The sequence below is a fragment of the Dama dama genome, chromosome 2 (assembly GCF_033118175.1).
Source record: "Dama dama isolate Ldn47 chromosome 2, ASM3311817v1, whole genome shotgun sequence".
Lineage (NCBI taxonomy): Eukaryota > Metazoa > Chordata > Mammalia > Artiodactyla > Cervidae > Dama > Dama dama.
In genome coordinates this window covers 10327909-10470291 of record NC_083682.1, presented here as the reverse complement: position 1 = coordinate 10470291, position 142383 = coordinate 10327909, and the positions used below count along the sequence as shown (strand labels likewise).

The 142383-nt window shown below is 50.0% G+C and overlaps 2 protein-coding genes and 1 pseudogene across 2 annotated transcripts; 2 read left to right on the top strand and 1 right to left on the bottom strand.

Moving 5' to 3' along the window:
- Positions 1-49989: 49989 nt before the first annotated feature.
- LOC133066130 (transmembrane protein 183-like) lies at positions 49990-51001 on the top strand (annotated as a pseudogene).
- Positions 51002-82783: 31782 nt separating this feature from the next.
- FADS2 (fatty acid desaturase 2) lies at positions 82784-120271 on the top strand. The gene is made up of 12 exons (XM_061166070.1): positions 82784-83070; positions 95396-95506; positions 96999-97196; positions 97316-97417; positions 102807-102932; positions 110912-110972; positions 111364-111440; positions 116888-116985; positions 117244-117340; positions 117609-117688; positions 118154-118279; positions 118635-120271. Exons 1-12 carry the CDS (start codon positions 82864-82866, stop codon positions 118684-118686), a joined length of 1335 nt encoding a protein of 444 aa, XP_061022053.1. The 5' UTR covers positions 82784-82863; the 3' UTR covers positions 118687-120271.
- Positions 120272-125973: 5702 nt separating this feature from the next.
- On the bottom strand, positions 125974-141119 carry FADS3 (fatty acid desaturase 3). Its single transcript, XM_061166025.1, has 12 exons — positions 140729-141119; positions 131613-131723; positions 130990-131187; positions 130258-130359; positions 130011-130133; positions 129689-129749; positions 129139-129215; positions 128571-128668; positions 128130-128226; positions 127912-127991; positions 127617-127742; positions 125974-126332 (listed from the first exon to the last, which is right to left on the bottom strand). The coding sequence occupies exons 1-12, from the start codon at positions 140933-140935 to the stop codon at positions 126281-126283; spliced, it is 1332 nt and encodes a 443-aa protein (XP_061022008.1). The 5' UTR covers positions 140936-141119; the 3' UTR covers positions 125974-126280.
- Between the last annotated feature and the right edge of the window lie 1264 nt (positions 141120-142383).

Here is a 142383-nt window from a genome sequence, read left to right as displayed (position 1 = left end):
TGCAATACATACTTAATCCCGTGCTTGGCTTGTAGATTCTTAAGAATAAATGAATACAGAAGGCAGTTATTTCCTCCCCAGGCAATTCTGGAGAGGTGTTGGGAATTTTTTTTAATTACTTCATTATTTTGGCTATGCTGGGTCTCCGTTGCTACATGCGGGCTTTCTCTAGTTGCAGGGAGCAGGGGTCACTCTCTAGATGTGGAGCTCAGGCTTCTCATTGCAGTGGCTTCCTGTTGTGGAGTGCAGACTCTAGAGCTCACCAGCTTCGGTAGTGGTGGTACACGGGCTTAGTTGCCCTGAAGCTTGCGGAACCTTAGTTCCTGGGTCAGGAGTTGAACCAGTGTCTCCTGCATTGGTAGGCAGATTCTTAACCACTGGACCGCCAGGGAAGTCCCAACATGTTGGGAATTGAGTCTGAATTCTTCCACTCAAGTTTCATGATGGCAGAGGAGAGTGAGTGGGAACCCTGGGCATGGATCATGTTTATCCCATGGCCTTGTGTGCCCTCAGAGGCACTGACCTCCAGTCTAAGAGGTACAGCTGTGGCATAGTCACTGGGCTCCTTGCCCTTCCCCAATGGGAAGGAAACTCTCCCCCATGTTCTCAGGGCTTTCACAATGTGCACTCATCACTATTGGTCACGTGGGTTCCAAGCTTTCCTAGGTTCTGATCTGTGAGTCCATAAGTGGATTCTGAAGGTTGGGGATGATCTGGTCTGGGCTTTTAGGCTGAAGGAGCAAACTGACAGGGCCTTTGGGTTCTTGGGCATTGAGCAACTTCAGAGAAAGCTTAGCAACACAGTCTCAACAAGCTCTGGAGTCCCAAGGTGAATGCAGAGCTGGCCTTTCTTCAAGAGCCTACTGGGGGACTTCCCGGGTGGTGCAGTGGCTAAGACTCTGTGCTCCTAATGCAGGGGGCCCAGATTCAACCCCTGATCAGGGAATTAGTTCCCACATGCTGCAATTATGGAGTTTACATACTGCAACTAAATATCCCAAGTGTAGCAACTAAGATCCAGTGCAACCAAATAAATAAATATTAAAAAAGAAAGGAAAAAAGAAAAAGAAAGAAAGGAAAGAAAAAGACCTTACTGGGCACAGCAGAGCCAAACAAAGGACCTGTGGACCTCGAACTCCTGGGAATGATTGGATCTGGTCCTGCAATCAGACAAGACAGTTGTTTCCATTGCCAGTGGTCAGACATAACCCACCGTGTTTAAGACAGTCCTAGCGAGAGGAGAGGTCCCCAGAGCTGGGATGAGCTGGAGTCTGTTTCTGCGATGCTGGTGAAGTCCTCAGAATGTAGTTCTGGGCCCTGGGGAAGGCTCTGAGGTCACAAAGCTGTGACTTATTCAGAAGACATGGTTTGCTGGACTTCAGAGTTTTGGGAAGAAGAGGCCTGGGTTTCTCAGGGGCTGGGACTTGGGGGTTCCAGAAGCTTTGCCAGATCCAGGGTCACGGAATTTCCAGTGTGGGTTTTGGAGCTCTTCTTTTATTAGAGCTCCCCCAAATCTTGTCAAAATTCAGTAACAACCTCCTGACTGTTTGGTGGCAGGTAAGACAAGGTCCACTGATAGCTCATTAACCAGAACACTGAGTAAAGCGCCAACATGAGTCTTCCTGAAAGGCTTTTAGCATTACAGAATGAATGCCGGGGATGAGTGCCATCAGCAGCTGTGCAACACTTCCCAAGCCTTGGGCTGATCCCTGGAGACCACCTCCAGCAGCAAAGGGGTGCCAGAAACCCTGATGACCAATGGGCCTCAGTTTGATCACCTATGTGAAAAAAAATGGCCTTAGACTATCTGCTAGTGAGGACTTGTTTCTCCCTGTCTCTCCTTTTTCTCTGTCAGAAGACTTCTGGAGAAACACGAAGGGTGTTCATTTGCTTTGTTCATCCAGGGAGGGGTCAGCCTTGGCATTTGTCCTAGTAGTTGTTTTCCCTGCAGGCTTGGGTGATGAGACCCATCTTATGGAGAGCAGGAAGGTGGTGAAAGAAGGTACACAGTGCCGCGTGGGTGGATGAGGAGAGGACACCTGAGATCTTAGAAGGGGAGGCGGCCCCCTCTGGAACTGGATATTCAGCAGACCCAAGGGTATATGATGAGTATAGATTTGGATATTCTGAGTATGAGAAACTTGTGTTGAAGAGGAAAAGTTAAAATTTTACATAACCTCCTGCTCCTTCTGCCTCTGTAACTCAGCTTCCTCCTTGCAAATTTTGGATCACGTAAGTCATGTGGTCTCAGAAAGTGAGGACTCAGAATATTAGGAACTGGAGCTTATCTCACTCACCCCTGTCCTGCTCTTTGCAATTGCCCAGCCCCTGCGAACCTGCTTAATCATTCCTGTCCGTGTAAAGGTCAGGATCCCCCTCCCCATCTTGACTGCTGTTCCCGCACGGGCGAAACCCCTTAGTTTAAACCAGCCTATTAGCAGCTAGTGTTGCCCACTATAGTCTGTCTGTAAAAACTCTGTAGCCTCTTTGTTCGGGGCTCAGAGCTTGGAATGTTAACTCCTCTGGGCCCGCTGGCGTAATAAACCTGAGTTCTCCAACTCTCCGAGTGTGGCGCCTGATTTCTCAAATACTGGTTTCTGCAATAATGTGACACCCAGGCAAGACGGTCTGGTCAGCAGTTGGAGAGGGAGCTCCATTTAGAGACAGTCTTGGCGCTGTGGGCCCCTGGTGGGTGAGTGAAATGGAGGAGCAATTGAGCCGCCTCAGGGACACTGTGACAGTGAGGAGGAGGGCCAGGGGAAGGTCCACAGTGAGGAGCTGGGCAGACAGCGAGCAGAGGAGAATGAGAAGACAAAGCTGGGATTGAAGGAGGAGAACCAGGAGAGGACAGGGGCCTGGGAGCCTGGGCAAGAGCATGTTTCCAAAAGGAGGAAATGGGCAACAATGTTTAGTGCTTCCAAGAAGCTGTGAACAGAGTCCATTGGGTTTTGCAACATGGGACCATTGGGATGATCACAGGGAGAGCAGAAACGTTCCCAAAGCACAGGCTAAGTCCCAGCCATGCTCAACCACCCCTGGGGAAGGCCCAGCATTTTAGACCCTGCCTAGAGAAAATAGTGTCACAAACCGTCATATACCCATGATTGCTTAATTCTCCAAGGACTTAAGAGATGATGGGTGTCACTTATCAGGTGCCCTTGTTGCCACTTGGCTATTCTCAACATTGCTTTCTGTTCTTGTTCTCCTTCCCCTTGTGCTTCAGTGACCCCAGTGCTTGGATTATAGACCTAGATTAGATGTCAGAAAATGTGATCCCCGTTGCTGGTGGGAAGAGATGCCAGCGATTAGTGTGTAGCAGAAGAGAGAAAGGATAGTTTTAATTTTATTATTTATTATGAAAAATAGAAAATCTATACAATAGTAGAGGAGAAATACACAATGTACCTCCACGTACCCATCGTCCAGTTTCAACAGTTTTTACCTTATGGTCAGTTTTTGCTTCATCAACAAACCACAAGTTTCTCCTCGGTAGAATTTTGAAGCAACTCTCAAGCATCATACAATTTCATCATCTGTAAGTATTTCATTATGTATCTCATAAAGATTTTTTTAAAAAGCCCAAGACAATTATCACACCTAAAAAAGTTTAACAGCAGAAGACAATTTTTATGTGGATAGAACATAGGATAAGAAGTAGGGAGATCTTTTTTTAAAACAACAACAACAACAAAAAAACAATTAGCTGTGAAAGATCTCAGGCAAGACACTTAACTTTCCCATAGCTCTGTAGTTACTTACATATAGAGATAGGAGTATTTGCCTCAGATAAATAACATTGATTGTATTTATAGGAGGGCTCTATTTGCTAAAAAAAAAAAAAAAAAAAAGAAAAAGGTTTTTTTAGAATATTTATTTATTTATTTGACTGTGCAGGGTCATAGTTGCAGCACACAGGATCTTCAATCTTCATTGCAGTATCGTAGGATCTAGTTCCCTGACCAGGAATTGAACCTGGGCCCCCTTCATTGACAGTGGAGAGTCTTAGCCTTTGGACTGCCAGGGATGTCCCTAAAAAAAAATTTTTTTTTTAAGTAGTTTTGTGTCACAGAAATAGACCCACAGACATAGAAAACAAACTTAGAGTTAACCAAAGGGGGAGGGATAAAGTAGGAGTCTGGGATTAACAAACTACTATACATAAAATAGATAACCAACAAAGACCTACTATATAGCACAGGGAAGTACACTCAACATTTTGTAATAACCTCTAAGAGAAAAACAATGTGAAAAAAAAATAGAAATACGCATATGTATAAATGAATAACTATATAACTGAATATATATAATACATACATATGTATGTAGAACTGAATAATACACTGGAAATTAACACAACATTTTATATCAACTATACTTTAATTAAAAAATTATTTGAGATTTGGTAATAATTTTTTTACCCTTAACTCGGCTTCCCTGGTGGCTCAGATGGTAAAGAATTCACCTGCTGTGGGAGACCTGGGTTTGATTCCTGGGTTGGGAAGATCCCCGAGAGGAAGGCTTGGCCACCCACTCCAGTATTCTTGCCTGGAGAATCCCCATGGCCAGAAGAGCCTACAGGGCTATAGTCCGTGGGGTCACAAAGAGTTGGATACAACTGAGCGACTAAGGACACATGATATTATTTTAAAGAACCTTAAATAAAGGAAAAGTTTTATGTAGTATAGCTTTATGTCTTAAACTTTCAAAGTACTTTTATCTGGCCTTTTATTTACCTGTATAACCAAGGTAGGGAAAGGTAGGTGTTATTTTTCAGGTAGAGAAATGGAGGACCAAAGCGACTGAGTCATTTGTTCACAGACAGGAAGTTCAGGGATTCAGCCAGAGTTAGAAGGGTTAGAACTTTGTGGTCGATAGGAAGCCAGCCAAGGCGAGCATGAAGAGAGGGCACCCACAATCCCCTTGGAGTGCCCCCTCGACTCTGTCCTGCCACTTGCATGACTTGGGGGACAGGCAGTCCTACCTTAGCCCTTTCACTTCCACAAAAGTTCTGGCCTCAGAGGGGTGGAGAGGTGGAGTTTGAATACCTCTAAATGGACAGTATCTTTGCCATCAAATAAAGATTTCTGCTTTAATTCTTTTGTGGAGGACGGGGTGGGGTGGTGGGAAATCGGATGTGGGTCCTGAGGCATGTGGGATCTTAGTTACCCGATCAGGGATGGAACCCATGCCTCCTACCAGGGAATACCCTCTGCTTTGATATTAATATTCCTCCCCCCCCAGCCTTTTCTTTTACTTTGCATTTCCCATCCCATTAGTTTTTAACCTCTTGGGGTCATTTTGTTCCAGGTGGGTCTCCTGTAAGCAGCATATGGTTTGACCATTGTTTCTCCCCCCATTCTGAGTCTTTTCACTGGGGGAGCATAAATGATTGATGACTATTGCCTAATTGATCGATTTGTGGTCTTCCTACCCCAAGCCCACAACCCCAGTCTCATCATGAGAAAAACACCAGATAAATCGCATGCGAGGAATGTTCTACAAAATATCTGATCAGTACTTCTCAAAACTGTCAAGGTCATCAAAATAAGGAAAGTCTGAGAAACTGTTACAGCCAAGAAGAGCCTAAGAAGGGATGACAAAATGTAACATGATAGCGACGGTAACATTCTGGAACAGAAAATGGATGTTACCTTAAAACCAAAGGACTCTGAATAAAGTACAGACTTTTTTTTTTTTAAGCTGTCCCATAAAATAACTCTGGCCATAAATGGCTTTACTAGTAAATTCTACCTCACATCTAAGGAAAAAACAATGCCAATTCTACACAAAATCTTCCAGAAAATAGAAGACGAGGAAACACTTCTATTTGTATAGATAAACCATTGTTGTTTAGTCACTAGGTCATGTCTGACTCTTTTGTAACCTCATGGACTGTAGCCCGCCAGGCTCCTCTGTCTATGGAATTCTCCAGGCAAGAGTACTAAAGTGGGTGATCATTTCCTTCTCCAGAGAATCTTCCTGACCCAGGGATCCAACCCAAGTCTCCCACATTGCAGGCAGATTCTTTAGCATCTGAGCCACCAGGGAAAATCACACACACATATATAAACAAACTGTAAAAGAATCATTAACCTAAGTGTAAGAATGGAACAAACATAGGAGAAAATCTAAGGGACTTTGAGATAGGAACAGATTTCTTGACTACACAAAATGGCATAAACTCTAAAAGAAAAAAATGAATAAGTTGGATTGGGTTTGTCAGGCGAGTGTATGCTCCTTGGTTCTTTGTCTCGTCACAACAAAGATTTGGAGTGACGGACTTTAAAGCCCCCTTGGCGGGTCATAGCTCTCGGAGGACAGACCGTGTTATAGCTCTTAAATAAATCACTGATACAGCTCAGTGTCACAGCTCTATGTTATTTAGATAATAGCAGGAAAATCCATCTTCGAGGCGTGAGGGCAAGTTGACCCAAAGATGCGAAGAGAAGAGCACAGCATCACACGGGAGAGAGAGAGAGAGCGAAGAGGGCTTTGGCTCCTCTTCTTGTATGTTTCTCTGTCCCTGGGCCTGTCTGTGTAAATTGGTCCAGCCAGGAGTATTGTTTATTTTACCTGAGGTTCTCACTCCGGTCCTTGGACCTTCCTTTGTCCTATTTTCACGGGCTTTCCCTTCCAGGTCTTTTAGCCACCGCCATTCTGGACTCCTTTTCCCTATTCTAACTACCTGACATTCCCCCCTCAAGAGATGGGAGGCCCAATTCTTTGGGAGTAGGGGCGTTGAGGTCTCTCTGGCTACTTCCTGCTGAACTGGGACGGCGAGCGGCATTGGGCCTCCCCCTCTTGCTAGTCTCAGGCCTCAGAGTCCTTATAGCGGTGTCCATCTAAGGGTAAGTGATATTTTCCGTGGTCAGCTGTAGTTTTATATCTTTGTTGAACTGGCGCGGCATGTCATAGCTTGACCTGGGCAGAGACAAGACAGGTTAGACAGTTGACAATACATGGAGCAATCATCAGCAGCGTCAGTATGGCGTAACAAGGACTAGTAGGGGCATTAGCCAATTTCAAATTCACATCACCAGGATGGCTCAAGTCTCTCCTTGTTCAGAGATCAGAAGATCTATCTCCTGTCTGTTTTGGAGTATTATTTCTGCCAAGCTGTGTTGGCTCTTCAGAGTTGTCTTGAGAAATCTTATCACCAGACACCAGATTTTGGGGTTGTTTATAAGAATGGCACTCATTTGTAGTTTTGAATAGATATCTGAAATCTCCCAGGGGCTCACAGGTGTATTGAGTGTCCTCTTCAGTTTTCTTCCATGGCTGGACTCGTGAGTAGTGAATCCAGGAGTCATGTCCTGGTACCTTGACCGCTGTGGGAGTAGAAAGTATTACAGGGTAGGGGCCCTTCCATGTAGGTTGGAGTTGAGCCTTTGGGGACCCATCTGTCCAGACTTTAATTAGGACGCGAGTCCCTGGAGCATATAGTGGTGACTCCTTATAGTCTTTTGGGTCTTGGTTCATACCCCACAAGCATATATCCTGTTGGAATTGCCCAATGGCCATGGTATAAGACTGGAGGGTCTGAACCTCTGGATCTAGGAAGAGGTCATTGACATAAACAAAAGGTTCCCCCATATAGCATTTCATAAGGACTAAAACCAACCTGTTCCTTAGGGGCAATATGGGTACGGAGGAGAGCTATTGGTAAAGCCTCCTTCCATCCCAGGGAGGTCTCTTGGGTTATCTTTTTTATCGCTGATTTTAAGAATTGGTTGGCTCTTTCTACTTTTCCTGAAGACTGAGGCCTCCAGGCACAATGGAGATAATAAGTAATGCCCAATGCTTTAGAGACCCCTTGGATGATCTTAGAAGTAAATGATGTCCCATTGTCACTTTGCAATGACCTGGGCAGACCAAACCTTGGAATGATTTCGTGGAGCAGTTTTTTTTTTTTTTTTTTTTGCCACCTCCTCAGCCTTTTCAGTCTGGGTGGGAGGGCCTTCAATCCATCCTGTGAATGTATCTATCATAAATACTAATAGGTATTTATACCCTTGAGAAACTGGCATCTGGGTGAAGTCCATCTGCCAGTCCTCTCCTGGATAGGTCCCACGTCGTTGGATGGACTGGGCCAGCTGGGGTCTTCGAGCTCCTTGGGGGCTGTTTAATTGGCAAGTGGGACAAGAGGAGACCACTTGTCTTATAGTTGTTTGTTCCTCTGAAAGACCTTTCTAGTAATCTCTGGAAGGCCTTTTCTCCTAAATGAGTGGTGGTATGTAAGGAGTTAACCAAATTCCATTGGAGGTTCCCAGGCAGAAAAAGGAGCCACTCCTTTTGGACCCCATATGATCTTCTTGAAAGCCCTCACTCTTAGCTTTAAGAGTTTCACCTTCAGTATATGAAGTAGTTTCTGACAAGTTAGTCTGTGGAACTAAGGTGGCAACCCCTATTAGGTCATGGTTCTGTAACGCTGCTCTCTCAGCTGCCTGATCGGCTGCTTGGCTCCCTCGTGCCACTTCAGTGCTCTTTTTGGTGTCCTTTACAGTGGGAGACTGAAACCTCAGTGGGCAGATGGACTGCCTCCAAGAGTCTAAGGATTTGATCACCATATTTGATTGGGGACCCTCCTCGGGTGGTCAAGTGGCCCCTTTCTTTCCAAATAGCAGCATGTGCATGTAGCACCAGAAAGGCATACTTGGAGTCAGTGTAAATGGCTATTCTTTTTCCTTTTCCCAGCTCTAAAGCTCGAGTCAGGGCTATGAGCTCAGCTAATTGGGCTGAATTTCCTGGTGGCAGAGGCTTAGCCTCTATGATCTCAAAATTGGAGACTACTGCATATCCGGCTCTTCTTTTTCCATCCAAGACAAAGCTGCTTCCGTCACTGTACCAGATTTCCTCAGGATTGGTCAGAGGGTCTTCTGACAATCCCTCTCGGGGTTTTGTCCAGTGGTCCAAGGTTTCTAGACAAGAGTGAAAGGGGAGAGAGCCCTCGGGCGTAGGCAGGAAGGTGGCTGGGTTAAGAACCTCACAAGGGGATATAGTGAGGCCTGGATTTTCCATCAGTATTACTTGATATCTGAGGATTCTCTGAGCAGACATCCATAAATGGCCTCTCCCATTTAGGAGTTGTTTTACTTGGTGGCTGGTTAAAATAGTTTGCCCCCAAAGGAGAGTTTTAAAGCATCTTCTATCATGGTTGCAATAGCTGCAAGATTTTGAAGGCAGGGGGGCCAGCCTTGGGCAGTTGGATCAAGTCTTGGATAAGTAAGCTACAGGCTGGGGCTCAGATCCCAACCTTTGAGTTAACACTCCCAAGGCTATTCCCTCTCTTTCATGGACATGAAGTTGGAATGATTTTTTGGATCTGGCAACCTTAAGGCAGGTGCCTGAGTTAAGGTCTGTTTTAGTGTAGCCTCTGCCTCCTTTTGAGGAGTTCCCCACATCAGTGGGGTTGAATCATCTCGTCCTTTTAAGCTTTTATATAAGGGCTGGGCAATTAGACCATAGTTGGGTTTCCAGATTCTACAATACCCTGTTAGCCCCAGGAAAGCTCGCAGTTGTTTTCGAGTCGTGGGGGAGGACAACTGGAGGATTCCTTGTACCCGATCAGAAGACAGCCTCCTGGACCCATGTGTAATCTGAACTCCCAGGTAAGTGACCTTTGTCTCGACCATCTGTGCCTTAGCACGGGAGACTTTATATCCCCTTTCTTCCAAAAAGTTTAGATCCTGAATTGCATGTTGTTGGGCACTTTTCTCATCTTTAGAGCAGATTAGTAGGTCATCTACATATTGTAATATTTTCCCATTAGGTCCCAGGTCCAGACCTAGGAGATCCCGGCTAAGGGCCTGTCCAAACAAGTGGGGGCTGTCTCTGAACCCCTGAGGTAATACTGTCCAAGTCATCTGTTGGTGTTTTTCTCCTGGGGCCTCCCACTCAAACACAAAAAGATATTGGGATTCTTTAGCCAGTGGTTCGGAAAAAAATGTATCTTTGAGATCCAAGACTGTAAACCACCTGGCACTGGGTGGGATTTCTCCCAAGATTATATAGAGATCGGGTACTGTGGGATGGAGGGGGACTACAGTCTCATTTATGATCCGGAGATCTTGAACCATTCACCAGGTTCCATCCTTTTTCTTTACTGAGAGGATTGATGTATTACATGGCAAACAGGTGGGGGCCAATAGCTCACCAGCAAGGAATTTATTTATTAAAGGCTGTAGTCCCTCCCAAGCCTCTCTTTTGAGAGGATATTGTTTCTGGTTAGGAAACTGAGTGGGATCTCGGAGGACAATGATGACCTGTTCAGCTTGGTGGGCTCATCCAGGAGTCCCCTGGTCCCACACCTGGGGGTTAATTTTGTCCTCCCATCGTTTTTGGTCCCTCTCAATTGGAGGTGTAATGGGTTCTTCAGTAGTAACCAGAAGCTGTAGGGCCCTAGGGGCTGAAAAGCTTCCCATCACAAGGGTGGTGCCAAGTTTAGTGAGTATGTCTCTTCCCATTAAGGGAGTAGGACACTCAGGGACCACCAGAAACTGGTGGGAGAATGTCTGTCCATCCCAGCAACAAAGAAGTGCTTGGGTGAATCTTTTAGTAGTTGTTTTTCCTGTAGCACCCAAAATGGTACAGGTTTGGGAGGAGAAGGCTCCAGAGTAGGAGATCAAGACAGAGTAGGTAGCCCCTGTGTCAACCAAGAAATTCTTGGACCTACCTGCCACATCCAGGTGCACCCTTGCCTCCAGCCCCGTGATGGTATCTGTGACAGGCGGGCTGGCTGGAGCTGGCCGCTTCAGTCCTCTTGGACCGTTGTGAGGGAAGGCTCGGCGCTTGACCTTGAGGCTCTTGTGTCCTGAGGGCAGAGTGCCGCCCAGTGTCCCAGTTGATGGCATTTGTGGCAAGCCATTTTAGGAGACTTGTCACGGTTAGGACACTCTTTGGCCCATGCCCCGCCTGTCTACAGATTAGGCATTTGCCTTGTGCTTTGTCATTCAAGGGCTCGGGGTGTGCCATCGGGCTTCCCTGGAGGGTGGCCAGCATCTGGGAATGCCTTGTCTCTTTCCTTCTCTCCCTCTCCTGGGCCTTGGCCTCTTTCTACTGTTCCCTGTTACAAAATGTTTTGGTGGCTTTCTGGATCATCTCATCTAAAGAGGCAGCAGAGTCCTGCTGCTGTAGCTGTTGTAACTTAATTCTGATATCTGATGCACACTGGGACAGGAATTTGTCCTTTAAAGTCACCTGTCCCTCGTAAGAGTCTAAGTCCAAATTGGTAAACTTTTGGAGGGCCTCTTTTAGCCTTTCCAGAAAGGCAATGGGGTTCTCATTGGGCTCCTGAGTTATTGCTGAGACCGGGCATAGCTGATTACTTTTTTCTGGGCTGCTTTCAGTCCTGCCTTTACACAGATTAGAAAATGATCCCTTTCCCAGATGTGCTCAGGGTCATTATAATTCCAGTTAGGATCGGAGGAGGGGACTGCAGTTTCCCCTGCTGGGTATCTATCACTTGACCTGTGAAGCCCTGTTGCATACCTCCGGGCTTCCTTTAAGACCCTAGTATGTTTAGGGTCATCCAGTTATCAAGGATGAATCTCAAGGGCATCTGCCGGGAAGTGGATTGTTTATTTCCCATCTGAAAGACAGTCATGTTAGGGAGCAAAACGGAAAGGAAAAAGACTAATAGGCTTTTTGAAGCTTATTCTACCCAGTACTGTCGCAACCTGAGAGCCAGGCATCCCCGGGTCAGGATGCAGATCTCCAGGCAGGCTGAAGCGTGATAGCCTCCTAGAGATCGAATCCCTGGGCAGGTGGAGGTGTGACGGCCTCCCGAGAATTAAGCTCCTGGGCAGGTCGAGGCATGATGACCTCCTGGGACCCGTGGGACTAGCGGATCCCCGAGCAGGTTGAGGCGTGACAACCTTTCGAGGACCAGATCCCTAGGCAGGTCAAGGTGTGATGACCTCCTGGGACCCCCGGACTGGAGTTTGGGCGTCCCCAAGATCTCCAGTGTGACCAGTGCTAGGTAGGACTAAGGGGTTGGATGTTATACAGTACTTCCCTCCCAAGGCCAGCTATTTTCTGGTTATCCCTCTAGAAGATTGTAGAGGCAACACTGTGGGCCTGGATGGGGCTGAGGGAAGGAGCATGAAACAGGAGGGAAAGGGGTCAGAGCACAATCTTTGAAAGAATGACATAGCACAAGGGCAGAACATAAACTGATTAAAATCAGTTGGGTCCAAGATGACAAGTCAAATTGAGTAAACCTTTATCCCCAATCTGTAAACCAAAAGACACACCCAGAGGTGGCAGAACAGCTCCAAGACACTGTCAAAAGACAGAGGAGTGGGTGATTCCCCAATGGCTGGGATGATCCTCCTGCTCATTAGCATATGAATTCGCCCCTATAGCAAAACTTACTTAGGCCACATTCTATGGCCTGTACCCTGTAGAATGGGCGCTTCTCTCTGAATCTTAGCAAATCCACCTCCCACTTTTCGCTTTGTCTCTCACTGAATTTTTGCAATAAGACCTCAGAGCTTGAGCCGGGCATCCTGGGTTTTGGTCGGGCTCACGTCCCGGGAGAGAGAGCTGAAGGACAGGAGGAAAAAGCAGTGGGAAAAACGTGCCAAGGAATCCCCTTCATAGCCTGCCGGAAAATCTGCTACATTCCTGACCTGTGCTCACAGTTTCCATTGGCCTGATTTTTGGCACAGAAGAGTAAGGACAGAAGAACCCCCACCAGCTTGGGTAACTGCTACTGGGGCCCAGCAGATAGTGCCTTTGGGACATACTGAAGAGTAGCCTCTCCAGAGTCCCTCAGTTGCACCCACTGCCACCCGCCTGTTCGTGGGGGATTCGAGGAAGTGAGAAACGAGAGATGGTAAAGGAATTAAGATTTTGTTAGGTACATCCCTCCAGCCATAGGAGCGAGGACCTCCTACCTTAACCGGAGGTCTTCTGGAATCTGAGGCTGAGCCGCATGAGCTTTCTGCTGAGTTCGTTTTTTCGCTGTCCCGGTTTCCAGCACGACGGGCCTTCCCGTGCGCTGGGTTTTCTTCACGTTCCGCTTCTACTGCGGGAGCTTCGCTGGGTTGGGCTCCTGCTGCGCTTGGCCTCTTCCGCGTGGAGGTTGTTTCAGGCAGGTTAAATCCGAGTCACGGCACCATAGATATCAGGCAAGTGTATGCTCCTCCGTTCTTTGTCTCGTCACAATAAAGATTTGGGGTGACGGACATTAAAGCCCCCTTGGCTGGTCACAGCTCTCGGAGGACAGACCGTGTTATAGATCTTAAATAAATCAGTGTTACAGCTCAGTGTCACGGCTCTATTTTATTTAGATAATAGCAGGAAAATCCATCTTAGAGGCATGAGGGAGGTCAACAGAGGATTAAATGGTTGGATGGTACCACCAACTCAATGGACATGAGTTTGAGCAAACTTTGGAAGATGATGAAGGACAAGGAAGCTTGATGTGCTGCAGTCCATGAGGCTGAAAAAAGTCAGACATGACTTAATGACTGAACAAAGACTCATGCAACAACAAAGACTCATACATAATGTTCATAAGAGGCAAAAACTGGAAACAATCCAAATATCCAGACACTGGTGAATGGAGAAGCTAATTGTGACTATCTACACAGTGGGATACTACTCAGCAGTGAAAAGGAACAAACTGGGTTTCATTTGAGCTTTAGATCTTCCCTAGACAAATCAAAGCTAACCCATTAGGCTCCTCTGTCCAGGGGAGTCTCCAAGCAAGAATACTGGAGTCAGTTGCTATGCCCTCTCAAGGGGATCTTCCCAATCCAAGGATCAAACCTGTGTCTCTTATGTCTCCTGCATTGGCAGACAGGTTCTTTACCACTAGCACCAGCTGGGAAGCCCCAATATGTACATAAGTTTTACCTCAATAAAGCCTATCCAGAAAATTGGGCAAGGGATTATAAAAATGCCCTCAGTGGATTACCTAGGTGCCAAACACCTTTTCCCTACCCTTATTTATAACAAAAGTCCTGTCTCTCTGTGATATATGGAGGTAGTTACCTCTGCCAGGATGGTGACTCTTTTCTTGCTTATCTGTGGGCATAAGGATCCCAAAGTGATCAGGAATGCACCATAGCTTTACAGCTTAATGAGACTCTAGCTTAGTCTCCTGCTGGCAGTTCTACCTCTGGAAACCAGAATCTAAACCCACATTCCTCATAGCTGCAGGATTTGGATGCATAAATTCCCCAAGTTCAGTCACTGGTGATAAGCAGGGCCTCTCACTTCTACCCCTGATTCTTCGGCTCTTGTAATTCTACCTTTTGGGAACATAGCACCTTATAAAGGTCATTAATTTAGAGTTTATACTGCATCTTGGCAGATGGCACCCCATTCTTGTAAGGTATTGCTTGCAAGTAGCAACTTGGATGTACTTTTGAAAGTCTGTTCCATCACTCCTTCAGGCTACTGGCTTCTAGGTGGTACTCTCTGTGGTAAGGACAGTGGATTCCATGGTCATGTGCCCCGTGCTCCTTTGCTCTAATCTATATTCCTTAGTCCTGTGCTAGATGCTGTAGGGTCTTGTGGCAGTGGCTTGAACCCGTAAGTCATCAGATAACGTTGCTGGATGCAGCCCCATGGGGAGGAAAGTCTCCAGTATGTGTCAGTTACAGTCAAGATAAATTACTTACCCTCCAGTATTCTTGCCTGGAGAATTCCATGGACAGAGGAGCCTGGCAGGCTGCAGTCCATGGGATCACGAAGAGTCGGACACGACTGAGTGACTAACACTTTTTCAGGTGGAAAACGTCCAAAGTAATCAACTTGCCAACAAGGAGCACATTGGTGTAGCATCATATCAGGGTCTCAGTTCTGTCCTCTATTCAGTAGTAGGCTGAGAACTAACAACCTGATCTCTGAGCAAGTGGGAACTCTGAATTGTATAGCTTCTGAAGATCTCTATGTTGTAAAAACTTCCACCATAGCCAGTTTCAAGCAACTAACATGATGTCAACTGACACAGCAAAGTCCTGAGAAGTGAACAGTTGACTCTTCCATGCTAGTACAGGCTGGCTCCAGCACGTGACAGTCTCTGCCGGAGTCAGGAAGCATTTAACAGTAAGATTCCTGCGTGCTGTTTCCTGTCTCTCTTGAGCCCTCTGTTCCTTATCAGTCCCTGTCAGGGGCCAGAAGAGCGGGCAAGCCTCTCCCAGGACGGAGATCAAAGAGATGGGATGCTTGCATAGGGTTTCCTTCATTAGTTTTTCCATTTGGTGAAAGGAATTATTTACGACCCTCTTTTGTTATGGATCGCCTCTTGGCCTCACGGCCTCTATTGCTCCTTGCTTCCTTGATAAACTTGTAAAGTCTGGTCTCTTGATCTTTATCTAAAGAAGCTACTGGTATATATACTCTTACAGATTTCAATAAAGCACCTTTGCTCCATCGGTGCTTGGGTCCCCGTGTCTGTCTGCCTTTCTTTCTCTGTCTCTCTTTCTCTATTTCTGGCTGATTCCCTGGAGCGCGAAAGCCGGCTGTGTAACCCAGGGAATATTAGCCTCTTTCCTTCTTTCACTTTCTCATCGTCGACTCCGGACCACCAGGTTCTGGTCCAATAAAGGACCAACATGCCGGCAGGTTGGATATTCAGCCATGGTAGTGGAGAATGAGAGATGAGGCCACAGGTGGAACCCCTGTGCACGCTCCATCTTGGCCAGCATGGCTATGTTGTGCATGCACAACTGCATCAGCCCTGCAAGGGCTGATGATGGAGGCTCCTCATGTCACCCAGCTGAGTCACTCTGACCCCTAGAGTGTCTGACGCCTCTTCCACGGTGGATGCACTCTGGACCGGGATGACATGAGATACAGATATTTGCACCCCTTGCTCACCATCACAGGCTTTCCCACATGCTTCTTCCCCGACCTCATTGTCCCTAATCTTCCAATATCCCAGACCCCATGACCCCAATATCTAATACCCCAGACCCCATGACCAACTAGCTAGGCCATTCACTGCTGCCCACGAGTTCACCACTGCTTCTTTTTTTTTTTTCCATTTATTTTATTAGTTGAAGGCTAATTACTTTACAATATTGTAGTGGTTTTTGCCATACATTGACATGAATCAGCCATGGATTTACATGTATTCCCCATCCTGATCCCCCCTCCCACCTCCCTCTCCACCCGATTCCTCTGGGTCTTCCCAGTGCACCAGCCCCGAGTACTTGTCTCATGCATCCAACCTGGGCTGGTGATCTGTATCATCCTTGATAATATACATATTTCGATGCTGTTCTCGCTAAACATCCCACCCTCGCCTTCTCCACCACTGCTTCTTGCCCTTCAGCTTGGATCTACTGCAGAGCTATTTCCCTCTACTAAACCCCATCAAAACTTGCCATCCTCCTATGTCATCAGTAGATGGGTCAGAATAGTGTTCCCAAGTACAGACTCTGCAGCTTACAGAAACTGCAGAGTCCTACTGTTGCAGCAAGGGAGCCCCCTTCCAGGGCCCAAGAGGGGGCTCTTGTCTAGTACTCGGAAGTGAGTTGTCCGAGGAGACACATGCGCTGACAAAGCAGGAGACTTTATTGGGAAGGGACACCTGGGCAGAGAACAGGAAGTTAAGGGAACCTGGAGGATTGCTCCACCATGTGGCTCAAAGTCTTTTATGATGGTGGGATTAACTTCCTGTTGTCTCGACCAATCGCTCTGACACAGGGTCCTTCCTGGTAGCACATGTATTTGTTCACCCAAGATGGATTCCAGCAAAAAGGATTCTGGGAGGTTGATAGGCCATATGGACATAAGGACTAGCATCTCCTTTCTCCTTTTGGCCTTTCCTGAATTCTTCCAGTTGGTGGTGGCTTACTAGTTCCACATCCCTTAAGAGAACCTTCTGTAGTAAGTGCTCTTCATACAAGTGGTTGCTACCTTTCCTGGTCAGGGAGGGTGGTTTCAGTCAGGGTTTCCCCTAACACTACTGGGCATTTCGCTTCCTTCTTAGTGGAGAGTACAGTTTGTCCTTTTCTTTGTCCTTTACTTGGGGAAAAAATGTCCTCAATTGCTCTGGAATCCCTAAAAATTTCACCGATGCAGTGGAAAATGTTAGTTGCTCAGCTTTGTCTGACTCTTTGCGACCCCATGGACTGTAGCCCGCCAGGCTCCTCTGTCCATGGGATTCTCCAGGCAAGAATACTGGAGTGGGTTGCCATTTCCTCCTCCAGGGGATCTTCCTGATCCAGGGATTGAATCTAGGTCTCCAGCATTTTAGGCAGGTTCTTTACCATCTGAGCCACCAGGGAAGCCCAATGCAGTAGGCCTTGTTTTTTAAAAAATGAACTTTTTTTTTTTCCCACCCCTCATTCCTTCTGGGATCTCAGTTTCCCAACCAGGGATTGAACCTGGGCCAAGGTAGCAAAGACCTGGAATCCTTATCACTAGGCTACCAGGGAACTTCCCCCCAAAATAGACTGTTTTATTTATTTATTTTGGTTCCACTGGGTCTTCACTGCAGTACACAGGCTCTTCATTGCGGTACACAGGTTTCTCTTGTGGTGAGCAGGCTTCTCCGGTTGGGCAGCTCAGGTGCTAGAGCATGCGGTCTCAGTAGATGCAGCTTGCAGCCTCTCTAATTTCGGCTCAAGGGTTTAGTTACTCAGCAACATGAGGGATCTTGGTTCCCCAGAGAGGGATCAAACCCACATCCCCTGCATTGGAAGGCATATTCTTAACCACTTGACCACCAGAGAAGTCCCTAGACTTTATTTTTTAGTTAAGTTTTAGGTTCACAGCAAAATTAAGCAAAAGTTACAGAAATTTCCCACATGACCCCTATCCCACACATGTATAGATTCCCCCATTATCAGCATGCCCAACCAGAGGGGTACAATTGCCATGATCCATGAATCTACTTTAACACCATACCATCACCCAAAGTCCATAGTTTACATTGGGTCCCGTCTTGCTGATATGCATTCTATGGGTTTGGACAATGTATATGGACATATACCCTTATAGTATGGAACAGAATAGCTTCACTGCATTAAAATCCTCTATGTTCTACCTATTTATTCCTCCCTGCCCCATAGGCCCTGGCAATTACTGATCTTTTTACTGTCTCCAGAGTTTTGCCTTTCCCAGAATGCCATCAAGTTGGAATCACACACTATGTAACCTTCCTGATTGGCTTCTTTCACTTAGTAAAATACATTTAAGCTTCTTCCATGCCTTGTTATCTCATTTATCTTTATAGCTGAATAATATTCCATGTCTGGATGTTTATCTATTCATCTGTAAAAGGACATGCTAGATGCTTCCAAGTTTTGGAAATTATTAATAAAGCTGTTATAAACATCTGCATGCAGTTTTTTTATGTGGACACATTTTCAGCTGGGCTTTTACTCTTCATAGGATTTATCTCCCATCCTTTGAAACAAATGTGTCTGGTCTTGGCTTCCAACATACTTTCCACATTTGTTCACTGATGTAGTGGATCCATGAGATATTCTGCAGAATGTCCAAATGGCTCAAATCCTTTCAGTGTATCCTAGGACAGAGGAAGGCTTCCCAGGTGGCTCAGTGGTTAAAAAAAAAAAAAAAAAAAAAATCTGCTTGCCAGTTCAGGAGACTCAGAAGATGGGGGTTTGATCCTGGGTTGGGAGGATCCACTGGAGAAGGAAATGGCAACCCACTCCAGTATTCTTGCTGGGAAAATCCTGTGGATGGAGGAGACTGGCAGGCTACAGTTCATGGGGTCGAAAAGAGTCAGACTCGACTGAGTGAGCATACACACATATACACACACACGGGACAGAAGAAAGAGAATTAACATAGCCCAGGGGCAAAACCATCACTTAAGCTATTGTCAGGCGAGTGTATGCTCCTCTGTTCTTTGTCTCATCACAACAAAAATTTGGAGTGACGGACATTAAAGCCCCTTCGGCGGGTCACAGCTCTCAGGTCTTGGACAGACCATGTTATAGCTCTTAAATATATCAGTGTTACAGTTCAGTGTCACAGCTCTATTTATTGTAGATAATAGCAGGAAAATCCATCTTCGAGGTGTGAGGGCACGTGGATCCAAAGACGCGAAGAGAAGAGTGCCCCATCGTGCGGGAGAGAGAGATAGAGAAAGAGCGTATGCACGCGTGGGATAGAGAGAGAAAAAAAACCCTTTGACTCCTCTTTTTATATGTCTTTTTCTTCCCCCTGGGCCTGCCCTATGCAAATTGGGCTTAGGCAGGAGCGCTGTTCTACCTGAAGTACTCACTCCGGTCCTCGGACTTTCCTTTGACCTTCCTCTGTTCTATTTTCGCGGGCTTTTCCCTTCCTTGTCTTTTAGCCACTGCCATTTTGGAATCCTTTTCCCTATTTTAACTATCTAACAATCCCCCCTCAAGAGATGGGAGGGCCAATTCTGGGAATAGAGGCGTCAAGGTCTTTCTGGCTACTTCCGGCTGAACTGAGACAGTGAAGGGTATTGGGCCTCCCCCTCTTGCTACTCATAACGGCATCTGCCCAGGACTCAGTGGGCAGAGTCCTCATAACGGTGTCTGTTTTAAGGGTAAGTGATATTTTCCATGGTCGGCTGTAGTTTTGTATCTTTGTTGAACTGGCACTGCGTGTTGTAGCTTGTTGATCTGAGCAGAGACAAAACAGGTTACACAATTGACAGTACATGGAGCAATCATAAGCAGCATCAGTGTGGTGAAACAAGGACTAATGGGAGCATTAACCAAATCTAAATTCACATCACCAGGATGGCTCAAGTCTCTCCTTGTTCAGAGATTAAAAGATTTATCTCCCCCCCGCCCCCCCCAAAAAAGAAGGTCTATCTCCTGTCTGTTTTGGAGTATTATCCCTGCCAAGCTGTGTTGGCTCTTCAGAGCTGTCTTGAGAAATCTTACCCCCCCCCCCAAAGAAAAAATTAAAAAATAAAGAAATCTTATCCCCAGACACCAGATTTTGGGGTTGTTTATAAGAATGGCACTCATTTGTAGTTTTGAATAGATATCTGAAATCTCCCAGGGGCTCACAGGTGTATTGAGTGTCCTCTTCAATTTTCTTCCATGGCTGGACTCGTGAGTAGTGAATCCAGGAGTCATGTCCTGGTACCTTGACTGCTGTGGGAATGGAAAGTATTACAGGGTAGGGGCCCTTCCATGTGGGATGGAGTTGAGCCTTTGGGGACCCATCTATCCAGACTTTAATTAGGACTCGAGTCCCTGGAGCATATAGTGGTGACTCCTTGGAGTCTTTTGGGTCCTGGCTCATACCCCACAAGCATATATCCTGTTGGAATTGCCCAATGGCCATGGTATAAGACTGGAGGGTCTGAACCTCTGGATCTAGGAAGAGGTCATTGACATAAACAAAAGGTCTCACATATAGCATCTCATAAGGACTAAAACCAACCTGTTCCTTAGGGGCAATATGGGTACGGAGGAGAGCTATTGGTAAAGCCTCCTTCCATCCCAGGGAGGTCTCTTGGGTTATCTTTTTTATCGCTGATTTTAAGAATTGGTTGGCTCTTTCTACTTTTCCTGAAGACTGAGGCCTCCAGGCACAATGGAGATAATAAGTAATGCCCAATGCTTTAGAGACCCCTTGGATGATCTTAGAAGTAAATGATGTCCCATTGTCACTTTGCAATGACCTGGGCAGACCAAACCTTGGAATGATTTCGTGGAGCAGTTTTTTTTTTTTTGCCACCTCCTCAGCCTTTTCAGTCTGGGTGGGAGGGCCTTCAATCCATCCTGTGAATGTATCTATCATAAATACTAATAGGTATTTATACCCTTGAGAAACTGGCATCTGGGTGAAGTCCATCTGCCAGTCCTCTCCTGGATAGGTCCCACGTTGTTGGATGGACTGGGCCAGCTGGGGTCTTCGAGCTCCTTGGGGGCTGTTTAATTGGCAAGTGGGACAAGAGGAGACCACTTGTCTTATAGTTGTTTGTTCCTCTGAAAGACCTTTCTAGTAATCTCTGGAAGGCCTTTTCTCCTAAATGAGTGGTGGTATGTAAGGAGTTAACCAAATTCCATTGGAGGTTCCCAGGCAGAAAAAGGAGCCACTCCTTTTGGACCCCATATGATCTTCTTGAAAGCCCTCACTCTTAGCTTTAAGAGTTTCACCTTCAGTATATGAAGTAGTTTCTGACAAGTTAGTCTGTGGAACTAAGATGGCAACCCCTATTAGGTCATGGTTCTGTAACGCTGCTCTCTCAGCTGTCTGATCGGCTGCTTGGCTCCCTCGTGCCACTTCAGTGCTCTTTTTGGTGTCCTTTACAGTGGGAGACTGAAACCTCAGTGGGCAGATGGACTGCCTCCAAGAGTCTAAGGATTTGATCACCATATTTGATTGGGGACCCTCCTCGGGTGGTCAAGTGGCCCCTTTCTTTCCAAATAGCAGCATGTGCATGTAGCACCAGAAAGGCATACTTGGAGTCAGTGTAAATGGCTATTCTTTTTCCTTTTCCCAGCTCTAAAGCTCGAGTCAGGGCTATGAGCTCAGCTAATTGGGCTGAATTTCCTGGTGGCAGAGGCTTAGCCTCTATGATCTCAAAATTGGAGACTACTGCATATCCGGCTCTTCTTTTTCCATCCAAGACAAAGCTGCTTCCGTCACTGTACCAGATTTCCTCAGGATTGGTCAGAGGGTCTTCTGACAATCCCTCTCGGGGTTTTGTCCAGTGGTCCAAGGTTTCTAGACAAGAGTGAAAGGGGAGAGAGCCCTCGGGCGTAGGCAGGAAGGTGGCTGGGTTAAGAACCTCACAAGGGGATATAGTGAGGCCTGAATTTTCCATCAGTATTACTTGATATCTGAGGATTCTCTGAGCAGACATCCATAAATGGCCTCTCCCATTTAGGAGTTGTTTTACTTGGTGGCTGGTTAAAATAGTTTGCCCCCAAAGGAGAGTTTTAAAGCATCTTCTATCATGGTTGCAATAGCTGCAAGATTTTGAAGGCAGGGGGGCCAGCCTTGGGCAGTTGGATCAAGTCTTGGATAAGTAAGCTACAGGCTGGGGCTCAGATCCCAACCTTTGAGTTAACACTCCCAAGGCTATTCCCTCTCTTTCATGGACATGAAGTTGGAATGCTTTTTTGGATCTGGCAACCTTAAGGCAGGTGCCTGAGTTAAGGTCTGTTTTAGTGTAGCCTCTGCCTCCTTTTGAGGAGTTCCCCACATCAGTGGGGTTGAATCATCTCGTCCTTTTAAGCTTTTATATAAGGGCTGGGCAATTAGACCATAGTTGGGTTTCCAGATTCTACAATACCCTGTTAGCCCCAGGAAAGCTCGCAGTTGTTTTCGAGTCGTGGGGGAGGGCAACTGGAGGATTCCTTGTACCCGATCAGAGGACAGCCTCCTGGACCCATGTGTAATCTGAACTCCCAGGTAAGTGACCTTTGTCTCGACCATCTGTGCCTTAGCACGGGAGACTTTATATCCCCTTTCTTCCAAAAAGTTTAGATCCTGAATTGCATGTTGTTGGGCACTTTTCTCATCTTTAGAGCAGATTAGTAGGTCATCTACATATTGTAATATTTTCCCATTAGGTCCCAGGTCCAGACCTAGGAGATCCCGGCTAAGGGCCTGTCCAAACAAGTGGGGGCTGTCTCTGAACCCCTGAGGTAATACTGTCCAAGTCATCTGTTGGTGTTTTTCTCCTGGGGCCTCCCACTCAAACACAAAAAGATATTGGGATTCTTTAGCCAGTGGTTCGGAAAAAAATGTATCTTTGAGATCCAAGACTGTAAACCACCTGGCACTGGGTGGGATTTCTCCCAAGATTATATAGAGATCGGGTACTGTGGGATGGAGGGGGACTACAGCCTCATTTATGATCCGGAGATCTTGAACCATTCACCAGGTTCCATCCTTTTTCTTTACTGAGAGGATTGATGTATTACATGGCAAACAGGTGGGGACCAATAGCCCACCAGCAAGGAATTTATTTATTAAAGGCTGTAGTCCCTCCCAAGCCTCTCTTTTGAGAGGATATTGTTTCTGGTTAGGAAACTGAGTGGGATCTCGGAGGACAATGATGACCTGTTCAGCTTGGTGGGCTCATCCAGGAGTCCCCTGGTCCCACACCTGCGGGTTAACTTTGTCCTCCCATCGTTTTTGGTCCCTCTCTATTGGAGGTGTAATGGGTTCTTCAGTAGTAACCAGAAGCTGTAGGGCCCTAGGGGCTGAAAAGCTTCCCATCACAAGGGTGGTGCCAAGTTTAGTGAGTATGTCTCTTCCCATTAAGGGAGTAGGACACTCAGGGACCACCAGAAACTGGTGGGAGAATGTCTGTCCATCCCAGCAACAAAGAAGTGCTTGGGTGAATCTTTTAGTAGTTGTTTTTCCTGTAGCACCCAAAATGGTACAGGTTTGGGAGGAGAAGGCTCCAGAGTAGGAGATCAAGACAGAGTAGGTAGCCCCTGTGTCAACCAAGAAATTCTTGGACCTACCTGCCACATCCAGGTGCACCCTTGCCTCCAGCCCCGTGATGGTATCTGTGACAGGCGGGCTGGCTGGAGCTGGCCGCTTCAGTCCTCTTGGACCGTTGTGAGGGAAGGCTCGGCGCTTGACCTTGAGGCTCTTGTGTCCTGAGGGCAGAGTGCCGCCCAGTGTCCCAGTTGATGGCATTTGTGGCAAGCCATTTTAGGAGACTTGTCACGGTTAGGACACTCTTTGGCCCATGCCCCGCCTGTCTACAGATTAGGCATTTGCCTTGTGCCTTGTCATTCAAGGGCTCGGGGTGTGCCATCGGGCTTCCCTGGAGGGCGGCCAGCATCTGGGAATGCCTTGTCTCTTTTCTTCTCTCCCTCTCCTGGGCCTTGGCCTCTTTCTACTGTTCTCTGTTACAAAATGTTTTGGTGGCTTTCTGGATCATCTCATCTAAAGAGGCAGCAGAGTCCTGCTGCTGTAGCTGTTGTAACTTAATTCTGATATCTGATGCACACTGGGACAGGAATTTGTCCTTTAAAGTCACCTGTCCCTCGTAAGAGTCTAAGTCCAAATTGGTAATTTTTTGGAGGGCCTCTTTTAGCCTTTCCAGAAAGGCAATGGGGTTCTCATTGGGCTCCTGAGTTATTGCTGAGACCTGGGCATAGCTGATTACTTTTTTCTGGGCTGCTTTCAGTCCTGCCTTTACACAGATTAGAAAATGATCCCTTTCCCAGATGTGCTCACGGTCATTATAATTCCAGTTATCAAGGATGTATCTCAAGGGCATCTGCTGAAAAGTGGATTGGCTATTTCCCATCTGAAAGACAGTCATGTTAGGGAGGAAAAGGAAAAGAAAAAAAAAAAAAAAAAACTAATAGGCTTTCTGAAGCTTATCCTACCCAGTACTGTTACAACCTGAGAGCCAGGCATCCCCGGGTCAAGGTGTAGATCCCCAGGCAGGCTGAGGCATGAGAGCCTCTTAGAGATCGATTCTCCGAGCAGGTCAAGGTGTGACGGTCTCCCGAGAATTGGGTCCCTGGGCAGGTCAAGTCATGACGACCTCCTGGGACCCCTGGGACTGGCGGATCCCTGAGCAGGTTGAGGCATGACAACCTTTTGAGGACCAGACCCCTAGGCAGGTCAAGGTGTGACGACCTCCTGGGACCCCCGGACTGGAGTTTGGGCGTCCCCAAGGTCTCCAGCGTGACTAGTGCTAGTTAGGACTAAGGGGTTGAATATTATACAGTACTTCCCTCCCAAGGCCAGCTATTTTCTGATTATCCCTCTAGAAGATTGTAGAGGCAACACTGTGGGCCTGGATGGGGCTGAGGAAAGGAGCATGAAACAGGAGGGAAAGGGGTCAGAGCACAACTTTGAAAGAACGACATAGCACAAGGGCATTACGTATACGGATTAAAATCAATTGGGTCCAACATGACACGTCAAATCGAGCAAACCTTAATCCCCAATCTGTAAGCCAAAAGACACACTCAGGTGGCAGAACAACTCCAGTTAGTTCAGTCGCTCAGTCGTGCCGACTCTTTGCGACCCCATGAATCACAGCACTTCAGGCCTCCCTGTCCATCACAAACTCCCGGAATTCACTCAAACTCATGCCCATCGAGTCGGTGATGCCATCCAACCATCTCATCCTCTGTCGTCCCCTTCTCCTTCTGCCCCCAATCCCTCCCAGCATCAGGGTCTTTTCCAATGAGTCAACTCTTCGCATGAGGTGGCCAAAGGATTGGAGTCTCAGCTTAAGTATCAGTCCCTTCAATGAATACCCAGGACCTATCTCCTTCAGGATGGACTGGTTGGATATCCCTGCAGTCCAAGGGACTCTCAGCAGTCTTCTCCAACACCACAGTTCAAAAGCATAAATTTTTCGGCGCTCAGCTTTCTTCACAGTCCAACTCTTACATCCATACATGACCACTGGAAAAACCAAAGCCTTGACCAGATGGACGTTTGTTGGCAAAGGAATGTCTCTGCTTTTTAATATGCTATCTAGATTGGTCATAACTTTCCTCCCAAGGAGTAAGCGTCTTTTAATTTCATGGCTGCTGCCACCATCTGCAGTGGTTTTGGAGCCCAAAAAAATAAAGTGTGACACTGTTTCCACTGCCTCCCCATCTATTTCCCAGGTAGGGATAACCACTAGACCATTCAGGTATGACCTAAATCAAACATCTTATGACTATACAGTGGAAGTGAGAAATAGATTTAAGGGACTAGATCTGATAGTCAGAGAGCCTGATGAACTATGGACGGAGGTTCATGACATTGTACAGGAGACAGGGATCAAGACCATCCCCATGGAAAAGAAATGCAAAAAGGCAAAATGGTTGTCTGAGGAGGCCTTACAAATAGCTGTGAAATGAAGAGAAGCTAAAAGCAAAGGAGAAAAGGAAAGATATTCCCATTTGAATGCAGAGTTCCAAAGAATAGCCAGGAGAGATAAGAAAGCCTTCCTCAGTGATCAATGCAAAGAAGTAGAGGAAAACAACAGGATGGAAAAGACTAGAGATCTCTTCAAGAAAATTAGAGATACCAAGGGAACACTTCATGCAAAAATGGGCTCAATAAAGGACAGAAATGGTATGGACCTAACAGAAGCAGAAGATATTAAGAAGAGGTGGCAAGAATACACATAAGAACTGTACAAAAAAGATCTTCACGACCCAGATAATCACAATGGTGTGATCACTCACCTAGAGCCAGACATCCTGGAATGTGAAGTCAAGTGGGCCTTAGAAAGCATCACTACGAACAAAACTAGTGGATGTGATGGAATTCCAGTTGAGCTATTTCAAATCCTGAAAGATGATGCTGTGAAAGTGCTGCACTCAATATGCCAGCAAATTTGGAAAACTCAGCAGTGGCCACAGGACAGGAAAAGGTCCGTTTTCATTCCAATCCCTAAGAAAGGCAATCCCAAAGAATGCTCAAACTACCGCACAATTGCACTCATCTCACACGCTAGTAAAGTAATGCTCAAAATTCTCCAAACCAGGCTTCAACAATACGTGAACCGAGAACTTCCAGATGTTCAAGCTGGTTTTAGAAAAGACAGAGGAACCAGAGATCAAATTGCCAGTATCCACTGGATCATCGAAAAAGCAAGAGAGTTCCAGAAAAACATCTATTTCTGCTTTATTGACTATGCCAAAGCCTTCGACTGTGTGGATCACAATAAACTATGGGAAATTCTGAAGGAGATGGGAATACCAGACCACTTGACCTGCCTCTTGAGAAACCTGTATGCAGGTCAGGAAGCAACAGTTAGAACTGGACATGGGACAACAGACTGGTTCCAAATAGGAAAAGGAGTACGTCAAGGCTGTATATTGTCACCCTGTTTATTTAACTTATATGCAGAGTACATCATGAGAAACGCTGGTCTGGAAGAAGCACAAGCTGGAATTAAGATTGCCGGGAGAAATATCAATAACCTAAGATATGCAGATGACACCACCCTTATGGCAGAAAGTGAAGAGGAACTAAAAAGCCTCTTGTTGAAAGTGAAAGAGGAGAGTGAAAAAGTTGGCTTAAAGCTTAACATTCAGAACAACCCCAATGACTGGGATGATCCTCCCACTCATCAGCGTATGAATTCACCTTGCTTGCAAAACTTAGTCAGGCCACATTCCATGGCCCGAGTCCTTGCCCTCCTCGATGGCCCACAGTCTGAAGCATGTGCTTCTCTCTGAATCCTAACAAATCCACCTCTTTTTGGGTGGCTCAGACGGTAAAGTGGCTGCCTACAATGCGGGAGACTCGGGTTCGATCCCTGGGTGGGGAAGATCCCCTGGAGAAGGAAATGGCAACCCACTCCAGTATTCTTGCCTGGAAAATCCCATGGACTGAGGAGCCTGGTAGGCTACAGTCCATGGGTCGCAAAGAGTCAGACATGACTGAGCGACTTCACTTTCACTTTCGAGTCCCGGGATAGAGCTGAAGGACAGGAGGAAAAAGCAGTGGGGAAAACGTGCCAAGGAATCCCTTTCATAGCCTGCTGGAAAATTTGCTAAATTCCTGACCTGTGCTCACAGTTTCCATTGGTCTGATTTTTTGGCACAAAGAAGAGTAAGGACAGAAGAACCCCCACCAGCTTGGGTAACCACTACTGGGGCCCAGCAGATAGTGCCTTTGGGACATACTGAAGAGTAGCCTCTCCAGAGTCCCTCAGTTGCACGCACTGCCACCCGCCTGTTCGTGGGGCATTCGAGGAAGTGAGAAACGAGAGATTGTAAAGGATTTAAGATTTTGTTAGGTACGTCCCTGCAGCCATAAGAGCGAGGACCTCCTACCTTAACCGGAGGTCTTCTGGAATCTGAGGCTGAGCCGCGTGAGCTTTCTGCTGAGTTCGTTTTTCGCTGTCCCGGTTTCCAGCACGCCGGGCCTTCCCGTGCGCTGGGTTTTCTTCACGTTCTGCTTCTACCGCGGGAGCTTCGCTGGGTTGGGCTCCTGCTGCGCTTGGCCTCTTCCGCGTGGAGGTTGTTTCAGCCAGGTTAAACCTGAGTCATGGCACCAGAGATGTCAGGTGAGAGGATGCTCCTCGGTTCTTTGTCTCGTCACAACAAAGATTTGGGGTGACGGACATTAAAGCCCCCTCGGCGGGTCACAGCTCTCAGGTCTTGGACAGACCATGTTATAGCTCTTAAATAAATCAGTGTTACAGTTCAGTGTCACAGCTCTATTTATTGTAGATAATAGCAGGAAAATCCATCTTGGAGGCGTGAGGGCACATGGATACAAAGACGCGAAGAGAAGAGTGCCCCATCGTGCGGGAGAGAGAGAGAGAGAGAGAGAGAGAGTACACACACGTGGGACAGAGAGAGAGAAAACCCTTTGGCTCCTCTTTTTATATGTTTTTTTCTTTCCCCTGCAAATTGGGCTTAGGCAGGAGCGCTGTTCTACTTGAAGTCCTCACTCTGGTCCTTGGACCTTCTTTTGACCTTCCTCTGTTCTATTTTCGCGGGCTTTTCCCTTCCTTGTCTTTTAGCCACTGTCATTTTGGACTCCTTTTCCCTATACTAACTACCTAACACTACTGTCCAGTTCTGGTGAATGGAAACAATTTCCAGTCCTCCTTCTAGAAAGGATAGAAAAGTATTCAGTCAGTATTATTAATGGTTGTGAAGATGGATTTTCCTGCTATTATCTAAATAAATAGAGCTGTAACACTGAGCTGTAACACTGATTTATTTAAGAGCTATAACACGGTCTGTCCTCGAAGAGCTGTGACCCGCCGTGGGGGCTTCAATGTCTGTCACTCCAAATTTTTGTTGTGACGGGACAAAGAACCGAGGAGCATACACTCGCCCGACATCTATGGTGCCGTGACTCGGATAAAACCTGGCTAAAACTGTTATGCCCAATGTCCGAATCCCTGAGCGGGAAGAGAGAAGGCTTCCAAGACAATGCAACTCGCAAAAAAAGGGAAGTTTATTGCTGACTCGAGTCAGGGCTCCTGCCGCGTCCAACGCAGTGGTGTGGGGTCAGAGAGCGCTGAGCCCAAGCTGTTACACAAATTTATAGGGTGAGCATAAGCAGTTGGTAGCTGGCTTAAGCGGATTGGTTACATGTTTGCAAAGTAATCTTATTGGCTCAAACCTTCGCGGGCTTTTTTCAAACTTGGGCATTCTCGGGCTTTTCAGCTTTCCCCTGATAGGTTCCCTTTTTCTTACTGGGCGCATATTGATTGGCTGGCTCCAGGTGGCCTGATGGGGGTAGGGAATCTTACCATTTCGGGGGAAATCTAAACTTAGGTCCGGGCCGCCTGTCATGGTGTTAGCCCTGGCAGCCTCACAAAAACAACCTCCACGCGGAAGAGGCCAAGCGCAGCAGGAGCCCAACCCAGCGAAGCTCCCGAGGTAGAAGCGGAACGTGAAGAAAACCCAGCGCACGGGAAGGCCCGTCGTGCTGGAAACCGGGGCAGCAAAAACTGAACTCAGCAGAAAGCTCACGCAGCTTAGCCTCAGATTCCAGAAGACCTCCGGTTAAGGTAGGAGGTCCTCGCTCCTATGGCTGGAGGGACATGCCTAACAAAATCTTAATTCCTTTACAATCTCTCGTTTCTCGTTTCCTTGAGCCCCCCGCGAACAGGCAGGCGGCCATGGGCGCAATTGAGGGACTCTGGAGAGGCTACTCTTCAGTATGTCCCAAAGGCGCTATCTGCTGAGCCCCAGTAGCGGTTACCCAAGCCGGTGGGGGTTCTTCTGTCTTTACTCTTTGTGCCAAAAATCAGGCCAATGAAAACTGTGAGCCCTGGTCAGATATCTAGCAAATTTTCCAGCAGGCTATGAAGGGGATTCCTTGGCACGTTTTTCCCACTGCTTTTTCCTCTTTTCCTTCAGCTCTTTCTCCCGGCACTCCAAAACCCAGGAGGCCTGGCTCAGGCTCTGAGGTCTTATTGCAAAAATTCAGTGAGAGACAAAGCAATAAGTGGGAGGTGGATTTGTTAGGGTTCAGAGAGAAGCACAATCTTCAGGGTGTGGGCCATTGCTGAGGGCAAGAGCTCAGGTCATGGAATGCGGCCTAAGTTTGGGAGGTCGGGGTTAATTCATATGCTAATGAGTGGGAAGATCTTCCCAGCCTTTGGGGAACCACCCACTCCTCCCTCTGTTGACAGTGGCTGAGAGCTGTTCTGCCACCTCTGGGTGTGTCTTCTGGTTTAGAGATTGGAGATTAAGGTTTGCTCAATTTGACTTGTCATCTTGGACCCAATTGACTTTAACTGGTTTACGTTATGCCCTGGTGCTATGTCATTCTTTCAAAGGTTGTGCTCTGCCCCCCTTCCTTCCTGTTTCATGCTCCTTTCCTCAGCCCCATCCGGGCCCACAATGTTGCCTCTACAATCTACTAGAGGGATAACCAGAAAATAGCTGGCCTTGGGAGGGAAGAACTGTATAATATCCAACCTTAGTCCTACCTAGCATTGGTCACACTGGAGACCTTGGGGACGCCCAAACTCCAGTCCGGAGGTCCCAGGAGGTCATCACGTCTTGATCTGCCTAGCGATCTGGTCCTTGAAAGGTTGTCACGCCTCAGCCTTTCGGGGATCCTCTAGTCCCAAGGGTCCCAGGAGGTCGTCACGCCTTGACTTGCCCAGGGGCCCAATTCTCGGGAGGCCATCACGCCTCGACCTGCCCGGGGGATTTGATCTCTAGGAGGCTGTCACGCCTCAGCCTGCCTGGAGATCTGCATCCTGACCCGGGGATGCCTGGCTCTCAGGTTGTGACAGTACTAGGTAGGATGAGCTTACATCATGGCATCTATTCCCATCCACAGTGGACAAACTAGCATTGAGTTACAAACCCTTAATTCTACCCAGCACTGGTCACGCTGGAGACCTTGGGGACGCCCAAACTCCAGCCCGGGGGTCCCAGGAGGTCATCACGCCTTGACCTGTCTAGGGATCTGGTTCTCGAAAGGTTGTCACGCCTCAGCCTTTCGGGGATCCTCTAGTCCCAAGAGTCCCAGGAGGCCGTCACGCCTCGACCTGCCCGGGGATTCGATCTCTAGGAGGCTGTCACGCCTTAGCCTGCCTAGAGATCTGCATCCTGGCCCGGGGACGCCTGGCTCTCAGGTTGCCACAGTACTGGGTAGGATAAGCTTCAAAAAGCCTATTAGTTTTTTCTTTTCCTTTTCCTCCCTAACATGACTGTTTTTCAGATGGGAAATAACCAGTCCACTCCCCGACAGACACCCTTGAGATGCATCCTTGACAACTGGAAGCTGTTCGATCCTCTAACTCTGAGGAGGAGTCGTTTAAAATTCTTTTGTGCCACTGCATGGCCACGGTATCCACTGGGGGACGAAGAACACTGGCCCGAGGATGGGACTTTAAATTACAATACAATCTTGCAATTAGAATTATTCTGCAAAAGACAAGGGAAATGGACAGAGATCCCCTATGTCCAAATTTTCTTCAGACTGAGAGATATGAAGGAACTCTGTCTTAAGTAAGGGATTGTTGTACGCCCTAAAAGTGAGCCCACTAGGCAAATGGTGTTAGGCACAGGCAACCAAGAGAAGGAACCCCCCTGTGAAGGCTCACCTCCCGCAGCTCCTGAGTTGCCTGGTGCTTCTTCCTTGTATCCAAGCATGCCCCCATATCCGGAAGCACCCCTCCACAAAAGCCAACTCGAGTATGTCCCTTAGTTGAAACTGGAGGAGAATTCGGACCAACCCGAGTCCATAAAGCCTTCTCCCTCTTAGAACTAAGACAGATCAAACAAGACCTGGGAAGCTATACAGATGACTCAGGCAAATACATAGATATGTTCCAACATATTAGCTTGGCCTTTGACTTGACATGGAAGGACATCATGGTCATATTTAGTCAAACTTCATCTGACCCTGAACATACTAGGGTCTTAAAGGAAGCCCGGATGTATGCAACAGGGCTTCACATGTCAAGTGATAGATACCCAGCAGGGGAAACTGCAGTCCCCTCCTCCAATCCTAAATGGAATTATAATGACCCTGAGCACATCTGGGAAAGGGATCATTTTCTAATCTGTATAAAGACAGGACTGAAAGCAGCCCAGAAAAAAGTAATCAGCTATGCCCGGGTCTCAACAATAACTCAAGAGTACAATGAGAACCCCATTACCTTTCTGGAAAGGCTAAAAGAGGCCCTCCAAAAAATTACCAATTTGGACTTAGACTCTTACGAGGGACAGGTGACTTTAAAGGACAAATTCCTGTCCCAATGTGCATCAGATATCAGAATTAAGTTACAACAGCTACAGCAGCAGGACTCTGCTGCCTCTTTAGATGAGATGATCCAGAAAGCCACCAAAACATTTTATAACAGAGAACAGGAGAAGGAGGCCAAGGCCCAGGAGAGGGAGAGAAGGAGACAGACAAGGCATTCCCAGATGCTGGCCGCCCTCCAGGGAAGCCCTACGGCACACCCCGAGTCCCTGAATGACAAGGCATGAGACAAATGCCTAATCTGTAGACAGACAGAGCATTGGGCCAAAGAGTGTCCTAACCTGACAAGTCTCCTAGAACAGCTTGCCACAAATGCCATCAACTGGGACACTGGGCGGCACTCTGCCCTCAGGACACAAGAGCCTCAAGGTCAAGTGCCAAGCCTTCCTTCACGATGGTTCAAAAGGAGCCAGCCCACCTGTCACAGATAACCATCACGGGGCTGGAGGCAAGGGTGCACCTGGATGTGGCAGGTAGGTCCGAGAATTTCTTGGTTGACACAGGGGCTACCTACTCTGTCTTGATCTCCTACTCTGGAGCCTTCTCCTCCCAAACCTGTACCATTTTGGGTGTACAGGAAAAGAAACTACTAGAAGATTCACCCAAGCACTTCTTTGTTGCTGGGATGGACAGACATTCTCCCACCAGTTTCTGGTGGTCCCTGAGTGTCCTCCTCCCTTAATGGGAAGAGAAATACTCATTAAACTGGGGACCACCCTTGTGATGGGAAGCTTTTCAGCCCCTAGGGCCCTACAGCTTCTGGTTACTACTGAAGAACCCATTACACCTTCTCCAATAGAGAGGGACCAAAAACTATGGGAGGACAAAATTAAGCCCCAGGTGTGAGACCAGGGGACTCCTGGATGAGCCCACCAAGCTGAACAGGTCATCATTGTCCTCCAAGATCCCACTCAGTTTCCTATCCAGAAACAATATCCTCTCAAAAGAGAGGCTTGGGAGGGACTACAGCCTTTAATAAATAAATTCCTTGCTTGTGGGTTATTGGTCCCCACCAGTTCGCCATGTAACACCCCAATCCTCTCAGTAAAGAAAAAGGATGGAACCTGGTGAATGGTTCAAGATCTCCGGATCATAAATGAGGCTGTAGTCCCCCTCCATCCCACAGTACCCAATCCCTATGTAATCTTGGGAGAAATCCCACCCAGTGCCAAGTGGTTTACAGTCTTGGATCTCAAAGATGCATTTTTTTGCATACCACTAGCTAAAGGATCCCAATATCTTTTTGCCTTTGAGTGGGAGGCCCCAGGAGAAAAACACCAACAGATGACTTGGACAGTATTACCTCAGGGGTTCAGAGACAGCCCCCACTTGTTTGGACAGGCCCTTAGCCGGGACTCCTAGGTCTGGACCTGGGACCTAATGGGAAAATATTACAATATGTAGATGACCTACTAATCTGCTCTAAAGATGAGAAAAGTGCCCAACAACATGCAATTCAGGATCTAAACTTTTTGGAAGAAAGGGGATATAAAGTCTCCCGTGCTAAGGCACAGATGGTCGAGACAAAGGTCACTTACCTGGGAGTTCAGATTACACATGGGTCCAGGAGGCTGTCCTCTGATCGGGTACAAAGAATTCTCCAGTTGCCCTCCCCCACGACTCGAAAACAACTGCGAGCTTTCCTGGGGCTAACAGGGTATTGTAGAATCTGGAAACCCAACTATGGTCTAATTGCCCAGCCCTTATATAAAAGCTTAAAAGGACGAGATGATTCAATCCCACTGATGTGGGGAACTCCTCAAAAGGAGGCAGAGGCTACACTAAAACAGGCCTTAACTCAGGCACCTGCCTTGAGGTTGCCAGATCCAAAAGAAGCATTCCAACTTCATGTCCATGAAAGAGAGGGAATAGCCTTGGGAGTGTTAACTCAAAGGTTGGGATCTGAGCCCCAGCCTGTAGCTTACTTATCCAAGAGACTTGATCCAACTGCCCAAGGCTGGCCCCCCTGCCTTCAAAATCTTGCAGCTATTGCAATCACGATAGAAGATCTTTTGTTTATGTCAATGACCTCTTCCTAGATCCAGAGGTTCAGACCCTCCAGTCTTATACCATGGCCATTGGGCAATTCCAACAGGATATACGCTTGTGGGGTATGAACCAGGACCCAAAAGACTCTAAGGACTCGCCACTATATGCTCCAGGGACTCGAGTCCTAATTAAAGTCTGGAAAGATGGGTCCCCAAAGGCTCAACTCCAGCCCACATGGAAGGGCCCCTACCCTGTAATACTTTCTACTCCCACAGCGGTCAAGGTGCCAGGGCATGACTCCTGGATTCACTACTCACGAGTCAAGCTGTGGAAGAAAACAGAAGAGGACACTCAATACACCTGTGAGCCCCTGGGAGATCTCAGATACATATTCAAAACTACAAATGAGTGCCATTCTTATAAACAACCCCAAAATCTGGTGTCTGGGGATAAGATTTCTCAAGACAACTCTGAAGAGCCAACACAGCTTGGCAGAAATAATACTCCAAAACAGACAGGAGATAGATCTTCTGATCTCTGAACAAGGAGAGACTTGAGCCATCCTGGTGATGTGAATTTGAAATTGGCTAATTCTCCTACTAGTCCTTGTTACGCCATACTGACGCTGCTGATGATTGCTCCATGTACTGTCAACTGTCTAACCTGTCTTGTCTCTGCCCAGGTCAAGCTACGACATGCAGCGCCAGTTCAACAAAGATATAGAACTACAGCTGACCACGGAAAATATCACTCACCCTTAGATGGACACCGCTATAAGGACTCTGAGGCCTGAGACCAGCAAGAGGGGGAGGCCCAATGCCGCTCGCCGTCCCAGTTCAGCAGGAAGTAGCCAGAGAGACCTCAACGCCCCTACTCCCAAAGAATTGGGCCTCCCATCTCTTGAGGGGGGAATGTCAGGTAGTTAGAATAGGGAAAAGGAGTCCAGAATGGCGGTGGCTAAAAGACCTGGAAGGGAAAGCCGGTGAAAATAGGACAAAGGAAGGTCCAAGGACCGGAGTGAGAACCTCAGGTAAAACAAACAACACTTCTGGCTGGCCCAATTTACAGAAGACAGGCCCAGGGACAGAGAAACATATAAAAAAAGGAGCCAAAGCCCTCTTCTCGTTCGCTCTCTCTCGCGCGCGCGCGCAATGGGGCGCTCTTCTCTTCACATCTTTGGATCAACGTGCCCTCATGCTTCGAAGATGGATTTTCCTGCTATTATCTAAATAAATAGAGCTGTTACACTGATTTATTTAAGAGCTATAACATGGTCTGTCCTCCAAGAGCTGTGACCCACCGAGGGGGCTTTAATGTCCGTCACTCCAAATTTTTGTTGTGACGAGACAAAGAACCGAGGAGCATACACTCGCATGACAGTTGCATACTATGTACTAGAACTGGTAGAACTCCTCAGAGTTGACTTAAGTTGAAGCAAGAGGTCTGGACCTCTGTCTTATGGCCTCAACCAGTCACTAGATTCACGCTGCCCCAAAGAGAGGGCCTAACCTTGGGTGAAACAGCTTCCTTCAGCTCCTGAGGAAGGACTTAGCTGGGGAAATGACTGCCTGGAACATGAAGGGGGAAAATACAGGCTGCATCTCACAGCATCCACTACAGATAAGACAACCAAGTGATGCTGGGTAGGCAGGTGACTCAATGAGTCTGGAGCTGGGAGAGATACCTAGGGCTGGAAACACAAAGGTAAAAGTCTTTGCACTAAAGATGTTATCTGAAGTCATGAGACTGGATGAGATCAACAAGACAGTGAAAGTGTTACTGAGTTCAAGCTTGCTCTGCTCACCACAGGACAGGCTAATGAATCAGAGAGAGGTGTTGAGGCAAGGAATATGACTTTACTCGGAAAGCTGGGTGACTGAGAAGATGGCATACTAATGCTTCAGAGTAACCATCTTGTCAGAGTCTGGATGCCAGGTTCTTTTATAGAGTCAGAGAGAGAGAAGCAATGAGGAATTAAAATCAAAGGGCAGAAGAGAGAGGGAGAGGCAGTGGGGAAGTAAAGTGAAAGGGTCTTCAGTCTTCCAAAACATTTCTAAAGGAAAAGGCTGGCCTTTGGAAGGGGTGTGTTAATCTCTTCTTTTTGTTGTAGCTATGTACAGGTGGGCAGGGTCAGAATATATCTCTATGAGCCGAACAATGGCACTTTCGTTTACAGTCGGGCAGTGCAGCAGGGTCCTCTGAGGCAGGCTACTATGTGTGATTATAATGAAAGTGAACGTCCCACAGTCACATCCTACTCTTTGCGACCCCATGGACTATACAGTTTATGGAATTCTCCAGGCCAGAATACTGGAGCGGGTAGCCTTTCTCTTCTCCAGGGGATCTTCCCAACCCATAGATCGAATCCAGGTCTCCCACATTGCAGGCAGATTCTTTACCAGCAGAGCCACAAGGGAAGCTGCCCAAGAGTGGGTAGCCTACCCCTTCTCCAGTGGATCTTCCCAACCCAGGAATTGAACCAGGGTCTCCTGCATTGCAGGCAGATTCTTTACCAACTGAGCTATCAGGGAAACCCTATTTATAATAACAAAAGCAACAAAAAGCAAGTGAAAGAAATCATTTCCAACATGGAATCAGAATTGGCTTCTTCTCTGCAACAAAAGTAGAGTCAAACAAGAGAAGAAGAACCAAAGAGGACAGAGGAGGCATAAGACACTTGCTTGTTAAAGAGAATTCACGAGGGCAGGGATCTTGGTCTTTTTTGTTCAAGAGCTCAGAACACAGTAAGTGCCCTATAAATATTTGTTGATTAAATTAAAACAGCCAATAAAAAGTTCAAGATGGAAAAGGGATTCAAAATCACAGTATGCATCAATGAGAAATAATTATGTGTTATAGACTGAATATCTGTGTCCCCCACCTCCCTAAATTCATATGTTGAAGCCCCAACCCCCATTGTTATAGTATTTGGAGATGGGGCTTTGGGGAGGTAATTGGGCCAATTGGTGGGGCCCTGGTCTGATGAGAATTGTGCCCTTTTCAGAAGAGACACCTGAAAGCTTGCTTTCCCTCTCTCCATGCACACATACTAAGGAAATGCCTTGTAGGCACACGGCAAGGAGGTGGCCCTGTCTGCAAGCCAGGAAGAGATCTCTCACCAGAAACCCATCATGTAGCACCCCGACCCCAGACCTCCCATCTCCAGAACTGTGAGAAAACACATTTCTGCTGTATAAGCCACACTGTCTATGGTATTTTGTTATGGCAGTCCAAGCTGATTAATATATTATGTATCCTGCAAGATGCACTGGCCTTCCCCCAAGAAAATCTGAGTAAGAAAAACAAATGAAGTCCTTAGCAACCAAGAGCATTCAACTGTGATTCCAGGCCAGGTCCTGTACAAAACAAGTTCCAAAGAGTGAGACACAAGTGAGGGCCTGATGACCAGTCCTGGCCTGCTGTGGGGCAGTGGTGTCATCTTGGGCAAAACACCTGCACCTTCATTATTGGTCAACTGAGAAAGTTATGTGGTTATGTACTATTATTACTTTTAAATGCAGAGATAATTCATGTTCATTTTAAAACTTCAGCCATTGTAGAAATAGGGTGCATTCTCCGTCACTCAGTCATGTCCTACTCTTTGTGATCCCATCTCCAGGCTCCTCTGTTCATGGGATTTCCCAGGCAAGAATACTGGAGTGGTTGCCATTTCCTCCTCCTGGGGATCTTCCAACCCAGGGATCAAACCCAAGTCTCCTTCATCTCCTGCATTGGCAGGCAGATTGTTTACCACTGAGCCACTTGGGAAGCCCCTATTGTAGAAATATGTAGAGTAAAATCTGAAATGATCTCCTTGTGATTCTAGAGTTACCAGTGTAGCAGACATCCTCCCAGAACTTTTTCCTGCCATATCCCTGCTCAAATCTTCCCTTCATGGAGCCTTCCCTTGTCTCAGGCTCCATCTTTCCCTTCTTTTTTCCTTGATAACTTTATACCGGCAGACAGAGGTTAAAGGGACTGAAGGCAAGAGGAAGAGTAGCTTTTGTCAGAGCATCACCTGCTTCAGAGAAAATTCTCTGAAGAATCATTTATGGAACCGGCCAACTCAGAATCCAGTTGACAAATAGAACAAGAACTTCTGTGGTGCTTCCACTGGTAGGAAAGAGAGTCAGAGTATATATCTCATAGGACAAATTTTGAATATATCTAGCCATTTATTTTTTAAAATTGAGGTGTAACACACATACAGTAAAATGCACAAATATTTTTTAATTTATTTTATTGAAGTACAGTTGATTTATGATGTGTTAATTTCTACTGTACAGCAAAGTGATTCATTTATATATACATGTATGTATGTATATATGTATATATATCCATACACTATACATACACATTCTTTTTCATACTCTTTTTGATACTCTTTTCCCAATCCAAACCTCTCCCACCAACCACCCTCCCCCATGGCAACCACAAGTCTATTCTCTATGTCTGTGAATCTGTTTTATTTTTAATTATTAATTGATTTTTGGTTCCACTGGGTCTTTTGTTGCTGTGCATGGGCTTTCTCTAGTTGCACAGAGCAATGGCTACTCTCTAGTTTCAGTGCATGGGTTTCTCATTGTGGTGGCTTCTTTTGTCATGGAGCACAGGCTGTAGATGCATGGTCTTCAATAGCTGCAGCACATGGGCTCAGTAGTTCCAGCATGCGAGCTTTAGGGTGTGTGGACTTCAAAAGTTGCAGCATATAGGCTCAATAGTTGTGGCTCAAGGACTCTAGTTGTGCAGGGGCTCAGTTGCTCTGCGGCACGTGAACTCTTCCTAGACCAGGGATCAAACCTGTGTCCCCTGTGTTGGCAGGTGGATTCTTATCCACTGCACCAAGGAAGTCCAATCTGTTTCTATTTTGTGTATAACTTATTTTGTGTCATATTTTAGGTTCCGCATATAAGTGATACTATATGATATTTATCACTCTATTTTTTTAACTGAGCATTCAAAGGGTTAATCAATTGCTAGTTTGGAAGGAATTTGCACTTTGTAAATAGACCTAAATGTCAAATCCAAGTTACATGAATCACTTAGCTTCACTGAGTTAATTCTTCCAACTGTAAAATGGGAACAGTAAGGGCACATCTACTTCTCGGTACATTTCCTCCCGTAGGTCACCCCACGTTTGATCACAGGCATGAGAGCTGCCTGGCAAACCAAAGGCTGAGTGTAGGGGTGGTGACTGGAGACTAGCCTGCCAAAGCTTGTAAGTCCCAGAAGATTGGAGATTCTGAACCCTGGAACTTTGCAAGGTGAGAGGAGAGAACACAGATGTGGCCAAGGATGAGGCAGGAGGAAACTTCAGGATCCAGGCTCTGAGACCCTTTGGAGCTCTGAGACCCCATCAGCCTCCTGCTCAAACATACATGTATGTTTTGTCATGTCAGATGAGGTCTTGCCACGTGAATCTGTCTTGCTTGCTGTCCATAACTAGATCACCGATGAAAGAGCTGTGACCTTCGAGTCAGAACTTGAGCTTCCAATCTTTCTTTTGCCACTAGTTTGCCACACAGTCTTGGTCAAACTCTTCAGCCCTGCTGAGCCTTAGTCATCTTGGTGATACAATGAGATCCTCCCAGCTCTAAAAACTATGACACTCTGAACTTGCACTTGAACTCAGTAAACTTGACAGCAAACCAAGGTCCCCAGAGTAGCTCTTCCAGGAGGACTGCTCCATCTGCTGACTTTGGCTGCCTTGTTCCTATTGAGCATGGCATGAGTAGGCACTCAACAGTTGTTGCATAAATGAATGACTGAATGGTTTTAGGTTTTACCATTTAGACACTACTCTAGCCAAGGAGTGCAATTTGGTGGAAAGCACTTGGACTACAGAAGCAGACATATTCTAACTCTGCTTATAAACTTGGGACCTTGGGCAAGCTACTTAATCTCTCTGAGTCTTGATGTCTTTATTAGTCCTTGTAGGATTACTCTGAAGATTAATGGGTATAAAGAATTTAACATAGTGTTTGGTGCATAGGAAATGGTCACACTATTCCTCATCAGTCCTGACAGCCAAAGAGACAAACAGGGGCAGGAGCACCAAAGCCCAGCACTACTTATACAAAAAGGTAGAAACAGCAATAATCATAAGTCCCTTATATTGTGTATATTCACAGATGGTCAAGTGTTTTTTGTTTTTATTGTATATGTCTGATTGTATCTTCATATTCCTGTGAGATAAGATTTATTGCATTTATAGTGTAGCGATAGACAGTGTTAGTTGCTCAGTCATGTCTGACTCTTTGTGACCCCATAGACAGTAGCCTGCCAGGCTCCTCGCTGCATTTAACAGCTGAGCTATTTCAAATCCTAAAAGATGATGCTGTTTAAGTGCTGCCCTCAATATGTCGGCAAATTTGGAAAATGCAACAACGGCCACAGAACTGGAAAAGGTCAGTTTTCATTCCAATCATAAAGAAGGGCAATGCCAAAGAATGTTCCAACTATCACACAATTGTGCTAATTTCAAATGCTAGTAAGGTAATGCTCAAAATCCTTCAAGCTAGCCTCAGCAGGACGTGAACAGTGTACTTCCAGATGTACAAGCTGGATTTAGAAAAGGTAGAAGAACCAGAGATCAAATTGCCAACATTCATTGGATCATGGAGAAAGCAAGGGAAGTCCAGAAAACATACTTTGGCTGCACTGACTACACTAAAGCCTTTACTGTGTGGATCACAACAAACTGTGGAAAATCCTTAAAGAGATGGGAATACCAGACCACGTTACCAGTCTCCTGAGAAACTTGTATGCAGGTCAAGAATCAATAGTTAAAAACATCCATAGAACAACAAACTGGTTCAAAATTGGAAAAGGAGTACAACAAGGCTGTGTATTGACACCCTGCTTATTTAACTTATGTGCAGAGTGCATGCATGGGTGCTCAGTCAGTTCTGTCATGTCTAACCCTTTGTGACCCCATGGACTGTAGCCCATCAGGCTCCTCTGTCCATGGAATTCTCTGCACAAGAATACTGGAGTGGGTTGTCATGCTCTTCTCCAGGGGACCTTCCCAATCAGAGATCGAACCTGAATCTCCTGCATTGCAGGCAGATTCTTTACTGACTGAGCCACCAGGGAAGCCCTTATGTGCAGAGTATATCATGTGAAATGCTAGACTAGATGAATCACAAGCTGGACTCAAGATTGCCAGGAGAAATATCAACAATCTAAGATAGGTACATGATACCACCCTAATGGAAGAAAGTGAAGAGGAACTTAAGAGATTCTTGATGAGGGTGAAAGAGAAGAGTGAAAAAGTTGGCTTAAAATTCAGCATTAAAAAAACTATCAATAAGATCATAGCATCCTCTTCAATCATTTCATGGCAAATAGATGGGAAAAAATGGAAGTAGTGACAGATTCTACTTTGGGGGCTCCAAAATCACTGCAGATGGTGACTGCAGCCACAAAATTAAAAGACACTTGCTCCTGGGAATGAAAGCTATGACAAAACTAGACAGCATATTAAAAAGCAGAGTCAAAGGTATGGCTTTTCCAGTAGTCATGTATGGATGGATATAAAAGTTGGATGCTTTCGAACTGTGGTGTTGGAGAAGACTCTTGAGAGTTCCTTGGTCTTCAAGGAGATCAAACCAGTCAATCCTAAAAGGAAATCAACTCTGAATATTCACTGGAAGGACTGATGCTGAAGCTGAAGCTCCAATACTTTGGCCACCTGATGTGAAGAGCCAACTCATTGGAGAAGACCTTGATGCTGGGAAAGACTGAAGGCAGGAGGAGAAGAGGGTGGCAGAGGATGAGATGGTTAGATAGCATCATGGACTCAGTGGACATGAGTTTGAGCAAACTCCGGGAGATAGTGAAGAACTGGGAAGCCTCATGGGCTGTAGTGCGTGGGATCGCAAAGACTCAGACCCAACTTAGTAACTGAACAACAACAACTAGCAATGCTGAGCATCTTTTCATGTACAATGCACAAATCTTAGGTATACAACTTGAATAATTCACACACATATACATATACACACTTCTGTAACTACCACACAGACAAAGGAGCTTTCCCAACACCCTGGAATTTCCCTGAGCCCCTTTGCAAGCAATATCTCTACCCAAAGGCAATCACTGTTCTGACCTGTATCACCGGTTATTAGTTTTTCCTGTTCTTGAACTTCATCTAAGATGGAATCACACAGAATGTGGTATTTCATGTCTGCCTTTTTTGAGTCATAATATACCTGTGAGGCCCCCTGAAGTTCCTGCAAGTAACAGGAGCTGGTTCTTTTCAATTGCTCAGTAGTAGCCTGCTGTGGCCTCCCCTGGTGGCTCAGGGGTAAAGAATCCACCTGCAATGCAGGTGACGTGGGTTCAATCCCTAGGTCAGGAAGATCCCCTGGAAAGGGCATGGCAACGCATGCCAGTGTTCTTGCCTGGAGAATCCCATGGACAGAAGGGCCTGGTGGGCTACAGTCCTAGGGTCGAAAAGAGTTGGACACTACTGAAGCACCTGGGCACACATGTATGCAACTTGTTGTGTGATTACAGCACAATTTCTTCATCTTTTCCACTGTTGCTGGATCTCCGGTGTGCTTCCAGCTTGGGCTCCTGTGAGTAAAGCTGTAAAGCTGCCCTGATCGTTCTTGTGTTTTTCTCACGGGCGTCTGCGCTCGTGTCTCTTGTGTATTCCGTCTTGGAATGGATTTGCTGGCTCATGATTTTTCTCTTAAGGGAAGGCTTTGTGGGGATTTGTCCTGGCCCTGAATGCTGAGGCCCCAGAAGTCACTGTAACAATATTTGTGACATGGTGAAAAGCACGTGTGCCTGACAAGGTCATTTCTCTCTGGAAAGCGCGACAGTCAGAGAATGACCTAAAGAACCCCAGGACTGGGGAGAGGTCATCTTGCCCAATTCCCACAGCCTGGAGCAAGGCTATGTGGCGCTTTCCAAGTTTGGCCTTTCACTGACCTCCCTGGCTGTTTATCTGGTCCTGGCCCCACAGCTTAATGAGTGATTTAATGTAAGCGAAGTTCACATCGGCCGAGTTGCGGACAGGCTCGCTCGGCTCACGTCAGGGTCTCTTGCGACCTCTAGAAGGACTTTGAGTTTTTGGGACTCAGCCCTGATGAGCAGGAAGCCAAGGGACAAATCAGCAGCAAGGGTGACAGTGGGATTCCTGAGGCACTCGGCTCATGGTGCCACCACCGCCAGCAAATCAGAGCCAGGAGGTAGGGGGCAGCGGTCCCACGGAGTGAGGAGGGGAGATGCTTGCCTGGCTCGGTGCCCTGTAGCCCTCGTAGCCCTCGGGCTCCGTCTGGGATGCCACCTTCTTTCTGCTGCACCGGAAGCCTAGGGAGCACTTTATGCAACAGACCCACCATAGCATCAGTGGAATCAGACTGGAAATGGTTTAAAGACCGTTTTTCTTACAGTCATCGGCTTGACGGCCCCCAGGGCTGCACAGTCTCCCAGCGGAAACACGACCCCTCTGCAAACAAAAGCAGCTGGAAGAAAAAAAGAAAAAAAGCAGCCGGAGCGGGTGGAAATCAATAAGCCCCAGCCCTGCCAGTGGCTTCTTGGTGACACTTCCCCCAGGAACCGCAGTTTGATGCTGAGTACAGTGAGTTAAGAGGACCCACTCTGGTGTACCACCGGGAGTGACTTAGAGAATTGCCTAATCTTTGCTTGTCAGAAAGCGTTAACCCGGCTCTGTAAACAAAAAATATTTTATTAGGCCTCAGCAGTTGTTTATGGTCAGAGTGAAGGGATGATCAGTCCAGTGGCGCTGGCTGAGAGCTGCCCAGCCAGGAAAGTCCCTCCCTTTGGGGCATCATTGTCACCCCCCTTCCCAGGCAGAGAGCTGATGGCTGCAGCACAGCCTGAGCCCAGGAGGCCTGGGGCAGCCCGGAGCCCAGGTGGGATCAGAGAGGTTAGGAATCAGCGCAGGGAAGCATGTTCCTTTTGGGTCACCGATTCCACAAGTGTTTATTATTATATTTAGTTGTAGATGAAAACTCAGACACTCAGAGGTTAAGAAATGTAGTCAGGAACATGGGATGCTGGCGCCAGGACCCCACTGCAGTCCCCTTTTTTCCAAGTTCCACCTCTTTTTTTTTTTTGGCTGCGCCACACCGCCTGTGGAATCTTAGCACCTCAACCAGAGATTAAACCCAGGCCCCCAGACTCTTGTGCTCTTGAATCAACATCTGCGGAAGCAAGCTCTTGATTCTCAGCGCAGCCAGTCTGGCCGGGGTGCAAGTACAGGTGTTGTTGGTCACCAGCATAGATCAGGAGCACTGACGGGAGATGAAGAGCTAAGCCTTAGATGCAGGGCTGCCAAGCACTAGCTGTGCGATCTCACATCACTTAGTTCACACTTTTCATCGCTATTGCTTCACGTGATCAAAATAGATACAGTAAAACCTCTCATGGAATTTTGATGGGACAATGTTGTGAAGGTGTCTGTTGGCCAGCTGCCCCTGCGTGTGAACCCAGGGGCTATAGACCCCCTGCCTGTGCTAATCATAAAGCCTCTGGAGGAGACCTTGGTGTATTGGGGTGGTAGCCCAGGCCTTCAGGCCAGATGCCCAGACAACACTGGCCAAGTCTACCTGGTTTGGGTCCTCTGGGCCATCGGTAACATGTCTGCTCCACTACCATGGTGGTCCCGCAGGAAAAGGCAGAGGTGTGAGTGCCCGGGCATGGATACCACATTCCCCCAGGATGTGGGATGCTGACATACTTCCCAGGTATCCAAGCCTGGCAGATGGCCCAGTGCTCGCTGCCCTGAAATGTTGACCAGGAGGATGGCAGAAATCTTGGAGAACTCGTTGCTCAGATAAGGATCTAGAGGTTGGAAAATAAAAGGCTTGCTTGAGGTCACATAGCAAATTAGTGCCCGGGTGTGGTGCCGGAGACCCCCTCACTGAACTCAAGTCTGATTGAGGGCCAGCACAAGACAGGGTTGTGGGGGAGGGTGAACATTCTTCCCCAGAGGCTCTGTGCCCCACAGCTGAAGGGAGGCAGACCCTATATCTGTGGGACCTGGAGCCTCTTACCAAATGAACTCCTGACCTCTCCCCTGGCCCCTCTTGTGCCACAAGGCAGACTTCGGTAACATTCGGACAAACAAACAGTGGGGACCTGTGGTGCTCTTTCCAGGTTGGCATTTTCTGTGCCAGCTGAGGGCAGGGCCAAAGGCTCAGATGCAGGGTTCATTGAAGGGATCTAAGATGAGCCTGGGGTATCTCAGGTCAAAGACTGTCTCTTTCTTCGGCATGATTTTGCTGCCCTCTGTTTTGCTCTGCTGGACCCCAGTGACCTTTGTTGACCTTCGATGTTGGCAATTTGATCTCTGGTTCCTCTGCCTTTTCTAAATCCAGCTGGAACATCTGGAAGATCTTGGTTCACATATTGCTGAAGCCTAGCTTGGAGAATTTTGAGCATTACTTTGCTAGCGTGTGAAATGAGTATAATTGTGAGGTAGTTTGAATATTCTTTGGCATTGCCTTTCTTTGGGATTGGAATGAAAACTGACCTTTTCCAGTCCTGTGGCCACTGGTGAGTTTTCCACATTTGCTGGCATGTTGAGTGAGTGCAGCACTTTAACAGCATCATCTTTTAAGATTTGAAATAGCTCAGCTGGAATTCCATCACTTCCGCTTGCTTTGTTCGTAGTAATGCTTCCTAAGGCCCACTTGACTTCGCACTCCAGGATGTCTGGCTCTAGGTAAGTGGTCACACCATTGTGGTTATGTAGGTCATTAAGATCTTTTTTTTTTTAAGATCTTTTTTGCACAGTTTTTCTGTGTATTCTTGCCACCTTTTCTTAATATCTCCTGTTTCTGTTAGGTCCATACCATTTCTGTCCTTTACTGAGCCCACCTTTGCATGAAATGTTCCCTTGGTATCTCTAATTTTCTTGAAGGGATCTCTAGTCTTTCCCATTCTATTGTTTTCAATTTTTTTGCATTGATCAATGAGGAAGGCTTTCTTATCTCTCCTTAATATTCTTTGGAACTCTGCATTCAGATGAATATATCTTTCATTTTATCCTTTGCCTTTCACTTCTCTTCTTTAATAACTTATAATGGAAATGAATCTGAAAAAGAATATGTGTGTGTGTGTGACTGAATCACTTTGCTATACACCTGAAACTAACAAAACATTGTAAATCAACTATATTTCAATAAAATGAAAAAAAAAAAGTTAAACATAGAATTCCCATAGGGTTATAGTACAGTGTTAGCTGCTCAATCATGTCCAACTCTTTCTGACCCCGTGGACTGTAGCCTACCAGGCTCCTCTGTCCATGGAATCCTCCAAGCAATAATATTGGAGTGGGTTGCCATTCCCTCTTCCAAGTGATCTTCCCGACCCAGGGATCAAACCTGGGTCTTGTGCATTGCAGGAAGATTCTTTACTGTCTGAACCACCAGGGAAGCCCAGAATTCCCATATGACCCAGTAATTCAGTCCTAGGTATATGCTCCCCAAAACTGAGAATAGGTATTCAAACAAATACTTGTCTGTGAATATTCAGAGCAGCAAAACATGGAAACAGCTCAAATGTCCATGAATGGAGGACAGGATGTAGGATATCCACACAATGAGCTAGTGTTCAGCCATATAAAGGAATGGAGCCCTGACACACGCTGCCAGACTGATAAACCTCGATAGCATCATGCTGAGTAAAAGAAGCCAGACCCCGATGGGCACATATTGTGTGATTCTGTTCATATGAAATGGCCAGAAAGGAAAATTCACAGACACAGAAAGCAGGATGGTGGTTGCCAGGCACTGAAAGGAAGGGGACCAGGGAGTGACTGCTTAGTGGGTATGGGGTTTCCTTTTGAGATGATGAAAATGTTTTGGAATTAGATGGAGGTGATGACTGCACAAGATTTTATATATTCTGTTGTTGTTGCTTTGTTGCTAAGTCATGTCTGACTCTTTAAGATCCCATGGACTATAACCCTCCAGACTCCTCTGTCCATGGGATTTCCCAGGCAAGAATACTGGAGTGGGTTGCCATTTCCTTCTCCAAGGGATCTTCCCGACCCAGGGATTGAAACCACATCTTGCAGGGTTCCTTCCTTGCAAACTCCTCATCTTGGGGAGTCCTCTGAAAATCGATGACTCTGCTTAGCTCACTTCCTGCTACTCCCACGGAGGGAAAAGTGGGCTATGACCTCAGAATCTGCTAACACAATGTCCTGGTTCTTGTGGCTGCCCGATGGAATTAGAGAAGATACGGAAGCAGCAGACCTGGGGCTTCCCTGGTGGTCCAGCAGTTAAGAATCAGCCTTGCAATACAAGGGACACGGGTTCGATCCCTGGTCCGGGAAGATCCCACATGCCAAGGAGCAACTAAGTGGTGCACCACAAATATTGAGCCTGTGCTCTAGAGTCTGCAAACGGCAACTGCTGAGGCCCAGGCACCTAGAGTCTGTGCTCTACAACACACTACAATGAGAAGCCCACACACCACAAGCGAGGGTAGCCCCTGCTTGCCCCAGTTAGAGAAAGCCCACGTGCAGGAAGACCCCCCACAACCAAAAAATAAAATAAATAAATAAATTTTAAAAAGAAGGAGCGGAGCTAGAGGAAAGCTCAAGCTCTGTTGTACATATTAGGTTTGGTGGTCCTGCTCCGCCCCGTCCCTATTTCCCCAGTGCGCCCAATGCTCTGTGTGGTGGGCCAGCAGAAGCTAAGGCCCAGGAGGACTGGCAGAGGAGCCAGGCAGGGGTGGAGAGAAGGTGACTGTCAAAAAGCCGGCGTGGAGGGCATTGTGTTCCCAGCCGTCTGGAGTGGGCTTCACACTGTGCAACATTCTTCCTTTGATTCCCACCTGATTTTTACAATCACTTGTGGGTCAGCCAGGCCAACAGGCTTCCTCCTCACTTTACAAGATAAACTCCAGAAGGACTTCCCCAGTGGTCCAGTGGCTAAGACTCCGCTTACCCACTGCAGTGCCGGAGGCTTGGTGTCTAACCCTGGTCGGGGAACTAGATTCTGCATTCCATAAGATGCAGGTCACAACTAAGACCCAGCACAGCCTAAATAAATAAATGAATATTATATATAAATATATAATATAATAATATATAATTGTATCATATAATTTATTATATACAATATAATATATTATATATAATAATATTTTATATAATAATGTAATGTAATGTATAGTATAATATATAATAGTTATTATATATTATAATATATATATATGAAATGAAGTTGCTCAGTAGTGTCCAACTCTTTGTGACCCTAAGGACTGTAGACTACCATGCCCCTCCATCCACTGGATTTTCCAGGCAAGAGTACTGGAGTGGGTTGCCATTTCCTTCTCCAGAGGATCTTCCCAACCCAGGGATTGAACTTGAGTCTCCCACATTGTAGGCAGATGCTTTACCATCTGAGCTGCCAGGTAAGTCTAACATATATATAATTATATACATATATTATATATAACATAATATATTTTATATAAATATATATAATATTATATCTATAATGTTATATGCATATAATTTTATATATAAGATTTACACATATAATTTATTATATATAATATATAAGTTTATATATATAATTTATATACATATAAAAGATAAGCCCCAGAGATTGACTTGTTTCAGGGTCATCCAGTGAGGGTTAGGACCCAGGTCTTCAAACTCCCCAACTCTAAGATCTTTCTATTGCTTCTTCTCCAGCAACTCCTGGAGACCACTCCAACTCACCCAAAAGGAAAAGACTTCCTCTCTCAAAAAGCATTTTCCACTCATGCTAGGGTGGTGGGGAAGGGGCAGGAAGAATGACTATCTTCAGTTGTCGGAGTTTCCTAGATGAACAGGCTGTCCTTGATCTTGGAAAGATTCGGTGTCAAAACCCTCTAGACACAGATGCTTCCTGAACTGATCTTTCAGAGCCAACAACCAGGGCTTGGCTGGGCTGCCTCTGGCCCCACCTCACATGCTCCTGCTTCCAAGGTACCTGCTGATGGTCTCGACAAGGCCAGTGGTGCTTGATTCTGCCGAAGCAACTATGGAGATCTGGGCCTTTTCCTGTGGCTTGAAATGCAAAGCTGCAGACAGAGCAAACAAATAGGTACTCCCAAGGTCACTGGTCAGGGAACTGGGAAAGGTCAGTTTTCATTCCAATCCCAAAGAAAGGCAGTGTCAAAGAATGTTCAAACTACTGCATAATCACACTCATCTCACACTCTAGCAAAGTAATGCTCAAAATTCTCCAAACAAGGCTTCAATAGTATGTGAACTGAGAACTTCCAGATGTTCCAGCTGGATTTAGAAAAGGCAGAGGAACCAGAGATCAAATTGCCAACATCCTTTGGATCACAAAAAAAGCAAGAAAATTCCAGAAAAACATCTACTTCGGGGCTTCCCTTGTGGCTCAGTTGGTAAGAAAACATCTACTTCTGCTTCACTGACTACACTAAAGCCTTTGTATGGATCACAGCAAAGTGTGGAATGTTCTTCAAGATATGGAAATACCAGAGCACCGTACCTGCCTCCTGTGAAACCAGAATGCAGGACAAGAAGCAACAGTTAGAACCAGACATGGAACAATGTACTGGTTCAAAATTGGGAAAGGAGTACATCAAGGCTGTATATCATCACCCTGTTTATTTAACTTCTATGCAGAGTACATCATGCAAAATGCCAGGCTGGATGAAGCACAAGCTGGAATCAAGATTTCCAGGAGAAATATCAATAACCTCAGATAGGCAGATGACACCATCCTTATGGCAGAAAGTAAAGAAGAACTAAAGAGCCTCTTGATGAAGATGAAAGAGAAGAGTGAAAAAACTGGCTTAAAGCTCAATATTTGGGAGTGGGATGGCAGCGGAGCCGGCCAGAGTTGGCCCTAGGCTGACAGATCCCGCTCTCTGGCCTGAAACATGGCCTGGGGTCCTGGCCCTTTAACCCAGTCTCACCCCAACACGGTCGCCATGCCCAAGAGAGGGAAGCGACTCAAATTCCGGGCCCAAGATGCCTGCTCAGGCAGAGTGACCGTGGTGGATTATGCCAACTCGGATCCGGCCGTCGTGAGGTCTGGAAGTGTCAAGAAAGCTGTCGCCAATGCTGTTCAGTAGCAAGCCTCCCAGGTTCCTGCAGTGGAGGCTCTTTCTGGGGCTGGTGAGCCCTGTGACATCATCGACAGCAGTGGGGAGACTGGTGCCCAGGAGGAAAGCATCCGTGAGAGAACTATCTCCAGAAAAAAGAAAAGAGGCACAGAGAAGACCTGGATGGACTGGAGGAGAAGAGTATCCCATGGATATTGGGCTATTGCTGGCCTCCTATATCTGTCCTGAGGACATTGTGAATTTTCCCCTGATTTGTAAGAATGCTTGGACTGTCACTTGCACTGCTGCCTTTTGGATGAGGTTGTACCAAAGACACTACACACTGGATACCTCTCTGCCTTTGCACCTGTGGCCAGAGTCAGTGAAGAAGCTGCTCTGTCTTCAGGCATGTGTGATCCGATCTCTGTACCATATGTATGAGCCATCTGCTGCTCGAATCTCCGAGAATCCAGCCATTCCAGAAAGTACTTCTAGCACATTAAAGAATTCCAAATGCTTACTTTTCTGATGCAGAAAGATTATTGGGAACAGACAGGAACCAATGTGGGAATTCAACTGCAAGTTCAAAAAACAATCCCCAAGATTAAAGAGTAAGGGTATGGGAAGATTGCCGCCTCCCATTCAGTACAAAGATGTTCATAACAACCCAGACCAGGACTGCTGCCTACTGCAGGTCACCACCCTCAATTTCATCTTTATTCCAATTGTCATGGGAATGATATTTACCCTGTTTACTATCAATGTGAGCACGGATAATGCAGCATCATCAAGTGAGACTGGTGTTCCAAGATTATCCTGTCCGTGGTGGTCAGAAACTGCTCGGTGAACAGGGTGTGCGAGTCATCCTGAACCCAGCACACAGCATTCGACTTTTTGACTGGTGGCATCCTCAGTATCCGTTTTCCCTGAGCGTAGATATTGCTTCCTGTCACCAAGGGCAGCCCTGAGCTAGGCCAGTCCATCTGTAATCAGATTCCAGTTTGGAAGGGGCAGCTGGTTTGTATATCTAGTCAGTAATGCACATGTTCTTTAGGGTTCTGGGGCTCCTGGTAGAAGAAGGGGAAGGATTGAATCAGGAGGAAAAACAACTATGATTTATAGATTTATTTTAATATAAAATTTTGCATTTGAAAGGAGAAACCTGGCCCTATTTTGTGTGTTAAACCCTGTTTGGTGCTACTGAGTTTTTTGTTCTTTATTCTTTTATCCCAGCCAAAGTGGATGATCTTGTTTTAGGGAAAAATTAAACTCTTAAATCTCCAAACAAGGAAATTCTAGCATTCCTTTATGGATCAGAATAACCTTAGAGGCCTAAAATTGTTGCTACTATTGCTTTCAGTTTAGCTGCCCCTCAAATTCAAGTGAATATTTCCGTTTCCCTTTACCCTTATCTAAAAATAAAGCAGGTGACAGGGTTTTCAGAATCTTAAAAAAAAAAAAAATTCAAAAAACTAAGATCATGGCATCCGGTCCCATCACTTCATGGCAAATAGATGGGGAAACAACGGAAAGACTGACAGTCTTTATTTTCTTGGGCTCCAAAATCATTGCAGATGGTGGCTGCAGCCATGAAATTAAAAGATGCTTGCTCCTTGGAAGAAAAGCTATAGCCAACCTAGACAGCGTATTACAAAACAGAGACATTATTTTGCCAGCAACAGTCCATCCAGTCAAAGCTATGGTTTTTCCAGTAATTATGTATAGATATGAGAGTTGGACCGTAAAGAAAGCTGAACACCGAAGAACTAATGCTTTTGAACTGTGGTGTTGGAAAAGACTCTTGAGAGTCCCTTAAACTGTAAGGAGATCAATCCTAAACTAGTTAAACCAGTCAATCCTAAAGGAAATCAGTCCTAAATATTCATTGGAAGGACAGATGCTAAAGCTGAAGCTCCAATACTTTGACCACCTGATGCAAAGAACTGACTCACGGGAAAAAACCCTGATACTGGGAAAGGTTGAAGGCAGGAGGAGGGGATGACAGAGGATGACATGGTTGGATGGCATCACCAATTCAATGGACATGAGTTTGAGCAAGCTTCAAGAGTTGGTGATGGACAGCGAAACCTGGCGTGCTGCAGTCCATGGGGTCACAAAGAGTCGGACACGACTGAGCGACTGAACTGACTGATAAGATATTGAGCGTAGTTCCCCATGCTATATAGTAGGTCCTTTTTGCTTATCTATTATGTTCAAGTTTTTGAAAAATCAATTTACTTTTGATGTCTTTTCCCTTAAATGTCTAGACCTACACTGCCCAATACAGTAGCCCCCAGCTCCATCAGTTACTTAAATTTAGATTAGTTAGCATTAAATAAAATGAAAGATTCAGATCCTTAGTCACATTAGCTACATGTCAAGTGTTCAGTAGCCACATGTGATTAGCAGCTCCTGTATTTCTATCAGCCCGGAAAATACTACTGAACAGTGCTGGTCTCCACTGTAAGATCCTTCCTGAGAGTGGGAACCAAATCGGTCTGTTTTATCACCATATACCCAATGCCAAGGCAAGTGTCTAGCATTTTATTGCTATTTTGTGAAGGAAGGAAGGAAAGGAGGAAGTAAAAAAGAAGGAAGGAAGGAAGAGTTGTTTTTAGAGCCATTCCTTCATTTCATCTTCTCCATGGATCTGTAGGGAGAATGACTTTCCATTTTTTTTTCAGGTGAGGAGCAGGGTTGGGAGTGAAATACCACACCCGCTGTCACTGATCATGACCCTAGACCCTCCCACTCTCTCAACGAGGCAGACACCCAGTGACTCCTGAGACATTTGGACAGACTAGGGAGTTGGCGGCCTGGACAGAAAACAGTAGAGGCAATAGAAAAGTCATTCTGACTCTGGTAGAATCAAGGCACTTTTGACTTGAAAAGGACTTTGAGCAGGACCTTATCCACTCTCCATGTTTTACAGGAGAGAGGCCTTAAGAAGTTATACGTCAATAAAATGAAAAAAAAAAAGAAGAAGAAGTTATATGTCCACAGGATTAGTTAAGAAGCAAAAAGGCTTGATTGGGATCAGTCCCTGGAGTTTGGCAGGCTGTGGCTTTAGGGGAGTCGCTGAAGATCACAGCAGAGAGATCAGTTCTGTGGCCTCTTAAGATCTGTCTAGTAGCTGGATCAGACAAACCGAGGCTGAGGAAGAAACCAGTCAGAAAGCAACTGTAACCAGAAGCAGGATGGTGGTGGCAGGGATAAATGGGAGTCAATGAAATCTGAATAACATGAAAGAAAGAATATTGAGGAGGGGAGAGAGAGGGCAAGGGGGATCACATGTTTTGTTACTGGGAGCCCGGAAGTATGATAATGCCGATGATAATACCTGGCAGAAAAGAATTTGGGAAAGAAGTTGGCGTATCCAGGAAGGTTAAAGGTTAAAGTCTTAGACATGATGAATGATTCACTCCTAGAACATTTGTACTATTAACAGAAGCTATGTTATAAGTAGTATATAGTGTTTACCTCTTTGTTTTATTTTGGGGGAAACAGAGGCCCAGAGAGGAGCAGTGCTGGTTTAAAGGCACACCGTTTGTGTAAAATAAGACTGAACCGGAACTCAGGCCTCCTGAGTTTCATTCCAGGCCTCTGAAATTCCTCTAATCTCCCTCACCCAAGACCTCCCAAGGCAGATTTGCTGGCTGATAAACAGATGCTATTTAACTTTAACACTGAATCCTCTCTAGTAAAATCTCACCTGGTCATGGATTACACAGAGGAAGTCTAAATTTATACAGATCCTTATCACATATCCTTGGGCTTGAACAACAACATCAGTCTGATGAAGACTTCTGAATGGGTTTTCAGTTAGTACCTTTGTGGTTTGGAGTACATTATTTATCGTCTCCGAGTCTACATTTCCTCCTCTATAAAGCGTAAATGAAAAAACCTGCCTCACAGGTAGTGACTCACTTGTGAAATAATACATGGAAGGCACCGAGCATATTTCTATTGTATCCTAACTATTGGCTGTATATATTCTAGTTCCTTCCCCAGAGTGCTGCGTAGGTGATCAGTTTGGCTCATCACAGCATTAGGTTGGCTGAATCAGGGAGATCAAAGACGAAAATTCCTTGAAAATAGAAACCCACTGGTATTGCTAAGAGCACAATGAATTAGCATAGCGGAATCAGGTTGTGGGACTTCCCAGGTGGTGCTGTGGTGAAGAAGCTGCCTGCCAATGGAGGGAGATGCAGGAGACTTGGGTTTGATCCCTGGGTCAGGAAGCTCCGCTGGAATAGGAAATGACAACCTGCTCCAGTATTCCTGTCTGGAAAATTCCATGGACATAGGAGTCTAGCAGGCTATAGTCCATGGGGTCACAAAGTGTTAGACACGACTGAGCATGCATGCATGCAGTCAGGTTGGGGGGATGTTGTCCATGGAGATGGGGCAAAAGTCACGACAATGTCTTGAAAGAGGACACTGCAGGGTGTGGGTGTTGCTAACATAACATTGCCGGTGCTGGAAGAAGCATGGTAACCCAGCCTCCTCTTCCTTTCCTGTCCAGTTCTGGGGACACTTTCACTGGAACAGACAGAAGAGGAATCACTTTCCTACCAGCTTATTGTTCAGGTCTCCTGGGGAGGAGGTAAGAATTTGTAATTTATCTCTTAGGTTAATTATCAACAGGCTTTGTGATTGATCAGCAGGGTGATCTCTCCCAGGGTCATTCTAAAAACCGTGTACCTCAAACTGGGACTTGAACTCAGCCAAAACCCTGACTGAGACTTGAACCCACGCAGCCAGGACTTGAATCCAGCCGAAACCCACAGTCTTCCCACTGAAATCACACACCTGGTTTCAGGACTTAATGAAGCTCTGGCTCTTGATGTCTCATTGCAGAAAGAATTCAGAGAGAGACAAAGTGGTGGGTAAGAAGTGGATATATTTAGAGAGAAACACATTCCACAGACAGAGCGTGGGCCATCTCAGAAGGTGCCAGAGCTCTGAAATATGGTGGTGTTAGTTTTAATGGACTGGGTAATTTCTTAAGCTAATGAGTGGGAAAATTATTCCAACTATTTTAGGGAAGGGTGGAGATTTCCAGGAACTGGGCCACCTCTCACTTTTTGGTCTTTGATAGTCAGCCTTGGAACTGTCATGGTGCCTCTGAGTGTGCCGTTTGCCTTGCTGATGTGTTACAATGAGTGTGCACTGAGGCTCAAGGTCTGGTGGAAGTTGACTTGTCTGCGTCTTGGACCCATTTGATTCTAATCCGCTTACGTCATGTCCTCTTTCAGGAGGCTATGTCATTCTTTCAAAGGGTGTGTCCTGTTCTCCTCCCTCCTGTTTCAATTCAGGTCCTATCCCCCAGAGAATATTGCAGCACCCTCTCTGACTTCAGCCTCTTCTTCAGTCACCTGCTCACGTGAATCCTTAATAGCAGTCCTGGGCTTGAGTGTGGGCGGGCGGCCCAGAGGGAGACAGTCTTCCAGTGTGTGTTCACACCAGCCTGCTTCTTACAGCCTGGTGTTCGCCTGTCCATGTGTTCACTCACTCAATAATCACTGAAGCCTATGATGTGCCAGGCAGTCTGAGAGGGGGGACACACACAGCAAGCGGGCAAAAGGACCTGGTCCCTGCTCTCAGGAAGCTTCCAGTCTAGTGGGAAGAAAAGCAATAACCCAGTCAACAAAGTGTGACAGCTGCTATGAAGGAAAGAGGGCTGTAGAGGCTAAGGGGTGGGGGTGGAGGTGGTGATGGTGCTCGGTGGGAGGAGGGGGGGCAGGTTGGCGAGAATCCTGCTAAGCTATGACTTGGACCAGACGTGGGCGGGGAGAGAGGAGGAACACTTGGGGAAAGAACCTGATTTTTCAAAACCAGCAAGCAGGCTTGAAGTGGGGCGTTTGGACAACTCTAAGTGCAATGGGAAAGGTCTCAAGCAGAAGGGTGACAGGACCCGGGGTGTATTTTAAGGTGGTTCAAGCTGAGTGAAGCAGGGAGGGGTCAGGAGGCTCTGCTGGGGAGCGAGAGGGAGTCTGGAGATGCTGCAGCTACAGACAGGCTCTCCATGGGGTAGGATTCTGGGGAGGGCGTGGGGGCAGGGAAGAGCTCCCCATTCAGCTAATGCGTCTGGAACGTCCTGCTGGAAGCTGGCATTAGAGCAGGGACTTCGCTTGTGAGAAACAACCAGCCTGAGCCAGACCTCCTAAATCTTCTCCTGCAGCGCCCTGGGGGGTGAGCTGGCAGCTTCTTGCAATGAAAGAAAGCGCGAGGCCTCTGCGAGCCCAAGAGTGGCTGGTGGATGAATCAAAGCTCTGCATGAAGCCTTTGCAAAGGCTTTGCTCAAGGGTGGCAGACATGGGAACAGCCTGGGAAGCTTCCTGGGATGGCCCTGTTTTCAGGGTTCTCAGGAGTTTGGGGTTTCTTGTTACGAGTAATGGGACCTGGGTGTGAGTAGGTCTGAGCAGAGTCCACGGCTCACTGCATCTGTCTACATCACAGCAGGACTTCGGACCCTCTAGGCTAGTGTACGCAAACCCTTTTTTTATTCTCATTACCCCTAAGGATCCATTTTAGACAGTTACCCCAAATCATATCCCATCTAGAAAGTTTAATACCATAGATGACTGTCCACTTATTGTTTGTATATCTATGTTTATTTTTGTTTGTCTTTTAACTTTTTTATGTTGGAGAATAGCTGATTAACAATGTTGTCATGGTTTTGGGCGAACAGGAAAGGGACCCAACCAAATATATACATGTAGCCATTCTCCCACAAACTCCCCTCTCATCAAGACTGCCAGAGAGTATTGAGCAGAGTTCCCTGTGCTTGTCTGTCTGTGTTTATATATAGAAAGAGTAAGATTTTTTCAGCCCCCAAGAAGGCAATTTTTGTCTCCTTGGCAGTGATCCTGCCCCGCTGAGATCAAAACCTCCTCACTTATTACAGGACCAGAGAGAGTAGCTCCTGTGACTCTCTGACCTGCCCACTTTGTCTTCTTGAAAGAACTTGCCTGGTGGCCACCCAGTCTGGCAGAAGACCTTGTGCTTCCCAAGGTCGCCTTCCCACCCTCCCAAAGTAGCTGGACCTGATGGCCCCAAAGGGTGATGATGTCTCACGGAAAGGAGGTGCGTGCCTCTCCCCTTTCCATCCCTCTGTGTCCCCTGGCCGGTGGCTGCATGGCCACCTTAAATCCCAGAGAGATCCCATGAAAGCATCCTTCAGGGAATCCCCTGGTAGTCCAGTGATTAAGACTTTGTGCTCGCAATGCAGGGGGCATGCGTTCAATCCCACATGCCACTTGGTGCAGCCAAAAAAATTTCTTCAACCAAGTGAACCCAGGTTGAGCAAGATACCACCAACTATGTGTCTGCCCTCAAGCCTCCCCAGATACACTCTTTGATGAGCCCTTTCACTGACTCATCAGTAAAAGCAGCAATACAGCAGCAGCCGCAGCCAAATCCCAGTTGGGGCTCAGCTGGTCTGCACAGTCTGACCTTACGGTTCTGACAGCGTTCCATCTTACAGGTGAGAAATCTGAGACCAGATAGGTTCTCCTAGAAGCAAGGTCATGGAGTGATGATTGCAAGGCCTCCTTTCCTTGTCCTGCACCAGACAAGCAGGGAGCCTCCCCTAAGAGCCTCCACGCAGGAGAACTGGGGAACTGGTCATGCGTCCCAGGTCTCTCTGGAGCCTCACCAGCCACGATTTGGTTTGCTGCCTGTCCATACCCTGGCATTTAGAAATGCTTGGGCTTCCCTGATGGCTCTGCAGTAAAGAACCCACCTGCCAGTGTAGAAAATGCAGGAGATTCAGGTCAGGTCTCTGGGTGGGGACAATCCCCTAGAGAAGGAAATGGCACCCTGCTCCAGTATGCTTGCTTGGGAAGTCCCATGGGTGGAGGTACCTGGTGGGCTACAGTCCATGGCATTGCAAAAGCGGCGGACACAGCTCAGCAACTAAACAAGATCAGCAACAATATAGAGATGTTTATAGCTAATTGATGTGAAAGTTTTGTGCCTACTATCTCTAATTCTAAAGCATTCTCCTCCTGGACACTGGGTGTTTTGGCTTTCATTACTCTAATGATTCATTTTTATTGTATTTTATGAAAGCATAGATCTGTGATGGATTGGAAATTAGTTTCGAAACGCTAGTCCTTCACCATCGATAGTTGAAGAGGCACAGGGCAGAAGCTGTGTGCTTCCCACCTCCCGCACAGTGTGGAAGTTCTTTGACCTCAGCGTTAAAGAAAAATTAATACGTGGTTGACTGGCTGAGCTAACAGTGGACAGAGCTCAAAGGTCTTTCTTTCAGCCCTGGGCAGATACATACAACCTTAGCAACATAAAGCTTGACTCCCGGGTGTTTCTCCATCCACCGAGCTCTGTCCCAGATGAATGGCTCCATAGCCCATGGTATGTGCAGTGAATGGCTGCACGAACCTTCACTGGGGGCTCTTCTGATCAGAGATTTGGTGGAGCAGTTGTGATCTTGTGTTCTCAGTCACTTCAGTCGTGTTCGACTCTTTGCGACCTCACGGACTGTAGCCCGCCAGGCTCCTCTGTCCATGGGATTCTCCAGACAAGAATACTGGAGTGGGGTGCCATTTCCTTCTCCAGTTGGGATCTTAAAGATAATTTAACCTCTCCTCTCATTGTACCAATGGGGGATCCAGACCGTAAATGGAGCTGACATTTGTTTTCCTATTTCCACTGTCTGGAAGGGTACCTGTCACAGAATACGCTAAGAGCCAGAGTCGGGGTCTGACCTGGGGTCCGAGTTCCTGCACCGGTAGCCTGGTTCCGCTGTCGGTGTGAAGTGTCCTCCTTGCATCTCAGCGGGGCCAGTTCAGGAGGGAAGATGGGCACGGAGTGGGGAGGATGAGGGACAGACCGGAAGAGCTCTCACCACCTGCGATCTTCACGTTGTGGTGCCCTCGGGGCCAGCTGGGGCCCCACACCCCAGAGGCGCGCACACCCGGCCCAGGGTGGAGGGGCTGTGGGCTCAGGGGCCGCCCCACCACTGACAAGTGTGCCTGAGCTGCCCCGCCTCTGTCCTCCCTGCTCCATCCTCAGAGCACAAAAAGACTGCACTTCCCCTGCACCCTCAAGGCCTGCACACCTATCTCTCCTGGCCGCCCCACGGGGAGGGGAATTCCAGGAAAGGTTCGCCTTAGCTAAGGTGTCACGCTCCAAAGTCCCACCACACCTAGAAATGCTGAATGAAAGAAAGAAGTGACTTGTCCAGGGGCACATAGCAGGCAACTGAAATGCAAGAATGTGTCCTAGCAGAGGGCAGTGCTTTCCTCTCTACCACACTCACTTCTGAAGGGGGCCCAGGCTGCCCAGCCCAGCACTGGGGCCAGAGGCTGACATGACTGAGAGACTAACCCACCCACAAGGTGGGGGGGTGGGCAGTCTGTCCAGGAGAAGAGCAGGGACCAGGAAGACCGAAGGTCACGCATGGCCCTGCTGGGGGAACACGGAGTGCTTCCCCGGGCTGCAGGGCAGGATGACGGGAAGAGAGGAACGAGCCAGAAAAGTGAGGTAGGCACCAGACCACAGGGGGTCTTCCATGCTGACTTCAGAACCCTGGCAGGAAGATGAAAATGCCTGGACATAAGTAGTACCTTGGGGGCTGGGGAGGAAATACACTTCAGAGATAATTAGAGGTGGAGCTGGGTGGACATGGGATCACTTTGAGGGCGTAAGAAGGTGCAGGTTTGCATGTGGGGGCTCATAAAAGTGGCCTCTAGGGAGGATGTCTCTCCTGAGCCACACCCAGCATCAGGAGCTAGGGTGGGAGGTGAGGAGAGGCAGGCTGGCTGCCTCCTTTGCCTTGGATGAATCTCTCCTACCAGTATGTTCTCCCTTAACATTGCCAGTTCAGACAGGACTCGCAGGTGACTCGAGCTGGTGGGTGACTCCTCTCGGCAGCCAGCACGGGTACTGGGCTGACCCCAGCTCACATTGCCCAATTGCCTCTTTGGCTCGGGCCCCTTGAGGCAGCGCAAGCGGTGCCTTCCCCAGGAAGCATCATGTGTCTCTAAAGAAGAATCAGAGGTTAGGAGAGAACTTAGAGACGGTCTGTTTCTTTATGAGAAAGGAGAGAGCCAGGAGGCGCAGTGAGGCCAATGAACTTGGGCCTGTTCTGCCCCCACTGGTGACGTATCTCCCTTATAGAACCCCACTTGTCTGCTCGTCCCCTGCTTTGCGTGGCCTTCAGACAGAGGTGGCCAAGGACAGCACTGGTGCTGCCAGGGCTGGGTGTCGACTCCCCCGGGGACAGGACCCAGAGTGAGGGATGTGGTCCATCAACACAGGACGGGGCCCCTGAGGTCTGACAAGCCTCTGCACAGCTGAGGCAATTGGTGGCGGCTGCATTTTAGTGATACTTTATATATTTCACCCAAGATTTTTAATTTCATTCAGGGTAGATCCAGATGCTTAGACTGCTGTCAGGTACAGGAACCTCTTAGATTTCCTAATTGCTGGCTGATCTTGGACAAGCCAATCGCTGGGCCTGTTTCTCTCTCACAAGGTGAGAAAAGGCTCCCTTCCAGCCCAAGTTACAGCATTCCTGCCACCCTGTTGCATCTTGGCCTACACCCTGGCCTGATACCCCAGGGGGAATCTCATCCCAGAGCCCAGGCCCACACATACCTCCTGTGTTTCAGCTCCGTGCCTGCCGTGTCTGCAGCTCTCTTTCCTCCAGTGCTTCTTTGGCACCTTCTAAGCCTCTCAGAGTTGGTCACTCAGAAGTTGAACTGTGAGGCCATCTATCAAACCTAACAGTAATCATGGGAAGAGAGCCCTAGAGAACAGTGGCAACATTTCTGCCCAGTTCTGCTGGCCTTTTTGGCAAGGAGCCCTTGGATTAGGAGCCAAAAATCTAAATTGTAGTCCTGGTTCAGCAACCTCCCAATTACATTATTAATGGATGCTGAATTGCCTCTAACCTTACAGATAGGTATAAACATCCTATCTATACCTTGAGGCTCAGCTGGTAAAGAATCCGCCTGCAATGTGGGAGACCTGGGTTCGATCCATGGGTTGGGAAGATCCCCTGGAGGAGGGAAAAGCTACCCACTCCAGTATTCTGGCCTGGAGAACTCCATGGACTAAGTCCATGGGGTCTCAAAGAGTCGGACATGAGTGAGTGACTTTCATTTCACTTCACATACGTAGATATGCTTCAGCATCATTTCATTAGCATCTATAACAATTTAAAAGTGCTTTGCTATTCATTAAGTGCAGCCCTCAGAAGTGAGCACTATGTGTAGGTATCTTTGTTATTTGTTTTGTTGCTGTTTAGTCACCAAGTTGTGTCTGACTTTTTGTGACCCCATGGACTGCTCACACCAGTCTCCCCTGTCCTTCACTATCTCCCAGAGTTTGCTCAGATTCATGTCCATTGAAGTCGGTGATGCTGTCTAACCATGTCATCCTCTGACACCCCCTTATCCTTTGGTTTTCAATCTTTCCCAGCATCAGGGTCTTTTCCAATGAATTGGATCTTTATATCAGGTGGCCAAAGTATTGGTGTTCTGGTTTCAGTATCAGTCTTTCCAATGAATATTCAGGTTGATTTCCTTTTAGGATTGTCTGGTTTGATCTCCTTGCTGTCCAAGGGACTCTCAAGAACCTTCTCCAAGACCACAGTTCGAAAGCATCCAACTTTCACATCCAAACATGACTATTGGAAAAACCATAGCTTTGACTATATGGACCTTTGTCTGCAAAGTGATGTCTCTGCTTCTTAATATGCTGTCTAGGTTTGTCAAATCTCTATTTTTACAAATGGGAAAGCCAAGCATCCAAAAGGTTAATCAATTGTGAGTTTCGAAGAACTTATACTTTGCAATTAGACCTAATGTTCAAATCCCAGTTACGTGAATTACTCAACTTCACAGAGCTCCAATTTCTGCAACTGTAAAATGGGGACAGTAAGGGCGTGTTCAGTTCTCAGGATGTTCCCTCCCGTAGGTCACCCCGTGTTTGGGCACAAGCATGGGAGTCAGCTGCCTGGCAAACCAAAGACTATGAATAGGGGTGTTCGCTGGAGACTAGCCTGCCAAAGCCTGTAAGTTCCAGCAGATTGAAGCCTATGAACCCTGGGTGTCTACAAGGTGAGAAGAGAGGACAGAGATATGACCAAGGGCTAGGCAGGAGGAACCTTCAGGATCCAGGCTCTGAGACCCTTTGGAGCTCTAAGACCCCATCAGCCTCCTGTTCAAACACACATGTATGTTTTGTCATGTTGGATGAGGTCTTGCCATGTGAATCTGTCTTGTTTGCTGTCCATACCTAGATCACCAATGAAAGAGCTGTGACCTTTGAGTCAGAACTTGAGCCTCCAGTCTTTCTTTTTCCACTAGATTGCCACACAGCCTTGGTTCAAGGCCTTAAGCCTTGCTGGGCCTTAGCCATCTTGGTGATTTAATGAGGTTGTCCCAGCTCTAAAAACTATGACATTCTGAAATAAGCAAATGCACTTGAACTTAGTAAACTTGGCAGTGAACCCAAGGTCCCCAGAGCAGCTCTTCTTCCTAGGAGGACCGCTCCATCCACTGACTTTGGCCACCTTGTTCCTGTTGAGCCTGGTATGAGTGGGCACTCAATCAACAGCTGTTGCATGAATGAATGAATGGTTTTAGTTTTTACCATTTAGCATTTAGACTCTACTCTTACCGAGGAGTACAATTTGGTGGAAAGCACTTGGACTACAGAAGAAGACACATTCCAAATCTGCTTGTAAGCTGTGGGACCCTGGGCAAGCTACTTAACCTCTCTGAGCCTTAGTGTCCTTATTAGTCCTTGTAGGAGTTGTTATGAGGCTTCATATGGATAACGGATTTAAAGAATTTAACATAGTGTTTGGTGCATAGGAAATGCTCAGGAAATGTTCCTTATCAGTCCTGACAGTCAAAGAAACAAACAGTGGCAAGAGCACACAAGCCCCAGAACTCCTGAGATGAAACATAGAAACAGCAGTAATCGTAAATCCCTTATACTGTGTATATTACATCATAGACGGTCAAGTGTTAGTTTTGCTGTATTTGTCTGATCGTATCTTCATAATCCTGTGAGGGAGGGTTTACCTCCATTCTTCAGAAGAGACAGGCTCAGAGGAATAAAGTAACCTATCTGGTCAAGGAGGGTCACACAGACAGTGGGGATCAGAGCTTGGACTAGACTCTGGGCCTTTAATACCCGTATTCTCTGGGGTCTGGCCCATGGTCCACGTCAGTGTCCTTCCCTGACCTGGATGCTCTGTAAAAATGCATGATAACCACATCTGATATTAGAGTGAGAAATAAGAATACTGGATTCCCAAGTATTCTAGACTAAGCATCACCCATTCGTTCTTACACTGGTTCCCCACCAGATAGTCACACCCTTGTTTGTTTGTTTTTTTTTTCCTTGTTTGGTTTTTTAAAAAATATACCTATTTTCTTTTTAGCTGCTCTGGGTCTTCTTTGTTGCTGCGAGTGGGCTTTCTGTAGCTCTGGCGAGCAGGGGCTACTCTCCAGTTGCGGTGCTTGGGCTTCTCACTGCGGTGGCTGCCCTTGTCTCGGAGCACAGGCTCTAGAGCACATGCTCAGTACTTGCAGCGCACAGGCTTAGTTGCCCCGCGGCAGTGACATTTTCCCAACCTGGATCGAACCCATGTCCTCTGCCTTGGTAAGTGGGTTCTTATCCACTGGACCACTAGGGTAGTCCAGCCTTGTCTTTATATACATTATGTTCCGTCTCCTCTTCACATCTCCAGGAAGCTCCTCCTATTTTGATATTCTAGAATTTCTAAAAAAAAAGCTTTTCATCTTATATTGTAATATGGCTGATTGACAATATTGTGATAGTTTCAGATGCACAGCAAAGTGATCCAGCCATACATACACATGGATCCTTTCTCCCCCAAACTCCCCTCCCATCCAGGCTGCCACATGGCGTTGAGCAGGGTTCCTTGTGGTACACAGTAGGACCTTGTTGTTTATCCATTCGATACACAATAGTTTGTGTCCGCTAATCCCAAACTCCCAACCCAACCCTCCCCCACACCCTGCCCCGCCTCGGTAACTGCAAGTCTGTTCTCTGTGTCTGTGAGTCTGTTTCTGGTTTGTAGATAAGTTTATTTGTGCCATATTTTAGATTCTACATATAAGTGATAGCTTAAGGTATCTATCTTTTCCTTTTTCTCTCTTTTAACAGAGCATCCAAAGGGTTAATAAATTGCTAGTTTGGAAAGAGCTTGTACTTTATAAATAGACCTAAAGGTCAAATCCCAGTTATGTGAATTACTTAACTTCATTGAGTTCTGATTCCCCCAACTGTAAAATGGGGACAGTAAGGGCATGTTCAGTTCTCAGGACGTTCCCTCCCGTAGGTCACCCCATGTTCGGGCACAAGCATGGGAGTCAGCTGTCTGGCAAACCAAAGACTACAAGTTGGGAAGGTGTCTGGAGACTAGGGGCTTGTAAGTCCCAGTAGATTGGAGCCTACGAACCCTGGGTCTCTACAAGGTGAGAAGAAAGGACAGAGATGTGACCAAGGGCCAGGCAGGAGAAACCTTCAGGATCCAGGCTCTGAGACCCTTTGGAGCTCTGAGACCCCTTGGAGCTCTGAGACCCCATCAGCCTCCTGTTCAAACACACATATATGTTTTGTCGTGTTGGATGAAGTCTTGCCATGTGAATCTGTCTTGTTTGCTGTCCATAACTAGATCACCAATGAAAGAGCTTTGATCTTTTGAGTCAGAAAACCTGAGCTTCCAGTCTTTCTTTTGCCACTTATTTGCCATACAGCCTTGGTCAAACTTTTCATCCCCACTGGGATCTAGCTGTCTTGGTGATCTAATGAGGTTGTCCCAGCTCTAAAAACTATGACATTCTGAAAATGACCAAATGTAGGAACTTCCCTGAGGGTCCAGTGGCTAAGACTTTACTCCCCTGATGCAGGGGACCCAGGTGGGATCCCTGGTCAGGGAACTGGGTCCTACCTGCTGCAAAGAAGAGTTTGCTTGCCAAAACTAAAGATCTCATGTACCATAACTAAGATCTAGCACATCCAAATAAATATTGGGGAAAATAATGGTTCTTTCCTGGAAAAGAAAGAAATGAGCAAATGCATTTGAAGTTAGCAAACTTGGCCGCAAGCCCAAGGTTCCCAGAGCAGCTCTTCCTCCCCTGAGGACTGCTCTATCCACTGACTTTGGCCGCCTTGTTTCTGTTGAGCCTGGTGTGAGTGGGCACTCGATCAACAGCTGTTGCATGAATGAATGACTAAATGGTTTTAGGTTTTACCCTTTAGCATTTAGACACTCACCAAGGAGTGCAAGTTGATGGGAAGGGCATGGGCTACAGAATCAGACATATTCCATCCCTGCTTGTGGGACCTTTGGCAAGCTACTTAACCTCTCTGAGCCTTAGTGTCCTTAATGGTCCTTGTAGGACTGCTATGAAGAGTAAAATGAATCATGGGTTTAAAGAATTTAGCAGAGCTTTGTGCATAGGAAATGTTCAAGAAATGTTCCTTAAGGGTCCTGACAGTCAAAGAAACAATGGCAAGAGCACGCAAGCTCCAGCACCACTGAGATGAAACAGTAGAAAGAACAAGAATCATAAGTCCCTTATATCATGTATATTACTTCATAGATGGTCAAGTGTTTTTAGTTTTTATTGTATTTGTCTGATTATATCTTCATGATCCTGTGAGGTAGGGATTACTTACATTTAACAGATGAAGAGACAGGCTCAGAGGGATAAAGTGACCTGGTCAAGGGGGCGTCACACAGCCAACAGCGGACAGAGCTTGCGCTAGAATCTGGGCTTTGTACACATCCCATGAGAGCCACAGCCTCAGAGGCAGAGGGTTCTCGTGGGCACCTGGGGGGCCAGGCAGAGGGCTTGGCAGTGGGCCCCTCAGCTGCTGACGCTCTCTGGTCTGCAGCCTCCCCTCTGCCAACGAGCGTGCGCTTTCCAATCCCTCCTCCGGGCTCCTCTGTTCTTCCAGTCGGTCCCACAGCCCAAGTGCTCTGCAGTCTCCACCGCCTCAGGTACTGCCCTGCCCTCCCCTCCCGGGTCCCTGCCGGCTTGCCCAATGCTTCCCTCGGCTCCCCTCATAAAGATGCTGCCTGTAGTCTTTTAAAAAGTAAATATAAGACAAGCCCTGCCCGTGACTGTGGGCAAGTTGTCTCTTGTACAGAAGCAGGAGGGTAGCTTGGCTGACCTCCGGAGGTGGTTTCCAGCCCTTCTGTTGGTGGCTGCCTGGCGGGGGTGTCTGTCCAACAGTCACTGTCTGTAGCCTGGGTTAGCCTGGGTTCTGGCCGCAGACTTCTCACTGGTCACACAGCCCCTCTGTGTCTCCTGCTTGTAGTAAGAGCTCCCATACTGGGCTTCAGCCCAGGGGACATACTCTTCTTCAGCGCACAGGCTCCTAAATACCATTGAAGTTAAAAAGCAGGAGAGGCCACCCTTGAGGTTCCCACTTGGCCTTCAGAGTCCAGCAGGAGGCTCTCACTGAGCTCATCATGGCCCAGATGGCAGAGCGATGGCCACGGTGGCTGCGGTCAGCGTGTGCCGGGGACACGGCATAGCCCCGGGCACTGCCTGCACCCTGCATGCCGGGGGTTGGGGTGTGGGGGGACTGCGTCTCTTCTCCCCTGAGGTCGTCACTAACAGGATGGTGCCTGACACAGCTCATCTCAGAGTTACCTTAGTCAGTGTAACAGGTTACTTTTTAGATCTTGAAATTTGTAATAAAATTACATTACCTTAAAAAAAAAAAAAAAGAATCTGGGCTTTGTAATACGGGTATTCTCTGGGGTCTGATCCATGGCTCATGTCACTGTCCTTCCCTAACTCCAATGCTCTGTAAAAATGCATGTTTATATCTGATATTAGAATGAGCAGTAAGGATACTAGATTCCCAGGTATTCTAGACTGAGCATCACCCCTTCGTTCTTACCCTGGTTCCCCACCAGGTAGAGTCACCCTGGTTTATATACATATATATTTATTGTGTTCGATCTCCTCTTTAGGTCTCCAGGAGGCTCCTCCTATTTTGGTTCTTATTCTAGGATTTCGTGCTTCCCCTTAGCCCAACCTTTATTATTTTTTGTTCCTCCTCTTTCAATCTGCAGGGCAACAAGGAGCATCTTTTTTGCAGTAAGACACCCACCTCCTTAGTCATTAGTTGGCCTCATGATCAGAATGATAGAGGATGTTTCTACTATGATTTGGCACAAAGATAAGGTCATTTCCCCTCATCACTGATGACATCCCGTATTTTTTTAGCCTTTTGAGCTGGAGGTCTGGGCAAGACCAACATCTTCAGGAAACATTACTGCCATTTATGTCCTTTCCTCCCTTGCCTCATCCCTGGCTGATTCACTGGGCAGGGCATTGTGAAACCATGGAAAGTGTGGGGCCGAAGTCCCAGCAAGAGCTGGGCTGAGCCAAAGGGCACTGCAGCAATGCATCAGTGGCTGGGGGTTTCGGAGGACCTTCAATGAGAGTAAGCAGCAGTGGCATCAGAACAAAAGGGGCTGATGGGAAACACTGATGGAGGTAGAATCTGTCGAACACAACTTTTTTTTTTTTTTAATCTTTTGGCTGTGCCTTAAGGTATGTGGAATCTTAGTTCCCTGACTAGGGATCCAACCCAAACCCCTTGCATTGGCACCAGGGAGTCTTAACTACGAGGCCACCAGGGAAATCCCCAAACACAGCTTTTTTGCAAGAGTGGGAAACAAGAGAAGTGAAAGTCACTCTAGAATTCTGATGGAATGACAGGAAGAGGAGTGGTACCATTAATAGAAATGGATGTGTTAAAAGGAAGGGCTTTTGGAACGGAAGAGGACAAACTCAGCTTTATACCAGAAACAGTGAAGGTTAGACCTGAGTATGCCCAGGGAACACACCTGGGCAGGCCTGTCTCTGGACTCAGGGAGGTTACCTGGGGTAATGGGATGGTTAGTTTTGTATGCCTTGGCGGTTACATGGATGTAGATTTGGGAGGCAGAGTCACCCCAGATGTGGTGCCTGAAGGTGAAAAGATTGAGTGAGTCAAGGGTCAAGAACATTTAGTGGGGAGGAAGAGCGAGAGAAATAAATGGACGAGATCAAAGAAGGGGTGGTTCAATAGTAGAATCAGGATCACGTCTTGACCAAGAGCCAAAGGACATGGCCTGGCAAGAGGGAGGAGATGTCAGCCTGCCAGATGCCTCTCAGAGGGCCAAGAAGGAGTGACCACACTTGCTGGGGGGGACTTTTCAGATCAGATTCCAGAAGCCTTGGTGGTGGCAGGCTCTGTCTAGTATCTGCTGGTTAAGGGTCTGTCATCGTCCTGAGCATTGGAGTCCTCTTCTGCAAAGATGGAGTCACAGTAGCTACCTCAGGAGTTAGGAGAAGGAGGAGGAAGGCACTGGACCAAGGGCTTTTGTGCACTTGAGAGCCCTTTGCGTGCCCTAACCTGATAGAGGTCATTGATGCTTTTGAACTGTGGTGTTGGAGAAGACTCTTGAGAGTCCCTTGGACTGAAGAAGATCCAACCAGTCCATCCTAAACGAAATCAGTCCTGAATATTCATTGGAAGGACTGATGCTGAAGCTGAAGCCCAATATTTTGGCCACCTGATGTGAAGAACTGACTTGTTTGAAAAGACCCTGATGCTGGGCAAGATTGAAGGCAGGAGGAGAAGGGGAGGACAGAGGATGAGATGGTTGGATGACATCACCGACTCAATGGACATGAGTTTGAGTAAGCTTCAGGAGTTGGTGCTGGACAGGGAAGCCTGGCGTGCTGGACAGGGAAGCCTGGCATGCTGCCCTCCATGGGGTCACAAAGAGTCAGACACGACTGAGCAACTGAACTGAACATGCTAGACAGATAGGAGGGATGGTTACCACCACTCTCAGAATTGGAGAAGATTATAGCAATCTGAGAAATGAATAGGAGACACAAAGTAGACCCAGAAAGGGACTGTGGTTCCCCAAATTCAACAATTAATGGCCTGTGAAAGAGCAGTGGTGGCTTGAGAAAAAGATGACTGTGAAGACTTTTTAAAGATCGAAGTGACTTGGCCGTATTTATCAACCAAAGGAGGGAAGAGACAAAAATGGCCAGAAAGAGCTTTTGGCTTGGGCCAGCTGGTCCTCTGCCTGTGGTCACACCACATTCCCTGTCACTGCCCCATGGGCCTGATCCCTTTGGCTGTCTTTGACTTTCACCCTTCTTCTGATTAACCAGTCTCTTTGCTACCTGGACCCCGCCAGTCTACCGCAGACTTCAGAGACTCCTAGTGAGGACAAGACAGAAAACCCCACTCACCAGTTCTGTGGGGACTGATGTTATGGGCTCCATCCTTCCAGGCTCTGTCTTCCTGGGTAACCGCCCCACCCTGCCCACCCTTTCACCTACTTGGCTGGCTGAGACGACCTCAGCTCCAGGCCACCATGCTGGTCTGTTTGTTCCTGATAAAGTGCGAGGATCACAAAGAGTTCCTGACAAGATCCCCAGTAACCGTGGTCCTTGGTACTGCTGCATGCCAGGGTAGGGTTCTGTGGGGCAGGAGGACGCCATGGCAAGCTCATCCCTCTCCGAAATCACCCTGATTCCTGAAGGACCCTGTAGTCAGTTGGAAAACTGGGGATTTTTCTCTAAGGGGACAGTCTTACCAGTCCATCCAAGTAGTGAGAGTAACAAGTAATAGAGCAGGAGGAGGTAGGTATGGGCAAGGCAGTGATGCTGCAGACTTCAGCCTTCTAAAATTCTCTCTTAGGGGAGTTCCCTAGTGGCCCCATGGTTAGGACTCAGCACTTTTGAAACTGTGCAACTCTGGTTTGGACTTCAACCCACAGTCTTTTAATTGCGATCACACAAATTCGTTTCAGGACTTAGTAAAGTTTGGAGTCTTGATGTCTCATCGCAGAAAGAATTCAGTGAGAAAGTGATAAGTAAGACATGGATTTATTCAGAGAGTATAGAGAGAAACACATGCCACAGACAGAGTGAGGGTCATCTCAGAAGGTGTATGGGTTGTCAATTTTTATGGGGGGGGGGTGGTAATTTCATAAGCTAATGACCGGAAGCTTCCCCGGTAGCTCAGCTGGTAAAGAATCTGCTTGCAATGCAGGAGACCCCAGTTCAATTCCTGGGTTGGGAAGATCCACTGGAAAAGGGATAGGCTACCTACTCCAGTATTCTTGGACTTTCCTGTTGGCTCAGATGGTTAAGAATCTGCCTGCAATGCAGGAGACCTGGGTTCTATCCCTGGGTTGGGAAGATCCCCTCCAGAAGGGAATGGCTATTTCCAACTGTTTTGAGGATGGAATGGAGACTTCCAGGAATTGGGCCACCTCCCCCTTTCTGACCTCTTATGATTGGCCACAGAACACCATGACACTGGTGGGCATGTCATTCAGCATATGCTAATATATTACAATGAGAGTTTAATGAGGCTCAGGTCTACTGGAAGTCAACTCATCTGCTATCTTGAACCTGGTTTGTTCTAACCAGTTTCTGTCATGTCATATGGCTCTGTTACCTTGGGTTTCCCAGGTGGCTCAGTGATAAAGAATCCACTTGCCAATGCAGGAGACATGAGTTCAGTCTCTGGGTCAGGAAAATCCCCCAGAGAAGGACATGATAACTCACTCTAGTGTTCTTGCCTGCAAAATCCCATGGAGAGAGGAGGCTGGTGGGCTACAGCCCATGGGGTTGCAAAAGAGTCAGACACTACTGAGTGACTAAACAATGGCTATGTCATTCTTTTAAAGGTTGTGTCTGCCCCGTTCCCTTCACTTTTGTTGTCATGGCCCTGGGTTCAGTCCCTGGTCAGGGAACTAAGATCCCACAAGCTGCGTGATGAGGCAAAAAGACTAAAATAAAATAGAGTTTCTCCCTTAGTGCAGACTCCCTCCCCTTCTCTCTGCTGGGACACTGCAGTGCCTCTGAATGGATCTTACTTCTTGTAGGATGTCTCCCCTATATTCCACCCCAGCTCCAACTTGTCCCCCAAAGTCTCTTTTTACATCATAGATCTGGTCCTAGCACACTCCTGCTTTAGGAGTTTCCCTGCTTCCTCCATGATACAGTCTTGCCATCCTTCCAGCAGCATGCCAGGCTTTCCCCAGTTTGAACCCTACCCAGAGCAGTTCTTACCAGAACCCTCCTGGAGCCATTCCTCACTCTTCTTATATTCATTCATTCATTTGTGTCTTCATCACATGATTTTCAAGGTCTACTCTGGGTAGTGGTTCCCTGGGATCTGCTGGGAGCCCCACCCCTCCTGGCTGATCCATCCTTCTTGCTCACCCCAAATGTGTTGGCTGCCTTTCAGGGCTTCAGCACCTTCTCATATGCCCCTTTCTCAGCCTGTGAAGCTTCCCCATGAGATGACCCCTGGGTCTTCCTTTCATTTAGCATTCCTTCCCCTGAGCTCCAGAACCTTTTTAACATTTTTCATTCATCTTCTTTATGTATTGTGTTAATCCCCCTTTCAAAAATTAACAATATTGGTTACTATTTCAGTAAACTTTTTTTTAAATATATTTTTAAATTAATCTGTTTGTCTGGCTGATTTGCAGCACTCGGGATCTTTCGTTGCTGCATGTGGACTCGAGGGTGCTTGGGTCTAGTTGCTCCGTGGCATGTGGGATCTTCCCAACCAGGGATTGAACCTGCATCCCCTGCATTGGCAGGTGGATTCTTAACCACTGGACCACCAGGGAAGTCCCAGCAAACCTTCAACAGGCATAAAAGTCAGTGTACTCTTCCCAAGTGTTTGCCTCACCCTCTCTTACCTTGTGACCAAGGCTTTAGGTGTGAATGTCTATGTCCAGTCTTCAATGCCAGAGAAGTCTCATTCGCGCCATCTGGAACTGAGACCAGCATGACATGACGTTGCTAGAGAGGAGGCTGACCACTGCAGGGATGGCATGCAAAGGACCCGCTGTGGCTCCCCCATTGCCCTGCCCTCCCACCTGTTGTCCAGTCACCTTTGTAGCCTCTTACTGCCTCAGGCTGCACCCAGCAGTTTCTGCAGCGGTTCCTCCCACAGTCCACTAGGAGAAGGCGTGTGAGGTCCGTGCCACTTGTTGCAACCATGCATATTTGGCTGTTTCACTTTTCTTAAACTGCAGTCCCTCCATATTTAAGTAGCTATAACAGTGTGGATCCTGTCCACCTTACAGGGTTGGGATGAGATGCTAATGAGGAGTGTGTGTGTGTGTCTGTGTGTGTGTGTGTTAGTCAGTCAGTCATGTCCGACTTTGTGACCCCACGGACTGTAGCCTGCCAGGTTCCTCTGTCCATTGAACTCTCCAGGCAAGAATACTGGAGTGGCTTGCCATTTCCTTCTCCAGGGAATCTTCCTGACCCAGGGATTGAACCCAGGTCTCCTGTACTGGCAGGCAGATTCTTTACCATCTGAGGGTACCACAACTCCGGGACTTGGAAATCACCCCACTGAAATATGAGGACCACTTGTTCACTCCTAACTCAGTCGCTACGCTGTCTTCCCTTCTTCCCTGTCCTTACTACTATGGGGGAGCAAAAGTTGCCACCCCAAAATATGTTTCTTTGGCTGATTATTTTAAGAAACTGCAGACACAGGAGAAGCTCTGAAAACTGAGTAGACGTTACCCTTTGATAAGAGACAGTCATGTATTTAAGGGAAATCTCCATTTATAAGGGTATCTCCCTCCGTGTTCTGGGAAGAAGAGGATGACCTTACCTCTAGAAATTCTTATCAGTGCAGAAGACGTAGAATTCAATCTGCAGAAAAATCTAACCTTTGTTCACTGTGCTTTTCCTGGTGACCTCCCAAACTGATTCTCCACCACCAACACTTCTTTTTCTTTTTCTTTTTTTTTTTTTTTAGCTGCTACCCAGGGCAAGAGGGATCTTAGTTCCCAGACCAGGGATCAAACCCATGTCCCTTGCAGTGGAAGCACAGAGTCTTAACCACTGGATAACCTGGGAATTCTCTTTTAAAAATGTTTTTCCGACACCTTTTGTCTTCAGCTGAAGATGACGTTTAGGGTAAGGGTTTCTGCCATTTTGGGGAGTTACTTATTTTTCCTGTGGATCTTCCACGTATACAAGAGGTGTTGCTGTTGTTTAGTCACTAAGTCATGTCCAACTCTGTGACCCCAGGGACTGTAGCCTGCCAGGTTCCCCTGTTCATGGGATTTCCCAGACAAAAATCCTGGAGTAAGTCACCATTTCCTTCTCCAGGGGATCTTCCCAACCCAGGGACTGAATCCACATCTCCTGAATTGACAGGCCGATTCTTTACCAGTGAGCAGCCAGGGAAGCCCCACATGGGAGGTATACATGTTCTTAAGCTTTTTTTGTTTGCTTTTCTCCTGTTAATCTGTCTTGCGTGCTTGCATGCTAAGTCGCTTCAGTCATGTGTGACTCTTTGCAACCCTATGGACTGTAGCCCACCTGGCTCCTCTGTCCATGGGATTCTCCAGGCAAGAATACGGGAATGGGTTGCCATGTCCTCCTCTAGGGGATCTTCCCAACCCAGAGACCGAATCCACTTCTTTTCTGTCTCCTGTATTGGCACTTTACCACTAGCACCACCTGGGAAGCCCGTTAATCTGTCTTGTATGTGTGTTAGTCACTCAGTCGTGTCCAACTGTCTGCGACCCCATGGACTGTACCCTACCAGGTTCCTCTGTCCATGGAATTCTCCATGCAAGAATATTGGAGTGGGTTGCCATTTCCTTCTCCAGGGAATCTTCCTGATCCAGGGATTGAACCCAGGTCTCCTGTATTGGCAGGCAGATTCTTTACCATCTGACCCACCGGGGTAATCTGTCCTACATCAGTTAAATTATTAGACTAGTCAAAGACCCTAGAAGGGTAAAAGAAAAAAATGCTTCCCGGTAGTTTAATCTGTGTAATCAACTGCTGCAGCTGAGAGAACCTGGGGCCTCAGGCAAAAGCTGGCAGAAATTAAGAATTCTTATCACATCAGTCTCCTGGATCTCTGCCTGCAGGATCTGATGGAAATGAGAGGTGAGAGTCCTTTTCTTTATATAAATTTAGATTAGCGGGAGAAAATATCTGTGGAATTAGTTCCTTGGCGCTCCTGGATTTTGGTAAGAATGTTATGAGTTTTCTAAAGACCCCTTTCTTTCCAGGGAGGGTTGCTGTTTTCTTTGTCTCTGTCATCCATGTCCTGAGGGCGTGACTTTATGCCCAGGGATAATACTCTGTCAAGTCTCTTGCCAGCAGGGAGGAGCATGTACCAATGTGCATCTAATGGACACATATGAGCTGTGGATCCAATCAGCCAGTTAGTCAGATGCTCAGGTAATGACTTGGGCTTGCAACTGGGCTCTCCGCAATCTCTCTATTCAACTTTGCCAGCTCCTATGCGACTTTGTCATAAGGTGTCCTTGTCCATAAGAGGCCTTTGTCTTGTCAACTTCTGTTGCTTTGTTAGTGCTAAAAAAAAAAAAAAAGAAAGAAAAAATTCCATGCCGGGAGCACCTGCCAGGTGTCAAAGATTAGAAGTTCCATAACTGGAGGCACCCGGCTTACTATCGGGAAACTGGAGATACATTTTCACAACATCATTCTTTACTGCCTGTAGCAAGAAAGGGTTTTACTTCTTAGGCTGTCTTTGGAGTGAACTTTCTGGATCGTGTGATGTCTGCATGTTTTTCACTCTCTTGTGGATGCCTCTTGCAGGAAAGAAAGGAAGGCTCGAGAAGATGGTCACGTCCCAGGTCTCAGGCAAGTCCCTGGGATGGCTGCCAAGTGTGGGTTCTCGGCTTTGCACAAGAAAGAATCAAAGAGCAAGTCATGGTAAAGCAAAGGAAGGTTTGTTGAGGGAGATACACACTCTGTAGACAGAGTGAGGGCCATCTCAGAAGGTGAGAGAGGCATCAGGGCACAGCGTTGTCACTTTTTATAAGGGTGGGTAATTTCATAGGCTAAAGAATGGGAGGATTATTCCAACTATTTGGGGGAAGGGTTGGGGATTTCCAAGAATTGGGCCACAGCCCATTTATTTTTAGTTTGTATATTTAATCATTTCTCTCTTTTTTTTTACTTTTTCTTTTGTATTGGGGTAAAGCATCTGCCTACAATATGGGAGACCCGGGTTCAACCCCTGGGTTGGGAAGATCTCCTGGAGAAGGAAATGACAACCCACTCCAGTATTCTTGCCTGGAAAATCCCATGGATGGAGGAGTCTGGTAGGCTACAGTCCATGGGGTCACAAAGAGTCGGACACGACTGAGCAACTTCACTTCACTTCGCTTCAAAGCTGATTAGGGCTTCCCAGGTGGTGCTAGTGGTAAAGAACCCGCCTGCCAATGCAGGAGACATAAGAGGTGTGGGTTCAATCCCTAGGATATCCCCTGGAGGAGGGCATGGTAACCCACTCCCATATTCTTGCCTGGAAAATCCCCATGGACAGAGGAGCATGGCGGGCTACAGTCCATGGGGGTCACAAAGTCCGACATGACTGAAGTGACTTAGCATGTCTGGCTAGGCAGAAAATGTGGGTTACATTTCATTTGTGGCTAGGTTCTGACCCTAGCCCTTTGCTGCCAGCCCTCAGAGAAATTGCAGCCTAAAACTACCATGACCAAAATGGGGAATATTCTGATTAGATAAGACCATTTAGGAAGTGCACTTACAAGCAAGGGCTTCTGAAATCAAACAGTTAGAGGGATACCTATTTTAATTGGTATGTGGAAGACTCCCAAAGGTTCCAAAATAGCCTCTTGAAAGATTTGTTGTAAAAGGCTAATGAAAAATAAAGATACAAAAGGTATCACAACAAAAGGTTAGGACTTCCCTGGTGGTACAGTGGATTGGAATCCGCCTGCCAATGCAGGGGACATGGGTTTGATCTCTGGTCCAGGACAATTCCACATGCTGCAGAGAGACTGAGCTTGTGTGCTGCAACTGCTGAAGCCCATGCTCTGCAACAAGAGAAGCCACTACAACAAGAAGCTCGCACACTACAATGAAGAGTGGCCCCTGCTCGCCACAGCTAGAGAAAACCCAGTTGCAGCAATGAAAACCCAGAACAAGCAAAACTAAAATAATGAAATAAATTAAAACAAACAAATGTAAGAAATTTAAACTAAAAGATAATTTACAGAAGGAAAAAAAAAAAAAAAAACCCATGAGATTAACTTAACTCCTACTGCTCCTCTCTGTCCTCCTTTGAGTGCTTATCCTAGTAATCCTTTGCCTGAATTCCCTTTCCACTCTGAAGAGACTATTAGACAATTATTTTTGAAAATAAAACCACTTGAGGTTGCAGACAGTCTTTCTTAGATACCTGTCACTCCTCGGTCAAAGGCCAAGCTAAGGGCCATAGTTAAAGAATGCCTTAAATGCAGGAAGGATTCTCTAAAGTTTTGGTGGATTACCTCCTGAGATTAATGGTTCGATAACAGACAGAAAAAAAATAAGGTGAGAGGCCACCAGTCTGGCTGAACTCATAATGACAGCTGATATTCAGATCCAGCAGGAATTTTTCCTAAACTAAATGGAGCCAGAGGAAAAGCAAAACACTCCAACATATGCAGAATCAAGGAGATTCAAGAAAAGGAATTCTGACAAATACACATTTCTGATAACTTTAAGACCATAAAACTGAACTGGATAAGAATTAACAGAACCCTAAGGAAAAACTGAATTCATAAAATTGCTAACAAGAGATCAAGAATTAATAATATGGAATTGAATAAACTGATAAGAATGATTATAATTTTTGTGACTTTGTTTTATTGCTTTAAGGTTCTTTAAAGTTTTGTCTTTTCACACTTAGGCATCCCAGGTGGTGCAGTGGTAAAGAATCTGCCTGCCTGGGGTAGCAAAGATTTGGACACGACTGAGCATGCATACACACATGCACGCTCTCCACACTTAAGGAAACTTTTTTCTCTTAAGCTATCTATGACTTACAGTAATTTAGTAAAATATATCTTGTGAACAAAGTTGAAACATTTATGTCTTCTCTCTACCAGATCCCTCCAGAATTCAGAAACTCTTAGTTTCTAAGAATCTGTTCTCCTTATAACAGGACACAATGAGAAACACTGGTTATAGTACCAAACCTTTGACTGGAATGCCATATTTGAGAGATGTGCAGAGACTCAGATTTGACCAGATAGCTTTAAAGAACTCAGGTTGACTTTATGGAGCCAATAAAGCCCCTTCACAAAGCTGGCCTGGCACCTTACTTACAAGATTACCAGCAAGCTTACCAGATGAATAAGGCCTTCATCTGCCACTTCCTGGCAGGGGCAGGGGAACCTCAAAATTATTATTATATAACATTTAGGGGAACCTCAAAAATAGAGGACTCACTCAAATCTATAGGTATTGCAGGAGAGTCTGATGGTGTTGCCCTAAAACAAAACAGTCAGTTATTTTACCAGCAAAATGGGTGTATATGGGAACAGCAAAGAACTGCAATTTGGTACATTCAACCTACAGCAAATCACAAGCAAGCAAATCTGGAGAACAAAGGGGAGAACTGATAGGGACAGAGTAGGATAATCAAATAGTTAGCTCAGAAATCCCATTAGGCAATTACAGAGGGAACTTTAGGGGGCTTTGGGAGACCTCAGTAAGTTAATGATCACTCAAGAAAACAGGTTTGCTTAACCATAAAACCATGAAACAGAGGCAGGAGACATGCCTCAAAACAATAAAACAATGGTGGCATGAGACCCACATTCAGTCCAGTGAGCTCAGTAAGTTAATGACCTCTAGGACATGCTCTTTGCACACATAAAAAACAACAATTTCTGGAAAGGTGACACTTCAAAGTGAAAGTTCCTCATTGTACCGAGACCCGAAATTAGTTTTCCATAGTGCCATGACAGTCCCGGCTTGACCATGTAGGGATATGAAAACTCCACTGCCCAACCTGGAGGAGGAGCTGATGATGGAATCGTGACATCTACTCAAGAACGAGGAATAAAGTGGTCTTTCCCCCACCCCACCACACCCCACACACACACTTTTCCTTTGATTATAAAACTGTAGCCCACTAAGTTCTCAGGGCACAACATCCTCTCTCCTACCCACTTGTAAGTACCACAAGTGTCCTAATCTGATAAATCACTTCTTAGCTATCACTTTGCCTCTTGCTGAATGCCACCTAGCAGTTTCAAAATCATTCTTTGATAGAAAAGAAAGGGAAGCTGGGAGGGGCTGATATAAACAAAGAGTCCATTGGAAGAAACAGGAAGTTTGAAATGTAGTGACTTTTCATTGGCCGAGTTGTGACAGTCTCTCGTTGTCTGGGTTGTTGCAGGGCAAGGAGAAGTTCTTCCTTCCTACTGCTGGGCGTTAAGTAGTAACCTTCTTCCGGTGGAGATGCAAAGTACAAGTTGCTCAGCCGTGCCTGACTCAGCAACCCCATGGACTATACAGTCAAAGTACTTTCTATCGGGTTTGCAATTGACATTGAATGGTGGGGCATGAGAGCTCCCTCTTCTGACCTCCCAACTCCATCTTAAATGAGGTTTCTGTTAATTAATTTTCACAATGGCTGGTCCTTGGCTTGGCTTCTTGACCTCAAGAAGCTGTGAAAATTTCACTCTGAAGGTTCCTTATGTAAAGTTCCCTCAAACCAGATTTTAGAGAGCCTACATGATCAATCACTATTCTTGCTGCACTTAGTATATAATCTGGCCAAGTCTAATGAGGCTATACTTCTTTTGCAAACAAACTGGCCTTAATTTGTCTATCTTTGGTAGAAATTAAGGTGATTTTAAGATGGCTTAAAATGCAACATTCCAAAAACTAAGATCATGGCTTCGAGTCCTATCACTTCATGGCAGATAAATGGGGGGAAAGTAGTTAACAGTGACAGCTTATATTTTGGGGGGCTGCAAAATCACTGTGGATGGTGACTGCAGCCATGAAGTTAAAAGACAATTGTTCCTTGGAAGAAAAGCAATGTCAAACCTAGACATCATCTTTAAAAGAAGAGACATTACTTTGCCGACAAAGGTCTGTATAACTATGGTTTTTCCAGTAGTCTTGTATGGATGTGACAGTTGGACCATAAAGAAGGCTGAGTGCCAAAGAATTGATGCTTTTGAACTGTGGTGCTAGAGAAGACTCTTGAGAGTCCCTTGGACAGCAAAGAGATCAAACCAGTCAATCCTAAAGGAAACCAACCTTGAATATTCACTGGAAAGACTGATGCTGAAGCTCCAATACTTTGGCCACCTGATGCGAGGGGCCGACTCATTGGAAAAGACCCTGATGCTGGGAAAGATTGAGGACAGGAGAAGAAGGGGGCAACAGAGGATGAAATGATTGGATGGCATCACCGACTCAATGGACATGGATTTGAACAAACTCCAGGAGACGGTGAAGGACAGGGAAGCCTGTCGTGCTACAGTCCAAGGGGCTGCAAAGAGTCGGACACAACTTAGTGACTGAATAGGGTGATTTTAAAGAGAAAAATTGTTTCAATAGCACACCTTTGTAGATATCAGACTCTAGTGCTGTTCATTGTCTTTGAGATTTTGTTATTTACTTGTGAACTGAACTGGATCCTGAATTCTACTAGTTTCCTTCAATATCTGGTTATGATGCTCCAAAATAAACTTTCCAATTTTCTCCCAACCTTCTGACTTGGAATCACCAAGAACAAAAGCTGCTCTTTTCCTCAAAGCCCTACAGACTGAATGACTTGATATAAACTTCAGAGAAATTGTCACAATACCTCATGTTTAGACAATCTTCTTTGTGTTTGTTGTTGTCTGGGCCATTCAGAAAAATTCGATGGGCCACCAGCATGCATGATATCATCAGACATTCAAACTGCAAATCAGGAGAATCTGATTGCCACCATTTGCCCTCACTCCATGTGAAGATGCTTTGAGCCTGACATCTAGAACTGATGTCAGCTCTCACTGGCAGCTCTCAGGACTCAGACATTGGGTTATAACTTGCTCCAACCATTCACTTTGTTTCCTTAGAAATTCCTCATATTAAGACTCACAAACTTGGAGAACGAAAGTATGATTGCTTGTACACGATGCTGGATTTAAAACGGATAACCAGCAAGGACCTCCTGTATAGCACACAGATTCTACTCAGTGTTATGTGGCAGCCTAGATGGGCGGGGAGTTTGGGGAGAATGGATACATATATGTTTATGGCTGAGTCCCTCACTTGAAACTATCACAACATTGTTAATCTTCTATACCCCTATACAAAATTAAAAGTTAAAAAAGAAAAAGAAATTCCTCTTATTAAATACCTGATTTCCTGCACAATATAGGGCTAACTCTGGGGACCCAGTTGCATCACTTACCTCCTGAAATGAGACATATAACTCTAACTGAACTGACCTAGTCTCACCATTGGGAAATTGGTTCAACGTGGTATGGACCAATCTCTCAACTTAGCTTCTGGGCTGTGAGACATCTTGGGAAATTTTCAAAGGAATTTTCTGCTATACGGGAACAAAATTTGCCACCACAGAATTTAACTCTTTGGCATAAGGCTATTTCAGGCTGATTACTTTTAAGAAACTGCAGACCATGAGAAGCTCTGAAAACTAAGTAGAAGTTACCCTTTTGTAAGAGGCATTCACATGTACAGGGGAAATCTCCATCTGTAAGGGTACCTCCCTCAATGTACCGGGAAGAGGAAGATGACCTTACTCCTAGAAATACTTACCAGTGCAGAAGTTCAGTTCAGTTCAGTTCAGTAGCTCAGTCATGCTCGACTCTTTGCAGCTCCATGGACTGCAGCACACCAGGCCTTCCTGTCTATTAACAACTCCAGAAGTTTACTCAAACTCAAGTCCAGTGCAGAAGATAAGGCCTCAAATCCGCACAAAACCTAACCTTGTTTACTGTGCTTTTCCTGGTGACCTTCCACAGGTCTCCACCCCCAACATCTTTAGTTTGTTGTTGTAAATATTAGCTGTGGCATGTGAACTCTTAGCTTTGGCACATGGGATCCAGACCAGGGATGGAATCTGGCCCCCTTCATGGAAGAGCGGAGTCTTAGCCAGTGGACCACCAGAGAAGTCCCACATCTTTTGTTTTTTTTTTTACTGAAGATGGTATTTAGGGTGAAGAGCTTTCACCATGCAATTTTCAGGGAGTTACTCAGTTTTTCTGAGTATCTCACATGTATACAGGAGGTATGAAAAAGTGAAAGTGTTAGTCCCTCTGTCCTGGCTGACTCTTTGTGACCCCATGGACTGTAGCCCACCAGACTCCTCTGTCCACGGAATTCTCTAGGCAAGAATACTGGAGTGGGTTGCCATTCTTTTCTCCAGGGGATCTCCCCCAACCTAGGGATCAGAACTGGGTCTCCTGCATTGCAGGCAAATTCTATCATCTAAGCCTTCAGGGAAGCCCTAAAGGAGGTATACATATTATTAAATGTTTCTTTTTCTCCTGATAATATCTTATATCGTTTTAGTTATTAGACTAGGCAAAAACCTGGGTGGGTAGAGGAATTCAGCTTTCTAAGCCAGGCAATCCTTTCACTAGGGCACTAATCCCAAGCAGCTCGGTCCATTAGCGCTGGGGGCCTGTACAGGTCTATTCTTTTGATATCCCCATCTTTATCTCCCGGAGTCTGTATAACAGCACTGAACAGTTCATCGTAGGAGGTCCTGTATCGTTTCCATAGTATTTCTTCCCAATTGCGAGATTCCTGAGTTCAGGGCCAGAACCAAGTCCTCGCGTCCCCACCACGGCGTCCCCCTCCGTCCTCTCCCCACCATGGCGCCGAACACAAGGAAGCACATAAGAGGTTCCACAATTCTTTTCTAAGATCCACTGATTACAGGCTTTGGAACCCTGGGCCAGCCGCAGGCTGGCGTTCCCCCAGGGAGGCTGCAGGAGGGCGCCAGTGTGGACAGCGAGCACAATGTGGAGATACTGGAGTACCGATTCCAGCGGGTTAGGGGAGGGCGTCATCTAACCAGGCCGGTCCCAGTGGAAATAGCCCGCCCGGTGGCTTGGCCGCGCCTGCGCGCCCGCCAGCCCGGCCTTGGGCCGGTCCCCACCGCAAAGCGCGCGGAGCCGCGCGGCCCTCTTTGTGCGGGCATCAGGTGCACACCCGGGAGCGCGGGTCGCCGGCATGCGCGTTAGAGCCGGGAACCCCAACCGCCTCCCCCTCTTGCCCGCCAGGCTCCCCTGGGATCTCCTCGGGCGCCCCGGGCTGGAGTGGGGGGAGGGAGGAGTTCGAACACGTAACCGGCCTCCCGGCCCCTCTGGACTCCGCGTGGCCCGGCAGGCGGGGGAGCCGGGAACCGCTGCCCCAGCCCGCTGGCCTTCGAAAGATCCTCCTGGGCCAATGGCAGGAGGGGCGACGTGCCCGGATTGGTGCAGGCGCTCTGCTGATCACTGTGGAAACCCAGGCGGAGGGGAACGCGGGAGGATGCGGAGCCCCGGGCGGGGGGAGCCGGAGGGGCGGGCAAAGAAGGCTTCGAGGCCCTGAGCTACCCAGGAGTTTTCTCTGAAGGCAAAAGTCCACTGCGAGCTGGGGGGTAGGGGGGAGGGGAGGGGGGCGGAGGGAGGGCCGGAGGGAGGGGACCGCTTCGGGGCACTTGGAAGCGGTGAGGAAAGGCAGGGATACTCCGGAGCCGAGGCGAGGAGGCTGGGGGAGGGGACGTCGTGGGAGGAGGAGGAGAAGAAGACAAAAGCCGAAAGCGAGAAGGGCCCGGACCGCACTCACCTCAGTGCACTGGGCCACCCGGTCAGCAGGCAGCATGGGGAAGGGGGGGAACCAGGGCGAGGGGGCCGCCGAGCTTGAGGCGCCGATGCCTACCTTCCGCTGGGAGGAGATTCAGAAGCACAACCTGCGCACCGACAAGTGGCTGGTCATCGATCGCAAGGTCTACAACATCACCAAATGGTCCAGCCGTCACCCCGGGGGCCAGCGGGTTATCGGGCACTACGCCGGGGAAGATGCTACGGTAAGGGCCTGGGGCCTCTCCCTCCACCCTTCTCCGCTGAAGGAGGGAGGCAGGAGCCGTGGGTCTCAGGACGTCAGACAACACCTCCAGCGCCGAGTGGAGCTTGGTGGGGGGGGCCGTCCCAGTGGGAAGGAAAAGTGTCTGCGGCGCTCACATCCCCCTCCGAATCCTCGTCCCGTGGCACAGCTGGGTCAGCGTGCCGTGGGGTTCGGATTTTGGAGCCCCGGAGGCAGATCCAAGCGGTGGAGATCCGTGCAGGATCTACCGCGCGCGCTCGGACCCTTGCATCCGTTCCTTCCTCCGAGTTCAGCCGGAGCCTGGAAACTCCCCCAAACCGGGGCGCCGGGACCCTGAGACTTTGGCGCCCCCAGCGTGGAAGATGGCCGCCCCTGGGTCCCGCGGAGAGGAGCGGGAGAGGAGCCAGGTGCAGGACTCCGCGCGCGTCCCCCACTCTCCGGCCAGACAAGGGGGCGGGGAAGGAAAGCTCGTCCCCGGCCGGGGCTCGCTCCTGCTGGAATTGCAGTCTCAGAAGGTCCGCAATGGCTGCCTCGGAGACCCCGCCTGGTAGCTCCTGTTCCCACGCATTCTGCGACTACCGAGACCCCCCCTCCTCGCCCCCACCCCCCGCAGAGGTCGGCGATCTTAAAGGGGAGGGAGGAGACGGTGCTTCAGCACCGTCTGGTGGAAACTGGTGGAAAGAAAAAGGGCTGGAGTTTGCAAAACCCAGATGGAGAGGGGCCTTGGGACGGGACTTTATAGCAGCACCAGGCTGGCAACAGATCCGGCTGCACCCGAGGTTACTCTGGGATTTCAGCTCAATGGTCCTCTGTTCTCAAATCCTGCCAAGAATGCCCTTCCTTCATCCTTCCCTGGGAGAGGTAGGGGCGCCCTAGGATCTTCCCCGAGCCAGGGCTGCCCATCTCAGCCTCAACTTTACTCACCAAACCGGCAGCTCTGTGACTGCACAGCACCCCTATCGCGCTCCCTCCTCCCCCACCTGCCCCTGAACTCGGAGAGGCAGGGAGGAAAGAAAGGGACCACTCTTGGTGGCAGTGAGCCGGAAGCCGAGAAGTCTGACAGCGCGGAGAACTTGGGAGAGTGATTAGGGAGGGATCAACTTGACATAGCTCATCCCACCTGGAGGTCTGGCATGCTGAGCTGTTTGGGCTTTTGCTGTTCAAGCTCTATGGGCCTGTCAGTGGGTGGAGTTCTACATCTCCCTACCTCTTCTATCTCTTTGGGACAGGCAGAGTCAAAGGATGGGGGCAGGTCAGACAGCTATAATCTAAGCTGTTACTTGGCTCCTTGCTTTGACCAGCAGAGGGTAAGTGATAGCTTTTGGCCCCATCCCATTTTACCTGCTTGTGAACTTGGCTTAAGCCCTTGGGGCTGTGAAAGTGATCGTGACTTAAGTGGGTATAAGATTTTTAAGCACCATCAGTTTATTATTTCATTGGGACCTTTATACAACCCTGTGAGGAGGTGGCGTAGGATGAGTTCCTAAGTAAAGACTTGACTCTTGGTTGGAGTCCTGCCATGACTTCATTAATATGTTCTGAAGGTTAATGCCCATGGTTGAGTCTTCATTGAAAAGTTTCCTAGAAGGAAAAGTCAAAAGCCTGTGGATTGGTCTGGTGGATTGGTCTGTTTATTCCGTTGTTTTCTTTAGTTGCTCAGTTGTGTCCGACTCTTCTGCAACCCCATGCACTGTAGCCCGCCAGGCTCTTCTGTCCATGGAATTCTCCAGGCAAGAATACTGGAGTGGGTTGCCATTTGCTTCTCCAGGGGATATTCCCCACCCAGGGATCAAACCCGGGTCTCCCACATCACAGGCAGATTCTTTACTGTTTGAGCCACCAGGGAAAGGGAAGCCCATTTATTCCGTAGTGTTAAATAAATATATTTTCTTAGGTGGCAAGGCATTTCATAAACTGCAAGCATTAGATAAATGCAGTGGAGTGTTATTTACTGCAACATTACTAAGTCTACTCACTGTATGACTATATGTATGTACTGCTCACTGTATGACAAGCTAATAGTCAAGAGACAGTTGTTGCAGCAAGGAATAAGGACCTTTTACCTAAGGCCAGCAGACTGGGAAGACAGTGGGCTCCTGCCCCAAAGAGCCATCTTGCCTGAGTTAGAATTCAGGATCCTTTTATACTGAAGGGGCAGGAGTAAAGTCGAACACTTCTGGTTTCCATCAGCCTCGCAAGGGGATGTGTTAGTGTCTTGTTCCCTGAAGTCATTCACAGGTTTGGTCAGGAGGTTTTCTGGGAGCTAAACAAAGGTATTAATACTTTAGCTCAGTGTTCATTACCTGGGAAGCAGGGCTCCCAGAGATGAGCCGTTATGTATAATTTAAGTTTATAGGCAAACATCCCTTCAGTGATTAACTTGCAATAGACTACAGACAAGATTCTTCCATATTACGTTATCAGAGAAGTGAGTGTAAGAGTGAGGATTATGTAACAGCTGGAATGTAAAGTAAACAAGGAGGAATTTGGAGGAAACTTTTTTAAATCTGCGCCAGGTTCATTTGGTGTAGCAAGACACAGAAAGAATCTCTATGCCCAGAGCTTACTGCCTTGTGAGATAAAACTTTTGGGGCATGAAATGCATTAATCTTATTGAATAATGGTGGAGTGAGCAACTGGATTTCCTTTCTCCCTCTCTCTCCCCCCATCTCTCTCTCTCCCTCCCCATCTCTTTCTCTCTCTCTTTCTTGCTTGGGACCACAGTTGAATAAGACCACACAGGAAGTCTGGTGTCTCTGGAAAGGGGACTCCAGGGACACCAGAACAGGCTGGGAATGGAGAGACTACTTTTTGGCTGTTGAACAAGTGGCTTTGCCCTTGGGCGTGGACTTCCTCAGAGTGGGAGCAGTGAGACTATTTACAGTCCTGTAAAGTTTGGGAAGAGTTGATGGGTATATAGAGGTCGGCTTCCTGGGAGCACTTGAATGCACCGTTCTGAGCCAATCTAGATGCAGTAGAATCCTCACCTCAGGCTGGCAGTCAAGGAAGCCAGATACTCTGGGGCCTCAACAGGGGATTTTCCTGTTACAGAAGAGCAAGAGCAAACAGTTGTCATTTGGTCCTTCTGCTTTCAAGCAGAAAAAATGAAACTAAATTTTTAAAGCTCACAAGGCACAATTGTACAGATCAGGCCTGTAGTGAGTAGCTCTCATTGATCTTGGGTTTAAAAACCTTGCTCTCTTGGCAGCATGCCTGCTAAGTCACTTCAGTCGTGTCTGACTCTTTGTGACTCTATGGAGCCTGCCAGACTCCTCTGTCCATGGGATTCTCCAGGCAAGGATACTGTAGTGGGTTGCCATGCCCTGCTCTAGGAGATCTTCCCAACTTAGGAATCAAACCCACATCTCTTAACATCTGCACTGGGAGGTGAATTCTTTACCACTAGCGCCATCTGGGAAGCCCCTCTTAGCAAAGTGAAGTCGCTCGGTCGTGTCCGACTCTTTGCGACCCCATGGACTACCTACCAGGCTCCTCCGCCCATGGGATTTTCCAGGCAAGAGTACTGGAGTGGGCTGCCATTTCCTTCTCCAGGGGATCTTCCCAACCCAGGGATCGAACCCAGGTCTCCCCCATTGCAGACAGACGCTTTACCATCTGAGCCACCAGGGAAGCCCCTCTTGGCAACACTCAGACCACAACTCAGGATCTACCATCAGGGAGACCTCCTAGCCCATCTTCCCTTCCCTCCTCCTTGGGTTCCTTCCCCTCTAGTCCTCTGGCTCTTCTCTGGTCTTTGCCTTGCTGTGGGCAAAGGGAGCCCTTGCCTGTGTTCCAGGGCCTCTTTCCTCTTTCAGAGGCAGGGTCCCACCACTGCAGAACTTTTTTTTTTTTTTCTATTTTTCAACTGAAGGATAGTTAATTTACATTGTTGTGTCAGTTTCAAATGTACAGCAAAGTGATTCAGTTACATACATACATACAGATTTCAGATTCTTTTTCAGAGTCTATTACAAGACATCGCATATAGCTCCCTATGCTATACAGTAATGTCCTCGTTTATCTATTTTATATATAGTAGTATGTATGTGTTAATCCCAAACTCTTAATTTATCTCAAACCTCCTTCCCACCCTCCATCCAGAATTTTTCATGCTTAACAAAGACTCATCATACACTTTTGGGCTTCCCTGATGGCTCAGCAGGTAAAGAGTCTGCCTGCAATGCAGGAGGTGTGAGTTCAATCCCCAGATCAGGAAGATCCCCTGGAGGAGGAAATGCAACCCACTCCAGTATTCTTGCCTGGAAAATCCCATGGACAGAGGAACCTGGTGGGCTGCAGTCCATGGGGTAAAGAATCACACACAACTAAGCATGCTTATATTACAGTTACTCATCACACATTTCCCCCAGCATCTCTGTAGCTCCAAGTTGGTCCTGGGCACAAAGATGATTAATTAAAAGGTAGTGAATGCACCTGCTGGATTTGCTTCTCTCCTTTCAAACTGAGACTTGAATCTGGAACTTTTACCTCTAGACCCCAGCTGCCCCACCTTTGTGCGTTGACACAGTGCCTTTTCTTACCCTGTCTGCATCCGTCGCCTCTGGGAACCCAGGGAAGGTGAGAAGAGGTCAAGATTCATTCCTGTTTTCACTTTCTCCTAGGCTGTTCTTCGGAAAAGGCAACAGATTGAAAATGGAATGAATCTCTGGCCTCCTCAAGTCAGGAGGCTGCAGGTTTGAAAGGCAAAGGACCTGGGTTTGAGTTCTAGCTTTAGGAATCCTGGGCAAGGCACTTAACCCTGAACTTCACTTTCCAGGTCTATGAAATGGGAAAGTTATTTATCATCAGGTTCACATTGGCTGTGGGTGAGTCATTCTTTAAATTTCAGAACACTCCACTGGTGTGCAGGGTCATTACTGTGGGGCCCTTAGCCTCCTGCACATGGGTATACAGGCTCCCAGCATGCATAATAGTTCAGTTCAGTCACTCAGTCACGTCCAACTCTTTGCAACCCATGGACTGCAGCACACCAGGCTTCCCTATCCATCACCAACTCCCAGAGCTTGCTCAAACTCATGTCCAGCAAGTTGGTGATACCATCCAACTGAAACCGTTTACCTCAGATTGGGATTCGAACCCCCATGACTGGGACTCAAACCAGCCAAAACCCATTTTGGGACTTGAACCCACGTGGCTGGAACTCAAAACCAGCCAAAACCCTGTTTGGGACTTGAAACAGCCAAAACACACAGTACCTGGTTTCAGGACATAATGAAGCTCAGGTTCTTTATGTCTCATCACAGAAAGAATTCAGTGAGAGACAAAGTGATAGGTTAAGAAGTGGATTTATTCAGATACAGAGAGAAGGGCCATCGCAGAGGGCGAACCAGCCGCAAAATTTGATGTGGTTAGTTTTTATAGGCTGCATAATTTCATATGCTAATGAGAGTGGGAGGATTATTCCAGCTATTTTGGGGAAGGGGTGGAGATTTCCAGGATTTGGGCCACCGCCCACTCCTTGGTCTTTTAACAGTGCTGTGAAACTATCATGGCACCTCTGGTTGTGTCATTTCACTTGAGGATTGAGGATTAAGATCTAGTCTTGCCTGCCACTTTGGTCCCATTGGATTCTAATTGGCTTATGTTGTGTCCTTGGGTTATGACATTCTTTTAAAAGTTGTGCCCTGACACTTTCCCTCCTGTTACACACCCATCTCCTCCTCTGTCGTCCCTGCCTCCTCCTCCCTTTAGTCTTTCTCAGTTCGGGATCTTTTCCAATGAGTCAGCTCTTCCCATGAGGTGGCCAAAGTATTGGAGTTTCAGCTTTAGCATCAGGCCTTCCAATGAATATTCAGAACTGATTTCCTTTAGACTTGACTGGTGTGATCTCCTTGCAGTCCAAGGGACTCTCAAGAGTCTTCTCCAACACCACAGTTCAAAAACATCAATTTTTCGGCACTCACTTTTCTTTGTGGTCCAATTCACATCCATACATGACTACTAGAAAAACCATAGCTTTGACTAGATGGACCTTTGTTGGTAAAGTAATGTATCTGCTTTTAAATTTGCTGTCTAGGTTTGTCATGGGCTTCCCTCATGGCTCAGTTGGTAAAGAGAATCTGCCTGCAATGTGGGAGACCTGGGTTTGATCCCTGGGTTGGGAAGATCCCCCTGAAGAAGGGAAAGGCTACCCAGTCCAGTATTTTCTGCCTGGAGAATCCCATGGACTGTATAGCCCATGGGGTCGCAAAGAGTCAGACACTAATGAGTGACTTTCACTGCACTACTTCTACTACTAGGTTTGCCATAGCTTTTCTTCCAAGGAGCAAGTGTCTTTTCATTTCATGGCTGCAGTCACCAACTACGCTGATTTTGGAACCCCAAGAAAATAAAGTCTGTCACTCTTTCCATTGTTTCCCCATCTATTTGCTCTTTCACTTTCATCAAGAGGCTCTTTAGTTCCTGTTCGCTTTCTGACATAAGAGTGGTGTCATTTGCATATCTGAGGTTATTGATATTTCTCCCAGCAATCTTGAGTCTAGCTTGTGCTTCATCCAGCCCAGCATTTTGCATGATGTACTCTGCATATAAGTTGAATAAGCAAGGTGACAACATACAGCCTTGATGTACTCCTTTCCCAATTTAGAACCAGTCCTCATAGTAGGGAGTTCAGTAAACCAGAAAAGAACAAGCAGGAAGCAGAGGAAACTTGGTGACCTCTTTGCTGCCAAAGGTAAAAGATATTTACGTGAAATCCCTCTGGTGTTTGTGCCTGAAGGGCAGCTCCACCCCCTCAGCTAGATCTTTGTCGGAGCAATCCACTTCCTGCTGGCTGCAGCCTTCGGAAGGCCGTGTACCCAGCCCCAGCATTGCTGGTATGTTCTGCATTTTACTGAGATGTGTTTCCTTGCTGTAATCCCTTCATGCCTGGGTTGCCTGGGCCTGGCATCAGCAGGGACCCTCTCGTCAAGAGCCCTCTGCCCCCTACCCCCACCCCAGCCTCCATTGCTTCTTTCCCTTGGAGGGGACGTGGCACAGGGGCTTCCCACCCTGCCCTCATCCGGCTTAAATCTCCCCACTGTGGAAAGGAAGTCAGCATCCTTGGATCCAGCTGAGAATAAAGGGTCCCTCCTCTGCATCTCGCTCTGTAACCCCTTGTTCTGCAGAGTCCCTGTGCCTGGGGCCACCCTGAGTTTGCTTCTCCTGAGCTTCCCCAGTCCCTGGCCATGTGCCCAGATATGGGAAGCTGGATTAGAGATTCATCTTGCTCTGCAGAGCTGGGAGGCTTCCCAGAATCCGCCTGCCAGTGCAAGAGACATAAGAGACTCAGGTTCGAGATCTGAGTCTGGAAGATCCCCTGGAGTAGGAAATGGCAACCCACTCCAGTACTCTTGCCTGGAAAAAAATCCCATGGACAGAAGAAGAGCCTGGCGGGCTATAATCTGTAGTCTTGCAAAGAGTCAGACACCACTGAGCACATACACACACAGCACGCCGCAGAGGTGGACACAGTCAGAAATAAGCCATGACACCTGATGATCAGTGCAGGAGATGCTGTGAGTTCTCCTTAGCGCGTGAGGGCTGGGCAGGGAGGATCTCTTCATGCAGAAAGGGCTGGCATGGGAACTGGGAGATGATGGAAGTAGGAACTGGTGAAGATCTTGCCTTGGGAAATCTGGGTGTTTTGGTCCTTTATCTACAGCCTAACCTCCCTAGAATCTAATACACACATCTACCCTCCTGGGGGTGGGTCTGCCTTCCCTGCTCCCCAACCGCTGGCCACTCCCTCCCCTTCACCTGCATCCCTGGCCTTCCTGTAAAGTCTTTGGTTGCAATCTCCCTGCCAGAGAAGGATAAAGCCTGCTTCCAGTTCTTGTTCCAAAGTCAACATTTGGATTGGTCTGTACTATCTTGCCCCTTGGCCTACCTTGTGTCAGCCAGATGCTATAACCAAGCAGATGCTGGGAGCCCCCTGCAACCTTGTGAGGCGCACCTGTGACACTTGTAAGGGGGATACACGAAAAGTGGTCCACTTTCAGGAGGAGGAAGTTCATTTTGATCGAGGCCTTTGTATGAACAGGGCTTCCCTGGGGGCTCAGATGGTTAAGAATCTGCCTGCAATGCAGGAGATCCAGGTTCAATCCTTGGGTCAGGAAGATTGCCTGGAGGAGGAAATGGCAACCCGCTCCAGTATTCTTGCCCATGGAAAAAGGAGCCTGGCAGGCTACAGTCCATGGGGTCACAAATAGTTGGACACCACTGAGCAGCTATCACTTTCACTTTTGTGTGAAAAGCAGAAAAGTCTAGAGTTAGGTGCACCTGGAGCGTGACCCATTGGCTTCACCTCCATCAGTCTCTTTTCTCATCTCTAAACTAGGAACTGCCTCACAAGTAAAGATTCATGTACAAGTACACAAAATCCATAGTTCAGTGGCTGACCTGCATAATCTCAGCCACCAAGAAGGCAATGATTTTCTGGAAGTACAAGAGGTGCAAAATGGCTGAAGAGTGGAAAAGTCTGCTGAGCTGAGAGGGTACACAGCTGTGGGATCCTGTAAACCCCACATCGTTGGAACATCGCCGTTGGTACTGAGGTTATTGCATTGAACGAGACAGGCTTGGCCCTTCGGTGGAGCTTATGTTCTAGTTGGGGAAACAGGCAATAAAGAAGTGAGCATGTAATATAACTTGTGGTTTTTGATAACAGTTATGAAGAAGGTAAAGCAGGGTGATGTCCTAGAAAGCATGGGACTAGGGCGTGGTTCTTTCAGATGGGGTGGTAAGTTGGGACAAGCCAGCCCTGAGATGCTGAGGAAGCAGGTCGCCAGGCAGAAGAGCGTGGTAACCAGCTTGGCAGGTTCCCAGGTAGTTTCCACCAGGCCTGCTCGGAAAGCTGATGCATCTGCCGTAGACAGTGAGACAATTAACAGAGCTTGGCTTTCTCAACCTATGTGAGGCTTGTGGGGACGTGGTCCCTGGGTCGGGTGAACCTGGATTTGACCCTGAGGGTTTCCCTGGTGGCTCAGTGGCTAAGAATCCACCTGCCAATGCAGAAGATCTGGGTTCGATCCCTGGGTCAGGAAGATCCCCTGGAGAAAGAAATGGCACCCCCCTCCAGTATTCTTGCCTGGGGAATCCCATGGACAGAGGAGCCTGTCAGGCTGCAGTCCACGGGGTCCCAAAAGGGTCAGACATGACTGAGCGACTAAACAACAATGCCACTTGAATGAATGTCACCTTCCCGGGCTCCAGTGCCTTGATCTGTAAAGTGGGGCTTGAGGCTTCAGGGAGGTAATGGAGACCACTTTCCTTTCTCCCCACCTGGCACGCTGTGGCCATTCTCTCCCTTGGCCTCTGGAGATGGCCCAGGGGTGGCCTCGGTCAGGACAGGAGTCTTATCTGCTCCACCAGATTCCTCAATCCAGGCAGAGGCTGGGAGATGTGACCTGGACCTGGTTGGGGGAGGCCATGGGCGCTGGATGAGAGGCGATGGCCTGGCATAGTAGAGATTGTTTCATTATTATCAGCCGTTGTTCGTCAGGAAACTGCCATACCGAGAACTTCCCGTTTTTTCAAAAGCTGTGGTGTCATTCGAGGTGAAGCAGTGACAGGGCCTGAGGGTCAGCTCTGACTTTGGAAGGCTGTGCTCACTGCAGTCCAGCTCACCAGTGGCTCAGTGGTAAAGCGTCTGCCTGCAATGCAGGAGCCGCCTGGGATGCAGGTTCGATCCCTGGGGTGGGAAGATCCCTGGAGGAGGGCATGGCAACCCACTCCAGTATTCTTGCTTGGGAAATCCCATGACAGAGGAGCCTGGGGGCTACAGTCCATGGGGTCACAAAGAGTCGGACCCGACTGAAGCGACTTAGCATGCCCGCATGCTCACTGCCTTACCACCAAGGCCACATGCAGAGGAGATGGAGGCAGGGATGGGGCGGAGGTACCTGCTGGCCCAGAGCAGACCCCAGGCTCCTCACTGCCTGATCTGGGCCCCTGCAATAGCAGCCCATCTCTTCTCTGAAGGGGTACTTGCTCAGATCCTCTGCTACCATCCCTTTTGGTTCAGCAAGGTAGGGGTGCAGACATTTTTAAAAGACTCCGGGCCCAGTTTTCCTCTGTACAAAGTGTTGCTTTGTCAGTCTGTTCTAGACACAAATAGAATAAAGACCAGGCAGAAGGGCCTGATGCCAGGAAACGGAAGAAGACTGGCAATTACCCTTGTGAGATACTTGGGCACGGGGGCGCTGAACACACTTTTATGAGTTGTCAGCATCTTCCTCATTTCTTCCTTGTTTTTTCTTAAGTTATGAAAATTTCCAAATATACAAAAAAGTTGAAAGAATTGAACACTTGTGTATCCTTAACCAAGACTCACTAATCTCAACATTTTGCCACATTTCATATTCCTCTTTATGCATATATGCATTGTTTTTTGCTGAATCGTATGAAAATAATATGAAAATAAACTGCATCATTATTATGCCATTTCAGCATCCTCTAAGAACAGGGACATTCTCTAACAGGATCTCAATACTTTGGTTACATTTAATAAAATTAATACTGACTCTTTATTAATTTTTAATATTACTTATTTATGACTGTGCTGGGTCTTTGTTGCTGCTTGCCAGCTTTCCCCTAGTTTCGAGGTGTAGGCTTCTCATTGCAGTGGTTTCTTTTGTTGTAGAGCAAGCTCTAGGGCCTGTGGGCTTAGTTGCCCAGCAACATATGGAATCTTCCCAGGCCAGGGATCAAACCCTTGTCCCCTGCACTGGCAGGCATATTCTTAACCTCTGGACCATCAGGGAAGTTCAATAGTGATTCTTTTAATATGACCAGCTATCTTGTCCATATTCCAAATTTCTCATTCAACCCCAGAATGTCTTGGAGAACTGCTGGGTTCCCCCCACCCCAAACAGGAGCCTTTCAAATCAAATATTGCAGTTTTTATAGTCTTTTGTTATACCTTTTTCTGTCTCTTTTAATCTATGGCCCCTCGTCCCCCACACCTCCTACACACACACAGACATCCTCACTTTTCTATAACTGCATTGATTTTTCCAATTGTTTCTCATGGTGTCATTTGATTTGTTCTTCTCTCCAAGCAAAGTCTCAAAACTTGATTTTTTAAAATTTTAAGTTGAAATACAGTTGATGTCCAGTATTATGTTGGCTTCCCAGGTGGCTCAATGGTAAATAATCTGCTTGCCACTGCAGGAGATGCATGAGATGAAGGAGACCTGGATTTGATCCCTGGGTCAGGAAGATCCCCTGGAGGAGGGCATGGCAACTCACTCCAGTATTCTTGCCTGGAGAATCCCATGGACAGAGGAGCCTGGTGGGCTACAGTCCATGGGGTCGCAAAGAGTTGGACATGACTTACTGACTATGCAGGCACACACAGTATTATGTTAGTTTCAGGTGCACCTTGAAGCTTAGTTTGATGCAAGGTGAACACTGTTTATCACTGTGACCTCACACTACATACTATGGGGGTAGGGGACTCTATTGTCAGCTCATCTCTAAGAGAAATGCTATGTTTGTTTTATGTAACATACATGTATAGGAAAAAACTGGGGAAAAAAATCCTGATATATTAGCAGTGGTAGTCATTCTCTGAGTGGTATTAATTTTCCTCTTTATTCTTCTGTACATTTTGTGAATTTGCCAAAATTATCCCCATTGCTTAATAATTGGGAAAAAAGATGAAAAGGCACAGCATTCATTCTTTTCATTTTAAAAGCAATGCAGCAGTATTAGAGAGTTTGGAAAGTAACGCAGATAAAGCAAGGCCTGATGCCACAGGCTTAACACATAACAGTTTAGAGATCTACATAAAAAAGCTTTCATAATCTTCATAATTGTTTTCATACCTTTTCAAAATATGAAAGAGCTCCTCCCACCAATGCGTTTATGTAATCGTGTATCTGTTTTGGGTATAGCATCATCTAAGCATATTTTTCATACCTGTGGTAAGCTCCAGGCTTGTTCTTTGTTGACAGCCATATGTACTTCATGGTGGGTGGCAGTGTAGCCCTCGGAGAATTTGGTTCCCAGCCCTGCCCAGCCCGCATCCCTGGAGGGGGGCACATTTTTTGGTAAACATCCTTGGTGAGCTCAGCGGCCCCTCATCACGGTGCAGCTGCAAGTGGCATCTCCATGCGAATCCGGCGCCGAGGGACCTGCCAGGAGGAGGCTCAGAGAACACTTGGGGTCGGACCATGGATGCCCCGTTTGGTGTCCTGCTGTCCTAGTGGCACAGAGCTTCTGCTGGCAAGCCCTGCCCTCCCTGGGGTGGAGGCGCTGGCCGGAGCTGGGGTAGAGGTACTCACCACCTGCCCCCTGCTCTCCAGGACGCCTTCCTGGCCTTCCACCGCAACCTTGATTTTGTGCGCAAGTTCATGAAGCCCCTGTTGATTGGCGAGCTGGCCCCTGAGGAGCCCAGCCAGGACCGCGGCAAGAATGTGAGTCTGACCAGATGAGGAAGGAGGGGAGGGCTGGGGTGGCGGGGAGGGGATCACCCCAAAATGGTGAGTGTAGGGTACGGGGTAGGAGCCTTTGTGCCTGTCCAGGGAGAACCACTGCTCGTCACCTGGGGTCAGGGAGGACTCCCCTGGCCCTGGTGAGCCCGCCTCCTCCTGTCCCAGCTTAGGCTTGCCCCCCACCCCTGCCCTTGGAGTAATTCATTCCTAGCCTCTCTGCCTCTGGGGCCTCAGTGGTGCCAGGCTGGGCACAGAGGGTTTCTCTCTTCCCCAGTCACTTGCCCTTATATCTGGGCTTTCTTCCCCCTCATGCCCTGCCCCTGCCTCCTAGCTTCCCTCTTTCTCCCAGTGATACCCTCTTTCCCACACCCACCCTTGACTCTGCTTCCCATGTGCCCAGCGCACTGAGCCCTCTCCTGTCTGATAGAGTGTTCAGAACAAGGGGTGCATGTCAGGTAGTGGAAAACATAAGCTTCTTTATCATTTAATTTAGTTCATGTATTTGGCCACACCACATGTGGGATCTTAAGTCCTCTGACCAGGGATCGAACCAACATCCCCAGCAGTGGAAGCATGGTCTTAATAAGTGGACCTCCAGGGAAGTCCCTAAACTTTTAAAAAAAGAAAAAAATGGTGTAAAAAATAGACATAATAAAATTTACCATTTTAACCTTTCTTAAATAAAATATTTATTTTAAATATTTATTTTATTTTGGCTGTGCTGGGCAGCTTGCAAGGATCTCACTTCCTTTACCAGAGATTGAATCAGGGCCCTTAGCAGTGAAAGGGTGGAATCCCAACCACTAGGCAACCAGGGAATTCCCCATTTTAACTCTCTGGAAATACACAGTTCAGTGGCTTTGAGTACATTCACACTGTTGTGCAACCATCGCCACCATCTGTCTCTAGAACTTTGTCATCACCCCACACTGAGATTCTGTTTCCAGTAAACATTAACTACCCATCTGTCCCTCCCAACAGCTCCTGGTAAACACTATTCTTTCCATTAAAGAATCTCTTCTAGATACCTCATAGAAGGGGACTCATAAGTATTTGTCTCTTCATGTCTGGCTTAATCTCACTTGGCTTAATGTCTTCAGGGTTTGCTCATTAGCAGCATGTGTCATCATTTCCCTCCCTTTTGAAGGCTGTGTAATATTCCATTGTATGTATGCACCACATTTTATTCAGCCCTTCCTCCATTAATAGAATTTGGGTTGTTTCTGTCTTTGGCCTATCTTGAATAATGCTGCTACACAAAATGGACAGCATTTTGAGTGAAATCCTTTCTCTGCCACTAAACTGGCTGTGGACAAACACATAATTCCAAGGCTGTGCCAGGTCCAGGCAGGTACAGAGCAACAGCAGCCGTTATAGTGCTTAGCAACTGGGCTCCTCTGGGGCTTGGGTGTGTGGATTGGTCCCCCCTGGAGCGGCTGGGCAGTTGACTCCTTCCTGTGCTCTGGCTCAACAGTCCCAGATCACCGAGGACTTCCGGGCCCTGAGGAAGACTGCTGAGGACATGAACCTGTTCAAGAGCAACCAGCTCTTCTTCCTTCTCCACCTGGCCCACATCATCGCCATGGAGAGCATCGCCTGGTTCACTATCTTCTACTTTGGCAACGGCTGGATTCCAACCATCATTACGGCCTTCGTCCTTGCTACCTCTCAGGTGAGGCGTGACATCCTCACCTGTCACTTGAAGCCCCCGCCCCCTGCCTCCCCCAGCTGGCAGAGGCCTGGTGCCTAGGTGCCAATGCTCTGAAAGCCACCGTGGCCCTCTCTCCCCAGGCCCAGGCTGGATGGCTGCAACATGATTACGGCCACCTCTCTGTTTACAAGAAGTCCATGTGGAACCACATCATTCACAAGTTCATCATCGGTCACTTAAAGGTAAATGTTGGCCACCCTGGGCATCCATTCCATCAGTTAGTGGTGGGCACACTGCCATCTCGCTTCCCTTGGACCAGGTCACCACTCTGGTCAGTGTCCTGGGTGAGCTGCAGGACCTGCCAACCCTCTGCTTCTCTGAGCTTCCAAGGCCTGTCTCCTAACCACACTAGACACACAAAACTAGGGTAGTGGTTGTGCAAACAGGCACATGCTTTAGTTGATTACATTTGTTCCTTACCTAAGGACTTACTGATAAATCCCTTTCAGTTTGGAGCCGGTAAAGAAGCAGTCTCTCGCTCTTTTTTTTTTTTTTTTTTTTTAATTAAAGCAGAATTGGTTTATGATGTTCTGTTAATTTCTTCTGTACAGCAAAGTGATTTAGTTATATGTGGGCTTCCTTGGTGGGCTTTCCTGGTGGCACTAGCTGTAAAGAATCCGCCTGCCGATGCAGGAGATGTAAGAGACGAGGGTTCAATCCCTGGTTCAGGAAGATCCCCTGAAGAAGGAAAAGGGAACCCACTCCAGCATTCTTGCTTGGAGAATGTCCTGGACAGAAGGAGGAGCCTGGCGGGCTACAGTCCATAGGGTCACAAAGAGTCGGGCATGACTGAGCAACTTAGCACGCAAGCATATATACATTCCTGCATCCCTTTTTCATATTCTTTTCCATTATGCATAATGAATACAGTTCCCTGTGCTACACAGTAGGTCCTTGCTGTTTATTCATTCCATATATAATAGCTTGCATCTGAAGAAACAATCTCTCTTGATACATCGGTATGCTCCCTCCATCAGGTGATGTTTTATATCTGAGACCTCATGTTTCTCTTAAGTCTTTAGATAAGGGACTTCAAACAGTGTACTGAGCCAAAGGGCAAGAGTTGTGTAAAACCCAGAAGGGCAGGTAGCTGTCTCATCACCCTACAGATCAGGAGGCAGACCTGCAACAGCCTTGTAGCTTGGCAAGTTTGTACAAAGACGAACTGGACTTGCCAGCAACCTTGTGTTCATGTGATAGGCATTATCTCTTTGGTTTTGGAAATAAGTCCTTGCCAAGTCTCCCTTTGAAACCGATTCTCATGCTCCTGCCCAGCACTACCCCAGCAGCATCTAGCTGCAAAGACTCCTGTCCTTCCCTACCTTGGCTTGGGAAAAGCTACGTGTCTGGGTTAAATGTCAACCCCTGCGACCCAACAACATCCAGTCTTTCACTTGTCCGCTCAGGGTCTGGTTGGGAGTGAATTACCACTGAACTGGTAACCAGTTTCTTAGTAAGCAGTTTGCCTGGCCCTGAGCCTGGAGCTGTCTGAGAATCTGGTTTCTTTCCAGAACTTCAGGGGTGAAGGATGCACATAGTAGAGTGCTTTGTTTCATTTTATTCCCTTTTCTGTTGGAGAAAACCCTCCTCGGTGTTGAGAGTAACATTTCACTCCAGACCCAGGCTATCCCTACACACTTAACAAAGATGAACTTTGTCCTGTTTCCAGATTCTGGGTGGGAGCCGGGAGGGCCTGTCCCTCCTGATGTCTGTGTAACCTTGAAGGGCTCTGGGACACAGCTCTTCTGTCAGAAGATGAGGTCGGGACAGGGGACTGGCCTTCTTGTAGAACGTTGATTTGTGAAATCTGGAGTGACGGGGTACTCAGGCTGGGAGGTTCTAGGAGGTCAGGGCCCTGGGTTCTGCTGATGGCTTGCCAGCTCCCTGCTAGCTGTGCCCTGCATGCTGTGTCTAAGCCAGTAGCGTAACCGGGCAGCTCAGTCAGGGGTGCCCCAGAGAGAGGAGCATCCTGGCTTTCATGGCATTGCTCTGGCACGTGGTGGGCACATGCTCCTATTATAGTCTTCAAGGACCCCACCAACTTGGACGTCTTAGCTCAGCCCACTGAGGGCCCTGAACGGGGTGCCGGGAGCTTCAGGATGCTGGGACCCGCTTCTTAATGCCAGCCCACGCTGCCGTGGGATTCCGGCGGGGGTAGGGGGGTGGGCTCCACCTCCCGACTACGCCTTTTCCTTTGGTCCCCATCACTTCCGGTGGCCATTTCTCCCCATGTCACTTCCGGTGGCCATTTTTTCCTGGGGTTAACCTTGTACAGACACGGTTCTGTGAGGGTGAGCGTCTATTTGGCATTGCACTCAGGATAAAATGCAAACCGCCAGGCCTGGCACCATCTAGACTGCATCTAGAAATGGAAATGTTTGGAACCCACAAGTCTTTCCTCAGCCTTATCTGGGGTCACCAGGGCTGGGACTAGGGTGAGGCAAGTGAGCACACAAGTGTGTCCCAGGAATGCAAAATTCAAGCGATGACAAAAAGAATCAGGAGTGAAATAAGTAGCATTTTAATGCAATATTTTAAAAGCTTTTAATTGGGTATAATCTGATTAACAATGTTGTGATAGTTTCAGGTGGACAGCAAAGGGACTCAGCCATACATATACATGTATCCATTCTTCCCCAAAGTTCCCCTCCTATCCAGGCTGCCATGCAATTTTTTTTTTGTTTGTTTAAGTTAAATTAATGCAAAAAAAAAAAATCCACAATGAACAAAATACCAATATTTTAAATAAATATTAGGACTTTGAGACTTATTGGAATATGAAACCGAAGGACAACTTGTATCTTACATACATGTTTTTATGTGTTCTCTCTCTCTTTTTTTTTTTTTTTAAACTGGTTGAATTTTGTTCACCAGAGAATTAAAGTAGTTGAAAGCTACTTAAAATTTGGAAAGGTGGTATATAAAAAGCCCCAAGACGAAGTTTAAGTTTATTATTTATACTGAAACCAAATTTATTATTATTTTACTTCAACTTAATTTAATTAAAAATTACTTGACTGTCGCTTGGTTGAGAGAGATCGTCAAACTCGGCAGTTCTCTCGTTTCAAAACAAGATGAGCAAAAGGGTGATAGATTTTTGAAAATATTGTTAATGAGGCTCTACTACGGCTCTGCCCACCCCTGCTGGCACCAACCAAGGAGGCTTTCTCTCCGCTTCTGTGACAGCTCACGCTCCCCTTCCCCCAAGGCCGTCACTCGGCCTCTGTCAGAAAAGGGACCCTCACTCTGTCTGCCCCCTCCTACCCAGTATGCTGCCCAAGGACAGACCTTCTGAGTGCCCTCCCAAAACTTTTACAGCTCTGTCAGCACATTCCAGTGTGGAGTGAGACCCACCCAACCCCAGTGTGGGTGAAGCACCCCAGTGTGCAGTGAGGCCCCCTACCCCAGTGTGGAGGGAGGCCCTACTCTCCCTTGGTAGACAAGGGCTGGCCTCCTTCCCTGCTCCATCCCCGGGACAGGCATCATTGAATCATGGCTCCAAGGCAGGCAGGGCTGCCCTGTCCCAGGAATGGTATGTAAAGTTGGGCCTAGTGAAGAAGAATGGAAGAGAATCAGCAGAGAAGAGCACCATCAAAAGCTACTTCATCATTACACCCCATGCCAAGTTCGGGGGTGGCCCCACCTTGCCACATCTCATCCTTAAGGTGCTCACAGCCCATCTTTCTTTCCTCCCGTTATTCATTCAACAAACATCTCTTGGTTGGTGTATTCTAAACTGCATGTTTCACATACCTTGCTCCTTAGTTCCTTTGTACCATGGACTCCATTGTGCTTTTCCCAGGAACTTGGCTCCTTTTGGCTAGAAAGACCAATGTATCGTCTCATTTCCCAATCCTCTAAGCTCTCATTTGCTGTTATTTTTTATTTTTGCTCTTTTGGGTTTGGAGGCCCAGGGACCTGAGGTCATTGCAAAGGCCACAGCTGCTCAGAGCTGTTCCCGCCCATGGCCCTTAGGGTCCAGGGACTGTGTTTGTACCCAAACATCTTCCAAGTAAAATGTTTGTTTTTGCAATTAGGCCTTTTTGTAGATGGCCAAACCCTAGGCCAAAGCATTGATTGATCCAGCAGCTGCTCACCCATGAAACCCTCAGGCTGACAAGCCAGAGGAGTTTTGTTTCCTTCTTTGTATGACTGGGTGACTCCATGGAGGGACATGCCCTCAAAATACATCTGGAGTTGGAGCTGGTGAGACAGAAATTCGTGGCCTTGAAAGAAATACTCATGTAATGCGTCTTGTCTCTTAGAGTTGTAATTTTATTATGACTTTTATTATAATTTTTTGTTATTTTTGGCCACATTGTGCGGCATGTGGGATCTTAGTTCCCTGACCAGGAACTGAAGCTGGCCCTCGGTGGTAAAAGCTTGGAACTCTAATCCATGGACTGCCAGGGAGTTACCTGGGATTATCATTTGCCTGTTGGACCCAGAAAGCTCTTACCTGCTTGTGTTGGTGATTGTTTATTAAGCTCAAGCCTTTTGGACATGGTGTGACTCACCCACATGACTCAGCGGTCACCTCTCAGTGCAGTCGCCCCTGTGGCTGTGGGGCTGTCTCTTGCCAGTTACTCTCTGGGCCCTCTGAGAGCAGGAGCCATATGTGGTCTTCATTTTTTTTTTAAGCTTTCTTGATCTAATTCACAAGCTCTACAGTTTGCCCATTTATGTATGCAAATCCATGACTTGTAGTATATTCACAGATTTGTGCACCCTCCATCAAAATCAGTTTTGGAACATCTTCATCACCCCCAAAGGAAACCCCACACCACTTAGCCATCACTTCCAAACCCCTCATCCCAACCCTGGAACTGGGTAAGCACTCATCTTTCTGTCCATGGATTTCCCCCATGCTGGACATTTCATGTAAATGGAATCGCAGGACATTGTAAATAGACTCCTTTGAGGCTGGTTTCTTTCACTTAGCATCATACTTTTCAGGTTCATCCACACTGTAGTGCGTGTCAGTACGTCACACCTTTTCATGGCATGGCCAAAAAAGATTCCATTTGGATCTGCCACATAGTGTTTATCCCTTCATCAGGGCATGAGCTTTGGTTATTTTAAATAATGCTGCTGGGAATGTTTGTGTACAAGTTTTTGTGTGGCCATGTTTTCGTTTCTTTTCGGTACACATACCTAAGGGCACAGTCCATATGGTAAGGGACCACTTCTTACTGTTCCCCAAGTGGAAGTGTTCCCCTCTGCACAACAGGCACGCATGAGAGACAAGTAGAGGATGAGGGCTGTTAGCCTCCCCCCTGGGACTGGTGGACAGCTGAGGCCCCCCAACGTGTGCTGAAGTGCTTGCCTCTCCATCCATCACCAGCACCATCTTATGATCAGGGTGGAGGGGTGGAGTAAATCGGCTCCCTGCAGAAGTCCTGGCCAAGGGGCTGCCCAGCACTCTGGACTCAGCACTGGCAGAGTCAATTTCTGACTTTAGGGACCTGAGTATCGGACCTGCTAGGATCTGGTCCCAAGACGTGCGGGTCCTGGGCCCCCCTGCTCCCGCTGCCAGGATTGCCCTGCTCATCGCTATTCCTCCCCTGACAGGGTGCCTCTGCCAACTGGTGGAACCACCGCCACTTCCAGCACCATGCCAAACCCAACATCTTCCATAAGGATCCCGATGTGAACATGCTGCACGTGTTTGTCCTGGGTGAATGGCAGCCCATCGAGGTACGATGAAGGGGCCAGGGTGGCCACGGGACTGTTTGGCTTGCGCAGGAATCAGGGGAGGGACCGTAGGGTGGAGGGTCAGACAGACACCTCTGTGTCTGATATTTACACAGAAACCTTTCCTGGACACCTTGAGTCATTCCAGCTGGAATTTCTATGGAATGGCCTCCTAAAAAACAAAGGCAGCTCCTTATCAGAGTGTTAGATACCTCCTTGACACCCATCGGCTGGGGAAGAGCATTTCCTAGCTTGTTCCTTACAGTTTGGCAGGAAGGCACAACTCCAGAGCTCATGCTTGGTTCCCAAAGACCAGCTCCAGGAAACCTTACTTGGAGAGTCACAGTCCCCGATGCTGGAGGGACCTCCACAGGGTCTGGTTCCACCTGCTTCACCACAGATGCCAAGCGAAGCTCAGCAGGAGGAGGGCATGTGGTCAGGGTTACATCGTTTAGTGGCCATTCTAGGATGAGGCCCCAGATCTGACAATTGAGCCATTTCCTTCCACTCCATCACACTGCCTTGTCTTTATTTTATTTAATTAACTAATTTAATATATTTTTTTAATGTGAGCCATTTTTACAGTCTTTATTTGTTAGAATATCGTTTCTGTTTTTTTTATGTTTTGGTTTTTTGGCCACAAAGCATCTGGAATCTTAGCTCCTAGACCAGGGATCGAAACTTCACCCCCTACACTGGAAGGCAAAGTCTTTTTTTTTTTTTTTTTTTTAATTTTTGGTTGTGTTGGGTCTTTGTTGGTGCACACTGGTTTTCTCTAGTTCTGGTGATGGGGGCTTACTCTCTCTCTAGTTGTGGTACAAGGACTTCTCAATGTGGTGGCTCCTCTTGTTGTGGAGCATGGGCTGTAGAACGCGGGCTTCAGTAGTTACAGCACATGGGCACAGTAGTTTTAGCATGTGGGCTTAGTTGCTCCATGGCATGTGGGTCCCTTTCCAGACCAGGGATCGAACCCATGTCCCTTGCATTGGCGGGTAGGTAGGTTCCCAACCCCTGGACACCAGGAAAGTCCCTGCCTTGGTTTTATATTAGTTTTTTATTATAAGTATAGACATACCTGTTGTAAGCATTTAAATAGTAACAGTAATTGACCAGACTGAGAAGCGAGTTGCCTGTTATCTTTCCCATCCCCGCTGTGCCCCCAGTTGTCATGCCCCTGACACTGTTGACCACTGTTGGTGTCAATATTGGTGACCACTGTTGACAGCAGTCTCTAATCCTTCCAGGTATTTTCTATGTGTGAAGAAACATAGACACACATATCTTTTTTAAAAACAAAAATTCAAACTTAGATAGTTTTCCTGCAACTGGCTTCTTCACCAAACGTGGGCCTCTTTGCTGGAGTCCAAGTGCATTAGCCTCCATCTGGGGCTGTCCAGTGCTGAGTCTTTGAATAAAGCCATGCCCAATGCTTTTAAAGGATTTAAAGACTCTTCCTCATTTAATTTTTTTTTTTAAGTAGAGCTTCTAGGTGAAAAAAAAAAAAATGTTATAGAAGCTTTACTTTTCTGAAATACACTGATGATGTAAACCAAAGTTTAGAAGATCCCTGTTGCTGTTATGTAGATCTTAAGTGTGACCAAACTGTGCACAGAGTAGGGGCCTGATAAGCATTTGCCAAGAGAGGCACTTTTACCCTCCATAAGGAGCAGTGTCTTGAACTGGTTGTATTCCCAGGAGTGTTGGCATCCAAGACTTCAAAGAGGAAGAGGAGGGAGACTGTTTCCTCAACTCTGGTTGGTACCCCACTCCTCCCGTCTCATATCTACCCAACAGAATATTTGAGCAGAAACATAAGTTTTCTGTGACATTATCAGTTCAGAGGAAATTAGCCAAAATTTGGCTCTTTGGACATGTGGCGCCTCTCTGGCTGGCCAGGGACTTTGTTGTTGTTGTTCAGTTGCTAAGTCATGTCCAACTCTTTGCAATCCCATGGATTGCAGCACACCAGGTTTCCCTGTCCTTCACTATCTCCCGGAGTCTGCTCAGACTCATGTCCATTGAGTCAGTGATGCTACCTAACCATTTCATCCTCTGCTATCCCCCTTCTTTTGTCTTCAATCTTTCTCAGCATCAGAGTCTTTTTCAATGAGTCAGCTCTTCATATCAGGTGGCTTCACATCAGTATTGGAGCTTCAGCTTCAGCATCAGTCCTTCCAATGCATATTCAGGGTTGATTTTCTTTAGGATTGACTGGTTTGATCTTGCAGTCCAAGGGACTCTAACGAGTCTTCTCAAGTGCGAGGATTTTCTTTGCCAAAATACATGCTTGCATTTTCCTTCTCAGAATGAGTTTGCTCGCTTTGATTTGAGGTGTCTAGATTAGTAGGACTGATTAAGTGGAGTCCATGTGATAAAAAGACAAAGTCTTCGCTTTCTAGGTGGGGAGGCTTCATGTTGTAGAGCTGTTGGCTGGCTTGACAAGTACTCTCTGTGTTCCTGACAATAAAGCCTAGTCTCACCAGTGATGCTGCCAAGGCGTCTCTTTCTGTGTGGTAGCTGTGAAACTCCTTCCAACATCTCTCCCTGGATGCCTCTCAAGTGCTGACTTTTGGGAGGTACAGTGGAAGTTTGGGGGATCTGGCCATCCCGTTGCCATTGACGTTAAGACCATGACCATAGTGCTCTGTGAAATGCTCTCTCACATACTCGGGAAGAAGCCAGCTGTTCCTGGATTCCTGGTGTCGCCAGGACCATGCTGCTTGGAAGGAATCTTTATTTTACGCTTAGGAAGTATTTCACAGACTTTTAGTGTTCTATGGTTTCACTTTTCTTTTTTAAGATTTCTTTTTTTTTTTTTTTTTTAAGAATGTGGACCGTTTTTAAAAGTCTTTACTGAATTTGTTACAATATTGCTTCTGTTTTATTTTTATTTTTTGGCCATGAGGCCTGTGGGACCTTAGTTCCCTGACCAGGAATCAAGCCCACACCCCCTGCATTAAAAGGCGAAGTATTAACCACTGGACCACAGGCAAGTCCCAGAACCTTTCTTTTATGCTTAGAAAGTTCTTCATATATTTTCAGTGCTTTATGGTTTCACTTTTTTTTGGCCCTGTGGCAGGTGGGATCTTAGTTTCCCAACCAGAGATCAAACTCATGCCCCCTGCAGTGGAAGCGCAGAGTCATAACCACTGGACCACCAGGGAAGTCCTTCCGTTCACTTTTGAAGGCTTGACTTTGGCCACATGAGGCTTGGCTAAGATGATGGGCTATGTCCATAACTTGTAGGAGTCAGCCAGTTTTTCTGGTTTCCCCTTCCCGGGTCACGCTGCGCCTGCTGAGGGGTGAGGTGTCCTCTCCTGAAGCCCAGTGCCTGGTCTGGACTGAGCGTCAGTGCAGGACACCATCTGAGTGACTTGGGCACCCGTGGCTCCTTCTAACTCACTAAGAGCTTGTCGTGGACTGACTTGCCCCTTCCAGAAAAAATTTACATCATTTCCATCCAGAAATACGACATCTTTCTCCATTTACACTTGAGTCTCTTTTTTATACCTCTTAGAAAGCTTTTCCTCTTCTTTATATGTCTTGTGGCCATATTTCTTTCAACTGAATCCTAAATAACGTCTATATTTTGTACAGGGGTTTCTGTGGTATTCAAGAAAACTGTTGCCATTTGGCTAGTTATCTTATGTCCAACTAGGGTCCACTGATGTCTGCTTGTGATTCTAGTTGTTTTTCAGTTGATTCTTTTGAATTTCCTGAGTCGACAACCATATTTTTGGAAAATAGTGAAAATTGAGACACTTTCTAATAGCTCTCCACTCTTATTTCTGGTTTAGGCTTTATGACGTTACTAGAACTTCAGAACAGAATTGAATAGTGGTGATGTCAGGGGTAGTCTTGTTTTTGCTCCCCGCTGCCCCCTTTTTTTTTTTTGGAGCTCTGTAAGTGGATTCTCAGAAGCCAGGAGTGTTTCCGCCTGCCTCTGGGCCTGAGAGCCTGCTTTTCAGACCCCGTGGGAGGCTCTCCCTGCCCCATGGCCTGTCAGCAGTTGACCCTCCAGACTACCTTTGCAAACAGGCCAGGTATTCCCTTGGAGCAGCCGGGGCCCTTGGGCTGGAGTCTTGCCATTCCTCGCATGCCTGCCGTGGCCGGCTCCTCATTTCTCTGCCTGTGAGTCTGCACTTTCCCAGAGGCAGGCAGGGCTCTCCAGCTGCCCCCCTCCCCCAACCCTGAACGGACAAGGCAGGCCCTTGTTGCTCAGATATTTTGTTCCAAGGCTGAAAAGTCCCCTGTACATGCCCCTGGCACCCCCTCAGCCCGTAATCCAAGTCGGGCCTTGTGGTTCGTGGAGAGGAGGAGCACTGGGGTGTCAGCTGGCCAGGGCCCCGGGGTCGTGGGCCTCCGGGAAGCCAGGCCGCCAGGATTCCCCCTGCTGCTGCCTCTGACCTGCACCCCTTTCAGCCTCGGCTTGAGGACACATCATCAAAATGGGTCCTGCATGTGCCGCTGCACCTCGGGGTCTGGACAAACCACCCAGAGCCTCGCCTGCAGTTTGAGTCTGCATCTTCCCTGTGACCGCCCCAGAGCCCAGGCTTTCTTCACGTGTGATGGGGACTCTCCTGCAGGGGAGAGGATTGCAGGCTCCCCCCAGGGCCTGCGGGCCCCCGTGGAGGGGGAGGCTGACTCTTGCTTAGTCCCTGGGCCCTGCACCATGCTGAGCACCACATGTGGGGCGTCACTTAATCCTTGCTTAACCGTGAGGCAGGAGCTCTCATCCAGCCCGTTTTATAGATGGGACAGCTGAGGCTCAGAGAGGTGAAATAACTAGCTCAAGGCTACAGCTAGAAAAAGCAGTGAGTGCCACAATCCAAACCCTGGCTGAATGACTCCCAGCCAGGGCTTCCAGGTCCTGCAAGGCCCTGCCCGGGGCCACCACCTGCTGGGCGCTAGGGGCCTGTGTTTCTTGGATCCCTCCAGCTTCCTGATGTATTAAGAAGCCAAGAGCCCCTCCTCCGAGGGCTTCTTATCCTAAGACACCTCTCCCCTCCCTTCCCTGCACCCACGGCAGACAACCGAGGGCTGCAGAGAGCTGAGCATGGGAAAGTCAAGAAACCAGGTTGGGCCCACGCCTGACTTGGCATCCCCGAATCCCCGCTGTGCTTGCTGGTTTTCAGAGGGGAAGCTAGCGCCCTGGGTCAGCCTCACACTGACAGGCGATCTTGCAGTCCCCCTAGCTGAGGTCATCCGGATGGGATCAGATGCCCTGTGACGGTCCGTGTATCGCAGCACACAGGTGCCCGTGTAACCGTGACCTGCCTTCCTTTAGTCCTGAAGGGCTTTCATCGCCCCATCATCCACCGGCCCTCAACAGATCTATGGAGTACCCATAACAAACCCAAATCTCATGGCAGGGGAAGCGGGGCTGCAAAGCAATTTGCTCAAATAACAAACTGCTTCCAAATCTGGAACCCCCCACCCCAAAGCTGGAGCCCTCAGGTGTGGGCAGAGGGGCCAGCCGCTGCCTGGGGGCAGTGACATGGCAGCTCCCACAGGGCAGTCTCGGCCTTTGAAGGGATGCACGCTGGAGCTGACAGTGCTGACTGGCCAGGGAGCATCAGCCCGGTAATCTCCTGTCACCCCCTACAGGGGACCAGGGATCACTGCAGACAGGGTGCTCACTGTGCAAATGCAGCTTCAAACCAGCTTCCCGGGGTGCCCACTGCCGAGTCCCTCTCTGGGGACCCTCTGTCAGCCTATCCTGCCCCTAGTGCTCACTCCCAGAATAGAGCTGGGCCAGCCCGAGGGTCCTCTGGGCCTGGGACTGTCCCTTGGGACGACCTGTGGGGCAGAGGTGTGGTGAGGAGGGCACCTATCAGGACTAGAGAAGCCTGCAAAGTCTGGGCCTGTTTCCTGGCTTCTGGGAGGGAGCGGGGGGACTGTTCTGTGAAGCACACGCTCCCCAGAACCCAGACCACCAGACTACTCACTTAGTGGGGTGCCTTTAATACCTCCCTCCCCTGCAACGTTGTCCAGGACTATGTCTGGGCTGCCCTGACTGGGATCTCTCCAGGGCCTGCCTCGATCTTTTTTTTTTTTTTAATATATATAAGAGGAAAGATTGGTAGAAAGAAAAGTTCCCTTTATTTCAGAGGCTGGCAGCCTAGGGGCTGGGGGGCAGAGGGCAGACTCGTGTCCAAAGGCTGACTCCTCCCGACTGACAATCAGTAGGCAAGAGCTTTTAAATTTTGTTTATTTGGCAGTGCTGGATCTTCATTGCTGTGCACGGGCTTTCTCTAGTTGCAGTGAACAGGGGCTACTCTCTGTTTGGGGTGCAGGGGCTTCTCATTGTGGTGACTTCTCTTGTTGCTGCTTGAGGGCTCTAGGCACATGGGCTTCAGTAGTTACGGCACACAGGCTTAGTTGCCCTGACGCATGTGGGATCTTAGTTCCCCGACCAGGGATTGAACCCACGTCCCCGGCACTGGCAGGTGGATTCATAACCACTGGACAACCAGCCTCAGTCTTAACGACAGCCTTCGTGCAAAGGATTCGTGCATTCTGGGGATCGGGGGAGACCCCTGCCAAGGCACAGGAGGCCACACGGACCAAACAGATAGATTCTGACGGTGCTTCAGCGGGGTGTGCCAGCCCCATGGTCACTGGTGCCAAGATGAATGCCCTGGGGACAGACTTGGCTCTGCTCTCGTCCAGAGCTCCTCCGTGGGCCCTCCCTGTGATGCTGGCACTCACTCCATCTCTGTGTACTCGCCTGGAGAACGGGAGCATTGGCCAAGAGGACATCCAGGTTTCTCCCTATGTAACATGCTTTGATCTCCTGGCTGCAATAAGCAGGAGTGGACATCATGCGATGAGGGTGGCACCGACCTTCGGAGCTGGGGGCGGCGGGAAGTGGCGGGCAGGTGAAAAGCCATGTCCCAGGGGTCAGTCCCTGGGATTTATGCCCGTGTTCTCATTGACTCCTCTTAACTGGATGCCAAGCAGGGCTCAGGCAGGCTAAGTGACCTGTGCCGAGCCTCAGCTGGTGCGAGGCAGAGCCCAGGGAGCCTGGGCTCCCTGAACAGTCCCCCAGCATTGCAGGCAAGAGCAGGTCCCCCTCTGTGGGCGGCATCTTTTGGTCTCATTCCCCAAGGAGCAGGGTGGGCTGGTCCTCGGGGGGCTGGACTTTGGAATTAAGGGGCTTGCAGGGACCCTGTGGGGCTGTGGGTCTCCCCGCTCCCACCACCATCCTGGCTCACACTCGCTTTGTACAATGAGGATGTCCACACCCCAGCCAGACCTCTCAGCCCTCCTGAGTGGTATGCCTGGGCATCAGAGTGCCCGGGGTAAGACCAGGTGACCAGGTGTGTCCTGAAGAGTCCCTGTGGTAACCCCCTCTGGCCTGGAACCTCAAGTGGTAAGCCTCAGCCTGGAAATTGCAGACGGCTCAAGGGACTAGATGCTCAACCTGGTAACTGGTAACAATTTCCCGAGCCGTTACCTGGGTTCTCCCAGCCACTGAGGGCTCCAGAGAGCTCCTCAAGGGGACCCAGAGGCTTTTCTCTCTCCAAAGGGGTGCAAGCTGGCCAAGGAGCTCCCTCTGAGTGCCTCTGCACACTCCCCCGCCACCCCAGTTCCTTGTTCTGTGGTGCATTCATTCAACAAATATTTATTCGCTGCCTGTCTCATGGGCTCTGAGTCTGCTTTCTTGGGTTCAGATCCTGGCCAGCCCATTTCTTGTGTGGCCGTGGGCAGTGACTTGACCCGGAGCTTCAGCTTTGGAAGCACTAGCTTCCAGAGGAGTACCTGAGCTGAGAGGCCAGCTTGGGACTGGTGCGCCCAGCAAAGGCTGAGGAAGTGTTGGCCGGAGCAACCGGGAGCCCAGAGGGGCCCAGGGTGCAGAGGGACAGAAAGCTTCCCTGGGTGGGAGGAAGGAGCAGGGACTGCAGAGCGGGTGGAGGAGAGCATGGGAGGCGGGGGTCCGAGGGGTCCTGGGGGCTCACAGTCTCTGCTTCTCTCCTCAGTACGGCAAGAAGAAGCTGAAATACCTGCCTTACAACCGCCAGCATGAGTACTTCTTCCTGAGTGAGTGCCGGGGCGCCCCGCAACCACACCCCGACCGCCTTCCCAGTGTGGCCGTCCATCCCCGCTCCCACCCGACACCCTTCCAGACCCAGAAAGTGACGCCAAAGCTGTCAGAGCAACAACAGCCACAAACCCATCCTGGCCCGTGATACACAGAAGGGACACTGGCCCAGACACCTGGATGCCACACTCGGACTTCCGGGGCAGGGTGTCAGCGGGTACTTCCAGCCCCCTTCTCAGGGTGCCAAGGTTCCAGTCTCCTCTGCCTTGGAGCTACAGAGCTGGCAGCACATCCTGGCTTCTGCCCTCCCAGTTCCTCCCCATCTTCCAGCCCCGCCGGGTGGAACAGGCCGCTCCAAGCCCCTCTCCTCTCTCTCTCTCTCTCTCGCAGTTGGGCCGCCGCTGCTCATCCCTTTGTACTTCCAGTACCAGATCATCATGACCATGATCGTTCGCAAGGACTGGGTGGTGAGTCCAGGGGACCCAGGAGTGTGGGGAGCAGGGCGACTCGGCCCTGGGGTGGCCCACGGCATCTCCTCCTGGGGTGACTACCTTGTCACCCTCAGGAAGGGACTTGCTCTGAGGCCAGCAGGAGCCAGTGAGGCTGTAGCACCCCAGCCCGAAAGATCCCCCCATGCAGGGCGTCCACTGGGAGAGCCCCTGCCTTGGCAGAGCCCCCTCAGAAAGTTGCTGAAGGCCGAGTGATGAGTCACACGCAGTCCACCCATCCAAGGCTCCAGCCCTCACCCTCCTGAGTCCCCGTGAGGCCCCTTAGACCCAGTGGTCCAGGTCACACTGCTCTCCGGTTGGTAAATGGAGAGCAGCCTGGCACTTAGTTTGCTAAATCTGCCTGAGAACGTGCCGCACCCTGGGTGGCACTTCTGTTAAATGACAGGGTCTTATTGTCTCACTGCTTTGGAGACTAGAGTCCAAGATCAAGGAGCCTGCAGGGTTGGCCCTTCTGGGGCTGTGAGAAATGGTCTGGGCTGGCCTCTGCCTCTGATTTGCGGATGGCCAACATCTTCTCTGTGGGTGGTTCTGCCTCCAGGTTTCCCCTCTGTCTTAGGCCACCAGTCATGGATTAGGGCCCTCCCTAATGACCGCATCTTCACTCATGACATCTGCAAGCACACTGTCTCCAAATAAGGTCCCATTGTGAGGTCCCGGGGATGAAGAGTCATTTTAGGGGACACGATCCTGCCCATCACTCCAGAGAGAGACGGGGACCCTGGAGAGGAACGGTCCTTGGCTTGATTTAGATGTGTAGGCGTGGTTCTCAGAGGAGGAGGATGTGCCCGTGATGGGAGGCCCTGGGGGAAGTGGTTGCCCTGGGCAGAACCTGCTTTTGGCAGAACAGGGTTCACTGGGACTGCGACTGGGACAGGGACAAGACCTCTTCCTTCCAGACCAAGCAGACACTTGGTCGGTATCGCTGGTCTTTTTTTGTTTTATAAAACCCTGTTTCATAAGTGAAGATACTGAAATTCTGAGAGTTTGGGGCTTGCCCAAGGTGACACCAAGGGGTGGATCAGGCATGAGAACGCCCCAATGCCACCGCCTGGACTCACCCCGCTCCCACACCCCAGACACTGCTCACTCAGTAACAGGTCCTCGTGCTTGTATAGCAATTGAAGGACTTCAGAGTACTTTGTCTTACATGCTTCCCTGGGTATTATTGGCAGAAGTGCCTGTTGATTCTGCTAAGAGGGCCAGCCTGGGACTCAGAAGCAGGTTGGGGGTGTTTGGGGAAGAGGAGGGATTTGGAAGTCCCTGCCAGCCCTGTGCTGGTAAAACCTGTACTCCACGCTTGTCGGGCATGCTCTTTCATCAGTACCCGCTGTGCTTCAGGAACAGTTAGGCCCTGCCACCCACAGTGAAAGTCGCTCAGTCGTGTCCGACTCTTTGCGGCTCCATGGATTATACAGTTCATGGAATTCTCCAGGCCAGAAGACCGGATTGGGTAGCCTTGCCCTTCTCCAAGGGATCTTCCCAACCCAGGGACCGAACCCAGGTCTCCCGCATTGCAGGTGGATTCTTTACCAGCTGAGCCACAAGGGAAGCCCAAGAATACTGGAATGGGTAGCCTATCCCTTCTCCAGTGGATCTTCCTGACCCAGGAATCGAACCGGGGTTTCCTGCATTGCAGGTGGATTCTTTACCAGCTGAGCTATCAGGGAAGCTGTGTCTGGCCATTAAGGCGCATCCGGGCCGGAGAGAAGGAGTTTCTGGGTCAGTGAGGGGGTGGGAATTGGAACCCAACTCTCCTGCCCCTGTGGTGACTGTTGTTTTCACCAGGGCTCACCTGAGCCCTGGGAGGAGTCATAGTGGAAGAGGATAGCGCTGCTCGGGACACTCTAATCTGCTTTTATGGCAGACGCCTGACATGAATATTTAATCCCCTGCCCCCCCCGCTTTTTTTTTTCACTGTGTGTGTTCCCTGAAGGACAAAGCATGAAATAGGCACAGTAGGAAAGGGAATCAGACTTTATACCTGAACTGGCTCAGGTGGCCCAGCCAGGGATATTTGATCGGGCCCCTGGGGTCAGGGCTCTCTTGCCAGGGAGTAGGGTTCAACTTTGGGCTTCTAGTACACAGCAGTAGCTGACTAACCAGGCTTAGCACCAGACGCAAGTGCACCCCTCAGAGGCCCTCATGGCAGAGGCATGCTCTGTGCTGTGATTTTCTGATTTATGGTAACTGAGCTTAGGTGCCAAGTGCAGATGGGACCTGGGGTGGTGGTCCTCAGTGGGAAGAATTCTGTTGAGCCACTGGCAATATTGGGGAAAATTGGGGGATTTTTTTGGCCACACCTCACAGCATGTAGTATCTTAGTTCCCTGATTAGGGATCGAACCCGGGCCTGGTGCCGTTGGAAGCACAGAGTCTTAACCACTTAAGCCGCCAGGGAAGTCCAGGGCGACATTTTTGATTGTCACAACTCAGCGGGGATGGAGTGTACCTGGCACTTAATGGGCACCATGCCATGCCTGGGACAGCTCCCCCAACCCCCACCCCCCTGCACTGCTGAGAACTGTCCAGCCCCAAAGGCCAACCAGCATTGCCAGTGGCTACATCCTGGAGCTGTCCCCAGGCCTCAACTTCCTGGAGGTCCATTGCATCTGATCCCACGATCCGCTCCTTCTTGAAATTCTCCCTGTCGGCTTCCAAGTCCAGCCTCTACTGGTTCTCCTCCACCTCTGTCTCCCTTATCACCTTTATCCCTTCACCCCTGACACCAGTGGTCCATGGTCATGTATCATTTTGTACCACAGTTAATAGGTACACGCCTCCATTAATATATGTGTACATACTACTGCACTGAGCACACACAAAAAAGAAATTAAAATGAATGTGATGAAAAGTAGAAACAGAACTTAAAATATTGGCTTCCCCCACCCCCTTAAGGGCTTCCCTAGTGTCTCAGACAGTAAAGTATCTGCCTGCCATGTGGGAGACTCAGGTTCGATCCCTGGGTTGGGAGAAGGGAATGGCAACCAACTCCAATATTTTTGCCTGGAGAATCCCATGGACAGAGGAGCCTGGCGGGCTATAGCTCATGGGGTCGCAAAGAGTCAGACATGACTGAGGGACTTGTTAGTCACACATGCACCCTTAAAGACCACCTCCGTCCCGAGGTCTTGCCCTCCACTCACTTCTGGCCCTTCAGACCCCTTCCGAGCCACTCTTCCCACCCTTTTCCTCCCCAGCCAATGACACCGACACCCGGGACCAACCTGGGTTCACCATGACCAAGCAGTCTCTGCACAGAACTGCCCCTGCCTCCTAGAGTCCTGGAGAATGTTGCCCCCTCGGCAGGGCCAGGAGTCCTGGTTTGGGCCTCCCTCATTTCATCCCTGAGCTCCTGGAATAACCGAATCTCCTCACCTCCAGTTGGCAGGGACCTATTTTTATGATTTAGATGGAACCACATTCTTGTCGTTTAAAGCACAGTGGGTCTTCTTCCTTGCCACCAAGATAGAGGCCAGTCTCCCCCAGGCGGATGTGACCTGGTCATGGTCTCCTGCCCCGACCTGGAGCGCTTGGGCTGGAGTATGTGGAGCATATAATCTATATGTAAAATAGCCCCTCCCTGCTCGCCTCATCGGACTTTTCTATGCATTGTCATTTCTGCAAATATCCATCCTACTGTTCTTTGCTTGGCTAACCTCTGCTGTGTCCCAGCCCGTCTCGGGCACCATCTCCCGATGGGGGTCTTTCTAAATCAGGACAGGGTTGGGACCTCATGCCATGCTGCCGTCACCCCTGTAACTGTGTTTCCCCTTCCGTATGCTATGGAAGGGATTTCCGTCTAAAGTCTGTCCTTCCAGACAAGAGGCTCTCAAGCACTTCTGTTTGCCTCCAGCACCTAACTCAGCCCCTGACACAGGGAAGGTATTCACTGCATGCTTGTGGAGATTAACTGAACAGAGCTCCTATGAAGGATGAATTTAATGAGCAGATAAGAGGAGAAGGAGCCTCTAGGCAGATCCAGCTAGATACAGACAGCACAGCACGGCTGGGCCGTGGGAGACGTGACAGGCTGCAGGCAAGGCCAGGATGGTGGACAGGCATGTGAGGGACCCGTGCATCCTACTGGGAGGCTGGATTTTGTCCTTTATCCCCCAGCGGGGCAGGAGGCTCGTGATGGCTTTGCGGATGGCAGTGGCGTGATCCAGCTTGCATGTTAGGAAGGTCTCTATGGCAGCAAACTGGTGCCAGGACCAGAGCAGAGTTGTCAGAGCTCAGACTTGCAAGCTCTGCTTATTGTTGCCACACCTTCAGGCCTGTAGAATCTCGGGGGGATAGTCTTTTCCCATACGGAAGACGGAGGACCAGAGGCACAGCTCAGAAAGTTACTTACAAGCTACACAGAATAGCCACTAGTGGTAAAGGACCCACCTGCCAATGCAGGAGACAGACACTGGTTCGATCCCCTGGAGGAGGGCGTGGCAACCCACGCCAGTATTCTTGCCTGGAGAATCCCATGGACAGAGGAGCCTGGTGGGCTATTCAGTCTATAGGGTCGCCAAGAGTTGGACACGACTGGAGAGACAGCACACACAGAGAACAGGGTGGAGGAGCCTTTGCTGTGACCGCTACCCTGCCGAATGTCTGGGGAGAAGTGATGAGGGGGCGGAAACAGTCAGTGCAAAGGCCCTGAGGTGGGAACGTGCTGGGGCAGGGTGGCTGAGCAGAGTGGTCGCCAGTCCCTGTGGCTACTCTGGGTGGAATGGGAGGGCTTAGCAGGGGAGGACAGAGTGGGCTTGGAGCTAAGACAGTTCTCTCCGGTTGCCATGGTTGCAGAGCCACAGAGGCAGCTCTGTGCCTCTGTGGGGGGTGCCACAGCTCTGTGCCACAGGGGTGGGGGGGGGGGGGTGCTTGCCCAGGAAGAGAGAGCAGAACAGAAGAGGGGCTGGGAGGAGACGCGGGTGGGGGAAGAGGACCAGCACTGTCAGGCTGCTGGGAGGGCCCTGAGGTGGGTGATGGACGGCATCCCTGGCCTTTGTCACGATGGAGTGAGGACCTCTGCAGGCCGATGAGCAGTTGGTGAGCCTGCGGGTGTCGGGGGTGTGTTGGTGCACCTCCGGAATCCCCAGGACCAGGAACGAGCTGCCGACTCCCGGTGTCTGCTAGTCCCCGTCCCTGCGGATTTCCCTAAATGCAGAGCTTGTAGCCCCTCCATGTTGCTAAAACCTCTCAGCCTTCTCCTAGACACAAAGACTGTCGTACACACCCTCCTCTGGCAGGCCTCGGATCCTTAGCTAGACCCAGTGTCCAGCTTCCTGGAGGCCCATAGGGTTTCTTGACCGCCTTCACTCAGCGGTGAGCCAGGCTTGCTGTGTACGCACCTGTGGTTGGGACCCCATGCCCAGGAGGGTGAGATACTCCCATGTCTAACCGTGTTTCTCTCCGCAGGACTTGGCCTGGGCCATCAGCTACTACACCCGTTTCTTCATCACCTACATCCCTTTCTATGGTGTCCTGGGATCCATCCTTTTCCTCAACTTCATCAGGTGCCTGAGTTTTGCTGGCTACTAGCCCCTTGGCCCCCGAGCACCCCGATGGGGGTTTGATGTGAGGTCCCCCAGAGGAAAGCCTCAGAAGTCCCACTTTCTGCCTGGGCCCCTCGTCAAGGGGCTCCACTCAACCCCCTCCACTTGTACCCGCCTTGCCCCGATTGGGGTCGGGAGGGACACTCAGTTCCCACTGATTCCCCGGACCCTGTGGAGGCTGAGCCGCCAGGCTGCACGCTGAGCCGAGCTCCCTTCCAGGTTCCTGGAGAGCCACTGGTTTGTGTGGGTCACACAGATGAATCACATCGCCATGGAGATTGACCGAGAGCCCTACCGCGACTGGTTCAGCAGCCAGGTGAGGGCGGCCAGCGCTGGCTGCTGGGGGGCGGCCCACGGAGCCCAGGTCCACGGCCCGGCGCTGTCCTGCCCTTCCCTGGGGCTGCCGGTGTCCTTCCACTGGGAGGCCCAGAGCTGGGCAGGAGAGGGTGGTCGGGAGCTTCTGGAGGGACCAGTGGGAAATCGGGGCAGGGCGGTGAGACCCGGGGAAGGCTGGGCCTCGCGGAAAGGAGAGTGGTCCCTTTGTGCTTCTGCTCCCAGCCACTCAACCCCCTTCTCCCCAACAGCTAGCAGCCACCTGCAACGTGGAGCAGTCCTTCTTCAACGACTGGTTCAGCGGGCACCTCAACTTCCAGATCGAGCACCAGTGAGCGCAGGCGCGGGCGGGGGTGGGGGGGGCAGTAGGCAGAGGGCATACCATGGAGGCAAGTTGCCAGCAGCCTCACCTGGCAGAGGGCAGCAGGTGGGGGCTCCCTCTCTCTGTCTTTCCCCCAACAACCCTAGATTGTATCTCCGCCCCACCACCACCCACGAGCCTCCTGGAGGCCTAGAGAGGGGTTCTTGTTCCCTGGACCATGTGATCACAGTGGCACCCACCCCTGCGCGTGGGCCCTGGCATCTCCCTGGATCCCGTGAGCCTGGCAGGGCGGGTGACTGGTCCGTTTATTAACAGGGAGCCCGAGGCCCAGCCCTCCCCCTCTGCAGGCCAGCCACCCCTGCGGGCACGCCGGGAGAGATGGACAGGGTCTCCCGGGCCTGGCCAGCCTCCCTGTGGGCGGTGGAGGCAATGGGCCAGCCCTCACGCACCCCCCCCCCCCCACGCTCTCCCCAGCCTTTTCCCCACCATGCCCCGGCACAACCTGCATAAGATCGCCCCCCTGGTAAGGTCACTGTGCACCAAGCACGGCATTGAGTACCAGGAGAAGCCGCTGCTCCGGGCCCTGCAAGACATCATCGGGTAAGGAGGGGCGGGCATGGGTATGGGAGACACCCCAGGTCCCTGGGGGACAAGGAGGGGATTGGGAGGCACATGGTCGTGGGACCGCCCGAGGTGGAGACCGGAGGGGCCCTGCTGGCACGGGTGCCCCTACCTGGCCCCTCTGTCGCTTGGGATTGCCTGGCCTCTGTCTGGGTTGGACGAGGTCTCTCCCTGGGTCCTTCCAGGGGTCCCCCGGGGGGCCCTGGACTCCTGATGGAGAGCTGGAAGGAGGTCCCCAGGCCGGCAGAGCCCAATTCCCTGGGGCTCCTTGTCCCAGTCGACCCTTGGCCCCTGTCAACCTGCTCCCTGACCGCCCCTTTCCTTCTCTCCCCAGGTCCCTGAGGAAGTCTGGGCAGCTGTGGCTGGACGCCTACCTCCACAAATGAAGCTGCAGCCCTCGGGGCGCCCACGGGGATGGTGGTGGGGAGCCGGTGGGGGTGGTGGCCGAAGGGGAGGGCGGGGTTTTGTTCAGAGAGGTGTCAGGAGGCTGTGATGCGCGGCTCACAGACTTGAGGCTAGGTTTCTCCTCTCTTGCTGTCTGGTTTCGAGGTGTTCACGCCTCCCTCTGACACCCTCCCTCCTGGGTCCCACCCCGCCTCCACCCTCCATCCTGAAGCATCAGACACGCACCGCTGTGGCCTGTGAGCCCCTGGAGCTTGGCCTCCGGGCTTCACACCACCCTCTTTGCTCCCTGCTCTTGAGGTCCGCAGGGCTGGGTCCCAGCCGGCAGGTGGGATGGCTCCCTGAGCCTGCAGGCCGGCCCCACCACCTTGGACGGCCGCCCACCCTCTGCCCTTCTGTGGGGTGATGTGCTGGATTCCCCAGGTCTCCTTCCCACCGCCAGGTCGGTACTGGGGGCGCCCCTGCAGGCCCCACTTTCTCTTCAGATGTCTGGCCCTGACGCCAGGCTCCCTTCGCCCGTGCTGCAGCCAGATCAAGCCTCCGGGCCCAGGGAAACGTCCGGGCCCCACCAGAGCCCTCTGACCCAGGGCTCGAGCAGTTCCATCCTGCCGCCTCCCAAGTCCAGAGCCTGTGACCTCGGGTCCATGGGGGCGGGGCCACAGATAAGCTCAGCAGAAGCAATGGCCAGGTCAGGGGTGAGCCAACCTGTAGGCTCAGATGTTTGTTCTGGTTGGGAGACCCGAGATTCTGGAGCAACTGGACTGTCCCCCGGAGCGCTCCGTTCCTGCCAGGCGGTGCCAGCCAGTCCCTGACCACTTGGCTGGTAGGGACTGAGGCCCTCCAGGCTGCGAGTGGGTGCTGGAGCCCAGAAGCTCAGCACAGCCCCTGCCCACGCTGGGGCTGCCCGCGTGGACACGCTCTTCCCCGGTCTATCACGCTCTCGTGTCTTTTACTCATTTTTTAACCTTTTGCTACAGGATGTGTTCTGCCGGGGGTGGCAGTGGGACTGGGCCTTGGGACAATCTGCCCGTTCCCACCCCCCAGCCCCTCTGCAGCCTCCCCAGGCCCACAGTGGGCTGAGCTGGGCTCACTCACTGAGGCCTCCATGGCCCTGACTGTCAGGAGACAGAAGGAAGGAGCCCCAGAGGAGGGTGACCCCGAGAAGCTGGGAACTTGGTGAGGTGGGGGTGGGGGTACGCAATGGGACAAGGAGGGGTTGGGGCTGAAGGCCAGACAGCTGTGGGGACAAGAAAGTGAGAGGGTGGGGAACCTGGCGGCCACTGGGAGGATCCAGAGCTGCTGCATTTGGAAATTAACCCACTAACCCGTAGATAACTCCAGGGGAGGGCGGGGCAGGAGGGACCAGCTCTGGCTGGTGATGGACCTGAGGATTGCCATGGCAATGAGGGGTGGCCTGCCTGAAGCCCTCACACTGAGAACACACCGGCCCAAAGAGCCACTGTCCCTCCCCTGAGGCAGAATGGATCCATAGGGAACTGACCTTAATTTTTATCATGTTGCCTCCCCACCTCTACACTTTGGGAAATAAATGAAGTGATTTTATTCTCACGTCCTTGTTTCACGCCGGCCTGATTCTCCCCCACGTCCTGTTCGCCGATGCTGGGTGGGGTGTCGATGGAGTATGGAGAAGGGGGCCTGCTTTGCGCTGGGAGCACTTTCCTCAGTCCAACCCGACACCTCTGCTCAAAGAGAACTTCCTTTCCCCTTCTCTAAAGTGCACATCAGGCCAGGAGTTTTGGGCAGATGGTTCAGATTAGTGAGCCCTCCTTCCTCTTCCTGGGGACTCTTTGGAGTGAGGCTTTCCAAAGGTCTCTGGGGGGCACAGGCCACCTTCCTGACATGCTCATTCACCATCTCCCTCCTCTTGAGGGACCACCCGCAGGCCCCAGGTCACTGGCTTCTGCCAACCTCGGCCCTTCCCCTTCCTGGTCAGTGTACTGAGCTCTGGGGGCAGAGTCTCAGAAGGGGCTGAGGGGAGCTCCTGTGCCCACGGACCGGCTCACTGGGTCCCCCAAGCCTGGGAAGAGTCCCAAGGAACATGCCAGGGCAGTTAGCCTCCTAGTGTCCCCTGTACTGCTCTCTGCCCTCCCCTCTGGGCTGGCTCAGCTTGGCAGATCAAGCTGGGAGTACCAGGGGAGTGCCAAGAGGTTTCGGGGGAGCCAGAATCTCAGGAGATCCCCACCTGGCCTTGCATCTGCTCCCAGCAGGGTGGGGGAGGGCTCGAGAGTAGACCCCTGTCCTCTCTGCTGCTTCACCTGTGACCTTGGTGTAGCTGGCAGGGACACCCAGCTGATCCAGTTAGCGTGTGATTCCCCAGTGGGCACAGGTCATCTCGCAACACCCTGTGAGCCCTTGGCCTTGCCCTGCCCCAACACCCATCAGAGGCCTTCAAGTCTGGGACACCTTGGGGAACATACCTTCCATCCCCCTCACCTGTGCCTGTCTTCTGTCTCTTACCTGGGCTGAGCCCAGCACTGTGAGTCTCAAGATGATACAGTAATAGACACACACACACACACCTCCAGCCAGCTCTAAGTGCAGTGTTCATCACCAGTGACAACCAGGATCCCAGCAGGGGGAGACTGGTGGGAAGGATTCTGCTGCCACTCTGAGGGCATCTGGTAAATCTTGGCCCAGGTTGATGGGGGCCTAGACCTTCTGTGAATTCTTCCCCCACACTCCCAACCTTGTCCTCTCACATTACCCTTGGGGCCAGGGACTGGGGAAGACTCATTCCTGCTCTCTGCCCAATTGCCCCTCCTTTCCCACACTCTGCTGAGGCTCTTGCCCAGCACAGAATCATGGGCTTCTCATCCCCACCCTCTGCCAAACTCGTAGCCCCCCAGGGTGGTCACAGAACCAAACCTCGATTCACAGAGAGGGAGGCTGAAGCCAGAAGGAAAGGACTGGGCAGCTGAATCCCAGCCCCTCACCCTGCCTGGCCCTCCCCTTCCCCTGGCAGCGCTGCCCCCCAAGGGAAGGGCCACTTTCCAGAGCCTGGGCTCTTCCTGCCCCACATCAGAGTCAGACTGCTCCCCAGAGGAGCGAGGGGCTGGGTGGAGTGGGTGGAGACGAGGGGAGTTAGTCCCTGCGGAGGGGATAAGAGCTCACCATGGCAAGGTGTCTACTCTGATAAAAGTATCAGCTTTGCGGGTGGCGTGGGCATGCGCTGGGCACTGGGCCCAGAGGAGGGCCTGGCAGGGCAGGCCGGGCTGGTGTGGACCTAGAGCCCCAGCGGGTGGTCACTAGCCTGGCAAGTTCCCAGGCTTCCAGGAGGACACTCAGACCCTCTTGACCCACTGGGAGCCAAGAGGAGGCCTTTGGTGAGCCAAGTGGGGCAGGGCGGAGGTGGCAGCCACCTGGACTGGGTACAAACTGCCCTGGGAGTGACAGGCCACCGCTCATGTGATACAGAGCCTTGGGGCAATCAAAACTCAGCTGTCCCAGCCGTGCCATCCCTGGAGAGGTGTGCCCCTCTGGACGGGACGCAGCTTCTCAAAGAGCCCCCTGGTCCGAGTCTGAGGTGGAAAAGATTAGCTATGGATCCAGTGGGGTACCTACACCCATCTGTGAAGGAACCAGGGCCTGGAGGGTGGAGGCGGGCCCCAGGACCGGAACTAGCCCATCATAAACAGAACAAGCGAACGCCTAGCATGCCAGGACTTAAACAGATCATGTCTCTATTGCCCTCTGCTATAAGAAATACATTTCTTTGAATTCTGAAGACATTTGAGTCTTTTTTTCCAAATTATGTTTCAAGAGCAAGTATCCAGGTGACAGATGACAGGTACCGGGGGCTTGGAAAGGGCCAAGGAGACACAGGCAGCCAGGTGCTCTGGAATGGAGGTGTGGGGAGGGGGTGGGGGGAGAGACCCACTGCCTGTTGAGGCATGTGACCTACCAGCCACTCCCAGCATTACAGGCATGGGCTGGTTCTTGTGAATTTCCATTTCCCCAATCTGCCCAGGCCATCTCGTGGAAGACTCCAAGTAAATAAATGCTGGCGGACTGAAGGGGCAAATGAACAAGGCTTCCCTAAAGACTTTTGCTTTTCTTCTGGGCCCAAGACTGTGCAGACCATAAAGCAGGGACATGGCTTTTCTTAGCAGCTCTACCAAGGCCCTTCCCTCCTTTGTACAGATGGGCCCAGGCCCTGAGACTGCAGAAGAAACCTAGACAGAGGGGGAACTCAGCTAGGGAGAGGGGTGGATGACTTGGCTCCAGGGATTCTAGCATAAGGGACAAGGAGGAACAAGGGCAAAGAAGACCCACCAGTGAAGGATTTCAGGCAGTAGGCAAAGGGATGGCTAATTGAGGCCAGGGGGCTTCCCCAGTGGTCCTTTGGTGGTTGTTCAGTCACCAAGTTGTGTCCGACTCTTGGTGACCCCCACGAACACATCAGGTTTCCCAGTCTTTAATCATCTCCAGGGGTTTGCCCAAATTCACGTCCATTCAGTCGATGATGCCATCCAACCACCTTATCCCCTGTCACCCTCTCTCCTTCTGCCCTTAATCTTTCCCAGCATCAGGGTCTTTTCCAATGAGTCGGTTCTTTGCATCAGGTGACCAAAGTATTGGAGCTTCAGCTTCAGCATCAGTCCTTCCAATAAATATTCAGGACTGATTTCCTTCAGATTCTACTGGTTTGACCTCCTTGCAGTCCAAGGTACTCTCAAGAGTCTTCAGCACCACAGTTCAAAAGCTTCATTTCTTTGGCACTCAGCTTTCTTTATGGTCCAATTCTCACATGCATACATGAATACTGGAAAAACCATAGCTTTGACTATGGACCTTTGTCAGCAAGGTGATGTCTATGCTTTTTAACACATATAGGTTTGTTATAGCTTTTCTTCCAAAGAGCAAGCATCTTTTAATTTCATGGCTGCAGTCACTGTCTGCAGTGATACCAAAATCACTTGGCCCTTTAAACAAGTTTTTTTTTTTTTTTTGAAGTCACTCAGTCGTGTCCGACTCTTTGCAACCCCCTGGACTGTGACCCACCAGGCTCCTCCGTCCATGGTATTCTCCAGGCAAGAATACTGGAGTGGGTTGCCATTTCCTTCTCCAGGGGATCTTCCGGAACCAGGGACCAAACCCAGGTCTCCCGCATTGCAGTCTGACACTTTAACCTGTGAGCCACCAGGGAAGCCCCCTTAAACAAGTTATTCCTAGGCAATTAAACAAGTTATTCCTAGGCAATTACCCATTTGCAGACGTGAGGGCGCAGTGCCCGCGGCCACCACCAGGGGCAGCACGGAGCACAGCCTGCTCCACATCTGTGCAGCTGTCCAGGTGCCCCTGGGTGGTGCTGCAGGCCCAGCATTCCTGCTGGGGGCGGGGGCGGGGGCGGGGGCGGGGGCGGGGGGAGGCGCGGAGAGCCTGCTGACCCTGAGTCTAGGGCGCTAGTATTTCCCTGATAAGGGCACCAGGGTCGCCACCGGAAAGGCACTGACCGTCTGCCCTGGGGGGCTGCCATCCCAGGGCCCACAGGGCACCAGGAGTCAGCAGGTGACCACAGGAAGGGGACACTCACAAAGAGAACAAGCAGCCTGGGCAGGGGCCCTGAAAGTGGGACTTACTTTCAAGGTAGGAGGTACCTTTCAAGGACGAAACAGGCAGCCACGTGCTTATCCCAGGTGAGAGCTTGTGATGGCCCCAAGGCCAGGGATTGTACACATTTTTAAGATAAATGGCTCAGCCCTGTTGCTGCAGGCTCTCAGCAAAAAGCCTTCCACAGGTATCTCTTCTGTCACCCTAGGAGGTCACACTACCACTCCAAGAGATTGCCTAACTTCCCCAAGGTCACAGCCTGGAGTCCAGGATTTCCCCCACCCCTGGCTGCTGGACTCTAGAGAAAAGCGGGACACGGTGTGGAGTGGGACTGGATGGTCCAGGGAAAGAGTGGACAAGAACTGCAGTACCTGCCCCCTTCCACTTTCTGTAGGAAACCCAGTCTGGGGCCCTGGGGACAAAGAGTGGGGGCAATCCTGCAGCTGGTGGGGAGATTCCGGCCACCGGGCCAGAAAGTCCCTCAGAGAAATCCTAGCTCAGCGTTTCCATTTTTTTCTCAAGCTGCTGACACTTCTAATGAAACCGTCTACTTGGCTCGGAGCTGCTGAGCAGAGGGGTCCAGCAGCCCGGCTCTTCCTCCTTCCCATCTTCAGGAAGCCCCAACAGCCAGCTCGAAGGCCCCCACAGAAGTGTCCAAACACCACAGGCCCAGGTCAACCACACCCATTTTCCAGATGAGGAGCCCAAGGCTCAGTGAAGGACCACACCTTGTTCTCAGACTCCAGGGATGGAAAGAGCCCTGTTCCAGGGGTCCTTGGACTTTCAGGTGTCTCAGACGGTAAAGAATCTGCCTGCAATGCGGAAAACCCGGGTTCAATCCCTGGGCCGGAAAGAACCCCTGGGGAAGGGAATAGCTACCCATTCCAGTATTCTTGCCTGGAGGATCCCATGGACAGAGGAGCCTGGTGGGCTACACTCCATGGGGTCACAAAGAGACAGACACAACTGAAGCGAAATTAATACACACACACAGGGGTCCTGCTTGAATGGTTCACTGCAGCGGCTGGAAATCAGCATGAGGTCCTGGGCAGGCATGGGGCAGGGGGAGATCCCGATCACCTCCTGTGGACCCCCTCACTGGGGTGATGCCAGGTATACTTCTGAGCTCAGCAGCAGACCCCCGCCAGTGGCCTTCTAAGGCCCCTCAGCCATCAGGCCAATGCAGATGCCAGACAGGGGTGCCTCCTGTGATCCGGGGGGTGCCCCCACACATGGCCCTTGGCCCCTGTCTGCCTCGGTCTCTGTCTCTCTGTGTTGTTTAATCACTAAGTCTGGTCTGACTCTTTTTACAACCCTATCCCACCAGGCTCCTCTGTCCAGGGGATTTCCCAAGCAAGAATACTGGAGTGGCTTGCCATTTCCTTCTCCCAAGAAATCTTCTCAACCCAGGGATTGAACCTGTGTCTCCTTCACTGGCAGGCGGATTCTTCACCACTGAGCCACCAGAGAAGCCTCCCCGTCCAACTATGCAACAGAGTAAAGTGGGGTGAGCCTGAAGTGAACTACCAAGGTTGCTGGTGACTGGGTGAAGAACAGGAAGGGACCAGGCCCTCAGGGCATCTGAGCTCAGGGCAGATGCCAGCTCCCTGACCCAGGGAGGAGGGCAACCCGGAAAGCCACCATCCATCACCACCCTCTCACCTCCCAACACTCTGATGGCCCAAGGACCTGAACTCCAGTTCCAAGATCCATGCAAATATTCTACTCCATAACATACCTGGGTTTCTTTTTATATAAAAATAACATTTTTTTCCCCTAAATTTTTGCTCTAGGAAAACATGTCACGCTCACTGTGTGTCTTTATACACCAGCCCCTAGCCCTGGTCCTGGCGGGTCTAGAGCCACGGTCGTAGGGCTGTGGAGCAGATGGGGAGGGGACCCAAGAGGACAGGCAGGGCCTCCAGCCTGAGGCAGGGCGAGGTGGGGCAGGTGAGGAAGCCTGTCTGGGTGGCTTGGTGGCTGCTGGGGCCCCGGGCACTGCAGTCTTCACTGGTGGAGGTAGGCTTCCAGCCACACATTGCCAGACTTCTTCAGGGACCTGGGTGGTGGGGGTAGGGAAGATGTGAGGGACTCAATGGCAAGATATTAACCTCTTCCCCCCACGATGATGAGTGTGAGTGGAGATGGGCAGGCAGCTGGGGTGGGGCCGGAGGAGAGGGCTGGGAGAGGCGGCTACACCCTCATTAACTTGAGTGGAACCTAGACCTTGGGTGGGAGGGGGAAGGGCCCAAGCCACATCCAGCCAGGAACCAGGGTGGGCCTGTCCCTCCTCACCCGGCTCTCTCTGTCACTTCCTCTTGCTGAGCCCTGCGATCCAGAGATTTGTAAGGCATGGAGTGTGCCCACCACCAGTCTGACATCAGGCAGGGGAACCAGAAGCATCAATGACTTGCTAGCAAAACTCTGTGCCAGGTGTTTGAAACGGGCCAGGCCAAGTGGCAGGGGCTTCGAGGATTGGGCTGGGAAGGGTGATGAAGGAGGAATTCAAACACCAGTAAGAGAAGGAAGGGCCTTGAAGTAAAGGGAACAGCCTGTGCTAAGGCACAGAGGTGGAAGAGCTCTGGCTGAGACTCTGGCTTCTGTTCCCCTGTCAAGGCTACCACCAGGGCCGAGCCCGGTCGCCCCTGAACAGCTGCAGGAACCCCACTCTGCTCTTCCTGCCCCATCAGTTCATTCCTGCAGTCAGAGCATCTTTCCAAAATCCAAGTCCTGTGTACCCCTCCTCCGCTCACTGGCTCTCCCACACATCTAGCATGCTCCTGCCTCGGGGCCTTTGCACGGTTATTTCCCGGCCCCAGACCTGCTGCCCCCAGATGTCTCTACGACCAGCCCTTCTCCTGTCTCTGCTCACACGTTGCCTTCTTACCACCACCCTGCCACCCAACTAAAAATTACATCTCTGCCTGGTACCCGCCATTTCCTCTCCTGTACCCACCCAAAGGTTCTGTGGTTTTGCTTTGCTTTTTGTTGAAGCACTTCTCCCTTTCTCACGTTTTCTGTCATTTACTTATTTTCTGTAATTAACTGCTTGCTTTTCGTTTCCCCCTGCTCGGATGTCAGCTCTAGGAAGGCAGGGATGTCAGGAAGTTCTGCTCACTGATGAGGACCGGGCCTGGGCCTGTGTGTGTGAGCAGATACTGGGAAGGACGGGGCTAGGGTCACAGACCAAGGGCAGAGAGGCTGATGGGAAAGGCCCTGAATGCCAGCTCCCAGAGAGGAACCTGCAAGAACTCGAGAGCCAGATGGATGCTCAGGACGGGGCTGAAGGGCCCCAGGGGTGGGCGGGGGCCCCAGGCAGCCACCGTGAGCGGAGGGCCCTTACCTGATGATGTCCACCAGGGCGGTGAGGAAGGGCTTCACCTCATAGCTGAGGCCATGCTTGGCACACAGGGCCTTGACCAGCGGGGCCACCCTGCGGTAGTTATGCCTCGGCATCGTGGGGAAGAGACTGCAGGGGAGACAGTGTGCTGGCACCCTTGGACCCGCTCATCATCTCTCCCGGGCCCTCCAGGGCAGATGTCTTGGCCTCCCCGCCGGAGTAGATGGGACACGGGGTGGGGGGTGCTCAGGCCTCACTCCCACCCTTATTGTACCCCCGCCCCTGGGTCTGCGCTCACTGGTGCTCGATTTGGAAGTTGAGGTGTCCGCTGAACCAGTCGATGAAGAGCGAGGGCTCCACGTTGCAGGTGGCTGCCAGCTGCCAGGAGCAGGCGGGGCACGGGTGAGGGGGCTGGCACAGAGCACCAACCCCACGGCAGCCCCATCAGCGTCCCCATTCTTCCCAGCTGGGGACCCCACCCCTACCCCCAGGATGGGCCCCACCCCGGCTGCCCACCTGAGAGCTGGCCCAATCCCGGTGCTTCTCATGGCCAATCTCCCTGGGGATATGGTTCATCTGTGTGATCCACACGAACCAGTGGCTCTCCAGGACCCTGTGAGAGGAGGTTCAAGGCACTGCCCCACATCCTGCTGACCACTCAGCTTCCCCATCTGTACTATGGGCCTCAGCTTCCCAATCTGTACTATGGGATTGCAATTCCTCCCCACTGGTGTTTCAAGCAGCCAAGTGGTGTGGAGGCCACTGCCAGGCTGAGCCCAGAGCAGCCCTACTCAAAAGGGTGGATGCCCCAGATGGCTTCCCTGAGACCTGCCACCCCCTGGATGCTGCCACTCAACAGCCCAGGGAGACAGTACTGCTGTCCCCATTCTGCAGATGGAAACACTGAGGTCTGTGATCAGGGTGCCCTGCTGATTGTCATGCCGAACCTGGCCATACCTGACAGCCACAAAGAGGAGCAGCGCCCCAGGAATGCCGTAGAAGGGGATATAGGACAAGAGGAAGCGGGCGTAGAAGCTGGCGGCCCAGAGCAAGTCCTGTAGAGGAGGAAAGAAGATGGGGAGGCCGAGAGGCAGCTGGGAGGGGGAGCTGGGGTCATTCCCATCCTTTCGGCTCGATGTGCCTCAGACTGGCACATCACCACCCCTTCTCTGGGCCTGGGTTTCTCAGCCAGGTAAGGCGACAAGTCCTCGCCCTGCCAGCCTCACAGGGCTGACCATGGATGCTGTGCAAGGATGTGGGATGAAGGAAGCCTTGCGCAGAAGACAAATACCTGGCAGAGGGGGCCCAGAGGGTCCCCACCCTCATGTCTCACTGTGAGAAACGCACACCACACCCTGACCTGGCAACCACACATGCACACACTCACTCCCCCTGCTCTCGAGCACACGTGTTCCACATCACTACATGCACACCTGTTTGCAATGGTGGACTGGGCTGTCCCCGACACCCCACCCTCCGCCACCACAGCTGCATGCCCAGGGGAGCTGGCAGGGCCCCCGCTCACCATCCACTGCATGCACACCAGCATGTAGGCCAGATTTTCCACTTCGAAGTTCACCAGCGTGAGCAGCGGTGGGCCGACTGCAAGGAGGGGCATGAGGGGGGCTCAGGAGCAGGGTGGGGGTGCAGAGTGGGCTGGGCAGAGGGAGGGGGAGGGGGCTCCGTTCCTCCAGGGGGGCTGGAGGCTGGTCCCACCCGGCAGGGATGAGCCTGCATCACCCACAAGGCCTGGTCCTCACTCAGGCCCCCAGTGTCTGAGCCTTTCCAGGCTGGTCCTTGCCCCACCGCCTCCCCCATGCCCCTTCTGCAGGTTGGCACCAGCCTGATACATCCCTTTAATCCTCACCTTGTGGCCCCAACAACTGCCCTAGGGCTCGGGATGCCCTGACCGAGGGCAGGAAGGAACTCTGAAAGCTGCAGGCAGGGCTGTGACCGCCTCTGGCCGTATGGGCTGCAGGCTGGGGTGACCAGAGACGTGCAGTGGACAAAGTAGGCCCCGGCGTGACCCCCACCCATCCATGCCCCCACTCCCAGGAGGACAAGGGGACACTCACTCAGGAAGAAGTACAGATGCTGATGGTTGTAGGGCAAGTATCTGCGCTTCTTCTTGCCGTACTGTGGGGACACAGGCGGCCCGCTGGGGAGGGCGGCTCTCCAGGCCCTCCTCGCCCCGTGGCAGGGCCAGGGGGCTGGCTGGGCCAAGGGGCCAAGGCAACTCTGGATTCTAGCCACTGGGAGGTGGGGAGGGGGCACCCCGGGGACAGGGGCTAGCCTAGAATTAGATAGAGTACGGGGTGGGGCCACCGCGGGGCTGGGGGGCTTTGGGGCCACGAAGTTTCCGCTGCAGGCCCGGCCTGAGCGTGTCCCCCCACGCACCTCGACGGATGACTCCCCCAGAAGGAAGACAGGTGCCACGGTCACGTCCGGGTCCTTGTGGAAGATGTTGGGCTTGGCGTGGTGCTGGAAGTGCCGGAAGTTCCACCAGTGTGCAGAGAAGCCCTGCGCGGGAGGGGGCTCTCAGGGGTAGGGGCCAGGCCACACCCACCCACGCGGCCACGCCCACCCCCATGCAGCCCCGCCCCCTCTCGGCCCCCTGCTGCCCGCCATCCGCCCCCACCCTCACCTTCAGCTGCCCCATCACAAACTGCTGGGCCAAGTGGTTCCACCGGGAATTCCTGAAGATGGACGTGTGGCCCAGGTCGTGCTGCAGACACCAGCTCTGGGCCTGGGGAGAAGCAGGGTCCAGGGCTGTGGCAGGGAGCCGCCGGGGGTCCAGCCCGGAGCCCTGGCCAGCCAGCCCTCTCAGCTCACAGGACACCCCCGCAGCTGGCGTTCCACTCTAGACCCTAGTGGGCCAGCTTCCTCTTTTTTTTTTTAATTTAGTTTTTGTTTTCTGGCCGCCCGGCACGGCATGTGGGATCTTAGTTCCCCTACCAGGGATAGAACCTGCACCCCCTGCAGTGGAAGTGCCGAGTCTTAACCACTGGACTGCCAGGGAAGTCCCCAGATTCCTCTTTTAAGAGACAAGGACAGCTGAGCTGGGGAGGTCCAGGGGCTGCAAGATTGTCATGGAGCTGCAGGCAGCAGCCTTCCAGCTCTGGACCCTGGGCTCCCTGCGGGGTAACTAAGTAAAGAGCTTCCTTAGTTCACTTAAAATGAAGCTGGCCTTATGGGGCCACTGGCTAGTCATTCTTTGTTTACAGACAAAGAAAGAAACAAAGAAATGTTTTGTTTGCTGCAGTGATTTTTGTTTGCTGGTCAATGTTTGTTTTCAGCAAACATTTTCCAAGTGCCCACGTGTGCCAGGCCGTGGCTGTTAGTCAGCCTAGGTATCTGCAAGACAGTGCTGGGTCACCTGGGAGACGGCCAGGATGAGGGCAGCCAGGGTGCTGGGCACCCAGCCGGGGCCGAGCATGTAGATCATGAGCCAGGCGAGCACCTCCATGGCCAGGATGTGGCCCAGCAGGAGACCGAAGAAGGTGGGTTTGGCTTCAAACAGCTTCATGTCCTCGACCGCCTGGCGCAGGGCTCGGAAGTCCTCGATCAACTGGGTCTGCCAGGGTGGAACGGCCAGTCAGCTGAGGAAGCAAGGGAGGCCCCCCACTCCCACCCTCCATCCCCCCCCACCCTCGTCTTCCCGGGCAGCCCCCCACAGCTACTCCTCCTAGGGTCCAAGGGGTGTGGCCAAAGGGGATGGGGTTTCCCCACCCCCACAAAAGGAGTGGGGAGTCTGAGAAGCAGAGAAAACCCTTAGAGCTCAGTTCCTCTAAATCCTCATCATAGATGGGGATGCAGGGCCCAGAGCAAGGAAGGGGGTCTGCCTGGGGTCCCCCAGGAAATGCTGGTGCACGCATCCCTACAGCTCTGCCGGCAACTGTCGGCTCGGGAGGGCTGGCAAACCACGAAGTTGTTACCAGAAATGCCCCCATTCTTCCAGCCCCACACAAGGGGCTTAGCCTCCACCGGGGCCCTGCTCACATTCTGGGGTCCATCCTGGCTGGGCTCCTCTGGGGCCAGCTCTCCAATCAGCAGAGGCTGCAGGAACTTGCGCACAAAACTGAGGTCCTGGTGGAAGGCGTGGAAGGCATCCTGAAGGAGAGCAGAGAGTTAGGTGGACAGACAGCCAGACAGCTAGAGCAGCACCCAGAGGCAGCAGGCAGAGACAGAGCAGAAGGGCTGCTGATGGAAGGGCAGAACAGTCAGGCAGGCGGGCAGGCGGGCAGCTGGTTGTTCAGCAGTTACAACTGAGCAACAGTCAGCCTTGCCCATGAGCCCTCCCTGGTCCTGCCCAGGCCCTGGGTGCCCTGCTTGGGTATCCCTCACCTACTGGGCTCCAGCTGCTTCACCCTGCCGTGGGGCCTTTCCCCAAACTTGACTGGGTATTTTAAAATCTGGATTTACAGAAAGTTTTCCCTGCTTCCGTTCATGAAAGGGTTTGACATTTCCAAAAAAGATCACAGGTAAAGCTTTCTCAAAATCCTATGCTTTTCTACTGGGTCACAAATGTCAGATCTACCAGCTTTTACAAACATAAGCAGTGAGTAACGTGCGAGTGAGGAAATTGGCAATTGATGACCACTGGGCCACCAGGAGGAAAAAAAAAAAATCCACCGAAGACCACACAGCCTGAAGATGCTTGAACAGTTAAACTTACCTAATTTGAAAAGGAGGGGAAAATAAGTTTTTTTTTTTAAATATAAGTTTAATAAACAATCTAACATTCCTGTTATTCGCTGTAATGGTGGCGAGGGGTAGGGGCAGGGCGCAAAGCAGAAGGGGTCAGAGAAAGAGAGCGACCTCAGGCAAGATAAAGGGCCGAGGGATAAAGATAAAGAGGAGAGGACTGGTCAGGAAGTGACCCCCACCGCTCACGCTTGGCAGCGCTGAACTGTGCGTAAACTTGAACGTCACACCTGGGGCTCAGTGTTCCTGATCTAGCCCTCGTCCTTGGCTCTCTGTCGTTCACAAACGGGTTTTTATCCTTGGACTTGCAGAGGCTCTCTGAGTGAGCCAGTCCCAGCTGACCAGCAGCCTGGAGGGTGGAAGCAGTGCCTGGGGCCAGTTGAGGTGGGGGTGTCCCCAGGAAGGTGACTGCTGGCTGCTATTGTCCTCTCACTAATGAGCCTAGCAGCACTTGGTGGGTGTTCCAAGAGCCAGGCAGGCCCCTTGGAGTTACTGCACGACATCCCCCACACCATCCTGTGCCGGGCTCAGAAGAACCTCAGGCCCCCTTCAGCCTCCGCCTAGAGGCCACACCTGCAGGATTCACCCGAGGGGTTCCCCTTTCCTATTAGCTGCTCTCCCCTCCTGGCCCAGGGGGTTGGACCAGCCTGAGGACCTGGGGGCTCCGAGGCTGTAGCTTCTGGAATAACCTAGGTCCTTGGGAAGGCTGACTTGGGGCCCTTCCCTGGAGCTCACAGTAGGCGATGGGGCTGTATTGGAAGAGCTCTGATGGCGGGGGAAGCACCCCTGGGAGGCAGGGGGTCGAGGGGAGGGGGCCCCCCAGGAAGCTGCCATGGCGCTGGCCACCTGGGGAGTGTTGGCCGGGGAGCTAAGAGGAAGAGTGCTCCTGTGCTTGGCTGACCCTGTTCACCATGACCCCGAACGAGTCTGTTCTCCTGCCTGGAACTGGGCAAATCCAAGGGATGAGACTCCAGACCTTTCTGGCTCTAGAGCCAAGAGCATTAACTTTTTTTGTTGTTTAATTATAGTCAAACATACATAAAATTGACCATTTTCACCATTTCGAAGTGTACAGTTCAGCGGCATTAAATGTATTCACATTGTCGAGCAACCATCCCCGCCATCCATCTCCAGAACTTCTTCATCTACCTCAGCTGGAACTCTGTCCCCATGAAACACTAGCTCCCCATTTCTACCTCTCCCAGCCTTCATAGCTCAGTTGATAAAGAATCTGCCTGCAATGCAGGAGACCCCGGTTCAATTCCTGGGTTGGGAACACCTGCTGGAGAAGGGATAAGCTACCCCCTCCAGTATTCTTGGGCTTCCCTTGTGGCTCAGCTGGTAAAGAATCCGCCTGCAATGTGGGAGACCTGGGTTTGATCCCTGGGTTCGGAAGATCCCCTGGAGAAGGGAAAGGCTACCCACTCCAGTATCCTGGCCTGCAGAATTTCCATGGACTGTATAGTCCACGGGGTCGCAAAGAGTCGGACACGACTGAATGACTCTCACTTCACAGCCTCTGAAAACCATAGGTGCTGCTCTCTGTGAATTGACTTGAAGGAAATTCCCTGGTGGTTCAGTTGTTAGGACTTTATGCTTCCACTGCACAGGGAACAGGTTCAATCCCTGGTCAGGAAACTAAAGTCCTGCAAGTCATGCAACTTAGCCAGAAAAAAAAAAAGAATTGACACTTAGAAGAGGAATCATATAGTCTGTGTCCTTTTGTCACTGACTTGTCACTTAGCATAATGTCTTCAAAGTTCATCCATGTGTAGCATGTCAGAATTTCCTTCTGTTTTAAGCCTGAATGAGCATTGACTCTGATTCTCATTTCCTCTGAAACCCCCCTGGTGGTGCACGGAGCCCACATACAAAGAGGCACACGGCACGCTCACAAAGGGTGTAACACCCGAGGCTCACAGGTGTCACAGAATCAGTGCCATAAGTGTGTGCCTCTACACAACCAGACACCACCACCAACCCACAAAGGTTCACAGCCACGCTTGGGAACAACACACATGGGCAGTCACCCAGACACCCAGAGAGACACAGCCTGGCGTGCGCGTGCACACACACACACACACACACACACACACACACACAGAGCAGATGTGTGTCCTGTGGGTACGGCCCCAGCATGTCCACCCTCCCAGTCCCCCTTCTCTCCCTTCCGCTGGGTCTGTTCTGGGGCCACCCTAGGACCCAGCAGACCCCAGATGCTCCGAGGCCATGCTCTTGAGCCGAGCAGCTGGGGCAGCCGGTCACCTCCCCGACTCCTTTCCCCTCGCCCAGATGTACCCAAGCCAGGCCTGGAGATGCCCCGAGGGAGAGGCCAGAGCCAGGACCGCCCGACACCTCCAGCCAGATGTGTCCCTTACAGTGAGTAAGGAAGGGGTGAGCCCCCTCAGGTCCAGGTGGGACTATCCCGGAGCTCACCGACAAGTCTCTAACTGATGGGCGGGAAGGCAGTGCTGCAGTAGGTACTGGGAAAGCAGCTCAGGTTCCTGGGGCTGGGTGAGCACTCCAGAGCCTACACTTCTTGTGGTCTGAGCATCAACAGAGTAGATCCCTGGCTTCAGACCCAAACCTCAGCAAACAGTTTTTGCTTTTTTTTTTTTCCCTGGACTATTGGCTGGGGCTGTGTGACCCAGTCCTCTTTGGTCTCTGTTTAAACATTCAGGAATCTCAATGGGCAGAAGACTCAGAGAGGTTGAGCCGCTTACCCAAAGTCACACAGCTCCATCTGATGAAGGCTGGACCAGAACTTGGTCTGACTGTAAAATGGTGCTTGTGGCCTCAGGGTGGCCACTCCCCGGTCAGAGGGGAGGCGGTGGGTCTCCTAGGTGGGAGGCTGGTCACCATCCTGAGTAACCAAAGATCTGGCTGCTCAGAGGCCGGGGTGTGGGGGTCAAGAGGGTGGTCCTGGCATTTCTGGGGCTGCACTGACCAAGTCTCAGGGCACTGCAGGAGGTCCCAGGCTTACACTGCGCCCCACCCCCGGTGCACCTGGAAGCATCTTCTTAGGGGCACGGGTGCAAACCCTGTGACTTTCCCCCACTGAGGTGACAATTTAGGCCCCTCACTAGTTCTTGGAACAGACTTGGGTGAAACTTCTAGAACTAAAATGGTGTCTCTAAACATAGACTGCAGGTGGCAGGGACAGGCCCTGTTCACAGCGGTGGCCTCAGAGCCCTGCACAGAGCAGGGTCAGGATGGCAGGCGTGAACATGTGGACAAGAACCGACCCTCCACAGCCCACCAGACGGGGGTCTGAGCCATTTTGCCGGGGAGGGAATGGAGGCTCAGAGTGGTGGGGCCACCCGCCCCGAGTCTGCAGTGGCAGAGCGGGGATTCAGAGCCAGGGATCTCCTGTGAGGTCCATGCCCTCCCAGGGCACAGCTCCCACCCAGCCCTGCTTCAGTGCCAGGAAGCCTCAGAGCGGCTCCTGCCCAGGGCCCCAGCCCCGCCTGCCTTGAACTCCAGGGAGCAGCTGGTTAAGGGCAGGCATGGGGAGACTCAGGAGGCAGCCTACAGAGGGTAGGAGCCGAGCCATTTATGAACCACGCCAAGCCGTGGAGCCGAAGAAAAGATCACACCCCTTCTCCATCCTGTACTTGGTCATCAGTAAATCAGGAATCATTCATGCCCATCTCGCGGGGCTGCTGGAGGACTGAGTCAGTGCAAGCGGAGCACTGCGAAGGAGCCCGGCATCCAGTCCCCGTGGCCTCAGCTGCCCTTCCCCGCAGTCCACCCAGAGATCCAGGCCCGCGGGCAGGAGGCAGGAGGGCGGAGGGCGGAGTTGCGCCCTGCTGGTCACGTTCTGGGCAGCCTGAGGCGAGCAGGCAGGACACCTTCCACCCCAGAGATAAGGTGGGGGCAGGGAGCATTTCTGGTCACTTCTTCAAAGAATCTGGACTGTTCCAGATCAAGAAAGGGGTGGAGCAGCTGGGGGCTCAGGTGGCCTGGGTCTGCTCCTTTTAACTTCAGCTCAGGAGGCGCCAGTGGGTTGTGAGAATGGGGGTGGACACACTCAGGAACTCGTCTCTCCCTCCCTCCCTCCCTTTTGAGTGGGAAGATTCGAAAGGAGAGCGGATCTCACTCCCAGTGGCCAGATGCTCCTTCCAGCCAATGAGGAGGCACCATCAGTATCCCCATTTTACAGATGAGGAAACTGAGGCCAAAGGGCACACAGCTCTGGACAGGACAGGAGTATCCAACTCCTGCCCGAGCAGCAGAGTCCCGCTCAAGGGCAGATGTCCCCAGGAAGTTGCCCCTATCCCCCCAGCACCCCTGGTGTCCCTGGTGATGAGTGCAGTGGCCTGGGAGGGGGCGGTCTCCTCCATCCAGCACCCTTGGCCTCACAGGTGCCGCTGACTTAGCCATGGCCTGAAGTGGACCCCTGGGTCCTCTTTCCACCACTGAGCTCTGGTTCTTTCCCGCTGCTGTTTCCTGAGAAACCCATGGCTGCCGCTTGGGCGTCCTTACGAGGAAATGCAAACGGGCTGCCAGGGTGCTTAGGCCGCTAGCATCCCCACATTCCTGCCCAGCACCACACAATCCTGACACCTCCCCAAGGCACGGCAACCCTCTTATCGTCCCACCCCCAGCCCCGCCAGGGGCCTGGGTGGGTGGAGACATTGCAGAAAATGCCTATAGAGCCCAGAGAGGGCACGCTTCACAGGAAGAGGCCATTAAGCAGCTTTCAAGGCAGCCAGCGTGGTAGGTGGAAGCAGTGTGGGCCCTGGGGCCAGGTCATCTGACTCCCCCACTCTCACTCCAGAGCCTCAGATCTGCTCAGGTCTGCCCCTACCCAAGTCCCAGACACAAACCCCACCTTCCAAGCCCAAGGACAAAGGTCCTGCCCTTAGAGGGTTCCAAGAAGGTCCCTTTAAATCACTCATATTCAACCTCAGTCTCCTCATCTGCAAAATGGGCTAACACCGGAATCATCTCTGAAGTTTACTGTCTGAATACCACCCGGAGTTAGATCCTAATGGTTCCCGTTGGTGTCCCTGAGCCCACAGCATCACCTGCCCTCTCCCCTGGACACACCTGCACCTCAGGGCCCAGATGAATGGCCACCTCTTCCAAGTGGCTTCCCCTGGCAGGGCGTGGGGGGAGGTCCCCATCATCTCTTAACACCTCCCTCTTCTCCTGGGAGGCTCTGCCTTTCCCTTCCTCACTAGGGATCCTTTTAAAATGTATCGATATGTCAGATTCTCCTATCTTCTCTGTTCTGCCCTGCACTCTCCCGTTAGAATAAAACCAAAGTCCTGCTGCCCCTGCTACCTCCGGTCCTCACTGCTGGCCCTTCTCACTGCTCGGCTCCAGCCACGCCGATGGTCTTGCTATTCCCTGAACACACAGAGTATGGCCCCACCTCTGAGCCTTTGCCCTAGCTGTTCCCTCCACCAAGGAACATCCTAGCAGATTTTTTTTCTGCTGCTTCATGCAGCATGAGGGATCAGAGTTCCCCAACCAGGGATCAAACCTGTGCCCCCTGTAGTGGAAGTGTGGAGCCTTAACCATTGGACTGTCAAGGAAGTCCCTCCCAGCAGATTTTCTGTTCATAGCAGTATCTTCAAAGGTTAGGTCAAGGTTTGGCATATAGGATATGCTTGCTGGTATCTGCTGTTGAATCTAGCGAGTTAATAATTGAAGAATGAATGAATGAAATAAACAGCTAAGTGGCAGTGGGGCAGGTGGTTAAGAGCATGGGTTGTCGATTCACATCCGAGACCCATCACTTAATTTCAAGTCATTTTGCCTCTCTGAGTCTCAGTTTTCTCATCTGTAAAATGGAAATAATAACAGTACCTGTCCCATAGAAGTATCATGAGGATTCAACGAGGGACTGTCTACAAATCAAGTGCTGAGTTCGGAGCCTGGCACATAGTAGGGGCTCAGCGCCCAGCCCTGGTCAACTTATGACCAGCAGCAGCTGGGCCTCACCCCTCCCTGGCTGGCTCCACTAGTCTCAGACCGCCTATGACTCTTAGACAAACCTGGCTCAGGGCCCAGAGCACTCTCCCCAGGGTACCCGGCTTTGTATCCCAGGATGGCCACAGGCTGACTTCACGGCACAGGAACTCTGGGAATTTCCTGGCAGGAAGGCTTCTGTGGCCTGAACAGGAGAACAGCTGATGGGCTGCAGGGGCTGCTAAGAAGAGGTGGCTGCGGGAACATAGCCCCTGCGACATGGCTACCCCACCCCCACCAGTGCTCCAGGGGAGGGTCTGGCGTGCCTGGGGTTCTGGACTGGACCACACTGGGCCCTGGGTGATCTGAGCCCCGCTCTGCCGTGTGGGCTCACCACAGACAAAAACTGGGGTCCCCCACCCCCAATCTCTTCATAACCCCTTTGGTCTGAACAGACCAGGTATTGGTGGCAACGCAAGCCCAGTGTCTGGGGCCTCGGGAAAGCTAAGAGATGGCCTAACATCACGGTCTGTTACAGACATGAATGAACCAGACAAAGAGGTGGCTATGTCATGGCTGTCCACTGCACTCTACGGTCTGCAGGGCACACTCACACTTATCAGCCGGCAACACACGCTGACTGGGAACAACTGCGTGGCAGCTATGGGGCCGCCGAGTTGCAAAGGCGCAGTCCCGCCCTCAGCCGGCTCACTGTCTGTCCCCGCTGTCCCCACTTTACAGATGAGGAAACTGAGGCTCAGAGGAGTGACATGCCTGGTTCAAGGTCACTCAGAGCCTCCAATGGCAGAGCCAGTACATGGCCCCAGGGAACAGACAGCATGTTTTTTAATGGAAATGGGAAAATGGACCCTGTTGGTGAGGAATCAGTAAGAAAGTGGTCACGTGGGGTCTCAGGGTCTAGAGCTAAATGGATGATGGGGTTCCCGCACAGGAGGGTCCCCAGCACACGCCTGGGCACCAAGCAGGAAAAAGTGATTCACAAACCTTCTTCATCAGCTTCCTCTCGCCAGCCTCCATCCTGTCTGCCAGGTCAGAGGTTGAAAAAAGGCCAGAGCGGCCTCCTCCAGGATCCTGGAGGGGTGGCCAGCGCTCAGCCCAGGGAAGCAGGGAGGAGCTGCAGCTCCTTACCAGCGCACCCCCCACCCCCACCCCGACGCCCTGGCAGCAATACGCGCATGTGTAACCATGTACACAAACATAGGCCTCATTCACACATGTATAGGCCTGGAGATGGTCACACACTCACCAGCCCGCAGTCAACTCACACTCCCTGGCCACCGCGTGGCCCCCTGGCAACGCGCAGAAGGGTTTCTCTATCACCTTCTAGAGTTTCAGGAGATGTCTGATCCCTAACCTCTCAGCTTCCGGGGAAAGTGAGGAAGAGAGAGTTTTTCCTTAAAAGAGTCCCGGGAAGATCGCCCAACCCACGAGAGAAGGCAGTGGGCAGAGAGGAGATGGTTCTGGCAACAGGGCCACTGACCCTACCGGGACAGGACACAATCTCTTTTGTTATCTAAAGCCCCGCCAGTTAGAGATGCATCCCCTGGAATCTTGAAGAACTTCCTGGTGCCCAGGGTGACCATCCTAGAATTTGGGATAGTCAAGGACAGAGCGTCATGGCCCCAAGTCCTATTGTTCAGCTGGGAGCGGTGGGGGGTGGGGGCCGGGGTCGGTCTGTGGGAAAAGGGGCTGGTAAGGAGTCTCACCCTGATGGCTCCTCTGCCAAATGGTCCCACTGGACAGACCACATTCCTCCTTGACCAAAATGTCTTGACATGGCTGCAGAGGGGAAGCTGGGGTCCACAGGAGCCCGCCTGTTCCTGGGGTGACTGTGCTTTCCGAAGAGGCCCACCCAGCCTGACTGGCAAAATTCTCCCACACGCAGCTGCTAGCCCAGGAGAGGTGAGTCACTGCCCCTCAGAGCCATTCACAGCAGCTCCTGGGAAAGCCACAGACCTCTAGGCCCTGCCCAAGCTCTGCTGCCCTGCCGCCAGCCTCTGAGGGCACATCCTTGCCAGCCCCTAGGGAACCCGCCCTACCTCTGGCATCCAGCAAGCACCCAGCATGAAGAGCCCTCTCTGGGGGGGACCCAGAACCCAGCGGAGGAACACCAGAGCATCAGGAAGCGCCCTCACCTAGGGCCAGCGCTTTCATCCCGGACACACCCACCTCTGAGACCCCCTCCCTCCCACAGACATCTGCTGCAGCCCAGCCCGGGTCCACCCCCAGGAGTGCGGGTCCTCTTGCCGGGCTGTGGTCTTCTTACTCCACATCAGGCCCCCCGTCAGTCCCTCCCAGCTCTGGGTCCCCCGCCAGGAGGTCAAAGGTCAGCGCGAGTAGGAAGGATGCTAAGCCCCCACCTGGCTCCCACCCCTCCCGCTCCCACCCGCGGTGAAGCAGGGCACGGTGCCCAGCGACCAGGCCCCAGCCTAGCACCGGGGCTCCACCCGGCCGGCGGTGGGTGGCCTTACCGTGGCGTCCTCGGCGCCGTGGTGGCCGATGAGGCGGCTGCCCCCCGGGTGTCGCTGTGCCCAGCGGCTGATGTCGTAGACGCGACGCTCAATGACCAGCCACTTGTCGCCTGGCAAGTTGTGCCGGCGGATCTGCTCCCAGCGGAGGGTGGGGAGCGGCGCCCCCCGCTGCTCAGGTCCCCAGTCTGGCTCCCCGACGCCGCCCATGGCTGCGCGCAAAAGTCCTCGCGAACCCGGGACCTCGCCGAGCGGAGACGCCGAGGGGAGCGAGGCCGCGATCGGAGACTTCCTCCGCCGCCACCCGCTGCTCCTCTGCTCCGCGGCCCCGCCCTGCCGCTGCGGCCGCCGTACGAGCGTGCGCCTGCCCGGCTGTCCGCGGGCAACTTTTCCCTCCCTTATAACCGCGCTGACAGCGCTCGCCTCGCCCCCTCCCCGCGCCCCGGCCCCCGCCGCCGCCGCCCCAATCCCGGCGCAGCGGCTCGGCCCCCATTGGCTGCGCCGCTCGCCGGCGGGGTCGGCGGGGAGGGCGGCGTCGAGGCGGGCGCGCCCCGCCCGCGGGGCTCCGCGGCCACCACACCCTGGCCTGTGGGGGGCACCGGCACAACCCCGCTCGTGCCCGGCGGGGCAGGGAGGGCGGGGCCGGAGGGAGGTGAAGCCGGCAGCCGGTGTCCGCTGCGCCCTCGGGGGCCCGGTCCGCTCCCGGTGGGGCCCAGAACTAGAGTCTGCGAAGAATGGGCTTCCCGCTGCGCCCTCTGGAACGTTAAATGCTGAGCTCTCAGAGGTAGATACACTACCTCGAGATGACTGTAAAGAGCTCTCGAACCAGGGGTCCCTAGCATTCGCTCAGCGAGGTCCCTCGGTCGGGGCTGTTACTGGCCTGACCACCCCCACCCACCGGGGGACCATCTGTGGAGGTCAATGGCCTTCTGCCTTCGGAGATTCGGAGTTGGGGGGGCCGCGGGATGGCCACCCGGTCAGAGCAGGGGCCCCGGAGCGGGGAGTAGGGTCCTGTCATTCACCGGATGTGGTTGCTAAGTTGGCTGGCTTGCTCCTTATAGTACCCTTCCCTGTTTTTTACTTAAAATAAATTCCTTTTCAGAGTGTAGGTTGCTCCCCTACACTTTGTCATTTGTCAGAGACAAAGGATTTTGTTGTTGTCTAGTGGCTGAGTTGCATCCGGCTGTTTTCCAATCCCATGTGGACTGTAGCCCTCCAGGCCCCTCTGTCCATGGGATTTCCCAGGCAAAAATACTGGAGTGGGATACCATGCCCTTCTCCAGGGGATCTTCCTGACCCAGGAATCGAACCCGCATCTCTTGCATGGCAGGCGGATTGTTTACCACTGAGCCACCTGGCAAGCCCCGGAGACAAACATACCTGTTTCTAAAAGTTAAGAATTCACACCTGACACAATTTCTCACACCTGACAGGGCATGAAATCAGGCTAAGGTTTATGCTGCATGGCAGCAGGGATCAAAGCTGAGCCCACATCAGTATCACCAGAGGGTGTGTTAAGGCACAGACTGCTGGGCTCAGCCCCCAGGAGGGCTCAGCAGGTCTGCTTTGGGGGCAGAGAATTGCTTCTTAACAAGTTCTTAGGTGATGCTGATGCCAACGTTCTGGTTTGGGGGACACACTTTGGAGAACTCTAACTA

Excerpts from the sequence above, each read along its gene's own strand:
- FADS2 (XM_061166070.1), top strand. The coding sequence starts at position 82,864 with ATGGGGAAGGGGGGGAACCAGGGCGAGGGGGCCGCCGAGCTTGAGGCG. Across the intron at positions 97,197-97,315 it reads TCGTCCTTGCTACCTCTCAG|GCCCAGGCTGGATGGCTGCA; the intron begins GTGAGGCGTGAC and ends CTCTCTCCCCAG. Across the intron at positions 110,973-111,363 it reads GCATGAGTACTTCTTCCTGA|TTGGGCCGCCGCTGCTCATC; the intron begins GTGAGTGCCGGG and ends TCTCTCTCGCAG.
- FADS3 (XM_061166025.1), bottom strand. The coding sequence starts at position 140,935 with ATGGGCGGCGTCGGGGAGCCAGACTGGGGACCTGAGCAGCGGGGGGCG. Across the intron at positions 131,724-140,728 it reads ACGGCGCCGAGGACGCCACG|GATGCCTTCCACGCCTTCCA; the intron begins GTAAGGCCACCC and ends GCTCTCCTTCAG. Across the intron at positions 128,227-128,570 it reads CTCCTCTTTGTGGCTGTCAG|GGTCCTGGAGAGCCACTGGT; the intron begins GTATGGCCAGGT and ends CTCCTCTCACAG.